The sequence below is a fragment of the Cervus elaphus genome, chromosome 5 (assembly GCF_910594005.1).
Source record: "Cervus elaphus chromosome 5, mCerEla1.1, whole genome shotgun sequence".
Lineage (NCBI taxonomy): Eukaryota > Metazoa > Chordata > Mammalia > Artiodactyla > Cervidae > Cervus > Cervus elaphus.
In genome coordinates, this window is record NC_057819.1 from 90886308 (window position 1) to 90998436 (window position 112129).

Genomic DNA, 112129 nt, shown 5'->3' on the forward strand with positions numbered 1-112129 from the left:
TACCTGTTAACCTTCTTAACCTGAACTCCATGGCCCTTACTTTGCTCAACTTCATCTCTCGATGTATTTCAGTCCTTCCTCTCCAGTCAAAGTGGTCTGTTCCTCCTTCCTTACAGAATCCACTTAGATTCCTGCCTGCCTTATATCCTTCCCCACTTGGTTTTGTCCTACCTGGGGTGCCTTTCCTGACTCCTTTTTGTTTAGTTAATGCCTTGATTCATTCCACAGATACTTGTTGAGCATCTGTGGAGTGCCTGGCTAGTTTAGGATAATTTCCCACTTTCTCCAGAAGTGCGTTCCTTTTCTAAACTTCTCTAATCTCAAGTGTCATTTACTTAGCACAAAACAGTATGGTAGAAAGAACAGGAGAGTCTGGCCCAGGAAAACTGAAATCTAGCCTCTAGTACAGATTCATTGTGTAACCTTGAGGCAGTCTATTTCTGAGGGAAAGCAAGTCTACCACACTCGGCCAGGGGTCAGGAAACTATATGTGGTGTGTGCTAAGTCACTTCAGTAGTGTCTGATTCTGCAACCCTATGGCCTGTAGCCCTCCAGTTTCCTCTGTCCATGGTGTAAATCTGACCTACCACCTGTTTTTATTGGCCTCCTGAATGAAGAATGTTTCTTACCTTTCAAAGTAGTTGAGAAAAGATGCAAAGTATATTTTGTGACACATGACAATTAGGTAAAATTCAAATTTGTGTCCATAATTATTAGTTGCACATGGTCACGCCCACTTACTTACTATATTGCAACGGAGGCCTTATGGCCAGCCAAGCTCCACATTTTCACTAGCTGGCCGGTACAGAAAAAGCTTGTCTTGGAATTCTGGCAGGATTGAGGTACCTACCGGGGGGCCCACGCTTAGGCCTCCGTCTTGACTCATTTATAAGACTACGAGCTTCTGGGTGGTGGGTGATCCCTCTGAGCCTGGTGACTGGCTCACGGTAACCTCTTAAACCACTGGCCGCTGCAGGAATGCTCGTTCACTGACTCAATGGACATGAGTTTGAGTAAACTCCGGGAATTGGTGATGGACAGGGAGGTCTGGCATGCTGCAGTCCCTGGGGTCGCAAGGAGTCGGGCACGACTGAGCGACTGAACTGAACTGAACTGAACTGAAAATAATAAGAGCCATTGGGGTTGAAATCCCGACGGCTTGAGAAAATTGATTCCTCCCTCTGTCCCTGTCTTTCCTCCTCTGTGGAATAGAGGTGTAAGAAGGCCTGGCAGTGAAACGCCAGAAGGAGATAAGTTGTGCGAAGCACTTCGCGAGGTGCAGTCACTAATCCTTCGTTGGCTCCACGCGGACTGGGAGGAACGCCCGCGGGCCAGGTGAGGCGCTGGAGCGCCGCCGGGCGGGAGACACAGGCGGCGCTGGGACCCTGACGCGGGTTTCGCGCCGCTGTCAATCAAGGCCTCCGCGGGGCGGGGCGGGGCGGGGCTTCCGCCTGCCCTCGGCGGTACCCGGCCGCTCGGCGGCGCCTGGGACAGTCGGGAACCGCGCCCGCCGCTGCCGGCCGCGCGGCCGGACGAGGGGACGATGGAGCTGGAGCCCGAGCTACTGCTGCAGGAGGCCCGCGAGAGCGTGGAGGCGGCGCAGAGCTACCGCCGGGAGCTGAGCCAGAGGCTGCAGGGGCTGCGGGAGGCGCGGAGGCAGGTCGGAGGGCCGCGCCCGCCGGGGCGCTGTGGGCCCCAGGGAGGGCGCGGGGTGCCCGGCGGTGGGCGAGCGCAGGGAAGGCTGCGGGGGGCGGGAGTGTCCGGACACTCTGAAGGGAGGAGGGAAGCGGCTTTGAAGGCGCTGGAGACCTGGCTGGGTGTGAGGAAGGGGGAGGTGGGCTCTGAGATGGGTGGGGGGAGGGGGTCTTGAGAGGAAGAGACGCGTTTGGGGAATGGTGGGAGGGTGTGAGAGGTGTTTCCTAAGCTGTGTGTGGGGCGATGCTGGGGCTGCGAAGGACTGCGAGGTTGGGGGGAGTCAGGGATCGCAGCAGAAACCCAGGGCGTTGCAGAGAGTGGTCAAGATTGCGAGAGTTGGGGGCGGTGGAGGTTCTTTGGAAAACCTGCCTTGTGGATGGAGATTGAGTTTAGAGAGCTCGAGGAAAATGTAGGGCAGTGAGTTGGGAGAGCGCAAACTGGAGGCAAAATGGGCCGTGGAAGGGAAGGACTAAAGAGAGGGACAGAGACGGGAGGCGAAGCAGCAGAGTTAACACTAAATGAATGGAATTAGTGTCTGAAAGTAGTCTTTAATATTTCTTATGATCTTGAATGCATTAAAAAAAAATTTAGCGGGATCCCATTCTAGCGAGTTTGGATTTTAAAGTGAAACTGTGTGGAAAGGGCAAGGAAGGAAAATGAAACCCTTGAGGGATGGGATACAAAAGTGTAGGGAAATGGAAAAACAGATTTAAAGACAGACGTGTCGAGAGGAGGAGCTAAATATACTTTCAAGTGACAGCAGTTATCTGCTCCGTGGGGACCTGGTCCTCAAAGATATAGGAAAGCCACATGGTTTTTCCACACCCTGGAACATATAGGGGAAAAGATATAACCCGCGGCCAGTGTGTAGTAGGACAGATAATCCTCGAGCAACTTAATTCAGGTGCTTAATAAGTGCTTTTTGAATCAGTGGGATTCCAGGTGAGTGGAATCATTTGAGTGAGTGGCATTTTTCTTCATCACGCTTGTCACTAATCTATTTGGTCATCCTAGTAGCGCTCATGCTGCAAAGAATCTGAAAATTACAACTAGTTGAATAGTGCTGTGATGAGTGCCTTTGGGTATTCTCATCACTAAGGTTACTCAACATGCTTGAGGTTTTATACATTTTAAAATTCTTGTAGGTTTTTTAAAAATTTATTTTCACTTTTGACTCTGCCAGGTCTTCATTGCTTTTGTGCTGGGTCTTCGTTGCCTTTGCCTGGGCATTCTGTAGTTGCGGCAAGTGGGGGCTGCTCTCTAGTTGCAGACTTCTCAGTTGCAGTGGCTTCTCATGTTGCATAGCCCTCTAGAGCCAGAGGGCTTCGGTAGTTGCAGCATGCAGACTCAGTAGTTGTGGCTTAGTTGCTCTGCAGCATGTGGGATCTTCCTGAAGCAGGAATCGACCCAGTGTCCTCTGTGTTGGCTGGCAGATTCTAATCCACTGTGCCATCAGGGAAGTCCTAAAATTCTTGTAGATTTTTAAATGAAGGCCAGGCATCATTTGTAGTTTAGTAGCAAATCTGAGAGGGAAATCTAGGTATGGTGATCCTGACTTGATGAATACTTTTTAAGGCCTTCCAATACATTCATCTTGATTTCCACTTCACAACATCTGTATTATTCCTTCTGCTATTATGAAACAGAGGTTCTAAATCTAGGGTATGTTTAAATAGAGATTTAAGTATCTCTTATTATATGATTAATGTTTCAGCCAGTTAAGATATCTTATATATGAATGAGACTGTTGTTTAAGTGTATCAACAATTAAGAAACAGTAGAGTTGATATTATCTTCCTTGATGGCTCAGTGGGTAAAGAATTTTACCTGCAGTGCAGGAGACACAGAAGACACCAGTTCGATCCCTGGGTCAGGAAGATCCCCTGGAGGAGGAAATGGCAACCCACTCCAGTATTCTTGCCTGGAGAATCCCATGGACAGAGGAGCCTGGTGTACTACAGTCCATGGGGTCACAAAGAGTTGGACACAACTAAGAAACTAAATGCACACCCAGAGTTGATATTAAATGAATGAATGAGCTTAGCACCTGGGAGTAGTACTTATTAATTTCTCATGTGTTATTGAACACATTAAAACAATTCAGTATGATCTCATTCTGAGTTTCCAAACCTACATTCTTTAAAATTCTATGTCCAGCAATTTAAATACGGGACACACTTCCCTATAATTTAGTGGAGTTTGGTGTGGGGTTTCGTTTTGTTTTGGAGGCCCATTGTCTCGGGCTTGAAGCAGAAAACAGTAAGAGAACATCCGTTATGCTTAGATTCTCAATAACATTGCCTTCCAAGTAGACTGAGTAATATGGTAGTTCACTTGTGTGAACTGAAATGTGTTTTGTGCCAGTTCCAGTGGCTTCTGCTTCTATTGGGCTGGCCAAAAAGTTTGTAAGATCATATGGAAAAACCTGAACAGACTTTCTCGTCAACCCAATAAAAGCTTTAATTCTCTCTCAGAGTTCTTTCTAGTGGCTTGCACACGTTTGGATTTGAAGAATAAGTCCTCTATCAACTTGCACTCTAAGGAGGATCTGTGTTACAAAAATGTTATCAAAATAAGCAGCTGCTTTTGTTTAGTGGTTAGGATATTTTTAGGGTTCCAGTCATTTTCAGAATAACTACATAAAATATATGGCTTTTCAGTCAAAGATTTTGTGTGGGGGATGAATGAGAGAGCAGAGAAAAAGGATGCTCCCTTCGTATATATTTTTTACTTGCTGATTTTACTTCCTTATAGAATTTTTAAAATTGATGTATAATTTACAGACCATACAATCCATACCTTAAAATGTACAATTCAGCAGTTTTTAGTGTATTTGCAAAGTTGTGCAACCATCACCACTGTCTGTTTCCAGAACCTTTTCATCACCCCAAAAAAGAAATGCTTTCTGTCTCTCTTTGGATTTGCCTATTTAGCAAATGTCATAAAAATGAAACCATACTGAATGTGACCCCTTGCGACTGGCTTCTTTGACTTAGGCATAATGTTTTCAAGTTCATTCATGGGGTAGCATGTATCGATACTTTAGTTCTTTTTGTGGCTGAATAATATTTTGTGGATAAAGCACGTTTTATGTTTCCATCCATCAGCTGATAGACATTTGGGTTGATTTCACTTTTTGGCTATTATGACTAATGTTGCTGTGAACATTCATGGATGAATTTCCGTTTGGATATTTGTATATTTGAGAATATACTTAGGAATTGCTGGGTCATGTGGTAGCGCTTTGTTTAACGTTCTCAAGAACTCTTGGCATACTCTTTATCTTTGTTTTTGTTTCTTACCCTTTAAAAATGTCTCATGAAATTTGCCTCCTGTTAGGAAATCATGTCTGAAAGTTTAGAAGGAACAAGAGTAACCTCTTTTACTGTCAATCTTTTCGAGTCAAAAACAACTGCCAGCATGCAGCAGTTTCTCCTCTTGTGGTTAAGTTGAAGCCTTACCCTCTGTCTTCAGAGAAAAGGAAGTTCTGTGTAGGAATGAAGTATACTCAGTAACTCTTACTGTTTGAATGTGTTAAACATTAGACAACTTTATTGTCTTCAGGAAATCAGATGATATTTACAGTCAACTTGGCCTCACTGATGTTGAAATCATTAAGAATAGTTCTATATAGCTCCCTGGAATCCTTGGTATTAAGATGTAAATGCCAAGGAAATCAACTCCCACCATCTTTGAATACTTATCTGTTCATTCATTTGATGAATATGTATTGGGTGCCTCCTGTGGGTCAGAAATACTTCTACGTCCTAGAAATACTGTGGTCAGGGAAACAGACCACTGCCCTCACAGATGTAAACTTTTCCTTCTGTGGCTAATCATTAGACTTCCGCCTCAAAACAAAACAAATAGGAGAAATCTAAATTCTTGTGTATTCGTTTTCAGATTTCACTTCCATTGTGTTCTTCATCCCTTGTTTATTTCTACAGGTTTGACTTTCCTGCTTGTTGTGAGTAGAGATAGCTGATTAGGATGTCACTTGTCAGCTGGCCAGTCAGAGATGCCTCACGGAGTGACGTCAGTGATGACATTGCATAGTCCAGGGCCTCATCTTTAAGCCTTGCAGGTCCAGAAACTCCATCTTTGTACTTTATCAAAGGGGGGGTCAGTTTGAGGTACTGGAGATGGTAGAAATACCGATATTCCAATCCGTGTACAGTTAATATTTCACTCCATAAAATAAATGTGTTGGCCATCACATGCCTCTAATTAGTGAGATTCAGTGTCTCAGAGGGTGCTGACCAGAGCAGATCTCTGCTCTTTCAGAATAATGGGCCAATCCTGGTGTCTAATTAAGGTACTGTTTGGTGAGGACCCTGCCCAGCTCTGGCCAGTGGGTGTCCCTTTGATCATTGCTACTGCAAGCATGGTCTATGACTACAGTAGGGGCATCCTGACCTGAGAGCTGATGAAGAATGCAGGAATCAGGCCCCACCCAGGCCTCCTGAATAGTCATCTGTACTTTAACAGTATTGCTGGGTGTGATGCGTATGCACATTAAACACTGAGGCACAGGGCCTTGGAGTGTACCATTAACACTTCATCAGCTCTCTGCCGATTTAACCCTTAGATGTGTTATGGTAAATTGTTGTGGTTTATCATCAAGTTTTTTTAAGTAATTTTATTTTTATTATTTATTTTTGGCTGTGATGGGTCTTTATTGCTGGGAGGGCCCTTCTCTAGTTCTGGGGAGTGGGAGCTACTCTTTAGTTCTGGTGCATGGGCTTCTCACCTGTGGCTTCTCTTGTCTTGGAGTGTGGGCTCCAGTAGTTCCAGCATGCGGGCTCAGTAGTTGCAGCTCCTGGGCTCCAGAGCACAGGCTCAACAGTTGTGGCACCTGGGCTTTGGTATGTGGGATCTTCCCAGGTCAGGGATGGAACCCGTGTCTCCTGCATTGGCAGGTGGATTCTTTACCACTGAGCCACCAGGGAAGCCCTAGCCTCAAGATTAAAATGCTGTTTGAAATTGCATGGGTTTGTTAGACAGTTATACAATGACAGACAGGAGATTAATTGACAATCTCAAGCCACCACTTGTTTTAGCATGTCTTAAACATATTTAATGCAACCATTTGTCTCTCATGGTATTTTGTTTTCAGATTTTTTTCTTTAAAAATAATCTCTTAGTTTTGGATCACAAAATATAGGAAAGACACAAAGGGGATGCCTGTGACCACTTGACTGCACTTCCTTTCCATAAACTCTTTTTTAAAATCCCAGACCTAAAATAAATGAAAAAAAAAAAAAAAAATCCCAGACCTGTGCTGCCCAAGCATTCTCTCACATCCTAACAGGTGCAGAGTATAGTATCCGACCACGTGGAAACCTTAAACACACACCCTGCATCGATGTGGGATCCTTTCCAATTAAGTCTTCCAGCTCACTTTTGCCAGTATTGCAACTGCACTGGTTATTCCAACTATGTCCTAAAGCTCATGAACGAATAGGTCCCAAATGATGCCTGCACAGCCCTCCACTTTTCTTTTTTTTTTTGCCTCCACTTTTTAAAAGGCCTTTCTTAAAGAGCTGGGCTTCCCAGGTGGCACAGTGGTAAAGAATATACCTGCCACTGCAGGAAACGTAAGAGACGTGGGTTTGATCCCTGGGTCGGGAAAATTCCCTGAAGTAGGAAATGGCAGCCCACTCCAGTATGCTTGCCTGGAAAATTCCATGGACATGAGAAGCCTGGCAGGCTACAGTCCATGGGTTGCAAAGAATCGGACATGACTGAGCATGCATGCTTCTTAAATAGCAGTGACTAAGGCCCCTTGGCTATACCCAGTCTTCTAAGGCCCAGGCTGCTTGTGGCACCTGGATGGCAGCCCCTAGGGGTCCCCCACATCCTAGGGTGGCGATGGAGGAAGGGCAGGCCAGGCCAAGCATGAAGAATAAATAGTCAATTTTATTGGGCTCAGACTAGAAATCCATGAGTCTTGAGGACCTCTGTGAATCTGTCAGTTTCCTTCCCTGTGTTCTGAATTTTCAGCCTGCTTCCACAGCTTCATGAGCTGCTGCTTTTTCCGACAGTGAGTCTTGGCCTTCTCCTTTCTCTTCTCCTCCAGGGTGGCTGTTACCACCTGGTGGGACTTCCAACCAGCCTCATGAGCCAGACACCTTAGGTGTAGGCGAACTTCGGAATAGGCTTCAGACGTACAAGCTTGAGGGCAGCAGGAACCACCATAGGCGTTTTCCTTTTATAGAGTGGCGGGATCCCATCAAACAGCTTGAGGCGGCCCGGAGCGGCTGGGCCATGCTTGGTCTTGTGGGCCGCCTGCCTTGCGCTGTCTGCCGGAAGGTGTGTCTGGGGGCTCGGAAGTGGTCGGGGCCCCCAGAGGGCCTGGTGTTCATCTGCTTGCAGAGAAAGGCCGGGCACTTCCGCGTCCTTCTGTGGGAGTTGTCAGCATCGCTGATGCCCTCACATGCAGGGCCGCAGCCTTCCGGCCCAGAAGCACCCACTTGGCCACGACTGTTGCCAGGCGGCCCAGGAGGCGGCCTCGGCCAGCGAGCCCCAGGACTCTCCATCGTCTTCAGCAGCCGCCTGGGAAAGCTGTTTCCAAACTTTTAAATAGTTGATTTCAGCTGTTTTTTTGAGGATCTTAACTAGAAACCTTGGTATTCCTAATGTACCATACCAGGTTCTCCGTAGATCATTATTCCCACAGGATTTGAAAACACAGAGCGTACTTAACACTCAGTGTGGAGACCTCAGTGCAGGGAAAAATAAAAGTTATTTCAGAAAACCAGGGCAGGAAGTCTTAGTAGCTCGGCAAAGAAAAGAAAGCTACTATTGCTTCTTTTATCTCCCACTTCCCCTCTGTTACCCATTTTCAAAACAGTCCAAAAATCTGTTTGAAAATAATTTGTTACTGCAGTATTACTTAAAATATTCCTTTTGTGTCCTGTGTGTGTGTGCGCTCAGTTGTGTCAGACTCTGTGTGACCCCCCTAGACTGTAGCCCGCCAGGCTCCTCTGTCCTTGAAATTTTCCAGGCAAGAATACTGGAGTGGGTTGCCATTTCCTTCTCCAGGGGATCTTCCTGACCCTGGAATCGAACCCATGTCTCCTGCTTTGGCAGGCGGATTCTTTACCACTGAGCCACCTGGGAAATCCATTATAGTGTCCTAAGAAAAGGTTAAATCCCAAGCTGGAGAAACCTAAAAAGAGATGAAATAGTTTGAAGATAACTCATAATTCTATTTACAGACAACCACTGTTAACATTTTGGTGTATCCTTCTAGACATTTTGTCAAATTGAAAAACTACTGTATATGCAACTTTATATCTGCTTTTTTCTTTTGGTTACTGTTATAAGCATTTATTATGACAAATTTCCCATGTACAGTCTAATTTTTAATCCAGAGGTTAATTAAAATTACCTAGGTACTTATAGAGCATTTGTTGGTGTGCTGAAAAGTATTGACTCAGATATGTCAAAATACAAAACAGAAGCAAAGCTCTAGAAGCAAAACTAAAGAATCAACCACTAAGGGGAAGAAAGCCGCACATATATTTGTGTGCACAAGACCACATATTTACATTGGCTTTTTAGTCATCTTTTCTCAAACAAGTCTTCACAAATTGTTTTTAAACACAGCACCCTGAAAGCTGCTTGTTGAGTCCAAACTCACTTGAAATATAGTAAGAAAGAGAATTCATAAAAGCATTTGGAATTAATAATGCTAAACTCAGGGAGCTTAATTAAAAAGTGTGTGAGTGTCACAGAAGGGCCCAGTTTCTTTCTGTCTAGGATTGCTCTTTTTCAAGATAGAGTGTGATGTAAATTTAATTTTGATAGAGAAGAACTGTTCTTATTACTAGAAACCTGGTAAATTATATGACTAATTTGTGATCTCAAAAGCCAAACAAATGTAGGACAGGCTTTGGGTGTTTTTTGTGTGTGGAGGGAGTCCACTGGGAGCTTAGTTCACTGACTAAAGATCGAACCTGGGCCCTCGCAGTGAAAGCACCAAGTCCAAACCACTGGACTCCCAGGGAGTTCCCAGGACAGGCTTTTATTATTTTAAGAATATTTATTAATATTTATTCATTTGACTGCGCAGGGTCTTAATTGTGCCATGTGGGATCTTTGATCTTTTCGTGGCAGCCTGCGGGATCTCGTTTCCTGACCAGGGATCAAACCCAGGCCCCTGCATTGAGAGCATGCAGTCTTAGCCACTGGACTACCTGCGAAGTCCCATGCTTTTCTTATTGAGGGATATCCATGAAGCATTTATATTTGCAGTTATTTTACTTTATTTGCATTTGCCTCTATTAGTCATAAGACCTTGAGACATTTAACTTTCCCAACGCCTCACTTTCCTATCTGTACAGTGAGGATAAGGATAGGACCTACTTTATTTGGCCACTGTGGGAATTAAAGGGAGAAATGTATTTAAAATGTTTAGCACAGTGCCTGGGACTTATGAACTGCTTAATAAACATTAGCTGTAGAACTAATACCACTATATTATTATTCAGGGTGACCTCCCCTACTTCTCCCCTGGCAACTAATTCTTGAAACGTCTCCTCTCTTTTCCAGCAGAATGGCCTTTTTGAGCTCTGATGGCAGTTTGTGGCTGTCCCACTTACATAAGAACTTAATACTTTTTTACTATAGTTTCGTGGGCATGCAACTATCTCCTTTACTAGAATGACACAGTTTTCTGAGGTCAGGATCATGGTTTACTCATCTTTATAACCCCAGTTCCTGGCACATACTAAAGCTCAATAAATATTGAATGAGTGCCTTTATGAATGTTGTGGGGGTACTTTTGCAGACATTCTTTTTAGATCGTTCGTGGCCTTGATTATATGCACCCTATTCGCTAATGCAGATAATCACGAATTAAACATTTGTTTTGTCATGATTTGGTTATTTGTTGCTACATGATAAACTATGTCAGAGCATAATGGCTTAAAAGGCAGTCACTTGCTTAGTGTTCTGGGGACTGACTGGGGCTCAGCTGGGCAGTTCTCCTGATTTTGCTGGCAGCTCTCCTGTAATTTCAGTCAGATGGCAGCTGAGGCTGGAATGTTCAAGATGGAATATTTACTTACCTGTTTGGAGCCTTAAGTGGTAGCAGGGCTCAGCTGGAATGCTGGCGTGGCTGGCTCTCTCTTCCTCCCGCCCCTCCCACTTTCCTCCCCTCTCCACTTGGTCTCTCAAGAAGGATAGCCATGCTTCGTGAATGGCAGCTCAGACCCCTCAAAGTGCAGAAGCAGAAGTTGCCAGGTCATCTCGAGGCTGCGGCCTGGAGCCAGCACAGCTCAGCTCCACTCTGTAACGATGCACGGATGACTGCGTCGCTAGTCACCGCCCAGCCTGTATTTTCAGGGAGAGGTCTCTACAAGGATCTGAGTGCCACAAGGCATAGTTTGTGGCTCCCTGGGGCCATTAATGTAATAGACTGCCAAATGATAGAGTAAAGTTTTCCTTTTAAAAGTTTAGTAAAAAAAAAAATAAATAAAAGTTTAGTAAGCATTTTTTAAGAAAGCCTAACTGTAAGAGCGACATGGAAATGTAAGAGCGCTTATGAGTCCATACGAGAAGCAGACAGTTCAGATTTTCTGCCACTTGACTGGCTTTGTGATGTGGGCGGGTTCATCTCTCTGACTCCTATAGGTCACTCACCTACAGGTGATTTCTTCCTAGGGCTGTGGTAGAATTTAAGTGAGAACATGGGTATAAGTACCTGGTACACAGATGTTCAGTAAGTGGGAGTGGCTGCTTTATTGTTATTATTGCCATCATTATTACTATTATTATTAATGACTTATGTCTTGGTATTAGTGTAAAGACAGATGGCTAATGCAGTACATTTCCTGTGAACCCAGAAGAAACATTTTGGTTAGCTTCTTCAGTTTCAGCTGACTACTTTGTATCTTTGTCTTTTATTTTTGATTCCTATGTTCTTGTTAGCTAATAGTATTTAAAGCCAGCCTCTAATAATTTTAGTTTCCTATAAGCAAAACAGTTGGGAGCATAACTTCTTAGATTAAAGTTGGAGGATAAAAATTCTTTTCTTCTGTAGTCGTGAAAATCCATGGTTCAGAGGAGATTCCAGTTACTTCATTTCCTGAAACACAGGCATGTTATGTTATAGACAGAGCTAGTATATATTGCCACTTAAGACCAGAGATGTCTTAAGTCATATTCTACACAGGCTTTATGATATTTTAATAGTTAAAGTCTAGAGGAAAATCATTATCAGTCCCTGCTGTCTTGGAGGGCTGTGAAGTATCTTTTACTAGCTTTTATATGGCTTTGTACTGTTATATAAGTTTATTGGCTTTTTGAGAACTTCTGTTAAAACTTTAAAAGTTGCTTTGGAATTAGAATCAACTGCAGTGGAAACTTTCTAAGTTTTAACGGTCTGTTATACTAGAAGTTTTAGTAGAAAATTGGTTCTGAATATTGTTAATCAATATAAATAATGTATATTACATTTCCTTTTTGAGATCTTAAGTTGTATATCATTTGTATGCTTCTTAAATTTACTTTGTTACAAACTGTAACAGTTGTTTTGCCCTGAATGGTTGTCTGCCACACCTTTCTTTATGCAAGGAGGACAAATACACATTGCAGCAGGAAATGTCTTCAACCAATCACATAACTTACAGGTTTACCAGAATGCTTTAAAATGGGTTCTGGGGAACTTCCCTGGCAGTCCAGTGGTTAAGACTGTGCACTTCAAATGCATGGGGTGTGGGTTTGATCCCTGGTTGGGGAAGTAAGATCCCACATGCTGCATGGCCAAAAATGAAAAAATAACTTAAAAACAAACAAAACGGGGTCTGTATGCACTAAGCAGCTTGGGGCAGTGGGCAGACCGTGAACCTTTGGGTCATGCTGTTTCTGGCACCGGGAGGCTGTAGGGAAGTTTTTTGGCTTCTTTGAGATGTTTCTTCAATGTAGACAATACAGACCCACCTCTTGGGACGAGTGAAGGAGCTATCAGTGAGCACATTGGACCCTGGTGCCACATCAAAGACCAAGAAATTCACTCAGCAGTGAAGTCCACATTTTAAAATTAGTTGTATAAAAGCCCAAGGAATGACCTTGATTAATTACATGATTCAATTAAAGGTGACTGTAGCTTTGAATTAAGAGCTATTTCTGGGAAAAGAAACTGGTGCCAGAGGAAGTGTCACGTTTGAAACAGGGGTGGTCTGGAGTCTGTGAGCCAAAAGGAGTCACATTTGCAATGAAATGACAGGAGGTGAATTTGGAAATGGATTCTCCCTTCACTGCCTTCTGACTGCTTTGTGTTCAAACACTTCCTTTTTTTCTGAGGTTCTGAAACAAAACAAAACGTAGTGGGGCTCGGCAGCAGCAGCAGGAGCTTTTGAATTCTTTCTAAAGAGGAAACTGACTTTACCTAACCAGTGCACTTCCTGTGTGTGTGGTATCCGTTGGGGACAGATATGGGACCTCGTTGGTACAGCGCTCAGCTGCAGAATTTCCTCTTGCTGGTGGTTGGGGGGGGGCGGTTCGAACTGTATTTCAGAGCTCCAGTTTGTCGTCTTCATTTATCCTGGTATCTGTGAGGTCTGCGTGAATCACCTTGTTACCACTGCAGGTTCTGATCCAATAATTCTGGGTAGGACCTGAGATTTTCCATTTCTAACCATATTCCAGGTGAGATGTATCAAAATCCTAAGGCGTTCTTTCCCTGGTTCTTTTTGAAAGGTCCTAAACACATACATGGGGCTTCTCTGGTTACTCAGACGGTAAAAAATCTGCCTGCAATGCAGGAGACCTGGGTTCGGTCCCTGGGGTCAGGAAGATCCCCTGGAGAAGGTAATGACTCCCCACTCCAGTATTCTTGCCTGGGAAATCCCGTGGGCAGAGGAGCCTGGCAGGCTACATACAGTCCATGGGGGTCACAAAGAGTCAGACACGACTAAGTGACTAACACACACACACAAACACATACACGATTGACTTAATTGCATTGAACAACACTTAATTGCTAGTTTTTATGCATGTTAGGGCCTGATTCTCAGGCACCTGATCCCACGGTTGGGTGATGTGCTAAAGCAAGGACATTTTTAATATAACCCTCTCATTTTTTTAAACTTCGACTTGGATTTAGAAGTTCTCTAGTAACTTTACAGAGATTAATAGCAATTAAACTTGTTAGAATTTCTTTGTTCTTTATGATTTAAGAAAGTCTTTCACTTACTGCACAAATACTATTGTAACTTACATTAATGTTGAAAGGAGAAGACATTGTTTCTGCGATCTCCCCAGCCAATCAAAACCATTTTTTTTTTTTCCCCGTATTTCTTTGTAGCCCTTAGATGTGGGCATTTTTTTGTTTTCACATGCTCGTGAGCATTTCTGGGTAACTTTTTTGTTCTTAATGGTTTTATTTATTTTTTTGACTGTGCTGGATCTTCATTGCTACGGGGGCTTTTCTCTAGTTTTGGGGAGTAGGGTCTACGCTGTAGCTGTGGTGGGTGGGCATCTCAGTGCAGTCGCTTCTCTTTTTGCTGAGCACAGTTCTAGGGCCCACGGGCTTCAGTGGTCGTGGCTCCAGGCTCTGGAGCACAGCCTCAGTAGTTGTGGCGAACAGGCTTAGTTGCTCTGCGGCATGTGGGATCTCCCCTAATCAGGGATTGAACCTGTGTCTCCTGCATTGGTAGGCGGACTCTTTACCCCTGAGCCACCAGGGAAACCCCTGGGCAACAATTTTGTATTCTGGCTTTCAGTTTTAGTGTTAGAGAATAAATAGAAAGTTTTCAAAATTTCTCTGCTACCTGTTGAAATATTGGGCTTTATCCATATTTTGATACATTCTTTTCTTGGTGGATTTTTCTTAGCCTCCAAATGCTCTTTCTAAGATCAAGTTAGCAGAGGGTTAGGGTAATAAACATAACATGTCTTAGGAAATTAATATAATATTTGCAAAGTACAGTATGAACTTCGTTATGAAGATGGTTAGATAGCATCACCAACTCAAAGGACAGGAATTTGAGCAAACTCTAGGAGATAGTGAGGACAGGAAAGCCAGTGTGCTGCCAATCATGGGTTTGCAAAGAGTTGGACATGACTTAGTGACTGATTTGCTTTAATTCAGCTGACTTGCTTATAGTTAGAATTTTCCTGTTAAGTGAGAAAAGGTGAATTGTGTGTTATCTGTGTACTTAAAAAGAAAAGCTGGTGTCTCTATAGACAGCTGACTTGTTTTCAGAATTATCTGTGAGATATAAGGATTTTCCTGTCGTATCTCCTAGAACAGCCATTCTTAATCTGGGCTCTGTGGACCGAGGGTAGTGTGTCTCAAAGTGTGGGCTGCAGAGTCACAGGTGTGCTTGTGAAAAAGGAGGACTCTGCCCGTACATTCCCCCGACCCCTTCTTGAAGCTTGTTCTGAGGTGGAGCCTTGCCATCTAAACTATAACAGGTTGTCTGATAAGTGATTCTTCTACAAACCAAGTTTCAGAATTACTGCTCTGGGCAAGCAGTGGTTGGGATCTGAGGGACTTTGGAATCTCTGAAATTGAATCAGTGTCTTTTTGGTAGGGATTATTCATTTTTTCTGGGAAGGTCTGTAAACCTCTTATTGAAATTCACAGAGGACCATGACTCAAAGAGGATGACGTCATTGTCCCAGAGGTGTGCTTTGAACATCTTCTGCTTCCTGTGACCCTTTTGGAGTGTAAATAAATTCTTAGTTGTTTTTTGTTTTTTTTTTACCATAATGAGGGCATTTTGTCCACAAAGTGATTTTTTTTTGTATCGTGCTTTTTTAAGCTATCATTTCTTTTCTACTTTTCAGTGAAATGGATTTTTTTTGGCAGGGGGCGGGGTGCGGGCTCGTGGCATGTGGGATCTTAGTTCCCTGACCAGGGATCAAACCCATGCCCCCTGCAGTGGAAACATGGAGTCTTAACCACTGGACTGCCTGGGAAGTTCCAGTATAGTGAATTTTAATCTCTTACTAATCTTTTTTATTTGGCACTGAAATATTATTATTTCCAAAAACTGCTTTGTGCAGATAATACTTACTGCTAATGTTTATTTATTGAAAACAACAATGTGCCATTTATTTTACCAAGTGCAGGACATAGACTGTTTAATCCACAAGCAGCTCCATCAGGTGAGCATATTTATACTCATTTGATGAATAAGGGAATTGAGCCATGGTGTGTTTAATTATTAATAACAATCCAATTGACATAGCCTGTGAGTGATGGGACCAGGGTTTGAGGCTGTTCTGTCTCACCTGAAGGCAAACGCTATGCAAGTCTGCGCAGATGAATCGCGTTTGGTTTACCAATGACTGGAAGGTGATGTTGGGGTAGTGCCTTGAGATTATTATGAGTGATGCCTGTGGATCAGCCTTTCCTAGAGATTCTGAGTTTTTATGTTATTTTGTTTCAGATCAAGGAGAGTGCATCCCAGACAAGAGATGTCCTCAAGCAGCATTTTAATGATTTAAAGGGGACGCTTGCAAAGCTCCTGGATGAGCGGTTGGTGACCCTCTTGCAAGAGGTAGACACCATTGAGCAGGAGACCATCAAACCACTAGATGACTGCCAGAAGCTGATAGAGCACGGAGTGAACACCGCAGCGGACTTAGTCCAAGAAGGTGCGAGTCCCGGGGGCCTCTAACGCGGCCCGTTCCGGCCGACGTTGTACTGGTTTCCCAGGGCGCCAGCAGGCTTCCTGCTGTCTCTGGGTGCTTAGGCTGTTTGCACCTTGGGAAAGTTTTTGATAATAGGATAACAGGGGTACAGTGAGGTATCCTAGGGTGAGTTGCAATTCATGTACTAATTATAATCATTTACAAAGTACAGAGTAAATGATCTTTCTCATGGTTCTGTGATAACAGTCTCTCATTCATGGTTAACACAGCAATTTTGCGATCATTTTGAATCTGTTCACATACTTTTCGGAGTGTTGACAGTTTATAGGATTTAATTCCACTGTTATTTTTAGAAGGTTAAGGAGTAGGATTGGTCTTTACTCCTGAGATTGTAGTGGTTACTCCTGAATGTAGTCAGTTACTTTGGTTAAAGCATGCCCGGCTCTTCCCTTGCTGACTTCCTGCCTCCGTGTCTGTCTACCTTCCTTCCTTCCCTCCTGTAGATCTTTGTCAGGTACATTAAATAAAAAGGTACTGGTTCTGCCCTTTGGGGTTCACAGGCCAGCAAGAGAGGCACACATGGTGAGAGAGATCTAAGACCTCATGGGAGCACAGAAAGAAAAATGCTTAGCTCTGGAAGAGGGTGGGGTGGCTTCCAACAGGAGAACTTCCACAAAGGCTTGAAGAAATTCATCAAGCAGGCAGAGGAAGAAAAGGCGTTCCCAGCAAGACTGGAAACAGAAGTCATGCCAAGAATAAAGTGAATGGCACATCTGGGAGGTCTTGAATGAAGTCTTTTAGGCAACAGAGTTACACAGTCAGGTTTACATTAAAAAAAAAAAAAAAAAGACACTGCCCACAGTTCAGAAACTGTATTAGGGGTTTTAAAGAACTAAAAAGAGCCCGATGAGAACGCCATGGCAGCAGTCCAAATAGGAAATGACAAGGGCAGTGACAGGTGAAGGTGAAGCAGAGCAGGTTTTAAGAGTTTTGGGAGGTAGAATGATTGGTGATTTTACTGAGCTGTTCCTGTTGGTGGTTGCCCCGGTTATAGGATGGAGGAGGAAGAGAAGGGTTTGGGATGACCCAGGCCAGTGTGGTTTTAGATGACTGGTGAATTGTACCATTGACTGACTCAGGACATGAAGGGGGAGGGTGAGTGGTTAGACAGCTGGTTCGGGGTATGTTGAGCTTGAAGTGCTGAAGATGTCAGGAGCTGGAAATGTGGGTATGATGCTAAGGAAAGATTCTACCCGGAGATGTGACTATGGCAGGGAGTAGTGTGTACACCACATCTGAATCCACGGGAATAAGTAAAGTCATCAAGAGATAGCACAATATGATTAAAATGACTCCGTGAGATGTTCATATTTCCACTCTGTCTCTGTACTGTCTTTTTTTAAAATTATTATTAGAGGATAATTGCTTTACAATATTGTGTTAGTTTCTGCCATACATCAGCATGAATCAACCATAGATATGTATATTTATGTCTCCTCCCTCTTGAAACTCCCTCCCACCTTCCACCCCATCTCTGTACTTTCAAATAGTTCAGGGTCACTCTTACTATTCTTAGAATTTAGGTTTACCTGAACTATGACATTTTCAAAGACCCATCTTTCTTTCTCCATTAAAAACATTAAAGTAAAAGTTACATTTTGGTTAAAAAAAGGGGGGGTGGGTACAATATGAGCTGGGAAGGCTGCAGAAGGTGGGACTCCAGGAGATGCCAACACTTAGAGGTCAGTTAAGGACAGAGGATCCAGGGAAGGAGACTGAATGCCTTCCATTCTTCATTGAGTGCTGTGCGTGGCACAGAATAAGAAGTGTGTATGGCTCCCAAGTTTGTCATTTCAGCTGGAAGTCAGTCCCCTTTCTGGTCTCACTTAGAATATAGTACTCGTGTTATCTTTACATGCTGATTCCATTTCCATCTTCTCTTCAAGGACAAGTGTTTATTTGCCACTGACCATAACAGTGTGTTTGAGAAAACTCTTTTTAGCAGGACTGCAGAATGTCTTTCCCTGGGGGCTCAGCATTTGGAAACAAACTCAGCAGCAGTTCAGCACAGGTCAAGAGTGTGTACCCATCACCATGAGGCCTAACCAGTGTTTTTATTTTAGAAAATAAATCCTATGAGTCACATACATGTTTGTTACAGCATCTGCTGCTAATTTTTTTTTTTTTAATACTTCAGAAATATTTTTAAATTTCAAACTTTTTCCTCCTTTCCCTTCCTAAGGGATAAAAACTTACTTATGGAATTTTGAGGATTCTGAAGCAGTGTTAGTATGCCTCCGTTTTCCTTTTGGTAAGGAGTAGGGTCATTGTTATGTGGTCTCAAAACACTTGAGTGACTCCAGGGCACAGTGAGACAGAAGACAGTTCTGGTAGTGTTCTTTAGGGCTGTGGAAGGACAGGGTCCCTGGGGACTTGGCCATACAGTTGGTTGATAAACCAGGTTTCCACTTGCAGAGCAGGATCTTTCATCTCTGGCAGAATGCAGTCACTGTGTACCCCGTTCCTCTTGTGTTTCACTTGAAAGTCACTTCTAAAATAGTTTCTACACTTGCTTTTGGGGAATTTGTGACATCACATAAGAATCGTTTTCAAGAGACGCAGAGACCCAGCTAACACAGGTGACCATTTTTCCTGTACTGGTTCTCTTATCCCTGATTGTAGGTGAGCTCGCCATTCGGGGAGGTATAGGAGAACAGAATGAAAAGCTCTGGAGTTTTACCAAGAAAGCCTCGCACATCCAGCTGGACAGGTGAGAGCTCGTGTCTCTTGCGCTTAAACTGCTTTTCTTTCTTTTTTCCTCTCTCTCTTCCTCTCTCTTTCTCTTTTTCCTTGTTAAAAATTATGATTCAAGGAGATAGAGTATATTTTTCAAAGTTTCACTACCCATTACCAGTGTGAAATAGTCGAGATTGTGATCTTTGAAATAGAACTACTACAGATTTTCTTCAATCCTAATGTGTAAGAGAATCATTAAATTTTAAAAATTCTGGACATATCATTAAAACTGAGTCATAGCTCAGACTGCAAGGTCCTACTGTACAGCACAGGGAACTGTATTCAATATCCAGTGATGGGCCATAATGGAAAAGAATATAAAAAAGAATGCATGTCATATGTATAAATGAATCACTTTGCCATACAGCAGAAATTAATGCAATACTGTAGATCAACTGTACTTCAATTAAAACAAAGAAAACTGAGTCACAACTCAGTAAACCAAATCTTTTGACATAAACTTGACAGTTGTGATCCTGTCCCTTTTCATCCCCCACTGCCATTAGCATTATTTACCAGCGGCTTTTGCACCCTTATAGCATGTGACTGATTGAAAATGTTCCTTGTTGGGATGCCCCTGGCTGTGCAGTGGTTAGGGCTTCACTCTGTCGTTGCTGAGGGCCTGGATTCAACCCCTGGTCAGGGAACTAAGATCCCAAAGCCACACGTTTCAGCCAAAAAATAAATAAGTGAAATGAAAAATAAAATATTCTTTGTTAATTTTTTAAAGATTGAGGTATAGTTGATTTACAGTGTTGTATGCATTTTGGGTATACAACATGTGCTATGCTTCACTGCTCAGTCAGACCTGACTCTTTGTGGCCCCGTGGACTGTAGCCCACCAGGCTCGCTCCTCTGTCCATGGGGATTCACCAGGCAAGGACACTGGAGGGGGTTGTCATGCCCTCCTCCAGGGGATCTTCCCAACCCAGGGATCGAACCCAGGTCTCTGACAGTGCAGGCAGATTCTTTACCGATTGAGCTTCCAGGGAAGCCCAATACAACATAGTGATAAGCAATTTTTTAAAAGCTACACTCCCTTGTATTTTTAACTCTTGGTTAAAAGTCTCATAAGCATGAGCTTTCTTTCCTCAGCCTACCAGAAGTGCCTTTACTGGTCGACGTACCTTGCTTATCTGCTCAGTTGGATGACTCAATTCTTAACATAGTGAAAGACCACATTTTTAAACATGGAACGGTAGCGTCTCGCCCACCGGTACAGATAGAAGAACTGATAGAGAAACCTGGAGGCATCATCGTACGGTGGTGTAAGGTATGTAATTCAGAACTGTAGACGTAGCTTCAGCATTGTGAGTTTGAGTTTTGGGGGCCTTTACAATTTTTTTTTATTAGTTATCTTTGACTATTTTCTTCTCTCCGTGAACAAAAATGCCTTTTGCTTCACAATTAAGGTCATAGGGAACTTGAACTGAACTAGCTGTTGCTTTCAGATAAATCTCTGTATCAAAACATTTCCCATCGCATGTTTCCTAAATGTAACTTGGTGAGTTGAGAATTGCTCCCATTTCTATTTATTAGAAAAGTCAGAAGGTGTTAGTGAATGTTGGGTGTTGGATATTTTTCTGTTCAACATTGAACTAGTACCTCTGAAATAAAAGTTCAAAAGTTTGTTTTTTCCCCCACACTCTCAGCATTACCAAGAATTTTGTGTATTAAGTCATATTAAGCATGTGATAAGTCATATTATGCATATGAATTACCATATTTTAGATAAAAACCATGTCCAAGTGAGTCATAATATTTTGGCTGTTGACAAATACATCATTCAGAGGTGCGTGGTCAGCTTCTGGAAGCTTTTCTTGGGATTTTTACTTTTGTTATAAGATTTTTTTTCTTATTTTTTGATTAATTTTTAATGTTTTTTCATTGTTTTTAATGAAATTTTAAAAATGAAGCCTTTGTACAGAAGAAAGACATAGAGATGCTTTTGTTGGTTCAAAATAAAGACTCTTATTCTATTTCTGTTTTTTTGCCTGTCAGTTCTTTTGCTATAAGTATTATTATTCATGCTTCCTTGCATACACATTGAAGATTTTCTAAAGTATATACCTAGCTATAAAACTATTAGGTAGCATATTGGATCTATACTCTACCAGGAAATAATCAAACTCTTTCCAAAGTGATTGTCCCAGAGTGTCCTTCAACCAGTAGTGTATGCATTTCTCTTACTCTGCATCTTCACCAGTACTTGGCATTGTCAGACTTTATACTTTTGCCAGTATAGTACCTCATTGTGGGTTTTGATTGCATTTTCCATACTATAAATTAGGCTGAATATCTTTATATATTTTCAGCTGCTTATATTTCTTATTCTGTAGAACACTTAATTGTGTCTTCTATGCATTTCCCTTGCTGGGTGCTTTGTCTTCTATTAATTTTACAGAGTCCTTTATATATTTCAGATATTACCTCTCTCTTAGTTACATGAATAATGTAGTTGTGAGATGCTTGTCTTTGAATTTTGACTGTCTGATCTTGGGCTTTATTGTGTAGGAAACACGTCATTACTTCAAAGGAAGCAGATCTATTCATATCATACCGGGGTTGTAAAGCACATAGTTCAGGGACTTCTAGCAGTCCAGTGGTTAAGAATCCGCCTGCCAATGTAGGGGATGCAGATTCAATCCCTGGTCAGGGAACTAAGATCCCACATGCCAAGGGGCAACTAAATCCAAGTGCTGCAACTAAGACTCAGTGCAGCAAAAAAACAAACAAACTCAAAAACAAAATAAAAACACAGAGTTCAGTAAGGAAAAGAAGGGAAATAATGATGTCATATTTTCTGTGACCTTCCTGAGACCAGCCCACATTCAGCATGTGGCCTGTTTGCTCAGCCCCAAAAGCCCCCATTCAGAGTTCAGCTGTGATGCCGAGAGAAGTTGCTCTCTGACTTCTGCCTAACATAAAGCCTTTCCCCTGCAGGTGGATGATGACTTTACCGCCCAAGATTATAGGCTCCAGTTCCGTAAATGTTCTTCCAATCATTTTGAGGACGTATATGTAGGCTCTGAGACGGAATTCATTGTACTGCACATAGACCCCCACGTTGATTATCAGTTCAGAGTCTGCGCCCGAGGAGACGGCCGGCAGGAGTGGAGCCCGTGGAGCGTCCCCCAGATCGGTCATTCCACGCTGGTCCCGCATGGTATGTTGTTGCCCTCTTGCTCCTGAAGCTTACCTATGTATGAAGACTTGTATTCTTTGCTAAAAGGCAGCACACCGACAACCCTTTTTCCTAAGGATAGACCCTGAATTGATGGAGAATGACATGAGACACATCTTTTACTTCCTGCTCAAATTATTTCATGTGAATTTTGATAAATTTTCGTTCATTCTTCTCTCAAGCATCCCCAAATGGGCTAACCAGGTGGTTAGAACCTAGTTAGAACCTGCTTGCCGGTGCAGGAGGTACAGGAGATGTGGATTTGATCTCTGAGTTGGGAAGATCCCCTGTAGGAGGAAATGGCAACCCACTACAGTATTATTCTTGCCTGGAGAATCCCATGGACAGAGGGGCCCGGTGGGCTACAGTCCATGGGTCACAAAGAGTCAGACACGAGAACATGCATGCACACAAGGGTCCCCAAATAGTGCCAGATAGAATTATAAACATCCCTAAAATCAAATAGTTTTAAATATTGCATTAGAAGACTACAATATTTAACCCAAACCTTCAATGTATATCTTGGTAGAGGCATTTATTTTTTTTTTTGAAAGTCTTATGCTTTGACATTGGTCTCTCCTATATTACTTTTTAAAAATATTTATAGACTCATTTTTTAATTACTTCCTAGGTTGGAATAAGCTCAAACATGATTTTATTGAGTAGTAGGAGATAATGCTTGTTTGATCTTCCTTGCCACAAATGTGCAGGAAGACACTAAAATCTTCTTTGTGATATGTAGGATTAACCATGACACCCTATCACTAAATTTTTCCTTTTATTGAACTTGCCCATGACCCCTAAGGGTGGCGTCTTCCACTCCCAAGTTTTATTTAACATATCTGTGTTGAAGATTTTCCCCAAATGATTCTAACAAGTTTCAATACCTTTTGCTTTTCAAAAAGAGTGGACAGCTGGCTTTGAGGGGTACAGCCTGAGCAGTCGAAGAAACATCGCGCTTCGCAACGACGCCGAGTCGTCTGGCGTGCTCTACTCCAGCGCACCCACTTACTTCTGCGGGCAGACGTTGACGTTCAGGCAAGTGGATGTGAAAAGGTCTGACGCTCAGGCCTTGGGCAGCAGCGGGCAATACTCAGAGCATCCAGGAGCTTCTGATCTAAAGAGCCCTGAGTTTATGCCGTCATTTCTAGGCAGTATTACCTTGGAGCGATTTCCTTATTTCTCTGCTTCGCTTTTCTCATATGCAGTCATAGGGTTATTATGAAGCATGAAGTGAGATAATGTGTGTCAGATGCCTTTCTTTGCTTGATAACATAGTGCATATTCAGTGTGTTTAGGTCTTCTTTCTTCCTGGTAAATAGAGGTAAACAGAATATCTTTATAATGTCCATCTTAAAAAAAAAAAATCCATCTTAAAAATTCAGAGATCCCCAGTTTTTTTTTTTTCCCTTCTTTGTGAATCCATAAGAACAGGTGTCAGTGAGAGACAGCCTAAGTAAACATACTGTGTATATAGATACATATGGTATATATGTTTAGTCTCTGTAAAATAAAATGGAAAACAAGCCTCTCCTGCTGCCAATTAATTTTCTATTTCTTCACCCATTGCTCTCTGTCTTAGAAAAATTCCCTTTTCCTTGTTTCCATGTTGTCTGGGATACATTCTCTGTAGTCCTATTTCTAAATAACTTTTCCTGAAAACCAAAGCCCAGTTTTGATTGAGGAAAGTCAAGCTCGCCTGATGTTCACCAGACACACCTCAGTGTAGCAAAGTCTCCTCTAGGTTTTAAGTTGTGAGAATTGTGGGATTTTATTGTGAATGCTTGTTCCAGGTTACTCTTGTTCTCAGTCTCTTGTTATATAAGGCATGGAGAGTATCTGAAAGTTTTCTCTAAGTTAATGTTGCCATGTTCTCCACCAGCCAAGTCATTTGAACTGTCAGCATGATCAGAATGCACTAGCTTATGCTTCGTCTCATTTTTGACACCTCCCCTCCCCTTACGTTACGATGAGAAAATGACTTATTAACCAGAAAAATACTGACAGAGAAGTAAAGCGTCTGGTACCTAACATCGACTTAGTTATTCCCTGGGTAATCAGTTTTCTGAACTAACAAATCTCTGCTTATGTCCCTTGTTGATAGAGATACTCCCATTAGTGAGTCTTCTGAAAACAAGGGACTTCTGTGTAATGACAGGACTTCCTGAGTTAATAGGTTCAGGCCAGATATCTCAGCTCAGAATAATAATCAGGGTAATACTGCAGCTTTAAATTGCATTTATCATGTGCCAGGTGCTATTCTAAGCACTTCACTTACTGATTCTCATAACCCAATGAAATAGGTTTAGTTACCCATTTTATGAATGAAGATACTGAGGCACAGGGAAGCCCAGTCACTTACCCAGGGTCACATAACTAGTAAATGGCAAAGCTAGGATTTGAACCCAGTCAGTCTGGATCCCATAATTTTAACACTGGTCTGTATTGCTTCTTGGGCTTCCTTGTGGCAGGAAAATAATTCTCCTGCCAATGCAGTAGACTTGAGTTCAATCCCTGGGTTGTAAAGATCCCCTGGAGAAGGAAATGGCTACCCACTCCAGTGTTCTTGCCTGGGAAATCCCATGGATAGAAGAGCCTGGCAGGCTACAGTCCATGGGGTTGCAAAGAGTTGGACACAACTGAGCGACTAAACAACAAACAGGAATGTTGCTTTTTGTTCGTCTTTTTCATGCAAGAGTGTGGAAATGTACAGTTTCTCCGTATCCTTAGCTCTCTTCCTTTCCCCTCTTCTGTGACTTTTCTCCCTTGGTGATGGTGATCGGATGCTCTTCTACCTGTAACTTCTTCCTCTGTGAACCCAGGGGAACCTGACTGATAGATGACCTACTTAGGTTTGTTTCTTAAGTCATTCAATAAATGTTTTTAGGTTACGACATTAGAAATTACACATTGATTTACACCCACCTACTTTCTGCAGCCTGTGGCCTGACACTTAGTTGGCCTTAATAACCCATTAGCTCCTCCCTCCTCCTCCAAAGGTGCTTGACTGGGCCCCTCTTGGCAGGTGATTAACTGACAGTTAAGCTCAGTATTACCTTAGTCAGACCTTTGCATTTTTGTCCTTTTTCCTTTGACTGTGGATTGAAAATGTTTTCTTTCCTTGTTTAATGTAATGCCAGTCATGGGCCATGAAGGCAGAAGATGTGAATGGTGTGTTTGTGTGGGGAGCACCATCATGTGTTTAAAGGAGGGGGCAGGCAGATAGGCCTACTTGAATAAAGGTAAACTTTATCTGGTTTTTTAAGGACTTCATAGTCAGAGGGGTGATTATACTCCTGCAGGCCCTGTCCTGTGGCTCAGCCCAATCTATGCTGAAGTTTCTGAAATGCTTAGAGCTGCTGATGTCAAAGAAACCTGTTACTGGCCAGCTCTTAACAGTCTCTGCAGCCCAGTCTCAGGTGATGCCTGGGTGCCCTCCTTCCCGGCCACTCCCTGACTTCCTGTCTTAAATAGTCCTGCCTTCCCTTGCTTCTAAAATTTCCTGATTTTACTATTTTTTAAACCATATTTTTATTTTCTCTTCTCTACCACCTCCTTTCTTTAGCTTCCCTTAGTCTGATAAAATATTTGCTGATCTGTAGTGTTTAGAAATATATCAGAATATCAGTTACTCAGACTTGAGCCCTGAGAATGTATTCTGTGCACTAGTAGTTTAATATTAAGTAAAGAATCTGGGATATTGAGAAATCTCATTTTTATAAGAGCATATCTGGGAAGAAGAAAATTTTCTTTGATGGTGAGACAAAATTTTCTTTGTCTTAGTTCAGAAAATTATTTAATAATTCTTGGTTACCTGTGAATAAAGGCACTTTGTAATCCTCATTTCTCCTATGAGCATTGTCATAGTCAGCTTATGCACTGTTGTTGCAGATAGCCTTGCTTTGCCCACTGCCAAGGAAGCCCAGAGGGAGAGTAGTCTTCCGCTGTTGGCTGTGAATGTTTGGCAAAGAGCTTAATTTTTAAAATTTTTATTTTTTGCAATTGTTATCTATAATGAGGGCATCCTAGGTGGCTCAGTGGTAAAAGAATCCATCTGCCCATTTAGGAGATGGGAATTTGATCCCTGGGTCGGGAAGATCCCCTCAAGGAGGAAACAGCAACAAATATTCTTGCCTGGAAAATTCCATGGACAGAAGAGCCTGGCAGGCTACAGCCTATGTAGTGACAAAGAGTTGGATACTACTGAGTACATCTATAATGAGCTTTCTGAGCCTGGATAGTATTTGGAGAGGAGGTGGTAGTGTTAAGCTTGTATGTTCTCCTCCATACCAGGCTTTTTCAGTTTGGAGGGGAGTGTGGCTAGAGTTGACCTTGGAGTGTGGGTATTGTTGCAGCACTTGACTACATTGCCATGTGAATAATAGAGATTGATTTTGGTTCTGTCATACATGTATATTTATTAAAAAATAAATAAAAACAGGGACTTCCCTGGCATTCCAGTGGTTAAGACTCTATGCTTCCACTGCAGGGGGCTCCAGTACATCCCTGATTGGGAAACTAAGATCCTGCATGCTGTGCTGTCAAAAACAAACAAAATATGTGGAATTTAGAAAGACGATAATGACGATCCTATATGCAAGGCAGCAAAAGAGACACAGATGTAAAGAACAGGCTTTTGGACTCTGTGGGAGAAGGTGAGGGTGGGATGATTTGAGAGAATAGCAATGAAATGTGTATATTACCACATGTAAAATAGATGACCAGAGCAAGTTCGATGCATGAAGCAGGGCTCTCAAAGCTGGTCTCTGGGACAACCAGCGGGATGGGGTGCGGAGGGAGATGGGAGGGGGGGTTCAGGATGGGTGAACACATGTACACATGTAGCTGATTCATGTTGATAAATGGCTAAACCCACCACAATATTGTGAAGAAATTATCCTCCAATTAAATAAATTTTTAAAAAAATCTTCCTTTCTAACAGCCTTCCTTATCCTGGTAGCCTTGGAGGTTACTGTCTTCCTCTTTCCCCATGAGGAAATGAGAGCAGAGAGAGGCTGACCCATCAATATTTAAATCCTGGGCGTCTCACCCCAGTCTGTGCTCCTAACCACTGTGCTACCTTGCCTTTCACAAGTAACATGACATGGTAAATCGAGTGGTAAATCAGCTGGCTATTTTTTATTGTTAACTTTTTTCTTTCAAGAACATCAAAAAATAAAGTTCCGCTAGCACTTTCACAGGTCCTCCCCTAGGCAGCGGGGCCAGGATTTGGTAGCTGGTGCTGAAATTGACAACCCTTGAGTATATCCTTGCCCTGGGACTGTGTCAGTGGTGACTGTCAATCAATGGAATGGGGGGCGGGGGGAAAGTCATGTTCCAGTTACTTACTGTTGTGTAACAAGCCACCCCCAAACTTAAACAACTCTAGTCACTTATTTAGCTCAGGAAACTGCAATTGGCAGAGTATGGACAACTCATCTCTGCTTGTGTGGAGTCAACTGGGGTGGTTTGACCAAGGATGTTGGATCAACTTCCAAGATGACTTGTTGACATGGCTGGCAGGTTGATTCTGGTTCTTGGGGCCTCTCTGTGGACCGCCTGTGCCTGCTCATAGCCTGCTGGCCAGGTTCCAAGAATAAGCATCCCAAGAGATAGCAAATAGAAACTGATAGCTTCTTACGGTTTGAGCCTGGAAACTAACATAGTGTCACTTCTACCATGTTTTGTTGTTCAACTGGTCACAGAGTCCAGATCCCAGGGAGGAGACTTCGATCCTGCTTTATTTATTTATATTTTTTGCTGTGCCTTGAAGCATGCGGGATCTTGGTTCCCCAACCAGGGATCAAACATGTGCCCACTGTCCACTCTTATCTACTGGACTGCCATGGAGATCCTTAGATCCTGCTTTTTTTTGTTGTTTTGGCTGCACCTCCCTTGACCAGTGCTCAGACTCACCCCCCACAGTAGAAGTGCAGAGTCTTAACTGCTGGACCACCAGGGGAAGTCCCTAGACCCTGCTTTTTGATGGAGGAAATATCAGTGAATTTGGGGGCTTTCTGTTAGAAATGCCATGGTTGGTAGCTGTTAGAAAGGGGTTTCTTAGAATATGTGCATTTGGTTTAATGCTTGCCTTTGGTTGAACATGAGCATTACCTTTTCTGAATGAATTTAAGCTGGAGGAGATCTTTATTTTTCTGTACAAGCTTGGTCTCTGTCATTGCCGGGTATATCTTCAATACTAATTACCACCTCTTCATAGCATTAAAAAAAAACAAAAATCTCAGTCTAATATAATTTTATCTGGAAAAATCCCATCTGGGCATAATCTCTACTAGGATTAGGAAGTTAATTTGTTTTAACTATAGAGTCTTTGAAATCTTGTCAGTTTCTTCTTTTATTGAGACAGTGCCCTGTCCTAGGAGAATACAGCTTTGCCGGTGTTTTCTTTTTTGTTAGAGTGATCCCCTCTGGAGGCTTGATGTGTAGTTCTTTCAGGGTGAAGCTTGTCTCTTATTATAGCTGCGGGTAATGTTGCCAGACAGAAGTTTTCCCCACAAACCTGTTAATATAGACTTGGATGGGATAAGACAGGTGGTTCCTAAGTAGACTAAGGATTCTGTAGTTTTTAGTTTGTTTGTAGAGAGAGGATGACATGAAATCATGGAAGCATATCTGCTTTGGGATGTTCACAGGGAGTTATAACTATTCCTTACAGATAATCTGAGGAATATTTCTTATACTTTTTTCCTATCTATGTCTCTCTGTCTGAAACTGCTTTTCTAAAATGTAAGGACAGTTCTGCTCACCTGAGGTCTTTCTGAATGATGCTGACCATTTCATTCAACTCTTATTCCATTCTGATGGTAGTTACAGTATTTGGTATTGTTGGGAATGAAAAGTTTAAAAAAAAGGAAAAATAAGAACCTTTGGCTAATAGGCAGTTTACAAGTTAGTATAAGAGAGATCCTGAGGAACTTCCCTGGCAGTCCAATGGTTAAGACTATGCACTTCCAATGCTTCCATTGCAGGGGGCACAGGTTCGATCCCTGGTCAGGGAACTAAGATCCCACATGCCGTTCAGCGTGGCTAAAAATAAAGAAGCTGATAGCACCATAACACCATTAAAAAAAGTATGATTATAGACAGTCAAATCTTAAAAAAATCCTGAGTGCTGTGAAATATAGGGGAAGGGAAATTTACTTCTAGACGAGGGAATGATGAAGGCTTTATCTCAGAGCTGGAAGGGCAGTTCAGGTAGGGAAATAAAGCAAGAACCAAAGATATGGAGGAGGAAAAATATGGAGAACAGGAAGTAATTAGTGTAAATGGGGTTAATAGAGACAGGTACATAGTCAGAAAGAACCCCGGAAAAGTGGGATATTCTTAGTTCTTAAGTATTTAATGAGTTAATGACTATAAATCTTCATTACATGCTCAGGAGGTAGAGGTGTTTTATAGATGAGGAAACTGAGGTGTAAAAAGATTACACCACCTGCCTGAGGTTGTACAGATGCTTTTTTGGGGGGATCGTACCGTGAGGTGCGTGGGGTCTTAGTTCTCCAACCAGGGATGGAACCTGTGCCTCTTGCAGTGGAAGCGTGGACCACCAGGGGTTTCCCTGTACAAGTTCTTATAGTTATCCCGAGATTCAGAGCCTGGCAGTCCAGCCCCGTCGGTCTCTTTCTGCTTGGACCTAGAATGTGACAGGAGGCTATGGGAGGACATTGAGCAGATGAATGAGGTGCGCTGACGTATGTTTTACAAGTTGTTTTGGCTGTGGGGTGGAAAGAAGTCTGGAAAGTGGTGAAGGCCAGGAGGAGACCCATTAGGAGGCTGGAGAGGAGGGGCAAAAATATTACCAGAAATGAGGGAAAAGCTGTGTTCAGCATTCCAGGATTTAATCTTGGTAACAGCTCCTGGTGACTTGGACCAGAAGTTAGTGATAGGTGGTCAGAATCCGGATTTATTTTGAAGGAAGCACAGACAGGATTTATTGACAAGTTGGTTGTGGGGTATGAGAAACGAGTCAAGTGTAACCTCGGGGTTTCCGGACTAAGTAACTTAGGGTAGAATTGTCAGTTGTCATTTACTGAGGTAGGTGAGGCCTTTTGAGGAGCCTATTTCTGGGTGAATATCAGTTCTTTCACAAATTAATTTCCTTATAAGATATTTAATCGTACGTAGCAGAGCAGCTCCCTTGCTGCGATCTATTGAAAGCCCTCGACACAAGTGTTTGTAAAAAAAAAAAAGAAAATAAAAAACGAAAAAACAAAAAGACAAGAAAAAAATAAGACATTTAAGTGAAGATGTGGAGTGGACAGTGGATATACAAGTGTGGAGTTAAGTGGAGAAGACCAGGCTGAAGATACTAAGTGAGAGGTGGGTTTTTTTTTTTTCAGTTTTTTTTTTTTTTTTTGTCTGCACTGCGCAGCATGTGGGATCTTTGTTCCCTGACTAAGGATCGAACCTGTACTCCCTGCATTGGAGGTGTGGGTCTTAACCACTGGACTGCCAAGCAAGTCCAACTTCAGAGGTTTTAACATGGTGGTTTAGTCGCTAAGTCATGTCCTTCTCTTGGCGACCCCGTGGACTGTAGTCTGCTAGGCTCCTCTGTCCATGGGATTTTCCAGGCAAGAGTACTGGAGTGGGTTGCCATTGACTTCTCCGACTACACGTGCTGCTGCTGCTAAGTCGCTTCACTCGTGTCCGACTCTGTGCGACCCCATGGACTGCAGCCCACCAGGCTCCCCCGTCCATGGGATTTTTCAGGCAAGAGTACTGGAGTGGGGTGCCATTGCCTTCTCCCTACACATGCTAGGAAGTGTAATTCTGAGTAGCAGCATTGAAAGTAGACATCTTTGTCTTATTCCAGATCTAGGAATAAGATGCTAGTATGTTGCTAGCTGTAGGTTTTTTGTGGATACCCTCTATCAGGTTAAGGAAGTTTCCTTCTATTCTTACTTTGCTGAGAGCTTTATCTATAAATGGATGTTTAATTTTGTCATATTATTTTTATATACCTACTAAGACAATCATATGGTTTATCTTCTATTGATATGATGATAACGATGGATTTTTAAATATTGGATCAGAAGCCCTACTTGACCATGTGTTATTCTTTTGTATATATTGCTGTAAGTTTAGCTTTTATGTTTTGAGGATTTTTATATCTCTTTCCAAGAGAGATATCTGTCTCTTTTTTCTTATGATGTGTTTGGTATCAGGGTAATTGCCAGCCTTGTAGAGTGAGGTGGGAAATAATTCCTCCTCCTTTTTTCTCAGAACTGTCTGTGAGAATTGGTATTGTTTCTTAAATGTTTGAGAGAATTCAACAGTGAATTCGCCATCCTAGAATTTTCCTTGTTGGAAGATTTTCAGTTTTTACAATAATAAGATAATCAGCTTTATTTTAAGAGAGGATAAAAGCTATTTTAGGATTTGTATAGTAGGGAATATATTTCTGTATAAAAAAATCCTTTTCTACCGTGACTTGATAAGACATCCCTTTTCTCTTTTTTTTTCCTGACAAGTCAAGCTGTGCCATGACCCTCTTTGTTAACATATGGCTTATTTGTTCCTTGGGCTAGCTTCCCGTTAGTGACACACAGCCCAGCTGGCTGTGTTCCTGGAAGAACTTGCAGTCTTCCCAGCAGTGTGTGAGGGTCCTGACTGATGTTGCTGCATCCTTATCAGTATTAAGTGTTACTGTTTTAATCTGTAGCCATAGGCCATGATAATATTCTTCTTTTCTTTCTTATATTTATCATAAAGTTGGATACTTTTCATAATATATTTGGATGTATTATCCAAACAGTGAATTTTTGGATCTTTGCTCCAGGTGTTCACTGTGGGAAGAAGGAAGTACGAGGTTCTGAGGCTTTACCACTTAAATCCCAGTTAGCCAAAGTGCAGAGTAATAGGTTTAGCCTTCTTTTTGCTGTCAGCCTTGCTTCTTTTTGTTCTGAACCATGTTCTTTCTCAGAATACTTTATCTTTGAGAAAAATTATTCTCTGCAACTTTCTACATGATTTTATGCAGTGGATGGCTTCCTGCTAATCTGTACATAAGTTGATTTTTTAAGTTAATTGTATCTCTGAGGTTACTGTACCCTGCCATAAATTATTTTATATGTCATTTTTCTTTTTTATATACTTTTTATATTTAGATGATTTATAGGAGAGGTTTTTTGTTTTTTTTTTATAGGACTTGTTTATGTGAGAGAACCACTCAAGTAGTTTTTTAGGATATAATGTCCTGATTACTTGTCTTGCAACTTAAAAATTCAAAAATGTTAGGAATCCCTGAAAGTCCGGTGGTTAGAACTCTGCTTTCACTTCTGAGGATCAGGATTCATCCCCTGGTTGTGGAACTAAGATCCTGCAAGCCGTGTGGCATGTGTCCCCTCCCTCCCCCCAAAGAAAATATTCAAAGATGTTAAATTTACACTCTATTTCTTAGTGAGCTATGAAAATAATTCTGGGTTTCAGGAAAATTAGCTCTTTATTTTCATGGTTCATTTTATATTCAAAGAAATTTTTGTACGCTTTTAATGGCATACTTGTGTTATTTATCAAATGCTGTTTTCATGTAGAATGTTTCTAGGAACAGTTTTGTGATTTATTCAAATTGAGAGTTTTTTTTTCCTTTCTTCCCAAGATGTTTTTTTCTCACTGCTTTGAGTTTCTTTTTTTTAAATTGGAAGATTTAATAATAATTAAATAATTGGTTTACAATGTTGTGTTGGTTTCTGTCATACGTCATCATGAATCAGCCATGGGTATACCTATGTCCCCTCCCTCTTGACCCTCCCTCCCCATCCCACCCCTCTAGGTTGTCACAGAGCTTCCTGTGCTATGCAACAACTTCCTGCTTTGAGTTTTAACTCATACTTTATTTCAAGAAAATTTGAGTTAATTATTAATTTAAATAGTTTAATCACAGAAAAAAATGTAGATTTGATATGAGCTGGCCAAACTCAAGTGAGAGCACAGTCCGCCAAAAGATACCAGTTGCAAGCTCAGGGGTCCCCAGGGCCCATCCTCACTTCTAATTACATTCAGTTCAGTTCAGTTCAGTTCAGTCGCTCAGTTGTGTCCAACTCTTTGCGACCCCATGAATTGCAGCACGCCAGGCCTCCCTGTCCATCACCAACTCCCAGAGTTCACTCAAACTCATGTCCATCGAGTCAGTGATGCCATCCAGCCATCTCATCCTCTGTTGTCCCCTTCTCCTCCTGTCCCCAATCCCTCCCAGCATCAGGGTCTTTTCCAGTGAGTCAGCTCTTCGCATGAGGTGACCAAAGTACTGGAGTTTCAGCTTGAACATCAGTCCTTCCAATGAACACCCAGGACTGATCTCCTTTAGGATGGACTGGTTGGATCTCCTTGCAGTCCAAGGGACTCTCAAGAGTCTTCTCCAACACCACAGTTCAAAAGCATCAATTTTTCGGCGCTCAGCTTTCTTCACAGTCCAACTCTCACATCCATACATGACCACTGGAAAAACCATAGCCTTGACCAGACGGACCTTTGTTGGCAAAATAATGTCTCTGCTTTTTCATATGCTATCTAGGTTGGTCATAACTTTCCTTCCAAGGAGTAGGCGTCTTTTAATTTCATGGCTGCAATCACCATCTGCAGTGATTTTGGAGCCCCCAAAAATAAAATCTGACACTGTTTCCACTGTATCCCCATCTATTTGCCATGAAGTGATGGGACCAGATGCCATGATCTTAGTTTTCTGAATGTTGAGCTTTAAACCAACTTCTTCACTCTCCTCTTTCACTTTCCTCTTCACTTGGTGTCATCTGCATATCTGAGGTTGTTGATATTTCTCCCGGCAGTCTTGATTCCCCCTTGTGCTTCTTCCAGCCCAGCATTTCTCATGATGTACTCTGCATATAAGCTAAAGAAGCACAGTGACAATACACAGCCTTGACGTACTCCTTTTCCTATTTGGAACCAGTCTGTTGTTCCATGTCCAGTTCTAACTATTGCTTCCTGACCTGCATACAGGTTTCTCAAGAGGCAGGTCAGGTGGTCTGGTATTCCCATCTCTTTCAGAATTTTCCACTACATAGCTGGCTACAAATTCCAAGGTTTCCATGCCCACGCTCAGGTTTTATAATTTGCTGGCATGACTCACAGAACTTAGGAAAGCACTTCACTTACGATAGCAGTGTTAATACAGCAGGAGGATACACATCAGAACCCCAGAGAGAGGGACTCAGCGGGCGAGATGTGAGGGGGTTCCAGACCGAAGCATACATGTCAGGGGAGCAAGACCTTTTGCAATAACAATACTCAGAGTATTACAAAGCAGGAATGCTCACTCAGCCTTTGGTGTCAAGAGTTTTTATTGGGATTTTATTGATTACAGGAGACGCAGGTTCAATCCCTGATTCGGGAAGTTCCCTGGAAAAGGAAATGGTAACCAACACAGTGGTCTTGCCTGGAAAATCCCATGGACAGCAGAACCTGTTGGGCTATAGTCCACAGGTTTGCAAAGAGTCAGAGACAATTGAGCACGCACGCACACATACACACATCTGTGAGATTGGACTAACATCCCTTCGCTCAAAGCCTCAACCCTGTGATCATGTGTTTGATCTTTCTGGGATGACTTGTTCCCATCCTGAGTCATCATGTTAGGACCAACTATCTAGGGGCCCACCTGGAGCACCTCCTTAGCGTGGTGGATCTGAGATGCTCACCATGAATTATAAAGACACACTCCTGTCACTTGGAACATTCTAGTGGTTTCAAGGTTATCTCCAGGCATTATGGCAAGCCAAATTCTTCATTATGCAATATTAAAACAAATAATTACTATCCTCCATCTATTAGTGATAATATTAGCATGTTTTTATTTTTTAGAGAAACAATATTAGAGATGTTAAGGATAAAATTGAAGTATCTTGTGTTCCTCACATTCATCTCTCTCTATATATATAATATATATATATATTTATCCATATAGTGTTTTGTGTGTTTTTGTTGTTTTGATTTAAAAATTTTATTTTTATTTATTTGATTGTCTGTGTCAGGTCTTAGTTGCAGCATGCAAACTCTTAGTTGTGGCATGTGGGATCTAGTTTCCTGACCAGGGATTGAACCTGGGTCCCCTGCACTGGGAGCAGAGAGTCATAGTCACTGGACCACCAAGGAAGTCCCTGATTTGTGTGTGTTTAAAATCTTTATAAACATGATTTTTCAGATTCACGGAAGAATTGCAAGAATAGTACAAAGAATCCCTGAATAGCCTTCACCCAGATTCCCCAATACTACATTTGCTTTATCATTTTTTTTCCCAAATCATTTTCAGTGAGTATTTCATAAAAAGAGATCATAAAAATCATAAAGTTAACATTGATACACTATTATCTAACCTATAGAGCTTACCAGATTTAGTTGTCCCAATTAACGTTCTTTGCGGAAAGGAAAGAGATCTTGGATCATGTGTGATATTCATTTGTCATGTCCCGTTTAGTCTCATTTATTCATTTACTCTTGGTTGTGCTGGGTCTTTGTAGCTTCGAGCGGCCTTCCTCTTGTTGCAGAGAGCAGGGGCCCCTCTTCGCTTCGGTTCCCGGGCTCCTCACTGCGATGGCTGCTCTCGTTGCTGGGCACAGGCTCTGGGGGCCAAGGGCTTTCAGCAGTTGTGGCTCTTGGGCCCTAAGGCGCAGGCGCAGCAGTTTCGGCACGCAGGCTTGGTTGCTGTGCGGCACGTGAGACCTTCTGGACCGTGGATCGAACCCATGTCCCCTGCATTGCAGGCAGATTCTTTCTTTCCTTTTTTGAATTATTTATTCATTTTTGCCTTGCTTGTTCTTCGTTGCTGTGGCAGGCTTTCTCTGGTTGCGGGAAGCTGGGCCGCTCTTCACTGTGGTGCCTGCGCCCCTCGTTGCGGTGGCTTGTGGAGCGGAGCACAGGCTCTAGGCTCGCGGGCTTCGAAAGTTGCAGCACGTGGGGTCAGTAGTCGTGGCGCAGGGGCTTAGCTGCTCAGAGACATGTGGAATCTTCCCATGCCAGGGATTGAACCCATGTCACCTGCGTTGGCAGGCAGATTCTTATGCACTGGGCCACCAGGGGAGTCTCTCTTCAGCGTCTGTTAATCTGGAACAGTTTCTCTGTCTCTTTTCAATTTTATGATACTGGCATTTTTTAAGGGCACAGGTCAGTTGTTTTATAGACGATCCCTCATTTTGGGTTTTTCTGGTGTTTCCTAAATGTTAAGATTCAGGTTATGTATCTTTAGCAGGAACATTATAGAGGTCAAATGTTGTGTTCTTCTCGGTGCCTTGAATTCTTTTGGATATATGCCCAAGAGTGGGATTGCTGAATCATGTGGTGGCTCTATTTTTAGTTTGTGAGGAACCTCCATTCTGTTTTCAGAGTAGTTGGACCAACTTAAATTCTCACCAACAGTGCTAGTACTTTATTTAGGATTTTTACATCTAGAGTCAGTCATCAGAGTTGTTGGCCTGGAGTTTTCTTTTCTTGCAGTGTCTTTCTCTGACTTTGGTTTCAGGATAATTTTAACCTTATAAGTTTGGAAATGTTGACCAAAAAAAAAAAAAAGTTGCACAACATGAGAATTGCAAAATAAGTTTTATTTGAGGCAAAATGAGGACTATAGCCTGGGAAATAGCATTTCAGATAGCTCTGAGAAACTGCTCCAAAGAGGCAATGGGGAAAGGTCAGTGTAGATGTGATTTTGGTGAAAGGGGAAAACATGCAATCAAGCACTGGTTTTTTTTTTGTTTGTTTGTTTTGCAGAAGGTTTCTGCTAGTCAGGAAGAACAGTCATCACTGTAAAGGATTTTAGTGCTTTTCCAGACAAGAGGAGATACAAGAATTGGGCTCATAAAATCTGCTTCTGAAAATATCTAACTATCTGAGGACCTGTCCTGCCAGTTTTCCCCGAGCACAGCGTGCCTCATGCCTGCTCTCCTCCCTGAACTGCTTTCCCGAGTGTTGAAAATCAGCAGCTGCAGAAGCGCATGATTTAATTCCTTGTAGAGGTAGATGGCAACTGCCCTTGACAAGTGCCAGTTTGTAGCTGACAGAAGTATTCCCTCCTCTTGAGTGTTTTTGAAGACTTTAAGAAGGATTGTATTTATTCTTTAATCCTTTGGTAGAATTCGGCAGTGAGGCTACTTGGTCCGGGGCTGCTGTTTACTGATAGTCTTGGTACATTTTTGATTACTGATCCAGTCTACTTTCTAATCATAAGTCTGTTCAGATCTGCTGTGTGTTTATGATTCATTCTTGGTAGGTTGTGTGTTTGTAGAAATTTGCCCGTTTCTTCTAAATTATCCAATTTCTTGGTATATTTTGTTCATGAGTTTCTTATAATCTGTTTAATTTCTATGGTATCAGTTGTAATGTCTCCTCTTTCATTTCTGTCTTTATTTGTGTCTTATCTTTCTTTATCTTAGTTAATCTAGCTGAATCTGTCAGCTTTGTCAATCATTTCAAAGAAACAGCTCTTAGTTTTGTTGATGTTTTTCTCTTGTTTTTCTACTCTCTATATTGTTTATTTCTGCTCTAATGTAATTATTTCCTTTCTTCTCCTAACTTTAGTCTTAATTTGTTCTTTTTTGTTCCTGGAGGTATAAGTTGTTTTCTGATATTAAAAAATTTTTTTATTTACTTAAATTTTTTGAAAATTGGATTTAAAAAAAAAAACAAGCTCTTTTTGGTTGCCCCCACATGGCATGTGTGGTGTTAGTACCCTGACCAGGGATCGAGCCCATGTCCCCTGCACTGGAAGCGAGGGGCTTTAGCCACTGAGCCAGCAGGGAAGTCCCTGGTATCTTTCTAGATGTCTGTGTTTGTGTCTGTAAACTTTGCTCTTCAGTGCTTTTGCCGCATCCTATACATTTTGGTATGTTTTGGTTTTGTTTTCATTTGTATCAGGACATTTTCTAGTTCTCTTTTTGATTTTGTCTTTGATCCATTGGCTGTTCAAAAGTTGGTTAATTTCCACATATTCGTGAGCTTTCTAGTTTCCCTCCTGCCATTAATTTATAGTTTCATTCCGTTGTGGTCAGAAAATAAACATGGTGTAATTTCAGTCTTCCTGAATTTGGTACACTTATTTTGTGACCTCCCATGTGCTGTATCCTGGAGAACATTCCTTGTGTGCTTGAGAAGAATGTATATTCTACTTCTTTTGGGAGGAATGTCCATATCATTTATGGTGTTCAGATCCCCTACTCCTTATTGATCTGGATGGTCTATCCACAATTGAAGTAGAGTATTGAAATCTCCTTCTATTATTGTGTAACTGTTTTTCCCTTCAGTTCTGTAATTTTTTGATGCATATATTTAAGTGCTCTGATGTTGGGTGCGCATGTATTTATAATTGTTCTATCTTTCTGGTAAATGGACTTCCCTGTTTGTGTGTGCAGTTTCTCAATTAGAGCCTTGCTGGCTTTTCAGGAGCTGCTAATCTCTTGCTCCCTCTGGTGCCAGTTTCTGGTACTGCAAGTTTTGCAGCCGTAGGGTGCCTTCACTCTCTTTGGACCCAGTGGCCCCCAGACATCCAGAGTATGTTGGCTCCCGACAAGGGAATGAGACAGACACCATTCCCTTGAGCTGTCCTGTGAAAAGATAGCACAGCAGAAGGAAGCCTCCCTCTTCTGCCTCCCTGCAGCACTGGCTGCAGGCTGCCACCCCTCACTTTTCTTTGGGCTTGGCAGCATTCAGGCATCCATGCTATGCCAGTTCCTTCGGTGCACCAAATGAGGCATGACAGAAACCAGTCCTCTGGGAGGCCCTCCAAGGAGCTGGAATGCTGGATGCACACTCCACTCCTCTGTGTCTCTTCTGAAGGAAAAGTTAGGAGCTGAGCTGTTCTTGCCTGGTACCGAGCTATGGAAGCTTGGAAGAGGGGTTGGCATGAGGCAAGTGAAATTACTCTTCTTACCCACTTCAGTGCAGCTGTTCTCAGCTTTGTGCTCCTTTGGGACTTTTTAACTGAATTCTGGAAATCTCCTAAAGGTATTTTGGTCTATATATCATTTAGAAAGTGTGTGTCCCTATGGTAGAATGAGTCCTAAGGACTTAACTATGCTGTCATATGGCTGGTGTCATTCTCCTCCTTCTTTATACTGCTGGTTTAGAACTGAAATGACTTCAGAAACCCACCCATGTGTTTATTATGGACTCCCATGTTTGCCACTTTACAAGGAAAGACATCTTGAGGCCACGCTGAGTATCAGTAAGCACATCTTCCCTTAAAAGCTACGTGCTGCCCCTTGCTCAGTTTTCTTTTTCTGTCCTTGAAAAGTCTAGCTTTCTGGAATGGAGAGAAAGATGTCCCTGGTCATCGGGATGTGGGTTGACCTTTATATCTCAGTACATGATGATGTATTGTTTGAGACTTAAACAAAAAAGGAAACGCTTCAACTTACTATATGAAGTTCTCCAGCCAGAATATGTCCATAACCATATTATCGTCTGTTTTAAAAGAGGGATTAAAAAAAAAAAGGGATAATGTCTATTTTTAAATGCTTGGTAAACAGTAGTCATTGTATAGACTCTCCTATTAAAAGTTTAAGTGATGATCACATTCATTATAATAGCAAATATGAACATTTTCTACATGTCTAGAACCAGAACATAGAACAGAAATGTGCTGTCATAGCCATAAACAGATAACATGGACTCTGAAGTCAGAATGCCTGAGTTCGTGTCCTAGCTCCACCACTCAGCTCGGTGATCAGATCAGTTTATTTTCCCTTTTTTGTAAACCTTATTTTTTCTTTTGTGCCTGAGTTTACTCATGTATAAACTGGGTATGATAATAACAGCGCCTACATCATGGATTGCTACATGAATTGAATGAGAAGATTTATGGATAAGATGTACAGACACAAAGTTTTCAGAACAGGACCTGGAATTTAAGAAGTGCTAGAAGGAAATGGCAACCCACTCCAGTACTCTTGCCTGGAAAATCCCATGGACGGAGGAGCCTGATAGGCTATAGTCCACAGGGCTGCAAAGAGTCGGACACAACTGAGCAACTTCACTTTCACTTTTCACTTTCAAATCATTGTTAGCTATTCTTAAGAGTAATCCTGATGAGATAGCTCCTGTTAAGCTTAGCAACTAGTAGAGATCACATTAAAAAAAATATTTAAAAGACTTTTCTGCCCCGTTGACAGAGTTGAAACTGTGGGACAACCAGACAGAAGAGACAGCATAGGAGTGTGTGCGGAAAAACAGAATGGATATGACTCCCTGCAGAGGGATCAAGCAGTATGCATTAGTACCAATGGTAAGTAAGGAGGAAATAACTGCCGTTCTCTTTGAAATGTATGATTTACTATAATAAGATTTGAATCAGTCTCAGTATGACACGTTTATACCAGAAGATGAAAGTTTAGGTCTTAATGACATATCTATGTGACTGCTTTGTACCAGGTATTATTCTATACCCTTTAAAAGTAATACCTTAATCTTTAACACCTTTTTGAAGTGAGGAGTAGCATTATATCCATTTTACAGTTGATGAAAGGGCTTCCTAAGTGGCTCGGTGGTAAAGAATCTGCCTGACAATGCAGGAGACGTGGGTTCGATCCCTGGGTTGGGAGGATCTCCTGGAGGCGGAAATGGCAGCCCACTCCAAGTATTCTTGTCTGGGAAATTCCATGGACAGAGAAGCCTGGTGGACCACCGTCCATGGGGTCGCAAAGAGTCGGAAAGGAGCACGCACAGCACACAGTAGATAAGGAGAGAGAAGCCGTGGCTTAAGTAGCTGGCGTAAAATCACTTAGTCTGGAGGTCATTGAGCTGAGATGTTTTGCCAGGCGGTTTACTTCTGGATTCCGTGTGCCTAAGTCATCTGAAGTCAACATAGAGAAGGTAAATTTAGCATAGGTTAGGGAAATGAGGAGAGTTTACATCTGTAGTGTTCTTTGGTCCTTACTTCACAGTGATCACACTTAAAGATCACTACCAAGATGTATTAATATTTTATGGTGTGGGTCAAACAGTCAGTAGACAAGATCCGTATTTATTCCACGTGAAACAGTCCTGCTGTTCCACAGGAAGTAGTTTTATAAGGGAGATGCCGTCCGCATGGGAAACTCATGGTCTCTATTTTAAGAGTGGAGCCCTGGACCAGAAGCCTAAAACGTTATTAAAGCTTTAACTTTTGCTTCTGCCTGGGGCATGTGGGGGTTAGTGAACGTATTTAACTGCATTATCTTTGACCAGTTGGCATTCCAAAATGTTTTCTTTAATTAGGGAATTAGCTGCGTTACCAATAATCTAGCATCTTGTTTACATTCTTAGTTGTTGCTCACATGTGAATGACTCTTTACCTTAACATTTTAGGTGCAGTTTTTGTAAATGGAAAAGAAATGACTAATCAGTTGCCCGCAGTTACTTCTGGGTCCACTGTCACATTTGACATTGAAGCTGTGACTCTAGGATCCACCAATAATAACGAAGGCGGAAACTTCAAGCTTCGAGTGACTATTAGCTCAAATAACAGAGAAGTGGTGTTTGATTGGTTACTCGATCAGTCTTGTGGTTCTCTTTACTTTGGATGCTCATTTTTCTATCCTGGGTGGAAAGTGTTGGTGTTCTAGGTTTTCCGATGATTGGCTTTGGGTATGCAGGGGTTTCTCAGCCCAGTTGTCATTGGTTTAAAGAATGGTTAGATTCATCTCTCAGTTAAGCCATTGGAAACAGAAATTATTTACAGGATTTCTTTTGGACTATCTCAGCAATAAGAGGCGTGAATATGGTGGACAAAACCATTGCAATGCAGTCCATTTTATTTTGTAGTATAGTGTTAATTGGAATATGACATCACCATAAAAATCAAATTGACTTTTAAAGTATGAGGAGATACAGAAAGCCCCATGAAACCCTTCCACTGTACTTCTAAAGTTGGTTGTAAGAACAGAAAAATGCAACATAACATCATTTTTTACTAAGTCTCCATCTTTTAAAGATCCAAGGCCATTTAAGACTTTAGAATGAAAAGCCAGGAATAGACCAGGTAGAATATGCCATAATGTGCGCTATAACGTACACTCTCTTGTGTGTTCCCCACAGGAGTGTTGAATATGCTCTTCATCTTCAGGGATTTGTAAGCAGTATTGAATTTTATCTCATGTTCAGTAATCTTTAAGTCCCAAAAGTGTGATAAGTTTTAAAAATTACTGAGCAAATGTCTACAACAGGCAAAGTGTTTTCTTTTGTTCTTTCCTCGCAGTCCCATTCCCAGTAGGTTTGAGGGGTTTTACAGGGTAAAACTACTTACAGAAGTAGAATGCACAGCAGTGTTACTAATAGCTCTGTCCCGTGTGTGAAATATGCACCGGTGCACGTCCAGCCTCAGTGACTTGCGTGTCGCTCTTGGTAGGGTCTGAGTTGCAGTCCAGTTCATGAATGGTCTTTTAGTGGACCAAACAAGTGTAGGCTAAATACTTGACCTATTTTTTGGGAAACAAATTTGTTTAAAATATTTATTTGAAGGACTTGGATGTAAACATGATTATCTTAACTTGCTATTTACCAGCCTAAGATCTTTTCTCTTTAATGTGAATTTTTTTTTTTCCATTTTTAAGAGTAGAAAAGTGGAAAAGCAAGTTTGATATTTTTGTAAGATAATTTATTGGGGGATTCCAGTTCCCTATTAGACAATCATGACCTTTTCCCGTTGCCTTTTTATATATAAGTAAGCTGTTTTTCACTTGTTTAGTGATTAAGAAGATGTGCTAGAATGTAGATGCCTCATCCAGCTATCTGAAACAAAAATAAAAAAGTAAAAGGTATGTGTGTGTATTTTTTTTCTTTTATGAGATTTAATTAATTCAGATTTAATCTTTTAAGTAGAGGGAGAAAAGTCATCTTCACTTTTAAGTGTGTGTGTATATATATATAATGGTAATAAATAAGCTATGTACACATATATATTGGCAAGGCTGTACTCCTTCCAGAGGGTCTAGGGGAGAATCCTTGGAGCTTCTGGTGGCCACAGGCATTCCTTGACTTATTACTGCGTAACTCCAGTCTCTGTCTCTGTCTTCCCATGGCCTTCTCCCTTGGGCTTTTTTTTTTTTTTCCAACTGCCCTGTGAGGCTTGCAGGATCTTAGTTCCACGACCAGGGATTGAACCCAGGCCCATGGCAGTGAAAGCACCAAGTCCTAACCACTGGACCTCGAGGGAATTCCTTCCTTTTGTCTCTTACAAGGAAATTTGTCTTGGATTTAGTACCCATTCAAATAAACCAGGATGATCTCATCTCCAAGTCTTTAATTTACTTATAGCTGCAAAGACCCTTTTTCCAAATAAAATTGCTGTCATAGGTTCTGATGTGGACATGTCTTTTTGTGGGCCACCACCATTCAACACGGATGATGGTGTCTGGCTGGAGTGGAGTGGTTGTTGGTCATCAGTTTGTCTTGCTAGGCTGCCCCTTTCCTGGTCCCTTGGCTGCAGAGAGCAGGTTTTTGTTGGGGCTTTTTGTCTGTCGGCATTTCCATGTTGCCGGCATCTTTTGCCCCCAAGTTTGGGATACACAAGACGAAAACCTTAAGAATGCACAGTATGGAGTTCCTTGAGTTTTGAGGTACCTTGGTCATCTGTCAGTCTTCTTATGTTTGTTTTATTATATTTTTTCCCATAGTTTTTAGTTTTTCTCAGCAGGAGGAGTGGGAAAATTATGCTACTCCATCTTCTCAGAAGCATAAATTCTGAAGCTATATAATAGATTTTAATATCAAAACAAAAATAAAAGAGTAAGTAGGGATGAAGGGTAAATACATCTCTTTGGAGGGCTTTCCCTGTAGAGGGGAACAGAGTAAGCATCTAGCTCCTCGGTTAAATATGAAAGATTTAGTTCAAGAAGTGAAATTTATTCAGTTATTGACAACAAACTATTGTGACAGCTGTTGACAGGAACGCACTCACTGAGTTATCTCCTAAACAGGTTCAGAACTTTTCACACGTGTGTGAATCAACCAGTGCCAGAACGGACAGTTTGTTCAGCTCTAATCGGTGTCCTGTGTCTTTCTCTCTCTTGGATTATTCCTTAACCTTAGTGGAGCACTTCCTTCATTTGCTGAGAAAGGGTGCCCAAGAGGTAAATTTTTTGAGATAGAAAGCTGAAAATCTCTTTATTCAATCCTACCTTTGACTGTGACTCATTAAGAATTCTAGGTTGGCGATCATTCTCTCTCAGAATTTGAATGCACCGCTCTGTGGTCTCCCAGGAAAACTAATGCCTTCCTGATGCCTGTTCATTTGTATGTTGTATGTTTTTCCTCTTTGGAAGACTGTAGTCCTCCTCTTTGGAACTCTCTATTCCAGCGGTCCTCTACCTTTTTGGCATCAGGGACTGGTTTCATGGAAAACAGTTTTTCACGGACTGGCAGGAGCAGTGGTTTGGGGATGATTTAAGCATGTTATATTTTTTGTGCACTTTATTTCTATTATTCCACAAGCTGCACCTCAGATCATCATGTATTAGGTCCCAGAGGCTGGGGACCCCTGCTCTGTTGTCTTCCTAGTTTGTTTTTGGTATAACACTCAGCTATGTAGCTCATTTGACAGCTGAACCTGTAGGGATATGAGTTTCTAATACCTGCTTTAAACCCACTAGATTATAAACTCCTTGAGTTTTTGTATCTTCTATAGCAAGTTATTCTCAACCTTGGCCTCACATTATAATTTCCTGGAGAGCTTTTAAAAATAGCAAAAAAAAAAAAAAAAAAATAGCAGAAATTCTGATTCAATTGGTATTAGTGGAGCTCACTTTTTTTTTTTAAGAAATGAAATTATTATTATGAAGGCAGGTTTGGGAGTAACCACTCCAAAGTAACTAAAAGTACAGTCTCCATGGTGATTTTTTTTTGTAAATCTAAATTTGTTCTCTTTGGAAGACTATCCTTTATTCTGAAATTTAAGTTTCTTGCTCTTTCTATACTGTGTCCTTCTGTAAAATTAAAGTGACAGTAGACGTCAGGTTTGCTGGGTTTGTTTGTAAATCCTATCTGACAAAATGTCAAAAAGTTTTTGAATATTTATTACTGGTCTATGAAATCCAAAGTCTGGGATGTACTTCCTACCCAACATTTCCTGGTATGTGGGTATCTGATAAGTACTTCTGAACTAAGAACAGTACTTTTCTTATAAGACAAAAAGCCATATTCAGCAAAATAAAACTAATTTCTCACAAAAGCCTTTCTTTCATGGAATTTAATGTTGATTAAATGAAAAGTGACCTGTCACTTCATTAGTCTTACATTGGGCAGTGTTAGAAAGCTTGCAGTTTTGTAGAGAATTAAGACTTTGTTAATGTAATCTCAGGAGACTTCTCCAGGATCTTAAAATATATAGCTTGTGAAAGGAGCAAGCATGTTATTTTTCCTTAGCGGTGGAAGCTGAGGATTGATGTTGACAAAACTGTAAGGTTGTAGGGAAGGAAATAGTGATAGATGTTAACCAAGAGCAGATTACTGTCCAGATCCCCTGTTGAAGGAGGCACTTTTTTTGTCTATTGCCATAGTTATTTTAAATGTATTTTTAATTGGAGGATAATTGCTTTCCAATATTGTGTTGGTTTCTGCCATATATCAGCATGAACCAGCCGTGGGTATACGTATGTCCCCTCCCTCTTGAATCCCTCCCTCCCACCTCCCATCCTAGTGAAGCAGGGATTTTGATCCCATTTTACAGTTGAAGAAACAAACTCAGTGTGGTCAAGTAATTGAGTTTTGGAGCTGCAAAGGCCCTGGAGTTGGCATTCAAATCCAGGCCTGACTCTCAGTGCTTCTGCCACGCTCCTCTGTGTCCACACTGCCCTATGTCCCTGGGGCACCAATTTGAGATAAGACATTTAGCTTACTATCTTGGCTTACTAAAACATGAACAAATGTCACCCTCTCTGACATTCATGAGGGTCTGCCTTCTTCATCTTTGTATCCTCACAACTAAGGCAAAGGCCATTATAGGTGCCCAAGAAGTATTTAAGGAATAAAGAAGGCTCCGTGAGCCTAACTAATGGCATGGCAACCATGATCCTTTCCCTTCAGGGCCTCACAGAAGAGCCAGCTCCCTGCTTCCCAAATAAGAGAAGTAGGGGTCATTTGGACAGAATCCACTCAGAAGAAAATCTTAGTTGAATTAGTGAAGAAAGGAGCTAAGATTTGTTGGATTCCTGTTACATTCTAGGCTCTTGTTCTAGGTGATTCATACGTTTGTCTCAAAATAGAAAAAAAGCTTTCATTCTGTGACCTGTGTAGCTTCATCGCTGCTTCTCTGGAGTAATGAGCAATAAGTCTAGCAAAGAGGTGCATGCTTGTTTAGGGATAGGAGAAAGAAGTGACTTTAGTTTTGATCCATGAGAACTGGGAGAATCCCTGAAACATGAGTCTTACTCAACTCATTCCCAGTGCTTGGGACAAGTCCCAGCACACATCCACAGACAAATTACAGGACGACTGGAGTGGGAGTGTGCTAGCAGAGCAGGTGGAAGCTATTTGGGTTCTGAAAAAGAATGGAGTAGCATGGACAGAAATATGATTCCAGGAGATGGTGCACCTGTAGGTGGCCACTGGTTGAAGCTTTGCCATGTGGGTGGATAGGATAGTAGTCAGAAATGGGAAAAGACAACAGATTAAATACAGTAGTTTGGGAGATACACACTCTCTTCTCTAAAACCAGCTTTATAATGTGATTCATCCATGTGACATTTAAATAACAATCTTGTCTTATACTTGAGTGAATTTTTACTTCTGTATAAAAACCAATCTTACACTTGTACAAATAGTACATAGAAACGGAAGGTGCTCCAGAAATTGGATTGTAGACTGTGTATGGAGAACACCAGGGTGCATGGTGTGTACCATGCTGTACTCTGATACCCTACCTGGTTGGAGGGGAGACTGCATACATGAGAGAGGAAGACTGAAAAGATAGTGAATTCCAATCAGGGAGGAAAAGTGTGTGATTTCTCTGCTGTCAACAGCTCAGTTCAGTTGCTCAGTTGTGACCCCATGGAATGCAGCACACCGGGCTTCCCTGTCCATCACCAACTCCTGGAGTTTACTCAAACTCATGTTTCCATCACATCGGTGATGCCATCCAACCATCTCATCCTCTGTCGTCCCCTTCTCCTCCCGCCTTCAATCTTTCCCAGCATCAGGGTCTTTTCCAGTGAGTCAGTTCTTCACAATCAGGTGGTCAAAATATTGGTGTTTAGCTTCAGCATCAGTCCTTCCAATGAATATTAAGGACTGATCTCCTTTAGGAAGGACCAGTTGGATCTCCTTGCAGTCCAAGGGACTCTCAAGAGTCTTCTCCAACACCACAGTCCAAAAGCATCAATTCTTCAGCTCTCAGCTTTCTTTATAGTCCAACTTTCACATCCGTACATGACTACTGGAAAAAGCATGCTTTGACTAGACAGACCTTTGTTGGTAAATGATGTCTCTGCTTTTTAATATGCTGTCTAGTTGGCCCTAACTTTTCTTCCAAGGAACAAGTGTCTTTTAATTTCATGGCTGCAGTCACCATCTGCAGTGATTTTGGAGCCCCCCCAAAATAAAGTCTCTCACTGTTTCCATTGTTTCCCCATCTATTTGCCATGAAGTGATAGGACCAGATGCCATGATCTCAGTTTTCTGAATGTTGAGTTTTAAGCCAACTTTTTCACTCTCCTCTTTCATCAAGAGGCTCTTTAATTCTTCGTTTTCTGCCATAAGGGTGGTGTCATCTGTGTATCTGAGGTTATTGACATTTCTCCCGGCAATCTTGATTCCAGCCTATGCTTCATCCAGCTCAGCATTTTGTATGATGTACTCTGCATGTAAGTTAAATAAGCAGGGTGACAATATACAGTCTTAACGTACTCCTTTCCCCATCTGGAACCAATCTGTTGTTCCATGTCCAGTTCTGTTACTTGTTGACCTGCATACAGATTTCTCAGGAGGCAGGTCAGGTGGTCTGGTATTCCTGTCTCTTTAAGAATTTTCCAGTTTGTTGTGATCTACAGCCAACAACTGGGACCCATCAATGGTCCATTTTAATATGGTACTGGTATAGTTAATAACATGTATCTCTGCTTTCCTTGGAGCAACATACTATTTAGATTAACAAACAAAAAATACAAATACAGTGTTCAGACTATTTTTTACAGCGCCTGTTTTACTTAATACCAATTGACTGTGTTCCAAATCTTTGTTAACTTACCCATTATACCTGGTTCTCAGTGAGAAACCATCCCTCTTGTTTTTTTCTAGTTTTTAAAATATAAGAACTACAGAAAATAGGCAGTACATTTAAAAACTGCAGTGAACAGCCTCCTTCCTACCTGTCCTTTCGCCCAGCCATCTTCCCTCACAGCAGTTGCTTTTGTGTATCCATTTTGTCATATTCTTCAACCAAGCAAATATTGGTTACATATTCTTTAAAAATTTTGTTAAAAATGGAAGTATTCTAGAAACTTCTGTACCTTTCTAATCTGCTCAACAGTGGTCAGTTTGTCAATTTACATGTGCCCCAGTTTATCTGTCGGATTAAATTCCTGAAGATGAAATTGTTGGGGCAAAGGTTAAACACATTGATTTTAATGGAAAGTACCAAATTACTCTGTAGAGGTTGTACTAACTTATTTCCCCACCAGAAATGTCATGAGTACCCACTTTGCCGTTTTTTACCCAACAGTATTATCAGCAGTCTTTCATCTTTAGCAAGCTGAATCCACCTGTGTTCCTGATCTCATTCTTTCCTTTTCTGGTCATGTGTATCTTTGGTCTTCTCTGTGTCTTCCATAGTCTGCAGGCTCGACCTTCCTATCCACTCTCCCCAGTCCCTCTGCCTGTTTTCCTCTTTCAATGGCCCCATTTCCCGCATATTCATGATAAAACTTTTCCGACTCATTTTCCATTTATTAACATTAAACTCCTCAAACCTGTTTTCTGTTACTTTACCCTTGAAGTTGCTGTCTTAAACTCATTTTCTGTTACAGGACGGCTTCCTTTATGAAACTCTTCCTTGGCTTTGTCACTGCTGATTAATTTTTTCATACTGAAACACCGTGATTTCTTCTTGGGCACTTATTTCACAATGGGCAGAGTTCTATTATTTAGTCGGGTATCTCACCTGGAGGACTCCCACAGCATCCCTGTGCAAAGCTTCTCCCCTCCCAGATTCTTGGAGCCACAGCTCACCTATGACACAGACTGGTTTGTGTCATGTCTGTGCAGTAAATCTCCAAATACTTCTTATTGCCCGAAATCCAAATGCTTAGTTAGCATGGCATATAAGGCTTTCAGTTTATGTAACAAATATCTGAACACCAAAGACGACCATGAGTAGACGACCATGAGTCACTAGTAAGGCCAGTGAGACTGACTCAGGAGTCGAATGAAAAGGAAGCAGGTGTTTAAAGAAACAGTGAGCTTTGGAACCAGAGGCTCTCAGCTCAAAGCACACACATGTGTACAGGCAAGCTATTTCCTGTAAATAAACCAAGCACAGTGGAACTGTCAACACTTCAGGAACATTTTCTTCAATTCTTCTAAATTAATTTCAACTACTGACCTCACAGAATATATTATTATATACTTATTATTTGTGTCTCACTATATGGTTTTTTGAAAGCCAACATAAATTCTTTTTCATTCAAAAGAAAATGAAAAAACCAAAGGTGAATCAGCCTTAGGGCAATTAATATTGACATTACCCTAGACTATAAATTTTAAAATATCTTTTATGTGACAGTATAACATACTAGTTGCAACTGCTATTACTAGAACTAAAAGCAGGATTTCACATCTTCTCAACTTATTTGCTCTGATGGATATACTTTTTTGGATATTTCCTATCCTAGCCAAGCCAAAATTTTTGTGTGTGTATTAACAATGCATAATAAAAGAAAAAACAAAACAATGCATCTTTTATATTATTGAACTTTATGTACAAAATCATTTGATTTCAAATAAACATTTAATGTAAAAACAAACCTTCTTTTAAACTGAATTTTTTTTTTACATCTACTGTACCATTCAAATGCTTTATCATCTTACATGATTTCTTCAAAATCTCTTATCAAGGGTACATATAGAAAAGCTTTTTTTTTTTATAAATAGAAACAAAGGGATTTTTTCAGCTTTTATTATAAGATGACATAAAAAGTTTACTCAACAGAAGTAATTTCATTACTATTTGGGGGAGGGAATCACCAACTTTTTGTGCAAACAATGCTAGCCTTCTTTTAAGCATTAAGAGCATAACTGCTTAAGAAATGACATAAGCAATAATTCTACACCTACATCTCCCCTAAAATAATCTATTTTTTTTTTACATATGTGCACAGCTTTAGCAAATTAAAGCCCGAGAGAAATGCTCGAAATCCACTATGCAGAGGCATAATCAGAGTTTACTGTAACTCATCATTTGGAGAGCTTACCAATCAAGGAGTCTGTAATGAAAGCTGCAGTTTCCCTCTTTCCTATTTTTTTTCCAACACACAAAAAAAAATCAATGACTAGGAACTTAATACTGGATGACAAATCACATCCACACTATCAGTTAAATAGCCTCACAGTTAAACACATCTTAAAGACCAATCAAATCAGTATTTACATTTTATAAATTTCTGAAGACACCATTAGAAAGCTTATATATCCCTTCATTAAACAAAATAGGGAACTGCATCTGATGGTGGTGGAATGAAATTAAAAAAATTAAAAATACCTGTATTTACAGCAGCATTGATCCTTTATAAATAAAGAATATGAAAATGCAATTATCTTTAAGGATAATAAAAAATTGAGGTGATGTTACTCAACCACAGTGCTTGGAGTTGGACTAAAAATCTATTGGTGCTTGTTAATGTGCCAGTAGTGAAACCACTTTCTGTTGGAGAAAATCCAACTGTAAATATGTGCATGAGACACATATAACACAGGGCAAAATTGCTCAGAACGATTCAAGTCAGCTTATCTGTATTGGATATTCTAATCATGAAATACATTACGAAGACATCCTTGCAAAGAAAAAAAAAAGTTAACAACATTTTCTGGTTCATTTTTATAGAACATTTCCTCCCTCACAAGTGGCATCTTAAAAATCTTAAACTCGTTCTTCCCTTGGTTTACAATCCTAATGAACAGATGTGGACAGCTGAATCTTCCATGTGATTACCTAATTGGGAAAGAAGAAAAAAAAAAAAAAAAACAGCAAAATGTTCAAGTTTAAAAAAATATACTGGGTGAGCAATGCACTAAAATTATCCACATAAAAACAAATGGATGGTCAGTAACCTTAGAAGCCAACATTGACATTTCACCAACAAAAATGTGAAAAATTAACATGTTCTCAAACAGGCATAAGATGAAGAAGTGCTATTTTTAAATTGTAAAATGAACTCACATAATGTAAAATACCTTATGTTGTAATTTTTCACTCCAAATTGATAAATGATTTCAAAGTCAAGGATTAAGGTCTGATTGCAAACAGTACTGCAACATAATTTCACAAAAATCTTCAGATTCTAAAAAAGGGAATCACATTCTAATTTTCCCTCCCCAAGAAAATGTCTCACAATTACAAAGTAGAAAAACAGCCAGTCACAAATGCCAAAAAAAAAACAAAACCCAACACATTATAAATATGAAATAATTTCTAGATTATCAATTCAGTATATTTCATAAGACAATTGTTGAAGTTAAAAATACTTTAAGGTATTGCTTTTCATGCTCCAACTTGAGAATATTTTAATGACATCAATAAAACTGATATGCGGGTAATGCTGCATACTGAAGTGAAGTAGAACCCTGATTAAAAATATCCTTGTTGAAATCATTTACTTCATCTGACAGTGCCTGTTTGGAACCTATGATTAAAAACACAAACAGAACTCTTCCTAGAGGCTGAATTCCCTAGAATGAAATTTCAGTGTTTGTCCATAACGTGGGGTTAAGCCTTTTCAGAGTTTTTGTTTTTTGCTCTGTTTTGAAACCCCTGAGACACCATCTGTTTCCAAAGCTTTCTCTTTTGAGTTAATTTCACTAAATCCATTTGCTGTCCCATTTTGTTCTTCAGTGACTTCTTCATTTGCAGGGGAAGCAGATTCTCCTTTTTCTAATTTTTGTTGCATTTCACGGAGCTTGGTAACAGCTTTATCTATTGACATTATGCTAATAAGATTAAAGTCATGCATGCTGACTAGATGAAGCATGAAGTTTCGACATAAATTCTTCTTAATTATTTTCTGTCCATAGTTTTCTACAAACAGCATACAGGCATGATTCATTTGATTGTCAGCAATAAACCTATTTAACAAAAACACAAACACATCAACAATAATACAAAGTATTTCTGTCAAAGGCCACAGTGATAACTATTACAGGACAGTAAGGCTATATCTAGGTAAGTGATGATTTAACTAGTAAAACCATAGTGAATCTGAGATTTGATCACCTGAATGAACTTACCATTTTAAGAAATTTAAAGAGGTTTAATTTAACCAGAGCTTAAACAGATGTCATTTGTTTTTCCTAATGATATTAGGAAATTAGCAGTTAAAAGTGTAAAATATCTTCTCTTGCCACTCCACTTTCATTAAGTGTATAACACTATTCTCTCAGTTTCCTATTTCAGAAGCAGTGTTTCTACACACTTTCGGTTCATGGTAAACTTTTGAAAAAATGAAGATGTCACAACAATTGTGGTATAGGGTGACTGTTTTGGTGGAAAGCAAGGAATAAAATCTGAAAGAACCAAATTAAACCAAATAGGAGATGGATGTTCAATTACCCACTGATACTCAAAACAGAATCTGTAAAATGTAAAAGCCTGATTGCAGATCTGAAAAAATACACGGAGTTTACCAACTACCTGACACTTTGTAATGCCAGTTTATAGTGAACCTAGTAGTTCTTATGCTGACAGATTTGGATCAGGAATTAAAATATAACTCAATTAAGTAATTTGACTAAAATTCTATCTTGAAACTGGCATATTAGGACAAAAGGAGAAAGAGATTACAGCCAAACCTCCACATATATATTTACTCATAACTGAGTTTTAATGACTAGACCAGGGATGAGGCAAACATTTTCTGTAAAAGGCTAAACAGTAAGAATTTTAGGCTTTGCAAGCCATACGTGGGCTTTCCAGGTGGCGCTAGTGGTAAATAAAGACCTCCTGCCAATGCAGGAGACATAAGAGATGCGAGTTTGATCCTTAGGTTGGAAAGATCCCCTGGAGGAGGGCATGGCAACCCACACCAGTATTCTTGCCTGGAGAATCCCATGGACAGAGGAGCCTGGTGGGCTACAGTCCGTAGAGTCACAAAGAGTTGGACACGACTGAAACGAATTAGCAAGCCATATGTAATCTCTATTGTCTTCCTCTTTGATTTTTTACAACCCACTAAAAATGTGAAGACTATTCTTAGCTCAAGGAAGTTTACAAAAAAAAGGCTATAAGCGATGCACCTAGCCATCTGAACTAGAACTTAAAACACTTGAAGTTCTCCATTCCCCAAGAATAAAGAAAAAAGCGCTCCTTCCCATTTATTTCACTTAACCTTTATTTTTTTTTTTATTTTTTTAAAAAATATGGAACGCTTCACAAATTTGCGTGTCATCCTTGCGCAGCAGGGGCCATGCTAATCTTCTCTGTATTGTTCCAATTTTAGTATATGTGCTGCCGAAGCGAGCACTCACTTAACCTTTAAAGGAAAAAACCTTAGATGCATGTGCTATAGAAGAAAGCCTATTTGAGGGTCTAACACTAACGAAGGTAGAGAAGAATCTATGTACTGACAGGTAAATAGTTCACATAAGGAAGCAGATGTATAGGAAAAACAATGCTTCAGCCCCAAAGGCACAAGAAATTAGGATTGTTCTACCCTCAGCTTTATGAAATGGTAGTAAGAAATAAGAAAAGTTAGTTGTTTATATTTTATTCTGAATAATAAGGCAGTTAAAAATTTTGTTAATAATTGTGTTAGTGGTTTTCAGGATTTCCAGGTGTGTAGCACACGGTGTATTATTTATGTATTCCCTAGCAATAAAAGGAATAAAAGCTGGGTTATTAAAAACATTAACTAAAAACCTGCTGTTAGATGGAGCTAGCACCTTACTTAAACATTCTCTGAAGATAACCATTTTTCTAATAGTTGAATTAGGTATTTAGGACAAATTATACCTAAATTTTAAGTAAGATCCTAACACAGATTTACAGAATGTGAAGCAACAAAAAGAACATAAAGGAAATGGAGTATTTAAATCTAGAAACACCCTACCCATGCTTCATGACATGGAGATTCCATAGTTTCATCACTTCTTTCTCTCCTTCATTAACATCAGAAAATTCCTCAATTTGCTTTTAGGAAAAAAGAGGGAAAAAAAATCTATTAGATGCAGAATAAATATAATTGATATTTCTAAGAAAAATTGTGAGAATGTTAAAAACAGAATTTTTTGTAACTAAAAATACTATGACTTCTTTATATAGCAAAGCAGCAATGTTTCCAACATCTATTTAAGTGGTAATTTTAAAAGGGAAATTCTTAGTTATGAAATAGTTGCCTTTAAATAAAATGAAAAAACACAAAATCACAAGAAGAAAACCTGTAATTCCTTTAGTTTGTAACTATTAATAAAAATGACACAATTACAAAAATTGTAGATTCCTGAATTCCTTAATTTAAAAAAATGCTCCTTAACATTATATCAAAAATTTAATTCATATTAAAGTTATTAGTTTTCTAACAAAATCATTTCATCATAAAACTGTAAAATCATTGTCAATAATGATGATGATGGTAATAGCAACAAAACAGTAATAATTACGGTAATGGTTTTTTCTCTTAGCCATTCAGGGTCTTTTTCATCTTCACTATCTACTTCCATTTCTTGTGGACGGAGTGGTAAACAAGTATCACTATGGAAATATAGGCGGTTGTGTCCACTACTGTATGTTCGCTGCTGTTCCACTTCTCCATCTTCAGATTCAAGAAATTCAGACATACTTGCTTTTGTTCTTTTTGGCCTAATGAAAAGAAACGTTGATGTAATATTAAGTAACAGAGAGGGCTCACACTACTCAGTGTACATTCCTTTCTTACAGAGGTTTCTACCTAGGCATGCACACAGAAATTTCTACTGGGAGACACTTTAATCCCCCTATAACCACTAGAGCAGTAGCCACATTAACACAGGAAAAAGCTGTGAGGAGGAAGTGAGAAAACCGCTCTAACAACAGGGGCCAGGGAGGGTTACAAAGCAGTATACCACCCCAGAGACTTAGTTAACACTGAAATAAGAACTGCCACCTCAATAGTAGTTTTGACTGGCTTCCCTTTATTCCTCAAACATCAATAAAGTCAGAGAATAAACTCTTGCCACATGACCTTTTTACCTACCTGCACACAAGGATGTGTGTGATAGGTGTTCTCTTTACTGGTCCATTGCGACTAAAAGCAAATCCAGGTTGGCGATGAATATCCTGAGGATTTCCTGCATAGGAGCCATCATAACACTCGTTGATAGAAACATCTATCCTAGCACCTTTTGGATGATACTGTAACAAAAATGGCAAGGTGATTAGAAAAATAAAGTATTAATTATCCTATCTTAAATACCTATTCTTCCAACTTAACTAATTAAAGCGTACTTGTGGGTTCTTAAATGTTTTGAAAACTAAAATAAGCCAGGCATACCAGCATGGTGAACAGGAAGCCAAAAGATCTGGAGTCAAAAAGATCCATGTTAATATCCTGGCTGTGCCATTTATTGGCTTGGTAACTGTACAAATTACTTCTTGTCTGAGCAAGGATAAGGAAATTACCACGTAATTCAAAGAGCTGGGGTGAGGATTATGTGAGTCATTAGAGGTGCACTGTGCAAATATACACAAACACTGAATCATTAACCATAATTCATCCATAAACAATCCATTCAATGTAGAAACTTGGGCATTCTGCACAAAGTACAATTTTTGAAAGCCAAATTGTATCATAAGGTATAGTAGTGAAAAAAATGAAAAGCTACTTACAACATAATTGAAGATAAATCTGCTATGGCAGAGTTTAAGATGTTTAAGTAAGCTATAAAGTTTGCGGCAGTTCAGGGTGCACCAAGGGCAATGTAGGTCATCTCTTGCTTCAGTTTGTTGTCTTGTATTGTTGTTATAAAGGAACTTTAAAGATAACAAAAAACAAAAAGAACAGCACATCTCCAACTTACATGTCTCAAGATATTTTGTTAATATCAATTTTAAACATAATTAAAACAATATAAAAGGAAAATCAAGTCAGAGGCATTCTTTTTATTTAAATATGCCAAAATACTTCAGATAGATAGAATGTGCAAAACAAAGGTATCTCATGATTACTTAAAAAAAGGGTCAGCTATGTTTACCTGATAAAATATTCTTAATTTTTGTCGGTTTTCATTTGAAGTATCTTTTTCTTTTCTTGTTTGCAGATCTGTAGTCAATGATTCTTTAACAGCTGAAAACATATACTTTTAATGAAAATACTTGCTTCTAAAAAGTGAAATAATATCTGCTGTGAACATAATTAATAAAGGTTTCACAAAATTCTTCTTGTGGCATTTAATACAATGTTTGTTCTCACCCTCCACTGATTTCAGGGGAACAATCCCTTTATCAGCAACCTAACCAGATACTAAGGTCTTTACTGGTAGGATCCCTTTTCTCCCCCCATTAAAATGTCCTAAAGCATTAGGACACCTATCATGTTCTAAAACACCTAAAACTAACCCCACGTAGCTATGCGCAGTCACTGGACTGCTTTAAGCACCCCGAGGCCAGAGGAAGGTTCTGATTGGTCTCTGTATTCCCAATGCACACCAGTGAGCAGACATCCACTAAATACTGGTTTAACAGAAATTAAATGAAAATGATTGTAATAATATCATTCCAAATCCAAAACATAATCATTATTAATAATTTTGGTGTATTATTTTACTGACTTAAAAATGAAAATTTGTATTTCTCCTGACATAAGTAATCATTTCATATGTACAACTTTGTAAAAATCTTTTCTTCTCAGTTTCTTGAAAACTCTTTTACTAGTATTTGGCCACAGAACACTTTGAGAAGTGCCCAGATTACTATTTCCTTGGAAAATCTTTCCCCTGACATGGGTCATTTCTTACATCTCCTGAAACTGACTCTAACTACGTGACTTGCACACAGCTAATGGACGGACTTGAGTGGTATATGTCAAAGACAGCTCCCTTCTGCCTTCTTAAGCAGTCTTAGATAAAAACACATGGATACTCTCAGGTCAAGGACAGTGTTCTCATCAAGCAGATAAAAAATGAAAGAATGCTGCAACCTGGGCCTTAACCCAACAGAGCTAACTGCTACAATTTGTAAGTGTTTCTCCTCTTAAAAATTTACTACAAAATTTAACCTGATAAAATTCAGGTTATAATAATCCTCTTCCAGTCCCCAAACTGTTCAAATATTCTTAAATGGTTAAGTCAGTTCTATAACATAAACAAATTTCTACGTAAATTTGAAAAAGCACATAGTTTCAAAGCCCTTTATAGCTGCAATTCCAAACTACAAAGCTCTGAAAACCAATCATTTCCTCATGAGTTTGAGACAAATTTATTTAATGGAAAAACTTATCCTAAACTGACATAAAGCTATCTATAGACCTCATATGAAGATAGTATGTAATATATGGCATGTATACTATATATTATACCATAATTCTAAAATTAAAAAAATAAATAAAATTTAAAAAATAAAAAATCTCCAAAATTCCCACATACCTCTAGTGAATAAAGTACTGTTGATTAGCACTTCATCACAAAACTTTAGGAGAACCATAATTTACTCATAGTGTGTCTAGTAAGTCAAATAATATTTCCAAAGATTACTGGAGCAAAAGACAAATTAATCTAAAACCTAAGTCCTAACTCTACAAAGCATTATTTTGACAGCAAAGTCTTCATACCAATAGTTTGAGTAGGTTTTACTGAACCAGGCTTATTTTCTTGATGGAGACTCTCTGAATTTCTAGTGGCAAGAGGTTTGGCGATAGGAGCAGTAGATTTATCATTGGTCTCTCCTGTCCAACGAAGAGTGAACTGCAACGTAGGTCCCTGAGAAAATGTTTCAAATGGAGGCAGTCTCTAAAAAAGAAAAAACATGGAAACAGTGAAGATCCCAAAAAATGAATTGAGAGAAATTGTAGGAGTAAAAAAAAAAAACACTTATTATGACATATTAATGTGGAATTGACTTCAATGAACAGATTTTTCCTTTAAAAACCCCCAAATGCCTACATGGATAGCCAGGGAAATAAAATAATAAATGTATGGCGCAGTAAAGACTGTATATAGTACTAGAGGGCTCAGACTAGCAATTGCTAAACTGGTTCCCCATACAAACACTGGCCCAATACAGCCAGATTTTCAGACTTTTTTCTAAGTTCTCATGAAAAATACTCCCATTTTTATTTGCTGGTAACTAACAAATTAAAAAAAAACACACAAAAACTATGGTACCCAAAGCCTGCCAGTTTGCAACTTCTGTAACGACGACCAATTACTTTTGACTGAATTGAATGGTTTTAGCAATGAATAATTTTTGACTTCTCAGCTTCACTAACGACTGCCCTTGCTTCTCTGAATTTTAGGACACTGAAGCTTTCCTCCTCCTCATCCGATCACTTACAAAACCACTCTTCGCTTGGTCTCCTTAATTAATTCCTAGCTAACATTTAGCCACAAGCCCCAATCTCTCACCTATTCTCAAGGATTTACCTATTAGATTATTCCCAAATTGCTTCTCCCTTCTTTACACTTAGAGCTCTAAACATTGTTACTTGGATATCCAGGTCATCCTGAACTAAAATATGTTTAGATATGAATCTATTATCTTTTCTTCTTATTTTTGTACACTTATTTTTGTCCCAAGCATTATCATTCTACTAGTGACCCTAAAGAAGGAAATGGCAACCCACTCCAGTGTTCTTGCCTGGAGAATCCCAGGGACAGGGGAGCCTGGTGGGCTGCTGTCTATGGGGTCGCACAGAGTCGGACACGACTGAAGCGACTTAGCAGCAGCAGCGACCCTAAACTAAAAATTTCAGAATTACATTTGAAACCTATTCTTGCTATTCTCATATAATTACCACATGCAGATTCTCACTACAGTATCTTACTACTAGAGAGCAGTATCCCAGCTGCTCTCTCTGCTTCTAGTTCTTACTTCTCAGTCCATATTCAGGAGACCAAGTAATTTTTGTCAAAGATGCTTTCAGGCTATTCCTTTTGATAGAAATCTTCAATGATTTTCTCTTTTACTGCCACACAGTCTAATCTCCTTCTACATCTTTATTACAAATAATCCTTTTAAAACTATAATTTTAGACAGAAGTGAAGTGAAAGGGTATTCATATAAACCAATTCTGACAGTGAGTCTGTATCTAGGAATTTATCTTGTAAAAATACTTGCAATGCAAAAAGATACATGTACAAGTGAGTACAAGTATACTCACAACAACATTTGTTAAAATGTTAAAAAAATTAAAATAATCGAATTATCAACTTAAGTGACATTAGTTTAGCAATTTATGGGACATTTACTTAACAGAGTAACATAGAGCTGTTAAAAAGAAGCAAATCTATATGACCTGATTTAAAAGGATACCTCAATTTCTTGGGAAAACCCCCAAGCTCATATATTAGTTCAATTCAGTTGCCCAGTCGTGTCCAACTCTTTGCAACCCCATGGACTACAGCATGCATATAAACTCATACTCGTTATATGATATAATAATTCTATTTTCTCATGAAGAAACTTAAACTTTAAAAAAGAAATTTAATATTGTCTCAATTTCTTGGAAAAACAACAATCCTATTTTCTCAAGAATAAATTTAGACTTTAAAAATTTTGAAACATAAAAATACCAAATACCTGCAGAAAATTCAAGCACTGTAGATACATATAAAGAGTTAAGGTGTTTCCAATTTTTCACTATTTAAAAATTTCAGGCAAGACTTATTACCTAGATCTTTTCAGTTATCTAGTTACTACCTTGTGACAAAATTGTAAAATGTACTGTTATATCAAATTGTTAATGACTATATACACAATTAAAATTTTCATTCATATTGTCAGTCTCCCCTCCAGTCAAGTTAATATCAACTTATTCTTAACTTAAAGCATTCTACGAGAATATATGTCCTCACATCTCCAACTAGAAACTGTCAACCTCTTTTAACTGTTGTCAAACTAGTAATCAAAAGCTAGTAATCTCTGATTTTGTCTTTGAATACTAGTAAAGTTGAGTATCTTTTTAAAAAGCTTACTAGTCATCTGTATCTGTTGCTTTAAGACCTGTCAGACTGTTCTTTATCCATTTTTCCTAATTAGATTGCTTTTTTTAATAGATTGCTTATCTTTTTATTAATTGCAATTCATATTAGCCTCGTATGTTACAAATATTTGGCCCAGTCCATCATTTGGTTTTAACTTAAGATTTTTAAAGTATAGAAACGATTCATTTTAATTAGTTGTTATTTTATGCTTTCTAGCTTTTGTATCACACCTAGAAGGGCTTTCCTAATAGCAAGATCATATTAATATTCACCTGTCTTTTCTGAAGCTATGTAGTGTTAATTTTTACATTTACATTTATGAGCCTCCTGGAATTTATTAGGTCTAAATTTACTTCCAGAAGGCTAGAGAGCAATTCTGTCACACAGATAATGAATGGTTTATCTTTCCCACACAGATCTAACACCAATTTTATCACAGACTAAACTCAAAACTGTTTCAAGATTATGCTTCAGTGATGTGCTGGTCTATTCCTATACTTGTACCATAAATTTAAGTTCTTTTATTGTTATCTGGAAAGTAAAGGTTCTCAGAAAACTTCCGTAATTTTCCGTAGTACTATTACACATTGTTTTAGGTTAACTTTAGACTAATTTTAAGACTTAAGAAAAAAAAAATCCTTTCAGGATTTTGCTTGTGCTGCTACACTGATCTAATATATTTAGAAACAAATGACACTGGTTCTGTTGTCTGCCTATCCAAGAAATGTACGTAATGCCTATTTTTAAGTCTCTTAAACGTTATTTTAAGCCTACGTCATCTAAGATTTGAAGATTTCCTGATAAGTTTATTAGTCAGATGTTACCTGCTGTTACTATGAATGGGATTTAAAATATCAGTTAACATTTATTGAGCACTTATTTTATGCCAGGCACGGTGCTAAGCATCTTTCATTAATTATTTCATTTAATTCATCAATTCTATCCCTTGCTTTACAGATGAGAAAACTGAGACACACAGGATTAAGTAACTTGCCAGATGCCACATAGCTACGAGTGGAGATTTGAACCTGGTGGTCTGGCTCCAAGGATAATGCCTTCCATTAAATACTCTGACTAGATAATTTTGATTTGTGTTTTTCAAGGTATTAAAAAAAAGGACTCTTCCTTCCAATGTGAATTCCTTTCAACGTGAATTTGCATTTGGGGAAAAAAACCATCAATCAGAAATGGGAGTTTATAACTATAACGTGCTCAGTCTTCTGAGTAGTCCATACCTTCCCATCAAGAATAGTCTCCCATGTTGCTCTTTTCTTGCTTATTGGACATTCTTCCATTTCCTGCATGGCTACTTCATATTCCCCATCTAAAAGCTGTAAGCGCCTGTTAGACAAACACATACACTTTAAAGTAACCTGAGTATTATTGTAAGTACACAAATTCTACATCTTTAGATTTATATTCAAAAGCATTTATTAAATTTATAAACTAGCTTACATTTACAACAAGGTTTAAAAATATACCTACACTCCATTCCTGGCCAAAAATTTTTTTTAATGATTTGTACTAATAACTATTACTAGAGAATTATTTCATTACTGTAGCTACTCAGATTTAACTTTAAACATTTAAAGTATAATATGCTTATGGTCTTAAAACTTAGTAAGTTTTAAATATTAAGTATAAAGCATGTGTGCAGGCTTTATACTTTTAGAAATGAAATAACAACAGTGTTTTAATACTTGCCTTAGGGAGCCACTAAGAATTATGTCTGTTATCTTTACTTATTGTAAATACTTGAACTAGAATTCTTGAGTCAGCAAACTGATGATTATAATGACAAATTGGATAATTGTAAGATCCTAAGGGGGCACCTGGCACATATAGGTGCTCAATAAACATTTCACAGGTGAATGAATATGTAGAATACTGGTTGAATCAAAGAATCAATTAAATTAAACCCATACTCACAGTACAGTTTTAATGTGTGTGTACATATTTGTGTGTGTATATATAGTTTTTTATTTTTTCCATACCATTAAACACTGGTAACACTACTAACCTAAATACCATTCTCCAACCATACCCAATAATTAACTGTATTATCAAGAATCTGGCATCTCCTCATCAGTCTTACAGAAATTCTCTTAGGTGATATTACCTGACATTTATTGAGTGCTTACTATGTGCCAGGCCCTATTTTAAAGACTGTATTTACATGGTTCATTTAATCTTCCCAACAACTCTATGAAGTAGACGCTATTACTCCACTGTTCAGAAGAGGAAACGGGGGCATAGAGAGGGTTAAATAACTTGCTTTAAGATGACACAGTGAGTAGCCAGAGCTAGCAATACAATACAGATAGTTTGGCTCTAAAGTTTGATTTAATAGCAAATGATTTCAAGAACTTAAGGATTATCTTTATGTTGTGCTACTTCAATTTTTTCTACTTCAATATATCAGCTTAATATTTTTAAAGCTGATTTTATTAGTTTGAATAGATATTAATGTTCTTCTAAAATGGAAAGGAGCTCTCCTCACATGTTTACCTGGCTACATAACATTGTTTCATGGTTGTACATTTGATGGCTACAATCCAATTTACTCTCCTATTTGTAATGTATGAAGAGTTCCTTTTCCCCCAGAGTCCCTTTTCCCCCACAGTCTTATCAACGGTACTTGATGAGGCTTTTACCAAGTTTTTTGATATCTGTGAAATTGGTAAGTGAAAAAAATGACATCTCAATGCACTTTTATATTCAGATGTTTTACCTTTTAGTTGTTTAAAAACCATATATACTTTCTTTTCTTATAAATATTTTCATGATATCCCTTCCTCATTCTTCTATTGATCTGTTGTGTTTTCCTTTTTACTTAATATGATCTGTATATATTTGAGGAATGAGGTATCCATTGATATCTACATATTGTGAATTGAAATTAATTTTCTTCTGACTTGTCATTTTTATTTCAACTTGGCTTATGATGGTGTTTTTGTTTTCAAAAGGAACGGAAAGTGAAGTCGCTCAGTCATGTCTGACTCTTTGCGACCCCATGGACTGCAGCCTCCCAGGCTCCTCCGTCAATGGGATTTTCCAGGCAAGAGTACTGGAGTGGGTTGCCATTTCCTTCTCCAGGGGATGTTCCCAACTCAGGGATTGAACCCAGGTCTCCCTCATTGCAGGTGGACGCTTTACCCTCTAAGCCTCCAGGGAAGCCCATTTTTTAAAAGAAGTTTTTTATTTTGCTCCATATTCATATTTTTCGATATGGCTTTTGAATTTTACTCTTTAAGGGGACTTTAACTTCTCAGAGATTATAAAACGAATTTTTAAACATCTAATCCCCAGATCTTGGCTGGCAAATACTTTTCCTTTACTAAAAGGAACCATGACTCTGAAGAAAGAGCCAATTCCAGAGGAGAGGTAGGAAAAGGAGAATGTAAAGCCTGGAATATCTAGAATACTCCAGAAAACAAAGAAATAAATAAAAGTAAGTCAAAGGGACTTACGAACCTGCTTAGAGCTCCAGAGCTCCTCCCGACCAAATTTAGGACAATTTGAACATTAAAATAGCAACAGAAATAGATTAAAACAGACTGAATAGGGGACTTTCCTGGTGGTCCAGTGGTTAAGACTCTGTGCTCCCAAAGCAGGGGGCACAGGTTCAATCCCTGGTTGGGGAACTAGATCCCACGTGCTGCAATGAAAGCTCCCACACAGGACAAGTAAGACCGGGCACAACTAAATAAATAAGTAAACCTTTAAAAAAATAAAAATAAAACAGACTGAATAAAACTGGAATTCATTAATCCATACTTGGTACTGTTACAATGGAGAAATATGAATACCACTTTAACCAAGTGATCAAACCAAATATCAGCTGTGTCTGTGATATGCACAAAGTACACATCATCAATTAGTGTTCCTACCCAAAATGTTTAACCGGAATCTAAACATGAAACAATCACAGAAGTCCAAAATGGAATACATTCTGCAAAACTACAGGCCTGTACTTAAAAGTGTCACAGAAGGAAAAAAAAAAGTGGGGGGTGGGGACTGGAAAACCATTCCAAATTGAAGGAGACGGAATATATACCACAATGGACAACTAGCTACAGATCACAATCCTTGACTACGGCGAGGAGGGAACAGAAAAGTACATTACCGAGGCAACTGGGGAGAGAGTATTGTATTTTTGTCTCATGTTAACTTTTCTGCATATGGAAGATGTATTGTGGTTATGGAGGTTAATGTCCTTGCTCTCGGGAGATCTGGGCTAAGTTTAGGAATAAGAAACGGAATCAAGTGTCATGATCTAACCCTCAAATGGTTTATCACAAAAATACTCATGAATAAAGCACATGTGGTAAAATGTCAACAAACTATGAATCTAAGTGAAGAGTACATGGGTATTAACTACCTGCATTTTTCCTTCAACTTTTTTAAGTTTGAAAATTTCCAAAATTTAAGTTGGGAGAAAATTATTCTATGATTTCCTCTTGGTACTTTTTTAAAAAGCAGTTTTTCTATGTATACCTATAGCTGATTCATGTTGATGTATGGTAGAAACCAATACAATATTTTAAAGCTATTATCTTTCAATTAAAAATAAAATTTTTAAAAAGGCCGTTTTTAAAAAATATACAAGGAATATGTTAACATATGTAAGGTAGAAAGAATTTTTCAAAGAATATAATGTACCCTTCCTCCTACACTGCCTAAAATAGAACATTTACTAACATTGATGAAGTCCAGTGTACGACATCCTAATTGCTTTTCCCACAGACATAACCCCTTTCAAATTTCTAACTTTAGAGAAAATAATGTCACTGACATTAAGTGACAGATTCAAAGACAATATGGTAGCAAAATCAATGTCACTATTCCTAATCACCTTTGCTTTCCCATTAAAAGCCCCGAACCTTTCTTTACCCTGGTAGCTAGTAAGCGGATTATATCAAGGCAATAATCTACTTTTTAAAGAGCATGAGAAATGCACTAGTTGGCTTGGCTTTCTCCTATCCCTGACTGAGAGTGAACTGTGTTCACTACCAGTGAGCACCTCAGGACAAGAAATCATGGCATATTCCAGGTTTCATCCTCTAATCGTATCAAAAAAGAATACTGCATTTGCTTCCCAGAGGTTCTTCACTGGCACTAAGGTGCTTAATTCCCAAGTGAAAACTGCAGAAATGATTATAAATCCAAGTGTTCCTTCTTACCCTGTGTCAAATGCACACAGAGCCACACAATGATGACAACACAAAATTTTCTTAACTCTAGGTAAATACATAATTTCAATATTTGCATGAAGCCCACTTCATTCAGGTCTCTGCTCAAATATGACCTTCTCCCAGAAGCTTTCTCTATAAAACCACCACTTATTCTCTATTTTTCTTCACAGCATTCTAAGTATATTAGCTGATATAATTTTGGGGAGTATACCTGTTTCCTCTACTAGAATTTAAGCTCCATGAGGGCAGGGGTTTTGCTGCCTCCTCATGGGCGAAAACAGTATCTAACAAAAAAGTAGACACTGAGAAAATACTTGCTGAATAAACAATCTTAACTGAACATTCAAACAACTCATCTGTGTTTATTGCTTTCTATGTGATAAAGAGAAAAGTTTAGTAATTGCAAATTTGTTTCTTCATCCATAAGAATAAAGAGAAAGGCAAAGAAACAGTATCACCACCATATTCTGCTTCAAAATAAAAACATTTCTAAAACATGGGAGCCTTGCCTGTCCATCAACATTACCTGTTTTTATCAAATACTGTCATTTGTGCAACAAACGTTTTTTCCCCATCTTCACGATTTCGTTTTCTTCTAGCTGGAAGTTCTTCATTGACATCTGAATTTGATAAACATGACTCATGAATCAAATATTCAAGCAAATACACCATATTTATGACATTTGGACCCTTCACATACCACACTCTATCCCAAATGAGGTATAGGAAGTTGCAATACCCAGACTTACACCCTTCAATTTTATGTTTTTACCTTATGTGTATGTTCTTACTTTTTAATATTCATTGACATTATTAACCCCACATTTTTGCAGATATTAGTTTCTATTCAGAATGATCTTCCCTGCTAGGCAAGGAGAAAAAATTCCTCCTCTTTCATGGTTATTTTCCAAGAACTTCAAAGAATGCCTCAAGACTCAAAAGATTATTTTTGTCAAGGTAGTTCTCCACTAACCTTCAGAAATACCTCTATTATACCATGGATCATTTAGCTGCAATTATATTTTATGTTTATCTCTGTATTCTAGGTTATGAGCCTTTGGAAGATGGGACTGGATTTCTTAAATCATCTTTGTGTCCTGAGCACCTATATGTTATACGAATAGTTACCTCAAAGGTGGATTCAGAACAGTGTGGAGGATAGAAAGATAGATATGTGGTAAGTATAATAAAATGTTAACTGTAGAATCTAAGTGGTAGATAAATAGTCATTCACTACCAAATTCTGAATGTTCTATATGTATGAAATTCCTCACACGCTGGGGGAAGGGATGAATTATTTGCTCAGAGACTAATTTAAATACCAGTCTTTTCCATCCAGTGTTCAATATATATATATTTTTTACTACGTGAAATGTTTCACCATACAATAATGAAAATTTTACAAATTAAATACCTAGTACAGCACAACAACTAATAGTGTAAGCGCCAGGCCAACCTACCATAAAATTAATTATCTCATTAGAGATTTCCTAATAAAGGCCATGTTGTTAGAGCACATGCAATAACTTCTAGTTCTGGATCATTTTTCCCTCTAAATAATTATTAAAATAACTAAAAAAGAAATATTTTGTACACAATTATGAATACTATGAAGATGTACTACTTCAATCATTTTTACAGTTCATCTTAATCTACAACAATAAAATCTAGTAAAATTATTAAAATAAAAATTACCAATATTTTCATTGGTTTCTCCATTAATCATCCCATTATACTCTCTTCTTCCTGGACGAGTCACTCTAAATAGCAATGAGTAAGACTTCACCATATGGCTGTTACTAGGTTCAAATTCATTACTGGAAACTGCAAGGGACGGGAAGTTTCCAGGTTTTGTTTGATTGAGGTCAGGATTCAAAGGCACCTGCTTTTTACCTGTAGGAACTTGCCTTATCGGACAACTTACATCCTGCAAAGGCAAAGATTATTATATTTATTTATGTATATGCAATGATAAGAATGATAATAAAACCTCTAATCACAGCTATAGGAAGTACGGTTTAGGGCATGATTTCCAAACGGCATGCTAAGATTCTAAACAAAGGTCTGAAAATTGTGATAAAGCGCAAAGAAAATATCAGTCAACTATTTTCAAATGTTAACACAATTGAGGACTTCCTCAATAGAATGAAAATAATGATAAAGTATATCTTATATTTAGCCGATGGTCATCTTAAAGTGTTAAGTTAGAAATATAGAACTAAAACCATGCTTGAAGTATTACAACTCATGTAAACTACTCTTTTCCCTTAAATATTCTATTTTTAACAAAATAACGAATAGGATCATTAGAAATGAAAAAAGATGATTACAATAACCCTACTGACAACAACCTTAAGAAATAATAAATCCATATATTAAAATATATTGTTGATAAGAAGTAATATTAATCATCTTATGAGTAATGTTCTGTGGTTATATAACTAGGGCTATGGTGAAAGAGCAAAGCCGAAAAATTGCAAGATGCAGAAGACCTTTATAAGAAGAAAATACAGTATGTATTTTAGGTAGCTTCTGTTTCAAAACAAACAGAATACATGCCTACGGTCTTAAAATTCTGTTCAACAAGGGTTAAAACGGGAAAAATATGTCTCCATCACCCCAGTTCTTACACTCTAGAGAGGACTAATATTAGCAAGTGGCTGTGCATATACTTTTGAAGAAAACATTTATGCCTTTTCTTAACACAAGAAGGATCATACTATAGTTAAAGTCATTTCTTTTTTTGCCTAAACAATAACATACCTTGCAGAATTTTCACATTACTACTAACCGTGTGTGGGGCTTGGGGGACTAGAGAGTACTGTTAGTTAGCCTGAGCGTCCCTAATACACACTCACACTGCCCTCTCCCGTCACTCTGGTCTACTCTCTATCTCTAGCACAGTGTTTACCGTATCATCTCACTATGATTTTGGAAGAGCATTAGCAATAGGGACCTCTATACAGATCATTCTTATTCATTTTTTTGGGGCTTGTCCCACAGCTTGTGGGCTTTTAGCTCCTCAACCAGGGATAGAACCCATGCTCCCAGTGGTGAAAGTGTCCTAAATTTCTGGAATGCCAGGGAAGTCCCTCCTATTCTTAAAACACCCAAGGACTTCCAAGGCTACTAAAAATAAGCCTACTGGCTTTGGTGGGTTGCCCAGGAAATTTAACCAGCATAATACTTGTTTCTATGGTAAAATGATTTCATCTTGTAAATAAAAATTTCAAGCAATATATTAACAAGTTAATGACTGATAATGCTAGCAGCAGAATTTCTTTGCCTGAAAGTACTGGTACAAGATAATCCTTTAGGGAAAAACTCTTTCTTAGCCCTTATTTAAAATACCAGTGTGTTTAAATAGCTAAAGTAAAAAAAAAAAAAACAAGCTAAGAGATTAGAGTAGCAGGAAGCAACTGAATTTATGTCCTAAGATGCTAAAAAATTGGCTTCTTCCCCCACACTGTCACACTTCTATAACAAAGTTTTATGCAGATACCTACAGTCAGATTAGAAAAACTTGAAGACATGGAAGGTTGGCAAAAGAGGTTATCAATTTTACAATTCCGCCATCAACACATTTTAAAGCTTTTAAGGTTTAAAAATGCTTTCCTGATGGCTCAGTGGTAAAGAATCCATCTGCCAATGTAGGAAACTTGGATTCGATCCCGGGGTCGGGAAGATCCCCTGGAGAAGGAAATGGCAACCCACTCCAGTATTGTTGCATGGGAGATCCCATGAACAGAAGAGCCTGGCGAGCTTCAGTCCATGGGGTCGCAAAAGAGTCAGACATGGTTTAGCGACTAAACCACCACCACATGGTTTAAAAACATATATATTTGCATAAACATATTTAATGAAAAAAATTATTCCATTTAATCCACCAGTATCATTTTATACATCACCTTTCTTTTTTTGTGGCAAACTTTCACAAGCAGGACTTCCAGGGTGACAGAATTTTGTTCATTTTCTGAATTTTGTGATGGTTTATCTAAATAGAAAAACAATACTTCAAAACCTGTTTTAAAAAATAGTACTCATTTTCCTAAGATGTCTGAGAATTTCAAACAAAGACTTTCTATAATGAAGTCTTCTCAGAAGGTTTACTCATTCCTTTTCCCCAAAATCAGTTCCAAATTTAACAAATATAGTTAATTATTCCTAGTAGAAAGCATAAATGAAATAGTTCAGGAGAGGTAAGACACAAAATAAACATTTTTTTCTTTCTCCCAAAATCTATTAGAAAAATTTCCTAGTTTAAGATATGTTTGAATTGAATTGGTTACTATCTTTCATTTCATTTTGAATGCTCAGATGTCTAAACTAAAAGGCTCTCTTTGACCAAAACTTGTAACTGAAAGGATTAAAAAAAAAAGGATTTCAAAAAATATTAAACATAAAAGTTATTTATAATAATATAAACATATTATCATTTCACAAGAAAACGAGCTATTTTTTTACCTTTCCCCAAGAATCTTTTTTTTTAGATTCATTCCCCATTTATTACAAAATTTTTTAATTAATTAATTTATCTTAATTGGAGGCTAATTACTTTACAATATTGTAGTGGTTTTTGCCATACATTGACATGAATCAGCCATGGGTGTACATGTGTTCCCCACCATGAACCCCCCTCCCTCCCCCAGAATTTCTTTAAATGGGATAGCAAAAATCAAGATATTATTTACTACCTAGGAGACTCTCTTGGTTTACAGAGTTTAGGAATCTTAATTTTAAAGTGATAGTATATAGTCTCTTTATCAATGAACTTTAAAAAAAGGCTTCTGCAAATTAAGGTTCCAGAATACTTCCCTACAACTTGGCTTTAATCCCAAAGGCACTAATAGTCCAAACCTTAAATATTTTATCATTCATTTATCATTAAGTTTCAACAATATACAGAACTATTATGTTATATATATGTATACAGACACTCTATATGTTATAGATGAGTAATACACACATATATATATGTTATAGATGAATCCATATACAAAGAAATAATCTTTGTTCTGAAATTTTAGGCAACACTTTTTCTGCTTAGAAACATTCTTCTTACTCAGGGCATATACATAAAGTACATTTGAATCAGTCTCTTGAAAGCTGTATCCAGGATAAAGATAATTTAACATACCCAAAATATCCAAATGTCCAAAATGCAATAACAAAAATACTCACCATGAAAATAGTACCCTAATAATCTGTGTATTCATTCTAAGCAGTTGTAAGTAGTAACTGCTAAATAAGTATTCATTCAAAAACAAAAGAAAAAATAATATTTTAGGGATCTTGATGTTGTTTTTCTATCCTGGTTTCTTAAAAATATTATTTCTTAAAAAAACTACAAATATACCTTGAATAGACAAGAGAGGCAATATATCTGCTTCTTTCCAACTTCCACTAATTTCAAAGTTCTAATGGGAAATTACTTTCTGGAAATAGAAGTATTGACAGTTTACTTTCTTATTTATTCCAGTAATATCAAGAAAAAAAAAAACTTTTAAGTGAATTTGAGCAATTTTTGAATTTTTCTGTCATGTAGACAGGAAAAAAATTTACCATACCATGTGCCAGTTTATTTCAACTAATTAATTCAAGTAAATTACTGTTAATTCTATGATGTTAGTAAATAGTATTCAATTAATATCCATCAATAATTTCAGTGATGAGTAATTTATGTTTATAGAAGTACCTGAGAACAAAGGGCTAACAAACCTATAAAATTCAAATTATGAGCTTCTAAAGTATTAGAATTCATGTATTTTTTAAGTACCACAGGAGATCAAATACAATGAATCTTTAGAAATAACTTTACAAGATGATTATAAATGATTTAGGAGAAAAAACATGAAAATGCCACTCAGGTTACTTCTATAAAAAAAAATAGACCAGGTCTAAGGCAACACTAAAGTTACTTTAGCTGCTAATATGACCAGACTAATAGGACAGAAATGACCAGACTTCAAATTTCTTACATTAAAAACTTGACTAGTTATCAAACTGTTCTAATATAACCATTCTATTTATTATTACACTTTTTTTCTTACTAAACAATACCAAGGATGAACAACTTGACCTGTTTCTTATAAAGATTTTATTCCATTGCATGATTATATTAAAGGATACATACACAAATTTAAGATGGACAAGCCCAGAGGCATTTTATCCATTTTGAAACCAACTGAAACTTTTCCCAGTATGCTTTCACCTTTTTTTTTAATGAAGAAACATTCAAGACTATATAATTTTCCTTTTACAATATCTAACATATTGATACATCCCATTGGTTAGCAGTGCTCGTTTCAGTTGTTTTATCTCCGTACTGGGATGGCCACAAAGTTTGTTTGGGTTTTTCCATAAAATGTCATTAAAAAAAAAATTCAAAATGTTTATCCCTATTCTAGGTTCTGAGGCAGTTAATTAAAATCCTCACCGTCTTTATAATTTAAAGTTTGAAAAATGGTGTAAATAAAAAAATGACAAAATCTAAGAAATTTCATTTTATTAAGTCTTTTCCATATTTTCTACTGGCGATCTTTGGAAGGATGAGGGCTCTGCGTTGGGTGAGATAATGTTATACAGTTTTTTTTAACCGCAATACTTGGAGCCCTAAAAGGTATGACTGAGTTTTAAGAGGTGGAATTTCATCTATTTAGATAAGCTAATGTTTACCTTCAAGAATGATCCCACAAAACACTGATTATTTTAACAATTTAAAAATCCACTCATAACTTAAATGGACAGCAAGAAAGCTATAAGGAAACCAGGTGCTGAGCACAATCTTACGTGTGTATAAGGTTGACCTACAATTTTTAAAAGCTTTTAAGAGTTTTTTATTTATTTTTATAACAGTATAATTGATTTACAATGCTGTGCCAACCTCTGATGTACAGGAAAGTGACTCAGTTATACACATTCTTTATTTAAAGTAGTTTCTTAAAACTTGTTTCTCAGACACCCTATTTCTGAATTACCTTCATGCCTTGTTAAAATACAGACTCCTAAACTCCACCAAAACCCTACTAGATCTGAGGCCTTAGAGGGTCCAGGTATACAGTATTTCAAACTGTCAAAATGTTTCCACACAGACTGAGACTTAAGAACCACTTTTAAAGTTTAATGAGTTATAAGTTACATCCTCCATATTCCACTATTGACCACAAACGCAATAACTGAAATTGCTGGGGAAATCCACTAAAGAAAAATTAAATCATCAGAATCAACATCTTTTCCATTAAATATAATTTTACAAATTTACAGTTTTGTGGGGTTTTTTTGCATTCACAAAGGTGTGCTGCTGTAGACTGCCAGTAAGTTTACTTTTAAATACATACCATTTTTGTGGAAGAAACCAGTAAATGTAAGCTGCAGATGAGCTGACAAGCTAAACAGAACAAACAAAAAATTTTACTACTTTAATATGGTATGACAAAAATAACTTAGACTTTAAATATAATACTGAAATCAAAGCTACTTCAGCCAATTTATAAATATTTGGTGGTCTAATTCTTAACTCTATTCAAGCCCACTGACTCCATGCTTTCCGTCTTAAATATGACATCCAAAACAGTGGGTCTATACACACTGAAATACACACACCACACAAATAGAAACAAAAAACACCAAAGAAGCAAGGCAGAAAGAGACCACCAAATAAGAGGCAAGATAATTTATAGTGCTTTAGTGTTCTACCTGTAAAACAGGGACAGATTTCCCTTCCCATTCCTCTAAACAATAGCTGAATCCATGCTACTCAATACTCAAAAGTGTTTTTAGTATTTTCAAGCTACAGAATTTCAACCTCCTTAACAAATGATGTAGAACCATCACTTTCTACTTTAATGAGGGATGAAATACACTATCACAAATATGTTATCGATTTGTTACTTACTATTCAACATGTCATTTTCACTTTTAGTTTTAGAAGCAATGAAAAGGAAGCATAAACTATAATGATCCTTCTGTTTAGAAAACTATCTACTAACGATGGAAAAACTATTAAGTTGGGATAAATGAAAACATCAACAGGCTTTTGTAGTAGCTTTAAACTGGAAAAGGGCAATCTATCTTTAAATCAGGAGCCATTCATAACTTTCCAGAACAGTTTCTGTCATGTGATACAGACACCAGATTATAGCGGGCTATAGAGAACAGATGTTGGGAAAAGGGAAGCAGTACTGAACCCTTACTCAAGAAATTTACTAGTGTAAGTAAAACAGTAAAAGCACAATATGGTTCAATAAAGGGTACCTTTTTAAAATGATGGTGACAATCTACGCATTCATATAACCAGAGGGGAACAGTTATATAAAGACTTTGAGGTAAGAGAGCATTGAGGAACAAGCAATGGTTAGAAATGAGGACATATTACTAACAGGTTAGTTTTGTATCTGTGCCCAGAATTCTAAGTCTTAGAGCAATAGGAGGTTAAGTGAGATATTTCAAAAGAAGATGTGAGGATGCCTCTATTTTCTAGTGAGATAATCCATGAAAGTGTATGCTAAAAAACTACAGGGTGGGAGTTCTGAAGGGCATTTCTAGAACGGTACTAAGAAAAGTAAGCTAGGATATCAACAGACTAACAAAATGACTATGAAGTGTAAGGATTCAAGCAGAGTTAGAAAGCATAAACATAAAAGAAAAATTAGTAACTGTAACTTAAGTATCAAGAAAAATTTTAAAAAGTACATTAAAAGGATCAACTGTAAATGAGCTCAAAGGACTTTTTCCAAAGTGATGAAAATGTTCTATATCTTAACTGTGGGTATGGTTACACAAATGTATACATTTGTCAAAACTCAAACTATATACTTAAGGTGAGTGTATTATACTGAATATTAATTATATATCATTGATTTTTAAAAAGTATATATACCATCTATAAACTCTACAAGCCATTTTACTAAAAGATAACTAGCATTTTTCTATAAAAAACTGTTCCATAAACAAAACCTTATAATGTAGAACAGGTTAAACTCCAAAATAAAACAGAAACCAAGAGAAATAGTCCAGTTTCCACATGTTATAAGATAATTCGTTAGTCACAACCAGCCTATCCTATTCTTAGTTGCTTCAGTTAAACCTACATACTAAAGGCCAGGTTAATTTTCTTAAAACATCATTTTAAATGAATCATTTCTTTCTCCAATTTTCTAATGGGTCCCCAACTGCCAAACCTTTTGTCTAAGTGCTGTCTGTGATATGGTTCCTATTTCTCTTTAGCCCTACTAAAGCCTCATATAAGAAAGTAGAAATAGAATGATAAAATAGAGACAAATCCAAGTTTGAATTCTGGCTCCAGTTATTAGCTATGACCTACTATCTATAAAAAGAAGATTGGGAGGCATGGTACTAAAGAATCCATCAAAATACTTGCTTCCCCTTCTACAAAGACCCCATCCCCAATCATCCCAGAGCTTAATTTCCTTTATAAGCACTTGTATTTACCACTTTATGTCACAATTTTTTCACACACATTCTCTCTTAACATATCAGTATCCTTTGTATCTAGCAATGTCTTACAGAAAGGCACTCAACAAATGATTTTCAAAAGGATAATGATGTCCTCCCTAGAGTTGTAAGATTTTTAAAGGTCAGGGATCAGGACCCATTATATTGTGGTACTTCTAAAATTATTTACATTGTTTTTATCGGAAATTCGATCCTAGGTTCCAACTGTGAAACAACAAAAATACCTTGCATTGATCTACCCCAGAAAACACTTTATATTAGTGTTATTCAAAACCTGGTCTACCCACTGAGATCATTGGAGAAACTGTTACCATTCCACAAGGCAAGACATTGAGAATTAGACTTTAACCATTTTTACAGAAACTTAGCATTGCCATGACATCCAAGTATGTGATCAATATATTTTACAAAAGTATCCATCTACAAAAGATTGGAAATTAAAAACTAACAAAAAGGTCACCACAGGATGGTTTGAGGCACAGTTTTAAATGGTACATTACAAATTAAATGAGATGGCAGATCCATTCAGCTGCCATATAACATTGTTTGAGAAAAGGAATTCCAAATTTAAATTAACCAGCTTAAAAAATAAATTTGGGAATGTGATTTGCTATGCATAATTTCCCCTAAAAGCAAGCACTTTTAGGGGAAAACACTCTCCTAAAAGTAAACACTGATATGTACCTAGAATACAATGTGACAATGAGGCGAGTTGATCCCGAGTTGATCCCTTTCATGGGTGGTTTAGTCCAAGGAAAGAGGACAGTTTTCTCTCCCTTTCTGATTCACCCTTTTCCCTCTCCTGGGGCTACTGTGTCTACATCTTAATTGGTTAAGCTGGATCAGAGGAAGGGAAGAAAGAAACATGTAGGTCTGGTCAAGCCTATCTGGTCTTAGGCAGCACAGAATCCAGCTTAGACGATCAGAATAAGATACCAGATAAGGATTTGGTTCATCTTCATGATGTGTTCCCTATTTTCATCTTCTTAGGAAGAAAGCAATATGGCAATAGGAAACTAGAAGGGGAATGTGAAATTTTGGGATGAGATTTTAAGCACAAGTAATTGACAAGTATCTGACAACTGTAAAGCAGTCTGCAGAATAAGGTTAAGTAAATTTAAATTCATAAGAGACGAGTATTTTGAGATGAGATTCATGTAGGAAACTCAAATTTTAGGAGTAGACAGATCCCACAGAAGGACCAACATTTTTATGCAGGAAAGAAACCAAGATTAGTGCCTCAAATTTATACACATTGATCTGACAGTGGCAGGTTTAACACTTTATTTCTAAAGTCATGGCTATATGGCCTGAAAAAAGGTCAACTGTGATGATAAGGTAAGTTACATTTAATGTTATGATGTAAACATTAAGACGACTAGCATTTCTTATTAGTATACTGCTTCACACTGTAAACTGTATCAAGCTGTTTCTAAAATATGTTTATTTTCCTTAAGACTCAAGTAAAAAAACAGCCGCTGTATTCAGAAAAAAAGTCAATAAAGATATGATTGTTTTGGGGGAAAAATCTGTTCTCAAATACCTAGATTTTAAGAATCATATATGATTAGTGGTGAATGATAAGGCACCTTCAGAAGTACGTATGTACAGAGAAATTTATGGCCCAGATTCTAAAAAAGGAACAATTAAAACTTAAGTCTGAAAAGATGTTGATATGAAAACAACATCAAAACTTACAATCAAGAAAGAATTGGTAAAAAAAAAAAAAAAGAGAGAGAGAAAGGGGAGGAAGACATCAGATCCTATTACGGTGGAAAAAGACATAATCAACTTAAGAAGCAGCTTGAAGTTTTAAAAATGCAGCTAAACCTACAAAAGAGGTGGCTAGAGTAACACCATTAATGCAATGTATCTATTTTAAATAATTTACAGCTTTCTTAGGATAAAGACCAGCAACCTTAAATAGCCTACAAGGTTCTGCATTATCTGGTCATGGCTATCTGCTCTAGTCTCATCAAATGTCATGTTCTCTCTAGTCAGCTACACTGCCCTCAAATGATTTTATGTTCCCTTTATCTAGAATCATCTACCTGCTCACCCTCTATCCTCATTTTACTCCTATATTCATGTTTCAAATCGCAGCTTCTTCCTTCATGGAAGCCCTCATTGAACATTTCTATTCCCAAATTACACTCTTAAACAAGAGCTGATTCTCCTGCCTTATACAGCCATAGTTTCCCTATGTGTATACTTTTACTTCCCAGCACTTATAATTATTATACAATTATGCTTTTTTCCCCTAAATGCTGATCAACTCCAGAAAGGCAAGGTCTTCATCTGTTTTGCTCACCATTATATCCACTAGGTCTTAGTAAAGTGTCTGGGACATGGTACATGAAGGAAATGGGAATCCCAGAAAAAAAAAAGAATCCAAATTTTGTTACAGTACAAAAAAGATGATAAGAAAACGAAGATTACTAACTCAAAAGTTTAGGTTGTAATAACAACAACATAAAGTGATGAAAGGCACTTTACCTTTTCAACCTACTAAAAACACAGGCTTGGAAATATACCTAGTAGATGTTCTACTTCAGTTATCTTTGGAAGGAATTTCTCCAGCTACTAACAGGACCAGGAATGGAAAATGATTAAGTGGAAATGTTTCTCATTTGACCACAGGAAATATTTCTGGAAGCAACTGCAAGTTGGAAATCTTTTCATGCTACCTTTCAGTCAGTGGAGATGCACTTAGAAGTCAGGAGTTGTGACTAGAGAATTCCCAAACTGGTAGGATGAATAGCCCAAGAGACCCCCTGGGATCCTGCTAAAACAGAAAACTACAGAAAGATCAGAGATTTATACCAATGAACCGTACTGCTTGGCCAAAACTCAAAATAAATTCAAAATCCACAATATACTGGCAAATCAGAAACAAGAGATGGACAGGATAGGACATAAAGTATTGTATCATAAATTCTAAAAAGAAAGACATTTTAAATATACATAACCACACCAGAAGAGCAAGAAGAGATTAGGGAAAAACAGAGACTAGAGATGTGACCACCATGAATTTCTAAACTTGGCTGCGGAGTCTGCAAAAGCCATTGTATAAGAGAAATAATCTTCACAGTCCTTGGGTGTTACTATTGAGTTTTAAGGTGACAAATGCAACCCTGATCTATTGTCACAAACTGACTGATACCTTAAAGAAGTGAAAACCATGAAATGTGCCATGTTTCTTTTTTTCTATCAGTTTCTCCCCTAATAAATTTCTGCCATTATCTGTGACAAGTAAGATAACTGTAGAGTTAAAGTATAAAAGACAAAAAAGATCCTTCAACACCAACTTCATTTTCCACAGATAATGCCAGGAATTTGGTTTTAAGTCTCTACAACTGTGATAAATAGATTAGGCATTTGACTGTTGTAACCTTTGGGCTGTAGTACTTGTAGGGCTTGTAGTATTTGGGGTATCTCAACAGTCTCCTGGAACTTTTCATTTGGGGAATGAAATGCATTGGGTTTGACAATGGAGACATTAAGACTACTGAAATACTGAAAGAACATGAGTTCCAATTAAACTGAGTAAGAGCTTTATGTTTAAGATAGTGCAGAATAAAAATATAGAAGGGAGATACTTTATTTGTATATGATTTAAGATTTTAATGTCTACTTAATTAATTTCATGGAACAACAAAGATTTACCTTGTTCTCCCATAAGAGAATTGACAATAGATCTTGCAAGCAAGGTTTTATAGTGCTGACATTATATACTGCTGTCTAGGGAACTTACAATCCTATGTGATAAAGTTTAGTAGAACGGCAGGATTATGCCTAATTCGAGATGCGAAATACATTGAAGGAATTTAATAACATAGGGCCTTGTGGGTAAACTTAAAATGAACCAATTTCTCAGTTAATTTTAGTGACTCTGGGAGCAACAATGAGACATTCATAAAGATGGAGTGTGTGTGTGGCATGGGGGTGGAACATCTAGTACAGTAATTCAATACCTCATGGGCCTGAAGAGCCTTGCTGAGTATTAAGTAAGCATGGTCAGCTCCAACACAGTTAGGTCTGTTTAAAAAGATCTTGGGGAGCTGAAATGACCAACTCACTGGTCCCAGTAAGATCCTAGACTATTTTCAAAATTACAAGCAGGAATTCTATGCAACTCTCTGAAGTTTCTGTGAGTTGGTCAACAATACTGTTACAGTACTGGCAAAGTTGTTAAACTCATTGGATCAAAAGGAATATAATTATTTGGTGAGTACCAGTATAGTAATCTATCTTCCTCACAACACACACTCTAACAGAAGTTCTGTAATATTTATCAAAGCCAAGGTCACAATGAGATAGTAGTCATGTTTAGCAGTGATGAAGGTAGAACCTTGATGGGGGAGATGAAGAAACAGTCAAGTTTTCTTCTTTTTGTTTTCACTCTTCCTTCTTACCCAAGCCTCAGAAGACCTGAGGGCAAACTATTAGGTGTTCAGGAGAAAAGAAGAGAGGATGTATGGTCAAGCTCTGAGTACAGCTTCACACTTTAACTACAGAAGGCCCAGAGGGTCCCAAAAGCTCTTTCCAGGGCAGGTGAACAGACAAGGATTTGGAATAGAAATTCAAGCAAAGGATAGAGGGTGCATGCACTGAGCATATTTTCAGTCTATATAAATCAGTACTGTATTTATACAAGGTATTCCTTGGGCAGTAATCGATTAGGTAAAGATTTGGGATCTCAGCTTCTAGAATGAACCATCAAAGTTTTATTTACAAATCAAGACTGCCTAGATATGGAAATATAAATTACGCTGCAGTCCTACAAGTCCAGTCCTATAAGACTGCAAACATTTTTTAAATGAGATTTTTAAAAAAATTTCAAATAATAACCAAACTGAAAAGGCAAACTTAAAAGCAGTTACAAAAATGACATCTCTTAGTCACAAAAATGAGACTATAAATAAAGCATCATTAAGTTAATGTACATCCTATCTAAATTGGTAAGGTATGATTTAAAACTCCAAGAGAAAAAGAAAAATCCGTGTGGTAGTTTTCTCAATTCCATTTTTTAAAAAATCTAGTATTTTTAGTTCTACATTCTCCCCTAAAGTAGTCAATGAATAAACAAATACCACCCAAGTCCCTGTTTCTCTTCAGAATAATACTCAACTTTCTTTACTTATCAAAGAGTAAGTAGATGCCTACTGTCTAGGATTGGAAGCATCTGTCTAGCCTAGGGAGATATTAAGCTACTGGGAACATTTAGGGATTAATTCTGGGAATCATATTTGAAAACACACATTAAGGTTCTGTCCTAAAGGCCAGGTTTTTGAAACTATCATGTGATAAACACATTTCAAATATAAACTACAGTTAAGAATATTTTGTCTGAAGGACGTCAATAAGAGGAAGGATGAGAAAGGGAAAAAAAGTGCCTCTCAGAACTGTAGATGATTCCTGAGAAAAGATGTGACGGTGTGAAGCACTGGAGCCCAGCTGCGTACACCATAGACATGAGCCTCCATCCTTCTTCAGATGAGGTAGCAGGATTAATACTGACTGCACAAGTTACAGAAACTTTGATTCAAAATGCAAGAAATTGTAGTCGAGAAAAATAATAATGAACAGAATTGCCTTAGAAAACAGTGAGTTTCCAGCATTGGAGATATTCAAGATAAGGCTTAAGAATGGAGTCTCTGCCAGGGATGCTACAGGAGAAGTAATTCCTGATTTGTGTATGAGTTTGGATCAGATGACCTCCAAAGTTTGCTCTAACTCCTTACAATATTGAGGTGATCACAATGAAAATGATCACTGTACTTTTTCTTTTTTCCTCAAGTTTGTCACTTAATGTAAACTGATAGGTTATCTTACCTATGAGATTCTTGCTCTCCTTTCATTTTCTCTACTTTTGATAACATATCATCAACTTTAAATGTTTTCCTGGAAGAAACAGATAAACAAAATAATCACTTCTCAACTGGGAAAAACAAACAGATTATACTTTATTGTCACTATAATAGGCAAACTGGGTATGTGATTTTTATTTTTAATAAGATAAATTATGGATGGTTAGCCATAACAATGAATACTATTGAGATGGTGTATATTATAATACAGCAAACAAGCCTTCAAGTCCCATTTCAAAGGCTAACTTTTCCATGAAACCTTGGGTAATTAATCTGAAACTAAAGGGATTTCTCCCTACCTATAGCACTTGGTTTATATTTATTTTGACATTTAGTCTCCTAAATGTGAAACTTGAATAAATATTTTATTTCTATTAGATTATAAGTTCCTAAAGGGCAGAGATTTGTCTTCTTCAAGGAAAGCCACACGGCGCTTGGCATGTTGCCTTAATCTTGGTAGGTGCCAAGCATCTGTCAGCCTGAGCCAAACAAATGCAAATTATGAATATTTTGAAACATTCATATTTCTATTAAGTAACCTGACAAATCCGGATATTCCATAAAACATATGAAGTATAGTAAAAACACCCTCAAAGATGAGCAACAATGGCTAAAGTTTAATATGTCATTTTAAAGAGATGGTTGTCACCATCATGAAAAAAACTTTGAAGTTTAAAGGACATACCATCAAATCATAACAAAATCATGAGCTTTTTAACTTAACAAGTTTAAGAGAAAAAAGTAGTTTTCCACAAAATAGAAACTTAAATTAATAACCACACCCTCAGTAAGCAATTTAAGAACAAATGGATTCTAAAACAAGCCTCAAAAATAAATAAATAAATAAAACAAGCCTCATCTTCGTTCTTAAGGTAATCTAGAATCTACACTTTTTAGAGGCTAAAAAACTAGACTCATATATGTTAATGGGAAACAAATATTTCTTATACTCCCTTCGAATTTAGAACTTGAAAAGATTCATGCATTCCACATTAATTACTTTGTAAAGCTTGAATTCAGATACTAGAAATTACTAATATGCTCATTTCTCAAAAACAGCTATTATATCCTACAATAAAATATCAGTAGAGAAATGTTGATGTAAATGTATCATAGTAAAACACTGATATGAAGAATAGAATTGATATAATCTATATTTCAGGTGAATAAATAGCCTCCATTAACAAAAGGTCTTTTTTAAAAAAAGCTTCTCTCTTTACCTTTAGAGTTACTGAAAACCTCAATATTAAAGTTTCATCTTATAAAGCATAGGAAGAAGTTCTTTAAGAAGGATGGCAATACATTTTCAATCTCCATAGATAAGAGAGAAGAAAGAAGAAAAACATGATTCTTTTAGGCTAGTTACAAAGAACTTTTCAGTATAAATACTGAAATGTACTACTGAGGAGGTTGTAAAGTTTCTGAAAACTTTTAAGAATAAAATGTTTATCTTTGTGTAATGATTAAGAAGAAACCTTGTCTGTAGGAAGAAAAGTTAAGACTGTAGGTCACAAGGTTCATCTCTTCCCAACTTTATGGAGACTGTACATAGGAGAACTGAATATTAACAACCATTTGAAATAGGTTAGATCACACAGGCAACCCAGCATTCCTTAGGAAAAACAAAACAAACCATATAGGCAACTACATAAAAGCAGCCTCCCAACACGACGTATTTCTGTTTTTTAGAAAGGTACTGCTACTGTAGCTCAGATTTAACAAGGGATATAGTTATCAAAAGGTCATCAAAACGGAGAATATTATTAAAATTCAAGAAATTTCAGGAAATTTTGGAGGGAGGATTCAGAAGCAGCTTACATGAAACCTAGTAAAATGGGCTCAATAAGACACCTTTCTCTCCTCACCAGTGTTTCCACTGTGCCAGGGTAGTGTCAGCCTATAAAATTTGAATGCCTCTATGAAGTGCAAGGAAAGTAAAAGACTTTAACAAATATATCAGATTTAATCTTACACCTGCATGTCAAAAGGAGTGATAAGTATATCCCAACAATGAATATTATGTTGTTGTAATGGTACAAAAGGAGTTCCCAAAACATGGTGAGCAAAGGAATAGTACTAAAAGCAATTTTGTAAAAGCAGTTTCAAGAACAGTGAACAAAGACCACAATCACTGGGCTAAATTCGTCACCTTCCAAATTCACTAACTACTTTGAAAAAGACAGCACTCATTTGAAGATAGTAAGTTGTTGTATAAGTGTTAAAAATAAGTCAGTGTCTTATACAGGCCAAGCATGCAACAAAAGAATAAAGTGATTCCTAATGCATTTTTACATGGAAAATAGACTAAATGGAAAGTGTATGTTTCTTGGCTGGCAAACTGCTTAGAAACTGTTCCAAAAGACAATTTTTTACCTATGGGGTACTAAATTAAGAAACTTCACTTCTACTACCAAACTTTTAAAATGGCTTCCACTCATTAGCGGACAAGAGAAATGTATCCCACAGTCTAATGAACAATAATGATGTACTCTTTAATCCACTTATAGATTAGCTGAAATCTACTTTTAAAGAACTTTATCACGTTAAATTAAAATCAGATAGCAATTTTTTTTTTTTTTTGGCCACATGGCAGCCTCCAGGATCTTAGTTCCCTGATCAAGGATTGAACCTGTCCTCCCTGCAATGCAATTACAGAGTCTTAGCCACTGGATCGCCAGGAAAGTCCTCTAGATGATCTCATTTTCATATTAAAAATATTGAAAGAAAAATTTACTACTTAATCAAATCCTCCTACTCTATAAGAGTAAATCAAGGGTCTGCAAATTATGGACCATTGGCCAAATCCAGCCTATTGTCTGCTTTTGCACAGCCCATAAGCCAGAATGCTTTTTATAAACATTTCCAAGTGATTTGATAATAGAGGACTCTAAATCCCAATTATGTTCAATGCTATCCCCTCACCCCACTTTGCAAAAATAAAAGAATTCCACATTTCTCACTAGTAGGCATGTATTATAAAACACTGCAGTACGGAATTCCTTGGTGGCCCAGTGGTTAGGGCTTAGTGCTTTCACCACCGGAGCCTAGGTTTAATCCCTGGTGAGGGAATTAAGATCCTGCAGGCCATGTGGCAAAAAAAAAACAACAACAAAAAAAAACACTGCACTCAATCATTATATTTTGAATTTCATCAATAAAAAAATTTGTTGACGTTTCTTTTTTGTATAATACCTATATACTACCTAATATCCTCAATTCTGCTTCCTAGACCACAAAGCCTAAAATATTTACCATCTAGTTATTTACAGAAAGTTTCCTGAACCCTGGCATAGAGTAGACAGGTAAATAATTGACATTTAATTCTGCTGCCTAGTCTATCACTTTCTTTCCAGTTATTTACAAATTTGACAGCTTTCACTGGTTAAATACGTGTGCAGGCGTGCGCACAATTGCGTGTGTGTGCTCTCTCTCTCTGGATCCAGAGGGATTATCAAAAGACAAACGGTTTTAACATTTCAATCCTTCAAAATACATCTAGATAGATCTACAAAACTAAACTATGTCTTACCATAAAAAACACTTGATACTTAGTATCCAGCAGGAGTCTCCAAATGAGTTTAGTTTCAAAGTTTACTGAAAAGCTTAATGGTTTTCCTAAGTCAAGACTATAACAATACCAAATGCTTAGTAGAGGTTCTCTCCTTTAAAGTTTTGTTCACTTGATATGCTCAGTAAATAATCATGGGCACAGAACAAGAAACTAGCATTCCATAATTATATACGGTTAAATGTTAAAAGCAAAAATAAGCTCTCTGATTCCACTTTAAGACTAAGTAATTAAAATTAAGAAGTTTTTAAAGACATTCCTATTGACTTCGAAAGTATTTCCCTTTTAATAAAACCACCAAAAATATAAAATGAGATTTCTTTATTGTTCATAAAAGAAATACTCAGACATTAACTGGTAAACTTATGTATCAAAGATAAGCTCCCATGAGCCCTAATTTAGTAAATATTTAAATCAACTCCTACCAAACTTGAAAAAAACTATTAGCACAGAGCAAAAACATCAGTCAGTAAAATCACTTCATTTACTTCACTACTAAATCATTTCTATCAGGAATAAACTGGCAATCAACTGGGATTTACAAAAGTGGTACTTTAAAAAGTCGCTTTGCAATCAATTCAATTACTCTTTCACCTCAGTTTTCATATTTAACCTTTCATTAGAGATTGTACTTTAAAACAAAATTTTAACATGGTTTGATCAACTTGAAATAAATTCATAAAATGTACCTTTTGATGTTTGTTCTGGAGTTTCGATGAGACATGTAAGTAAGAGTTCTATGCAAAAATATTGGCTATAAAAAAAGTTAAAATATTCAAATTAAATAGGTGAAATTCTAGGAAAAAAATAATGCTGATGAATTTTGTTGATTACTTACCGCTATAAGATTTCGTGTTCGAAGAAATCTATAGATCTGCGTTGGTTCTAGGTAACAAAAACAAAATCCAAATGTTATCTAAATTCACTCATTACTTAAGTTATTAACAAAATACCAACCCAGCCCATGTTATAACCAATATAAACTAATCACCTATATGAAAATCATGTACTGAATATTTACATCAAGAAAATTAGTATGAAAAATTACATTAAATGACATTCAGTCTACAACAGTCAAAAAATGCACCTACATTTATTTTAAATTTAAGGTACTCTATAATCTTTGTTTTTAAGCCTTGCATATCTAAGGCAGCTATTTTTAAACGAGTTTGTATGCAGAACTGAAGAGAGTTAATATAAACTACTAATAACCCATCTCTTTCTAAAAAGTAGCTAATATGAGATAGTTGGATTCCGTAAAAGAACTCCATATTGATGCCAATAACAAAAATGAAATGTTCACTTTTTAATTGGTCTTTTCAAAAGTCTGTGCAGTAGTCAGCTCAAACACAATACAACTGTTACCTAAATAGATGTCCCAATACAGATATGAGCAAAGTTAGTCAGTACTGAAATCTAAAACACAGATTAGCTAAAATTTTCATTGAATTTATTTCTAGCTATAGTTGAAGTTTCTATTTTGCTCAATGTAAATATTACCTCAGTATGTAAATACTATTGCAACACATATTTTTAAATAGATTCCCAGAATGTTTTTAATGTTGTTTAGTTAAACTTGTTACAAAGGACGTATGTTATAGATAGAAAATATTTTATACACAAATACCATAATACCAGTTACATTAATGACATGTTAGTAATATATTTCTTTAAATAAAGCAGTATAAAAATGACTATATTAGTAAATACATCAAAGCATATACACGTCTCAGAAATTAGAGAAGAATCAAGTTGTTCTATGACCAAATCTCTTTTTCCAAATCTAACTCTTAATGACAGTTCATTTCTACAAAGCAGGCTCATCAGAAAGCAAGACAGATAAAACTTTCTTGGAGGATTTGTCTTCTCATAATGTTTAGAGAGAATTTTTTAAATTTCCACTCAATTTTTAGTTAGCTAAGTTTTAGTCTCAAACTAAAAGGAGATGAGATGTTTTAGAAAGAGTACAAACATGTATGTTTATTGTCATCACTGTGCTTTAGTATTTCCAATTGAAAGCCTCTACAGATTTCCCAAACTATATTAAGGAAACGCAAGAATAGTGTAAATCTCTCTCAAGCAGGTTCAATACTCATTTCAATAAAAACTGAAATTCCTTGTATTAAATTTCAATTAGAATTTCATGAAACACTAATGAGAGAGAATGAAAGAAGGGTATTAAACAATGTAATACATCTTTCCAAGCACAGCTGATACCATGCCCTTAACATATGCCACGGAAAATTGTAAATAAAGACATTGAGTGGTAAAGCCGAGTTTATTCAAGTTTCTGTAAGATATCTAGCTGTTAAATATCATCCAGATACAACATCCATACCAAAGCAGAGAGGAAAACCACCAGGACGTAAAATTCATTAAAGAACAGGGCAGGTTACTCATAGTCATGCTGTTTCTTAACAAATTCTATTGTTTGTTTCCAGACACCTTGCCCCCTTCCTAAATTAAGTCGTAGCTTTGCCCTCGAAACAGACCTTAAAAACAGAAATTGACATCAGAAAATGTTCTGAAATGAAGACAAACACAACGGGCAGAATTCCGAGAGCGTATCCAGAGAAGTGAGTTGCTTAAGCACTACCTGTCTCAGTTTACGTCCCCCTTAAATGGGTGGAAAGATTTGAAAGGTTTAGAGCATCAAAAGGTGCCATGTTAATGTGCAGCACCAAGTTCTTGCGAAGGCATTTCAGACTGACAATTTGGTCGATTTTACTGCATTCCTCTCTTCACAGGCTTAATTTTGCTCCTCTGAACCTTCAACCGACAGCCTTGTACTTCTGGAGTACGGAAGGCATGAAAGAAAGCAAGAACTAGTCGTGTACCGATCCAACTGTACAGTTCAACCGTGACCTCCTCACCTAAAAGCACCCTGCTCTTAACGCGGGGCCCCACGGCCTCAGCTCGCGTGTAAATCTTTGGGGAGGCACGAACCTCACCTGGACCCCTTAGCCTATCTCCCCCAAAGCCCCTAGACTTAGAGCCCCCGTAAGCCGTAACCCCCGAAGGCGGAACAGCCCCCTCAATTTCGCCCTCCACTCCCGAATCAAACCGACTCCAGGAGACGAAGGGGGTCCCAGCACGAGTGTCCCGGCCCTCTAACGCTGCAAGAGTGGAGATTCCTGCCCTCAAAGCCTCCAACACACTCACTCTCAAAGGCCTGGAGGAAAAGCTCGTGGTCAGCCTGGACGTGCTCCATTTTCGGCTTCTTCACCGGTAACACCGCGGCCCCCGCCGCTGCCGCCGCGGAGGAGGAGGAGGAGGCCGAGTAACTGCCGCCGCCTCCACAGCCCCCGCCACCGGATTTGCCGCCCGACGCCGTCGCCGCCGCCACCGCCGCCGAACCCCCGAAGCCGCCTCCCCCGGACCCCGCGCTGGGCCCCGAGCCGCCCCCTCCCCCACCGCCGTGCTTCTGAGGCGCCATCGCGGTTCCTGCCTCCTCCCCCCGCCAGCTACCCGCCGGGCGGCCCCGGAGAGTAAGCGCCTGCAATACCAACCGCTCGCCCCAGCAGGCTCCGGCGGACCGAGGGGGGAAGGAGGAGAGAGGGGAGGAGAGGGGAAGGGAAGGGAGGAGGAGAGGAGGGAAGGAGGGAGGAAAAAAAAAGTGTCTCCTCCTGAGAACCCCGCTCCGCTCGAGAGACCGCTCACCCTAGCCTGGCCTCGCTCCGCCCACTTCCCCCGCCCGGCGCTCTGATTGGTCGGCGGGAGCGCGCGCCGCCCGGCCGCCCAGCCCGTTGGCCCGCGGATTCCCCCGTCAGTCACGCGGAGGCGCTTCTCGCGGAGGCGCGGCTTGGTTGGCCCGTGCGCGCTGCCGATCGCGGGCCCGGCCGCCTCTTTGAACTGAATTCGCGGGAAAATTAGGGGTCGGAGCGGCCTTCCTGCTGGCCCCGGTGCATTCTGGGGAGAGAGGGACCCAGCGAGCGGCTTAGGGAGCCGTTTCTCGCCTTCTGAGCGTCGTCAGTCGCTGCCCCCGGGGTATACAGGACCCCTGAGGAGAGGCGGGCCTCTGAGGAACTGGGGGGCGAGGGCCCTGTTAAATGATCTGAGATCCATGCTGGATCGTCGAGTCTCTAACTTCACAGGAAGGGGCCTGCCTGAGGGTTTGGTCGGGTCGGGTAGGGTAGCTTCTGGTCTAAGGGGCTCGCGGAGCGGGGATCGCGTCCCCGGTCCCCTCGTCACCACGTGCCTCAAGCCGCCTTGGCCGAATCCCACCCAGCGAGACCTGGAGAGGACTGGGGCAGCCAAGGGGTTGCGGCTGCTGCTCTCGAACGCCGCAGGGCTCCACCAAAGGGAGCGATTTCTAGGGAGCTTGAATGTCCAAAAATCAAATGAAAACGATTTTCTGAAGGTGCGGTGAGGCTTCAGGATGCTTACTGAGAGAGGTTGTGGCTTCTCAACATGTTAGAAGCAAAACCTAGATATTTGATCCCCGGATACCAATAGAGTTGTCAGAGGGACAAACTAGACGAGTTCTTAGAAGTACCTACACCCATCTTGAGAATCTATTCAATTTGCGCTCAAAAACTGTAGAGGGAATCCGGTGTTTTCGCCTGTCTCTTTTAAAACGAGATGCGTAGGCCCGATTCAGGCTTCCGGTCCGGACCGGTTTGGAGTCGAGCTAATACTCCGAGATTTGAATTTCAGGTTGGGCAAGATGATCTCTAAGGACGTCCTTCCAGTTGAAATCCTGTGATCTTGTATTACATTAAAATGAAATATTATCTTCGAAAATTGCAATCTATAAACACAGATCCATTTCATACTTCCAATTATATTTTTTTAAATGCTTGCGTTGGGCCCTTTATAGTTAATTTCAAAATGCTGTTTACGAAGCAGGCATCTTTGGAATGGTTATTTAAATAACCAGAGCGCTGATTTTATCAATGCATTTTCTACTTAAGAAAGTGAGCTCTGCAGATTTTGCATGTAGTATAAAATTTGGCATTTCAGAAACACATCCGAAAGTAGGTGTACCTGTTGCTGGTTTTTAAGTAGTCTGTATTTTTAGTCAGAAAGTTCAGAATGCTCTCCTGTGTTATACTGTTCTTTACTCAGTATATTTTTTAGTTTCCCCCTACCAAAATAAAGAAGAGATTTTGTTTTGTTGTCTAGATTTCTGAAATAGCCTTTTCCTAGAAGCTTGTGGGGTATTAGATCTTGCTAAACTGCTCATCTTTAGGTTTACAGGGTTAGAAAATGAAGTTTCATCAATTCAGTCAAGGTCTGGAGTACTAAGCGTACTAAGCAAATCACAAAATATCAAATTATAAACCTAAAGGCTAATTTGTTGATTAAGAGTAAATATAACTGACAAAATTACCAGTCTTCATCATTTAGGAGAATGGGGTTCTCCTTTTGAAGGGGAGGGTGGAAATACAGGTAAAGCCAAAGATAAAGACCAAGTCACAGGTTATCATAAATCTTAAATGAACAGAGAAATGGAACCAAAGGATTTGGGATGTTGGTAAACGGTATTTCCTTTAAGAATGCCATGGTATAGCATTCTAGGCTTCACCCTGAGCAGTTTTAATGTACAGTAGCTAACCAGTACTGATCATGAGAATCAAAGCTATCCATGCTATGGAAGAGTTGTGTAACACATTCTCTTTTTGTATTCTCCTTTGTCAAGAATGTATGTAGCATACTGAAAAATCCTTATAACCTCAAACAAATTAGAATTAATTGAGGGCTTATCTTGGTCACATTACTGTCTTCTTAATCAGATTATGTTCCGTAGATAAAATGTCAATAGATCACCCCAAGGTTGGTCACTTCTGTGACTAGGTTGTTTTGTTTTTAAGTTTGGTGTGGCAACTGTTTTTGAGACTGGTGATGCCAATTCACTGTCAAAGACAGGTATATGTTTAGTCCCTGACCTCACACTGAATTTGAATTGCTTTCCAGGGTTTTGTTTGTTTTGGCTTTGATGCATATTTGGAATTGGTAACTGACCTTTTATATTTCCTAGCACCAGACTAGATATGTGTGCAAGGAAAGAATAACCATCATATTGACCTTTATAGTTGTGAGTATTCTTTTATGTATGTTACCTCAATTTGTCATAATGATCCTATGAAGCAGGCATTATTTTCATTTTACAGAAGAGAAAATAGGCTCAGAGAAGTTAAATCACTTGCTTATTTAGTGGCAGAGCTGTGACTTGGACCCATCACTTTAAGATTAAGCATTGAGTCTATTAGAGTAAGCCAATAAAAGCTATATCAGAAGAAAAAGAACGTTTAAGTCCTGCTTTGAGGGAACTAAAGTTCTATTTGCTGACATGTTCTGAGAGATATATAATCAAATTCGGTTTTTAAAAAGGAATGGCCTCCAAAGTAAAAATATTAATAACCTTCCTAATAAAAGTTAGTATGAAAAAATAATTTCAACAGTTCTGTTTGAAACTTAAAAGTTTGCATATTTTTCCCTTTGTCTAGAAAAGAAAAACATAAGAACCATGGAATATTCACTGTGTATTATGGGGTTTTCATAATAAACCCCTGATTTGTGTGTGTGTTTATCTAGGTTTAACTAGATATAATAAGGGTGGTAGTAAGGCATAGTTAGAACCCCTGGGACAAAAAGAAACTTGACACTAATAATCTGAGGGAGGAGAAACCACCTGAGACACAATGGAAATATCTAAACCTGAATTTTGGGAGGCCTATAACCGGAGATAACTACTATGCCCAATTTTTTTAAACTGTGGGACAAGTGATTTTATGTTTAATTTTAAGCAAAAGCAGGAGTGAATTGAGGTTTATTGAGCATTCTATCCATACAACAGTTGTATACTGTTATTTACTATTGTTAGTCTCTTACACACAAGTAATTGAATCTCAGAGAGATTAAGTCACTCTCTCACCATCCCATAGCTTTTAAGTGGGCAAGCTGAGATTTGAACCCAGTTACAGGGAACTCAAAACCCCATGTGTTTTCCAGTAAAACAAAGGTCTCCAGGCTGTCATCCTGGAAGACCCGGAGTTTCAAAAAGCAAGCGTAGGCTCTACTTCCCCATTCATCTGCAATCAGAGCTGTTCCGCTTTTCTGTGTTCTGTAATTTGTTCAAAGATAATGGATCTGCTTGCTCGAGAAATATTTTTTGAAAACCACTGCATTACTCTCTGCTACCTTCCCAAGCCTGATAATGAGGAGCAATGAGCTAAAATGGCACTAATAATGTGGGCTATACTCACCTCAAAATTTGACACCATGAAAAACATGAGTATGCTAAGAGTAATGAAATTTACTTAAAGTAGTAGTGAAATATAGATGAAAAAAATCTGTTTCTCACCCATGCCCTGTCCAGAAAAAAAAAAATTAATCTTCTTGCTTTTGTTATCCCTTATCTTTGTGTGAACTGATTGTTTCCAAATTAAGTTTCCCCTTCATTTTCTAAGGGGAAGAAAAGCATTACTATGTCACCATCCTTCATAAATAATATCAACAAAACTAGATAGATATTATACCACTTCCATAATAATGCTGTAGTCTGAATTTCCATTTAAAATTTGTAAGTTCACCTTCATTGTACAATTTCTGATTACTATTGATAATCAGAACAAATTAAGAGATACAGGCCTTTATTTTTAGCTTGTTGTTGTTTTACAGATACTGTTCTTATTTTCCTGAGACAGTTTTCCTTTGACAGGTATATTTAGCAATTACTCTTTATAAATAACTTTGTTATGTGAAAACAAATTTTATAGCTAGAAGAAACTTAGTATCTAGCTTAAGCCTCTTTTTATACACCTGACGAAGCTGAATTCCAGAGTTTAATTTGCTAAGATTACACAGGAAGTATATGCTGAGAGAGAATCTATAGGGTTAAATACTTGTGGAAAAGCTGCCCCTTAGCGTCTACATTCAGTTTTATTTAAGATGTTGTATGTTCTTCTTTAAAAAAGTTCTTTTCCACCTTGCCCTACTCAGAATTTTATTTATACCTGCATACTATCCAATGGAACTAGATCCTGGGGAGACATTGCTATTATTCCTGATTGAGCTAGTTTTTTCTCCTTCACATTCATGGCTTCCTGCAAGAACTTATTCATGTGACTAGTTTGAGAAAGTTGCCACCTTCATGGTTGAGCTGAATAAGAGGGATGTCCTGAAGAGACTACCAAATGATTTGGCAGCTGTTTTTGATAGAACAACACAGAGCTTACAAGTTGCCACTGGGATATCTAGTACTCTGTGTGCCTGCAAGAAATTCCCTGAGATTATAAAAGCAGTGGGCAATAGATTTCAGAATTCTGTAACCATTTTTTAATCACAGAGGCACTGTAAAGAGAACAATTGGGGGAGTAGGACTTCTACTTAATATCAAGATAAATTAAGTTTCTGTACTTTGGGGATCAAATTAATACACAGAAGCCAAGAAATTAATTTGGTTGGGCTTCAGAGAGCACTCTTCGAAGAGTTTCCTTAATGGGAGAGCAATGTTTCTGGGTCTATTTCTATTTTTTAAATCTAATTTTTTCCTAGATTTTAAAAGTTTGCAACAAACTTAGGAGAAAGAACATTATACTATCAGTTAACTCTTGACTTGTCATTATTTCACAGTGTGAGTTTGATAAAGTTATTGAAGTTCTCTGGTCTTTGTTTTCTCAAGTATAAAATTAAGGATTGATTTAGAATAGTGACTTTTGTCCATAACAGAATCCCTGGAAGTTGAAGGTAGAACATGTATTATGTGGGAAATCATGTTCAGCATTATAATTTTGTTTTTGAAAGGGAAAAACAAAGCTATCTACAGTTCTTATACTATAATCAGTAAAAATAAAGTTCTTTATTAATGAATATATGAAAAAATAGACAATCTTCCATATACCACATGACACATCTATAATATGTGTTCTTTTTTTTATATATAATATGTGTTCTTTTTTTTTTATATATAATATGTGTTCTTAAAGTACATCTCCCTACAAAGATAGACATGGGTTACAGAGGTAGGGGAATAGGAACTTTTTAAAAAATCGAACTAGGTATAGAGGAAAAAAAAATCAAGAAACACTGATATAGGTTATTGTTAAAGTTATCCCAGTTCTTTAAGTCTAAGAAAAATAACAGAAATAACCTTCCAGTGCGCTATACCAAAGTTAAATTCATCCAGATGTCCTTTTCTACAAAATTATAAAACATGGGTTCTACTTTTGATTCCTGAATGAAACAATAAACAAAAGGCAAATAGTGTTATCTTTTCTCTAATGGAACAGATAAGGGTTAAAAACTCAGCTCAAAACAGGTCAAAGGATGTAGAAGAGTGCCCAGTAGGAAGGTAAACTACACAATATTTAGAATGGGAAATGAAAACAGGAAAGTTTATATTGTACTTATCTAAGAATATAAAAATCTTCTTTCACCAATAAAAGCAAAAATATAAAAAATGCTGAGAGTCCAAAAAGCTCTGAGCCGACTGAATTGCCCACAGAGAGGAATGTTAAAAAATAAGTTGGTAGGCCTTTTAACAAAAATTCAGTAATTTATTCAACCAATCTTCAATTAATTGTCACATATGAAGAAAAAAAAATAGAGAGGCCTGTACAAAGAAGAAAAAAGAAGAGGCCTATACAAATTGCTTTTAGGAATTTGTTGAGACTTCTTCAGGGTCCCAAATGGTCAATTATTTTTTAATGTTTCACAAGTGTTTAAATAATATGAATATTTTCTGTTTTGTCCAGAGTTAATCATGTAGGGAATTCCATGGCAGTCCAGTGAGTAGGACTTGGCATTTTTGCTACAGGGGGCTAGGTTCAGTCCTGGTTGGGAAACTAAGATGCCTGAAAGCCTCCAGTGGTCCAAAAAATACCCCCAAAAAACAGAGTTAATCATCTATGTCTGTCTACTTCTCCATCCATGGTCCTCATGCTCCTTAGTCTCCTCTAGTCTGTGACCTGTAACAGCTTCTCAGACTTTCCTTGTTTTTGATGACCTTGACAGCTTTAAAGAGTACTGATATTTTATATAACGTTCCTCAGTTTGGATTTGTCTGATATTTTTCTAATTGAGTGGGGTTATGGATTTTGGAGAGGACGATCTCGGAGGTGAAGTGCCATTTTCATCACTTCATGTCCAGGGTACCTGACGTCAACATGGTCGTCATTGATGATGTTAACCTTAATCACCAGACCAACTTAGTATTTGACAATCTTCTCCACTCCCATCCTTGGAAGCAAGTCCCCATATGTAGCCCACACTCAGGTGTAGTGATGGAGGTTGTGGTGGTGAATTAAGCTCTTCTTTCTTGATGGGGGAGTAGTTTTGTAAGTTATTTACAATTTCTCTGCATAGGAGACTTTTCTCCCTCATTTCTGTATTTTTTCAATCATTTATTTATGGGTGTTTACTTGGATACTTTGGGCTATATCCAATGCTACGTTATTTATTTTGTTCAGATTGTTCCTGCTTTGGCCATTGGGGAGATCGGCCCCTTTGACGTGGCCCCATGATTTGTGTTTTGTTTTTAGCAATTTCTCACTTTCTTGTATTGTAAGTGCCAGCCTCATCTTATATATTCCCTACCCTAGTCTTCCGTTCAGTTCAGTGGCTCAGTGGTGTCCAACTCTTTGCGACCCCATGGACTGCAGCACGCCAGGCCTCCCTGTCCATAACCAACTCCCGGAGTTTACGCAAACTCATGTCCATTGAGTCAGTGATGCCATCCAACCATCTCATCCTCTGTCATCCCTGTCTCCTCCTACCCTCAATCTTTCCCAGCATCAGGGTCTTTTCAAATGAGTCAGTTCTTTGCATCAGGTGGCCAAAGTATTGGAGTTTCAGCTTCAGCATCAGTTCTTGCAATGAATATTCAGGACTGATTTCCTTTAGGAAGGACTGGTTGGATCTCCTGGCTGTCCAAGGAACACTCAAGAGTCTTCTCCAACATCACAGTTCGAAAGCATCATTTCTTCAGCACTCAGCTTTCTTTATAGTCCAATTCTCACATCCATACATGACTACTGGAAAAACCATAGCTTTGACTAGATTGACCTTTGTTGGCAAAGTAATGTCTCTTCTTTTGAATATGCTGTCTAGATTGGTCATAACTTTTCTTCCAAGGAGCAAGTGTCTTTTAATTTCATGGCTGCAGTCACCATCTGCAGTGATTTTGGAGCCCAAAAAGATAAAGTCTGTCACCATTTCACTGTTTCCCCATCTATTTGCCATGAAGTGATGGGACCAGATGCCATGATCTTGGTTTTCTTAATGTTGAGTTTTAAGCCAGCTTTTTCACTCTCCTCTTTCACTTTCATCAAGAGGCTCTTTAGTTCTTCTTGGCTTTCTGACATAAGTGTGGTGTTATCTGCATATGTGAGGTTATTGATATTTCTCCCAGCAATCTTGATTCCAGCTTGTGCTTCATCCAGTCCAGCATTTCTCATGAAGAACTCTGTATATAAGTTAAATAAGCAGGGTGACAATATACAGCCTTGATGTACTCCTTTCCTGATTTGGAACCAGTCTGTTGTTCCATGTCTGGTTCTAACTGTTGCTTCTTGACCTGCATACAGATTTCTCAGGAGGCAGGTCAGGTGGTCTGGTATTCCCATCTCTTGAAGAATTTTCCACAGTTTGTTGTGATCCACACACTCCAAGGCTTTGGCATAGTCAATATCAGCCGTTTCTCCAAGAAGCTCTGATTCCTTTAAGGGGAGAAATGACAACCAAATTCCCCTGTACAAGGAAGGGTGGCACAGCTCATTGCCCTTCCCAGCAAACATTGGTGAGAGAAAGAGGCAATGAAGGTCTGCTTCCCAGCTCTTTCCTGGCAGAGCTCACCCTCCAAACCAAACCAAACCTCCACCCTCTTTAACGTGAGTCCCCATCATAAGGGGCATGTTTCAGGTTTCTCACGTTAAGGACTCCTGGAAAATTGTAATAATCAGTTATATTTTTTCTGATTCTAATGATGTTGTTTCTATACTCAGTTAAAGCAGAGTTCCCCTTATTCCTCCTTAGAAGCTAGTTTTCATTTCTTGGAAATCTTAAAATTTTACTGAAGTGTCTGAGCAGAAGAAGGGAGAATAGAATATATCTTGAACAGAGGGGATTTCACTAGAAAACCTGCAAACAGCGTTGGGGAGCTTGTTTTATTCTGGAATAAATGTTTCCTGACCCTGTGAGTTTGGGAGTATTTCAGAGAGAAGAATGGCAGGTAACAAGTAGTCTGAAAAGCTGTGAGTCTTGAAGACTTTTTCAAGTGCCTAAGCTACTGAATCCTACTTCAAACAGAGCCTTTTGTAAAGTTAATAAGTGTTCCTTATTTCTCAGGAAAAGGGCTTGCAATGTCAGAGTCCTTCCTACTTTCATATTTTACCTCATTATTTTGATGGCTATACTGCCTGTCTCCAGTCACACCAGTTTAAGCATTATTCCATGAATATTTCTATACTTTCTTACTATGTTTGGAATGTCTACCCCTCGTTTCCTCATCAAAGTGCTACACATTTATCACTTTAACTTAGATGTCATCTCCAACATGAAAATATCACCTAAAAAAAAAAAAAGAAAGAAAATATCACCTAATCTTCCCAGATAGAGTAAATTACCCACAGTGTATGGACTTGTCTATCCCATTAGCCAATGTCTGTGCTGTGCTTAAGTCGCTCAGTCATGTCCAACTCTTTGCGACCCAATGGACTGTAGCCCGCCAGGCTCCTCTGTCCATGGGGATTCTCCGGGCAAGAATACTGGAATGGGTTGCCTTGCCCTCCTCCTGCAGGGGATCTTCATCTTTAAAGCCTACTGTGGAATAAGCATTCAATCAATGTTTGTTGAGCTCATTAACAAAAAAAATGAACATATCTGCATAAAGTTGCTTCAGGACTGCTTGGTGAACATCAGAGCTTGCCCCTAGGCAAATATTTATAAAGTGTTAAGAGGAAAAGACACACTAAAATGGGAGGCAAGGTACCTAGCTTCTCTAATCCTAGCTCAACTAGCATCTACATGGCCTTAGAAGTCACTTCAACTTTCTGGGCCTATTTCTATACACAATTAGAAGATTCCACTGGATCAATTATTTTCAGTCTGGAGTGAGATCATAATGTCAAATATTTGGGGTCAGAAATATCTCATCTTCTGATAAGATAATTGCTAATCCTATGACATTCTCTGATTTCTGGGAAGCTTCTTATGGCTCAGTTATAGCTTTCAAGTTTATTTCATATGCTGCTATCCTATTACTTTCATTTATGTTTTACATTTTTTCTATGACATTTCTTCTGCTCATACATGTAAATATACTCCAGAAATTTAATATTTTACATTATTTCACATACTTTAATACTCCTACCTTTCCTATATATTGATAGATTTTTAAAAAATCCTCTATTAGTTCAGTCTAATATTTGTGCACTTAAGTGAATTAACCAGGTTTATTCTGAGGACATTTCTTATAGAAAAAAGGACTAGGACTCTTCAAAATGAAAACTCCACTTTATCTTTAGAGCTTGTGATGAGAAAAGTATATAATGCTGAATAAAATTTAAAAACCCAACTCACTAGTAGACCTAGAAAGATAAGGAAAGGTTTTTTTCTTGGTAGATCCCCAAGGCTGTATTAGTCATTTGCTAGACATTCCTGTAGTGCTTTGTTGTTTGTGTTGTACATACCTTTTAAAAGGTACTTATCACATTCACATTCATTAAGTGTGTGTTTAAGTTTCTGCTTCTCCTACTACAGTGGGAGTACATCAAAGAAAGAAAATGTGTTTAATTCATCCTTGTATCCTCTGCCTCTTTTGCTTAAGACCTTGCCCATAGCAGACACCTGATCAGTATTTGTTTGATGAACTAATAAGAAAGGTGGATTGTGAATTGAGCCTTGACTATTGAGGGTGTCAGGAAGCAGAGAAGCAATAAAGAGTTTCACTCAGGGGAGTGATGTGATCAGAACTGCATTTGGAAGCTTACTCTGATTTAATTTTATTATTTTAGAGGGCATGGTTTTTAATTTCGAAGTAATAATTTGCAGGAGGTGGCTCATACCAGTGTGCAAGAGCCAACTGGTGAATCTTGAGGAATTTTGCAATCCATTTGTTAAACACAATCATTATTAAAAATTAGGTTATGTTATTGCTGTTATTTAATCGTGCCCGACTCTTTGTGACCCCATGGACTGTAACCCACCAGGCTCCTCTGTTCATGGGTTTCCCAGGCAAGAATACTGAAGTGGGTTGCCATTTCCTTCCCCAGAGGATCTTCCCCACCCACGATTGAATCCACGTCTCCTGTATTGACAGGTGGATTTTTTACCACTGAACCACCAGGGAAGCCTTGGGTTACATAAGGTTACAATTAAAGATAAAATTATTTGGAAGCAATGAGTTTTGAGTATTACTTCTATTTTTAATATAATATCTTTAGGTTATATATGGTTATAATTAAATATATTAAGAATAAAAGCAATATTTAAAACTCATCGCTTCCAAATTATTTTATTATTATTAACATTTTACTGTTGCCTATGCTCTTGAGATTATTTGTGTATTGTATATATATGGTAGAAATACTAGCATAATGATGCACTACTATGCTTCTCCCCCAACTCTGCTTTCAGGGGTGTAATGTTAGTGGCTTGAAATCAGGCATAGGGGAAATATTTGCACGGAGGAAATGGGCAAGCACTAGCAATGATGGCTCCCCACAACCCTCTTTGGAGAGTTCATTGTTATTTACTGGTACACCATTGTTTAGAAGGCAAAATTGACAAAGAGGCAATGAAAAGTTTGGAAAATAGAGTTGAGGAAATTTGCAGACAAAAAGGGAAATGAGAGAATTTTCAGGGGAAAAAAAGAGAAATGAGAAGTGGTAGAGAAAAGATGAGAGAATTAGAATTATTTGGAGATACTGATATACCAATAACAAGAATTTGAGAAAGTAAAAACAGAGAAAGAAGGGTGGGGATGGAGTGGGATAGAAGATGTGTGTGGAGGGGAGAAATCTAATGAGTAATTGTGCAAGGGACAAAAAAGGAAGAAATTTTCCAGATCTGAAGAGTTTCTAAAGTGAAGGAGTCCTTGAGTGTCTTACAGAATGAATGAAAAGATGTACATCAAGACATACCATTGGGCATTTTCAGAAAGTCAAAGATAGAACATAAAGCTTCCAGAAATAATAAAAATAGAATGAAGGACGATGGGTCATGGACAAAAGTAAGAATTTCATGAGACGTCTCAGCACTAATGTTGGAATCTAGCAGGCAATTCATAGTTGCCTAAGGAAAAATGTCATAAGGAAAAATGAATTCCAACCCAGAATGATATACCCAGACGAAGGATCAATGTCAAATAAAGATATTTTGAGACTTGCAAGATGTCAGAAAAAATCACCTCCCTTACAGTCTTTTTTCAGGAAGCTAGCAGAAGATGTGCTATACCAAAATCAGGGAGAAAAACAAGACATGGGATTCAGTGGGAAACAGGGGACTCACAAAAAAGTAAGGAAAATTCCCAGGATGATGACGAAGGGAAATCCCATAGCAAGTTATGGTATTGGCCTACTGAGCAACAGTGAAGACTGGTATGGGAGGAAGATTTCTGAGAAAAAACCAAAATAGATGTATTCCTTGATGAGTTTGAATGAATGGGGATTTACAGTTTGGGCAGAATATTTGGGGGGAAATGAGTGAGATTTACATAGAAAGCTTAACAAGGAATTGAGACAATGATTAACCCCAGGTACTGGAAAGAAAGGAGAAGGCAATGGCAACCCACTCCAGTACACTTGCCTGGAAAATCCCATGGATGGAGGGGCCTGGTAGGATGCAGTCCATGGGGTCGCTAGGAGTCGGACACGACTGAGCGACTTCACTTTCACTTTTCACTTTGATGCATTGGAGAAGGAAATGGCAACCCACTCCAGTGTTCTTGGCTGGAAAATCCCAGGGACGGGGGAGTCTGGTGGGCTGCCGTCTATGGGGTCGCACAGAGTCGGACCCGACTGAAGCGACGCAGCAGCAGCAGCACTAGAAAAGAATGCTACTCATACTACATTACTCAGACCTTTTTAAAAAAGTATTTTCAATTCGTTGTAGGTAAATTAAAAACTGATTTAACCCACAGTATGGGGGAGGATGAGCCTGTATGGTGGAAAAGGTATGGAGTTCGTGAGAGGCCGGTAAGAGGATGCCGCACTGAGGGGGAAACAGCCCCCCCATAAATAAAGGAAATTTCCCTCTGAAGACCTCCTCAGTCTGAGAGAGGACATGCAAAGGGAACCAGCCAGAAGGGAAAATTGGAGGGCTTGGTGGAACGGTTCTTCGGGGCAAGGCTGCGGGATGGTGGTCCCCTTCGTCCCTCCAGTGGGAGGCAAGAGTGCGACTCTCAACCCCGAACTCAGGAGCGGCCTCCGGGCCGAGGGGCCGGGAACCCGGAGCCCCAGTGCCCGTCCCGCGCCGGCTGCACCCCGGGCCGCCTCTCGCGGGGAATCAGTGGCCGGGGAGGCTGAAGGGCGCCAGGGGAGGGCTGTCGGGTTAGGCCGGGACTGCGGCGCGGAGTAGCCGCGGGGAATAGGTGGAGCGGAGGGCGGCGCCCTGTCCCCGGGCGGCGGCCTTGCTGTCGACCGCCGGCAGGAGCCCTCGAGGGCCACCGCGGCCCGGCGGACAGGCGCCCGCTGCCGGCCTCCGCTTCGCCCAGCTCCCCGCGCCGGCGCAGCCCCCCACCCCCACCCCCGACTCTGACCCAAGTCCCCTGACCCCGGCTCTCAGCCCGGGATCCCGACCTTCTTAGCCCGCTGACCCAGATCCTTGTCCCCCGAGCCAAGCCCTGGGGCCCCCACCCCTGGCCCTCGCCTACCACCCCGGCACCCGTCCTCGCCTGATCCTAGCTCTCCGACACCGACCGCCGCGCGGACCCGGGTTCGCAGCCCCCAAGGGATCTGTGGTGAGACCAGACCGGGCCAGGGGAGCTGACCGCTCAGCCCGCGTCCGGGTCCGGGTCCCGCTGGTGGTCCCTGGGCTCTGACCAACCTAGTGACGCAGCGGTGGTGCTAGACACTCAGTGAGTGAGGAGAGGGATCCGGACCGAGTTTCCAAGCTGGGTGGGGCTGGGTGGGGCGGGTGACCCCTGGAATCAAGAGGGAGCAGAAGCGGTGGACGGCAGAGTGGTGTTTTCGTTGGTGGTGGTGGTGGTTTAGTCGCTAAGTCGTGTCCGATTCTTTCGACCCCATGGACTGGGAACCTACCAGGCTCCTCTGTCCATGGGATTCTCCAGGCAAGAATACTGGAGTGGGTTGCTCTTTCCTTCTCCAGGGGATCTTCCCTGATCCAGGAATCGAACCCAGGTCTCCTGCATTGCAGGCAGATTCCTAACCGACTGAGCTACAGGGGAACTGTGCAACAGATGGGTTTATTGAGAGATGTGGCAGTAAACCAGTAGACAGAGTTCGGCGGGGGCGGGAGGGGGGTGGATTGCACGTGGCTGCACAGAAGAGTTATAGGAGAGAAGGGAAGGGTGGGGTAAGGCAGGAGTCCCCTACTCCCTTGCCACGGGTACCTCTCCGTGGCCCGATAGGAAGTAGGCTGCATAGCAGGCGGGAAACTGAAGCCATCCTGGATAGCCCCTTTCCCCACCCCACGCCCCAAAACACACACACACACACACACACACACACACACACACACACAGAGCTTTCCATTAAGCCGGTCTTGGTCCCTGGTGCTGAAAAGATTGGGGATCGCTGGGGTAGCGGAAGGCTGTTTTTTCTTTACAAGTTTTAGAGCACTATTTGGCTTTTAAAACTGGTTAGTTAGGAAAAGGAGGAGGAGGGGGAGGAAGATAAAGAACCACTGGTGACCTTTAGTAGCCCCGAAGTTTAGATTTCCCAGCAGGCTCCCCCAACTTACTAGCCGTGTCAACTTGGGCAAGTCACTTCACCCTTTGGAACCTTGGTTTGCTGGGCTGTGAAATGAAGCTCCACCCACAGCATTTCCTAAGGATTAGTGACAGGTAGGCAAAGATGCTTTGTCAGAGTCTGTGATGGGCACAAGCTAGCTGTTCAGTGAACCTTATGAATGAAGTTACTTTAGAATGAATAAAGGGATTCATAGCCAAAAGCGGCCTCCCTGCCACAATACCTGTGTGCTGAAGGGCTGCAGTGGATGTGATCCAATTTGAATGTGGGTTTTTGAGCAGACCAAGGCTGTAAAGGAGAAAGCAATAATAGAGCTGCTTGTGTGAACAACTAGAGGTCTTTTTAAATGTTAATTTGTACCTGGACAGCTCCCAGGTTGTGGACGCTTGGGGTGAGAAGGGGAGAAAAGGAATCAGGATTTTCGAAAGAGAGAATATGCCCTATTTCTTATGAGTATCTTATTAGCACACAGATAAGTTAGGGAGTGAAATTACTCATCTTACAAAAAGTGTTCCTCACATGAAAAGTGGATCCTAAGTTCCTTAAGGCAGAATCACCTCTGGTGTTTAATAATAGCAATGTGTAAAATAGAAGTTGAGGTATTTCAAGCAATTGCTGTGAAGTGTCAATAAGATAAAGCAAGTTTGTGTTTTAATATCCCAATAACCCAAAAAGAATGATAGAGTTGGGATTTGAACCAGAGTTTTATTCTGAAACCTCTTCTTTCATTTTTTCTTTTCTCTCTATTGAAATGTTTTATTGAAATAAAAGTTACAAAAATAATACACCTTTGTTATATTGCTCAACAAAATAGTAATGGAGAAAGTCCCATCCCACTTCTCAGATGTAACCAATGTATGAATGGTTTGGTGGGCAATCCTCCTAGCTTTTTATTTTGTTCATAACATGCACATACACACTTTTAAAATGGATTATACAATAACTACTATTGTGCAACTTGCCTGTCTTAGATTTAACAATGTGTAATAGGCCTATTTCCATCTAATACCATACACAACACTCTTCACTCTCTTTAATAGTTATATAGTATACCATTGTATGGATGTATTATAATTTACTTAACCACTTGCCTGATAATCAGTGTAGGATATTTCCAATAGTTTGCTATTATAAACATTGATTCAATGACCCTCCTTATATTGGGTTGGCTGAAAAGTTCATTTGGGTTTTTCCACAATATCTTACAGAAGAATCCAAACGCACTTTTTCATTTAACCCAGTATGTATATGTCTGTGCATTTTTGTTAGTGTTTCTATATGATAGATTTGTAGATGTCAGGATGGCTAGGCCTTAAGCATGCATGCTTAAAATGTTTTAGCTACTGACGAAACATACTCAAAATAAAGCTTCTGGTTTTAATGATTATACCCCACTGCCCTTTGAGCGAAGTAGCAACTGCATTTTGAAATAGCTGGCTTCCTTGGGTAGTGGCAGCTGTGTGGACCCATAGGGGAGGGCTACTCATGGAAGGGGAAAAAGAGAAAGATTGTGACTAAGTCTTTGAAGCAGACAGCCCCTGTCTTGGGTGTTTTGTGTTTACCCAAGCCAATGGTATGCCCTGAAACATAGCAAGGGAATTTGCGGTTTGTGGCTCTCTTGTGGTTATGAACTATTGAAGAATATGGCCTTTGAGTTTCTAGCAGTATGTGACTTTTTGGATAAAATAAATAAATAAAAGATTGTTAAAAGTGACCACATAAGGACTTCCCTGGTGGTCCAGTGACTAAGACTTCGAGCTTCCAATGCAGGGGGCCTGGGTTCGATCCCTGGTGGGGGAACTAAGAACTGACAAAGCCTAATAAATAAATATTTTTAAAAAGTGACACATAATAATCTATTGATGCAAATCCAGAGTTTCAAATCTGTTTAAAGCACGGTACATTCACATTGTGAGTGGATTCTAGCTGCCATAGGAGTGTGGTGGAAAACCAAATGGCTCTGAAGAGAACTTGCATCCCTGTTCTTCCCAATAAACATTCAAAGCTCAAAGGGTTAATTGCTTAAGGCTTTGAAGAACACCTCAAGTGTACCATTTGGTAAAAAACATGGAAACATAATACCCTCAGTCTTTGACAGGTGACAGCAACTGTATGAACCAAGAATGGTATTTTGGTTAGGTTGAGCGTTGTTAGTTACAGAGACAACCTCTTAAGGCACCTCAAGCAAATGGGCATTCTTGTAAGTGACACAGAGCAAGAAAGGGCACAGAGATTCACAGCAGTACGAAGTGGGACTTCAGTTGCAGGAGTCTATGGTCCTCACTCCAGGGCACTCTTATTAATGTGATTCAGTGACTCTATGTTCCCTTAGGCACTATGTTCTTCCCCCATCCACTTTTACCCTGTATATTTTTCTATATCTCATACTTTCTACTTACCTGGTTTCTGCGTCCTGACAACTTGGCCTTTCCACACGTCAAGCTCCTGTCTCTAATCCATGGGCTCTCTTTGGTTTTTAACTCATATGTACTTCCCACCATGTACTTCTCTTTTTACTTCTTAATCCAGAGTCCAAAGAGGGAGGGTTAAGTTAGTTCAGTTCATCTTTTCTTGTCAGGGATCATTAAAGGTTTTTGGCCAGCCAATGGACGGGTTGTCCTTGAGGAGCTTACTTGGTGGTCTGATAACTAGTAGCAAGACGCCCAGGGTCAGGTGGAAAGAAAAAAAGTAGCTGTGAGTAGATCAGTTTCCTTCAGGAAGGGTTTTGGGCTTATTAAACTTGTGTGTAATGTAGAGTGTGTGTGACAGTGTGTGTAATGTAGAGTTCTTACTTTTCAGTAATGCTTATTGAGTACCTAATGTTTTCCAATACTAGGTTTCAGGAACTTCAGAGATAAATAAGATATTTGTTCTCTCTGTCACAGAAGTCACAGTATTATAAAGGACAGATGTAGATTAAAGAAAAAAGTTACAGTACAAGCGACCCTGTGGACTGTAGCCCACCAGGCTCCTCCATCCATGGGATTCTCCAGGTAAGAATGCTGGAGTGGACGGCCATTTCCTTCTCCAGGAGATCTTCCCAACCCTGGGATCAAACCCAGGTCTCCCGCATTGCAGGCAGATGCTTTAACCTCTGAGCCACCAGGGAAGCCCTCAGTCACTTCAGTCATGTCCAGTTCTTTGTAACCCTATGGACTGCAGCCTGCCAGGCTCCTCAGTCCATGGGATTCTCCTGGCAAGAATACTGGAGTGGGTTGCTATGCTCTCCTCGATGGGATCTTCCGGACCCAGGGACTGAATTTGCATCTCGTGTGTCTCCTGCACTGCAAGTGGATTCTTTATCCACTGAGTCACCTGGGAAGCCCAAGCTAAGTGGGGGGACTACACAGATATCCATTCATTTATTCAACAAACAGGTAATGAGCACTTATGATGTGCCTAACTCTGTAGATTGAGCAGCAAACGATGTCAGCTCCATGGAACATCTGTTTCAGCATAAGCTTGAGGAGAGAGACAAATAATAGATACTCCTGTAATACGTTGAATGGTGGTGATATGGAGGAGAAAAAAGCAAGAATGCAGAATAAGGATTGTTGAGGGTAGGAGCTTCCATTTTAAATAGGAAAAATCTCTTTGAGAGAGGAAGCGAGGCAATGAGCTAAGAACTTATTTGGCGAAGAGAATTTGAGGCAGAGAAAACAGCCTGTGGAAAGGCCCTGCAGTGCTGTAGGGAGGGATACGGAGGAGGCTGTGTTTCTGGAGTGGAGAAAACTAGGCAGTGGTGGGAAATAAGGTCAGAGCGGAAAGGGAGGGGCAGGGCAGCAGATCCTAGGAGATTTGTAGGCATGTGAAAACGGCTTTAGTTTTCACTCTGAGTCCAGAAGCCACTGCAGGGCTTTGAGCACAGGAGTGATGTGGTCGGACATGTTTTAACAAAATGACATTGGCTGCCTTTTTTTTTTTTTTTTTGCCACCCTGCATGGCATGCAGAATCTTAGTTCCCAGACCAGGGATCAAACCTATGTCCCCTTTATTGTAAGGGCAGAACCTTAACCACTGGACCACCAAGGAAGTCCAAAATTGGTTGTTCTTAAGAATAGACTTCTGTTAAGAACACACTCAAAAGGGCCAACGAAAAGGCAAGGAGGGGAGTTGGAAGCTTTAGCAATAATCCAGGTGAGGAAAAGTGGCTTTGTGGGCTAGGATGCTTGCAGTAGCAATGATGGGTTAGATCACGTTCTGGCTGTATTTTGTAGAACAGAAAGGATGGCTGACAAATTAGATTTGGAACCAGGGACAAGGTTCTTAGCCTGAAAAATTAGAAGAATGGAATTGTCATTCAACCAAGATGGAGAAGATAATGGCAAGAGCAGATTTGGGGTGAGAATATCAGCAGCATGGGTTTGGACATACTAATTTTGAAATGCTTATAAGATCTCCAAGTGGAGATACAGAGTAGGCAGTTGGGTATACTCGCATGAGTCGAGTTCAGGGAATGGATCAGTTATGCACTGGTGCTATAAATATGGATGTCACCTAGATCTACATTTTTGTCCAAAATGACAGCCACTACCTACATGTGACAATTTAAATTTAAATTAATTCAGTGACATTAGGAATTCAGTTTCTCAGTTGCTCTAGCCACATTTCAAGTACCCAATAGCCACATGAGACTTGTGGCTGTTGTAGTGGATAGAGCAGATACAGAACATTTCCATCATCACTGAAGTGTTACTGGATAGTACTGATAGAAGACATTCAATGTTACAGGCCTGAATGATTTTCTTGTTTTATGGACCTAGAGAATTAGTGAGAGGGGAACAAAAGAGATTCAAAGACAGCCCTTTAGGGGAATTCCGTGGAGGTCCGGTAGTGACGATTCGACATTTCACTGCCAGGACCCTGGTTCCATCCCGGATCAGGGAACCAAGATCCTACAAGCCACATGGTGTGGCCAAGGCTGAGCCCTTTATATAAATGTATGTAAGTAAGTACACAAATTGGTGTTGATGGTGGGATGGTGGGGCATTAAGGGCCGGCTTCCTTTTTTTCCCCACCATGATCTATGTTTGCCAAGTAGATAAGGGGACAAAAGACACGCCAGGCACATGGAACAGGGGCGTCGACAGAAGTGCAAAACGGCGTGGTGTGGAAGGGGAGCTATAAGAAAGCTGGCATTTTTGGAGCAAGGCCATTTTATTTTAATATAGTTAAAACACACACACACATAACACAACTCCAAGCTTCTTCCTTGCTTAAACAATTTGGGACTGAGCACGTGATGCTGAAGCTAATCAGTCCAGGTCTAATTGGAGGGCAGAGCAAGAAGGGAAAAAGAATTTCACTGGTCATTTGTAAATTGGGAATGGATGTAAGAATTAAATTTAGAGAAATGGATACTACCTTACAATCGATACTACCTGTTTCAGCAATAAAAATCAAATGATCACAGTAATTTTCCATTTTTTGAAGATTTGTTCATAAAGACCTGAAAGTTACTGAGCAGGGTATGGGTTTCTATCTGGATTGAAATGAAGTTGATGTAGCTAATTAGCTATGGCTTTGATGAAAAGTATTCATACACAAACAATTGCACCCCATCCTGGAAGCCAATCATTTCAGAACATGTTTTTTCAAGATGTCAGTTTGTTTTAATAGTAGGTTGTTATCTCCGAGCTACTATATTCTTGGTTTTCTTTCTTTTTTTCCCTGAATTTGCAAAAAGCAATAACATAAAAAACACAAAAGTACTTTTCACCAATTAAAAGAAACTCTTTCCATTTACATGAGTTTTGAACTAGAATAACCTAAAAAATTTGAAAAGATTTCGTTAGAATAAAAAAACTTTGAAAAGTGTAATCTATTGGAACCTCACGTTGTCATTCTATGCTCCTACAGTTAAAGACAATGTCATTATTTCCATTATACTTACCTCCTAATTTTCAGGGCTTATTAGCCTAGCTGTAAAAACTTGCTCCAGTTGAAATTTGGCAAGCTGACAAGGCTGCGTGCCAGAAGTAATTTACTATCCAGTGTGGTTCTGAAAGTAAAAGAAGCTATATATAATAGAAAAAGAAATGAAAAGTTCCTGGTTCCAAATATTTTAATGTGTGTAATGCATGTCACCTCAAACTTTTCAGCTTTTGTTGTTAGCAACGTGAAATAACATGAAAGGATTGAAAAGTACAGATGCTTTGCATCCGCATCAAACTGAGGGCTCCGATGTTCTTAGGCATCAAAGACCAGACTGTGTCTATCACTTCTGCTGTGACTTTGAAGTCTACCAGGGCTCTCTGTGTGGGAGAAGCAGGCAGGGGACTTTGAACAAGATAGGGGGATGGGATTCCAGGTGTCTCTCCTCTCATTAGCACTGAAATTAGGTACATCTCTTTACCTAATAATAAAAATGGACTAAAGAGAGGAGTGTTTCTTTTTCTGCTGGCATTTTTTTGAACCAGGCCCCAGCAGTGAAAGTGTAAAAGTATAGAGGCCTAACCACTAGACTGCCAAGGAATTCCCTTCACTGTTGTTTTCAACCACTGAGCTATCCGTGAACTTAATCTTCAGATGTGACAATGAATGTTCTAGGGAAAAGTTAAAGTTTACTTTGAAATTAACATTTAAGTACTTTGAAGGCCATAATAGAAATTATAACTTGATTTGCAAACATCTGGGGTTTCCCAGGTGGTGCTAGTGTTAAAGAACCCACCTGCCAATGCAGGAAACATGGGTTCAATCCTTGAGTTGAGAAGATCCCCTGCAGGAGGAAATGGCAACCCACTCCAGTATTCTTGCCTGGGAAATCCCATGGACCAAGAAGGCTGGCGGGTTACAGTCCATGGAGTCACAAAATATCGAACACATGCACTCACACACTCAAATGTCTGGCTAATGTTCATCCATCAGACTTCTTAAAAGATTGTCTTGGGACCCCAAGTGAGACCTGTCTTTATTGTTTTCCAAATTGTCTTCTGAGCATTGCAATGAGACCAAGTGTTGCTCTACACCAGGTGAGCAGGGTACAACTTTCTGGGAGTAATCTTACTTGACAAGCTTGGGGGAAAACCACGGTAATTTATATTCAAACAAACACTAATCTACTGTGGGCCAGAATGCAAAATTAGAATGAACTCTTTCAGAGAGGAAGAAGGCTTTGGTCTTTTGTGTGTCAATATTTTGACCCTGCCACACACATAAAAATTATAGTCGAAGCTCTCTAAGAGAAAGATACCCTCAAAGAGAAGGCATGGGCATTAATGTTTTTCTTTTAAAGTATAACTTTCATAAAGTGCATGAATCTTAAGTGTATCCCTCAACAGATGGAATTTTATAATTTATACAGTCATATAAAGACCATCTAGATCAAATACAGAAATTTCCAGCACCCAGTAGGCTCCCTTGTGCCCCCTTCCCAGTCAGTAAAAGTGTGAAAAGTGTTCTTTGCTTAGTCATGTTCAACTCTTTGAGAGCCCATGGACTGTAGCCCACCAGGCTCGTCTGTCCATGGAATTCTCCAGGCAAGAATATTGGAATGGTAGCCATTCCCTTCTCCAGGGAATCTTCCTGACCCAGGGATTGAGCCTGGGTCTCCTGCATTGCAGGCAGGTTCTTTACAGTCTGGACCTGCTTAATAATCTGATATCTATGGTTAATTTTAAAGGTCAAATAAAGGATGAATAGATATGTCAGACTTTCTGAGGTACACCTTAGAGCTCCAGACTCAAGAGCACTTTTTCTCAGGCCCTTGGTTTCTTAATTAGAAGGTGTGCTCAAGGACTTCCCTTGCAGTCCAGTGATTAGAGTCTGAGCTTCCAATAAAAGAGACACGGGTTCGATCCCTGGTCAGGGAACTAAGATCCCACACATCCTGAGTGGCATGGGTAAAAAACAATACAAACAAAAAGGAGGCTGTGCTGAGCTAAGGATTCTGAGAGCCAGGGGGTATTACGCAGTTTCTTCTGCTGTACTGGACTTTCTTTAATAGTGCTTTTTATCTCTTCAAGAGCTCCTTCTCGGGTTATTTTTGAAATGTCTGTGATGAACAGAAGAGTTAATCTGTAGAAAACTTAGTGCACATAGGTGCTGGGCACACAGTATTGGTAAGTCCTAGACAAGTGATAACTATGATTATGAGATGCAGAAGAGACAAAAGAAGTTTTGTCATTATCATTATAATAATTCATAGAGCACATAAGGGGCTTCTCAAGTAGTGCTAGTGGTAAAGAATCTGCCTGTCAATGAAGGAGACACAGCAGACACTAGAGATTTGAATTTGATTCCTGGGTGGGGAAGACCCCCTGGAGGAGGAAGCAGCAACCTGCTCCAGTATTCTTGCCTGGGAAATCCCACGGACAGATGAGCTGGCAGGGGTTGCAAAGAGTCCATGGGGTTGCAAAGAGTCAGACGTGACTAATCACGCAGAGCATGACAAACGTAGAAGCTAAATTTGAAAATAAGAGAGCAAAGTATTATAGTTGGGTTGATTTGATGTAGTTATCCATCAAATTCACCTTGAAAGGAAAGTTTACCAGAGCTTGCTGATTCCTTTGGACCTAAAGAACATTCAGTACATTTTCTCATTCTGTCATGATTTTACTAATTGAGTGTTTGTTACATTTTAGGCACTGTTCTAAGGTCCCAGGTATCAAGGTAGAGGAAACAAAAATCTGCTCATATGGACCTTACTCTCTAGGGGCATTTGTGCTCTTACTGTTAACACAGGCCCCAGAGATTTTCCTATTACAAAGAAATTCCATCTGTGTTTTACACCCATAATTTCCTTCCACATCCCTCATGTCTTACAGCTGAGGGAACCAAGAATCAAGTCACCCTTAGCCTAAAATCTGAGACCAGAGGGGGAGAAAAAAAGAAAGGGAAGGATCAAGGGTAGAACACGGTTAATTGCTAAGCCTATATTCCCCTTTAATAAATCACATGGAGGATCAAGGTACTAATGCCAATGTTGAAATAAACGGGTCTAGCAAGAACTCCTGCTTTGGTTTTTTGAAATCATATTCCAGAACCTAAAAAGAACTGAGCCACATAGTTAATATTTTAGATTTAGTAATGACACGAACAATATCACTTTCAGGCTCGATTGTCTGTTTCTTAGAAATGCTGACTTGCTTCGTCAGAGGTTTCAGGAGGGTATGTATCTTATGGACTCTTATTTGGGGAACTCCCAAACTTTTCAATACCAAGATTCCCTCTTCTTAAAAAAAAAAAAGTTTCTGATATCGACCCAGGGGCCGGCCATGTTTTGAAAGATATTGTCTGCAAAGGCAGTATAGTTTTTTAAATAATAAAACTCTCTCCCCATTTAAAAATTAATCACTATCTAATTGGCACATGAAAAACCAGTGTTATCACACTAGTTTACCAAATCTCATGGAATGCAAAGGCATAGTGTTTGGGACAGCCTGAACCATTTTTAGCGCCCCCTACAATTTTCATCACTCCTCTTTGAAAAGCTTCCTACAGTTTTACGATATTTTCTATCCTTCCCCCTTGGGGTGTTTGTATTTTGGTTCTAAGTGTTGGAAACCAGAATAAAAGGAGACAGGATCTTGTAGAAAATGCATTTTAGGCCCCTTTCA

General features: G+C 39.1%; 2 protein-coding genes, 2 non-coding genes and 1 pseudogene across 5 annotated transcripts; 2 read left to right on the plus strand and 3 right to left on the minus strand.

Moving 5' to 3' along the window:
- The first annotated feature begins 1442 nt into the window (after positions 1-1442).
- Positions 1443-43044, plus strand: CRLF3 (cytokine receptor like factor 3). The gene is made up of 8 exons (XM_043903109.1): positions 1443-1660; positions 16101-16308; positions 18988-19075; positions 20197-20374; positions 22045-22267; positions 23191-23323; positions 40420-40532; positions 41594-43044. Exons 1-8 carry the CDS (start codon positions 1544-1546, stop codon positions 41848-41850), a joined length of 1317 nt encoding a protein of 438 aa, XP_043759044.1. The 5' UTR covers positions 1443-1543; the 3' UTR covers positions 41851-43044.
- LOC122695663 lies at positions 7624-9265 on the minus strand (annotated as a pseudogene).
- On the plus strand, positions 27472-27602 carry LOC122695899. Its single transcript, XR_006341635.1, has one exon. It is a non-coding gene; the product is annotated as a small nucleolar RNA SNORA30/SNORA37 family (small nucleolar RNA).
- A 7127-nt stretch (positions 43045-50171) lies between the features above and the next one.
- Positions 50172-88477, minus strand: SUZ12 (SUZ12 polycomb repressive complex 2 subunit). Of its 2 annotated transcripts, XM_043903106.1 has the most exons (16): positions 87865-88477; positions 85541-85587; positions 85392-85456; positions 81100-81168; positions 73128-73177; positions 69699-69784; positions 67486-67717; positions 66317-66410; positions 61831-61936; positions 58225-58402; positions 56651-56742; positions 56286-56429; positions 55654-55811; positions 55082-55280; positions 54532-54611; positions 50172-52552 (listed from the first exon to the last, which is right to left on the minus strand). In XM_043903106.1, exons 1-16 carry the CDS (start codon positions 88136-88138, stop codon positions 52207-52209), a joined length of 2220 nt encoding a protein of 739 aa, XP_043759041.1. In that variant the 5' UTR covers positions 88139-88477; the 3' UTR covers positions 50172-52206. The 2 variants fall into 2 exon arrangements, with proteins under 2 accessions (XP_043759041.1, XP_043759042.1); XM_043903107.1 differs by lacking the exon at positions 81100-81168.
- On the minus strand, positions 53837-53946 carry LOC122695784. Its single transcript, XR_006341538.1, has one exon. It is a non-coding gene; the product is annotated as a U6 spliceosomal RNA (small nuclear RNA).
- Positions 88478-112129: the final 23652 nt, after the last annotated feature.

Coding starts and splice junctions, on each gene's coding strand:
- SUZ12 (XM_043903106.1), bottom strand. CDS start 88,138: ATGGCGCCTCAGAAGCACGGCGGTGGGGGAGGGGGCGGCTCGGGGCCC. Junction 69,785..73,127: donor TGGTTTCTTCCACAAAAATG/GTATGTATTTAA, acceptor TTTTCTATTTAG/ATAAACCATCACAAAATTCA. Junction 67,718..69,698: donor TTTGCCACAAAAAAAGAAAG/GTGATGTATAAA, acceptor TTGCCTTTGCAG/GATGTAAGTTGTCCGATAAG.
- CRLF3 (XM_043903109.1), top strand. CDS start 1,544: ATGGAGCTGGAGCCCGAGCTACTGCTGCAGGAGGCCCGCGAGAGCGTG. Junction 20,375..22,044: donor TCATCGTACGGTGGTGTAAG/GTATGTAATTCA, acceptor TTTCCCCTGCAG/GTGGATGATGACTTTACCGC. Junction 40,533..41,593: donor AGTATGCATTAGTACCAATG/GTAAGTAAGGAG, acceptor TTAACATTTTAG/GTGCAGTTTTTGTAAATGGA.